The sequence below is a fragment of the Haemorhous mexicanus genome, chromosome 1 (genome assembly GCF_027477595.1).
Source record: "Haemorhous mexicanus isolate bHaeMex1 chromosome 1, bHaeMex1.pri, whole genome shotgun sequence".
Classification (NCBI taxonomy): Eukaryota; Metazoa; Chordata; class Aves; order Passeriformes; family Fringillidae; genus Haemorhous; species Haemorhous mexicanus.
Genome location: NC_082341.1, coordinates 101,016,941 through 101,161,119, shown reverse-complemented (window position 1 = coordinate 101,161,119; position 144,179 = coordinate 101,016,941). Strand labels below are relative to the sequence as shown.

General features: G+C 36.0%; 1 protein-coding gene across 1 annotated transcript; it reads right to left on the bottom strand.

The window, feature by feature from the left end:
* Positions 1–27,767: 27,767 nt before the first annotated feature.
* On the bottom strand, positions 27,768–88,873 carry NETO1 (neuropilin and tolloid like 1). Its single transcript, XM_059853103.1, has 10 exons — positions 88,648–88,873; positions 84,975–85,028; positions 83,250–83,387; positions 75,070–75,318; positions 55,276–55,317; positions 55,034–55,161; positions 43,390–43,618; positions 31,842–31,955; positions 28,982–29,540; positions 27,768–27,828 (listed from the first exon to the last, which is right to left on the bottom strand). Exons 1-10 carry the CDS (start codon positions 88,673–88,675, stop codon positions 27,768–27,770), a joined length of 1,602 nt encoding a protein of 533 aa, XP_059709086.1. The 5' UTR covers positions 88,676–88,873.
* Positions 88,874–144,179: the final 55,306 nt, after the last annotated feature.

Sequence of the window (144,179 nt, the reverse complement as noted above, 5' to 3'; positions counted from 1 at the left end):
GCTTTTAATATCTGCAAAATGTTCTTTCTCATCCTGAATGGTTCAAGAAAACAGACAAAAGTATTTCTTGACAGAGAAGGAGTCTCTGAAATCTTTTAAATATTTTCTATTAGTATTTGGCCTTTTGGTGAGGAACTTTTGCTAGTTTTATTAATCATCTAGAACACCAAATATATTCTTTTTATCTTCACTAATCTGAAATAAAAAAACATAAAAAGAGCACTTAATTAATGCCATTTACTTTTTTAAGAGTTTTCAGATATCATTGAAAACATACAATTTATAAATCATCACAGGTTTTAATTCGGCATCCCTGTGTATTACTCACCCATGATAAATTATATTCTACTTAAATAGAGCTAAACTAACTTCTAGCCCAATTACTTTTCTGTACCTATGCTGAATATTGGTCAACAATATGTGCAAACCATCTAGTTGGGTTAATTTAGCAGAAAATTACTATCAAAATTATCAGAAACAAGTGGCAAGATAATCTCATAGAATCCAGAATCTGGGTAGTATGATCTGGCTCCTCTGATTCCCCTTATAATATTTTCTTTTTTTTGTTTTTTTAAACTTATTTGAAAGTATGGGGGTAAACTGATAAATTAGGACAATGGTGATGCCGGTAGATTGACATGTGGCACATGAATTTACTCCTCTGGGAGTAGGGTGTTAGGAAGTTTGTGAAAGTCTAGTGCATACAAATTTATCTAATTTCACCTAACTTACACATACCCTGCATTTTGACTGCTGAATCTAAACTGTAAACTTGCACATTTGAAGATGCTTATCTCAAAAGAACTCTTTTTGAAACTTCAGGGTATTTTTTCATGTGGCAAATGTGCTTTGTCCTGCTTTGCCTTACTTTCATAGAGCCTTCAACTTCCAGACTATTGGTCAAATTGACATTTCTTTGACAGAACTCCAGGGAGCCCTGTAATGTTCTTGGCAGTTCCACCACTAATAAAATTGTTTCTTTACAGATGGCAAGGACTAACTTTACATCCTCAGAAGGAGGCATAAAGAGACAAGTAATAAAATGGTTTTCTATAACGAAGTTCAGTATTGCATGTTATATCTTCACATCCATAACCAGGCCATCATAGAGACAATAGTTTTAAATAATTAGCAGGGTGACATATTGATGCTTAACTGTCCCATGGTAAGTCCTGCTATCAGTAATGACAGTGACCATACTCTATTAGCTCTTTTCAGGATTTTATTACTGGAGATGATCACACTGTATCTAAAGGAAAATGAATAACTAAAGGAAACCGACTTGCTCAGAATTCTATTAACATTACTCTGATTCCTTGTTTAAATTCAGGTATATAGATTCCTTCCAGGAGCTGTTGCTTTATGTGACATAACTTTTGCTCATAGTTTTTCAGATCCAAACCCATTTCTTTACCTGATAAATGTGGAAAATTTTAAATTTTACTGTTACACAGATACAATTTACTGAGTGCAGGGGACTGTTCATTTTTTCAATAAGCTTTTAAAATCATACTGAGAGAGCTTTCCATAAATTCACAGTTATCAGATATGCACAAGGTTTTCTTATCTTCTCTCCTGGCCACAGTGCTGTACCCAAACTTGTATCTCACTAAAGAAGTAGTTATGACAGAGGCAACAGAGAAATTCAGTAATAAACTAGCTTAGATATGTATGCACACATATTCATATTAAATTCAGCTGGGAAGAGATTCCTTACAGTAAATGAAATCATCCTTCAGATTTGAAAGAGGCTTGGATTTACTGAACAATGCTATAAAGCAAAAAGATTTATTATTTTAATTATATAAGACAGTAGCAATTGTTTCTGATGCAAAAAAAGTCCAGAAGTCAATGGTATTTTAATGAATAAATGGATTAGACTGTGGTTTGCTTGTTGGTTAATTTACACACCAGTCTAACCCTTTTACACTTTGTATAGAGACATAGTTCTTTCTTCATTAAAGAAAAAATGTGATATTGCTCCACTGGTCAACTGAAATTCCCAAAATTTAGAAAGAATTGACTTATAAGTTTAGGGAAAAAAAAAAAAAAACAATGATAAAAGTAGTTCAGGTAGGCTGACATAATAAAATTGAAATTGATAGATTCCACTGATAACATTGCTTAGTTTGATGTAAAATAGCAAAATACTTCTTGTATCCATTTTGTACACAGTGATTTTGATACTGCTCACATATTCAGAAGTACAGAGCATGTTGCATTTCGTTGATCTAACTGAATATCAATTCCAAGTAGTGCCAAGGATTGTCTTTTCACTGTTATTAAGCTTCAAGTCAAACAGCTCTCTACCCAGTTATTTTCCCAGAATTTGCAGATCATTACATATTCTGATGTGGATCACTGGCAGAAAATTACCACAAACTACATTAGGATTCTGTAAATCTATGCAGCCAGTCATGTTATTTCAGAAATATATGACACTTCAAAAATATTTGACATGCATTGGTCCATTTCATAAAAATATAGAAATACATTCTGTATATTTCTGTAATATTTTTCTGTATGAGAAAGAAATATATATAAAGGTAATAAAAGCAGATGTTTGTAGACTTTACAGTGAGGAAGACGTGAAGCTTAGCCCTCATTTTGTTTGTCATTAATAAAAGTTGTGCTTAAAGCTGAGTTATCAACCATTCTTTTCCATTATTTTTAATTTATTTTAAGTTTTAAATACAAATTACTTTTTTTATTTCTAGGCTTAAGATAATTTTATTAAGCTGAAAATTCTCTGAAGGTTCTGTTAGCATTCAATACGTTGCTGTTCTTGACAGGTTAAATGTCAAAACTGTGAAAATTTATAAAGTAATGGCTCAGAGACTGTGGAATGGACCAGCCATCTGGGAAAGTAGACAAATCAAATAAGCAGGAAATAACAAAAACACAGCGAAGCAACCAAACTCCTACAAAATGGGTAATTTCTGTTCTTGTCCATTCAACTCAGATTAAGTAATTCAGGATTTAGTTTTGGTAAAGACTCTTCAGAAGTTTGGGTTTTTTTCCCCAGATATGCTTTGCAGTTCTCAAAATCTGTAACATTCATGCCTAATTGGCACGTTGTCTTATGACTGATGAATTCTTGTAACTTCTACTTGAATTGGTCTGATGTGACCAGTAGTAATAGTCTAGAGGAAACAGATTTTATATGGTCAAAAAAGTACAGAGGCAAATGTCCCTCTAACAATTTACAGAATATCCCAATTAGAAGATTTAGTAGAGATTTAATTGTTTGACTTGTCTATATTAGTGATGTTTTTCATTGCCCTCCATGTGGATGGAAAGAAATAGTTTAAGTGCATCACCTTCTACACACTTCTTCTCACTTGACCTTGGAGAGAATGCAAATGAAAGAATGAAATTGCTCCTCAGCAGGACACAAGCTTAATGCTTGGAAAGGATTGTTTAATTTTGGCTCTCTTTCAGCAGAACAACCCCAGTGAATGCTCTTTGCTGTGAGTTCCAAAGAGAAGAGCTACTCAACTCCTCTGAATGCTTCTGAGCCCTGCACCAAGCCCTTCCAGTTGAAAGGTGTATATTTAATTTAAGTTGCTGGATAGAGATATTTTCCTCATGCAGGACCTGGATCTGGTGTCCACAGTAGCTTTTCTTTTGCTATTTACTCATCATTACATATTTACCTACAAGAAAGTCCTCTCCATTCCTGGGGCAGAGTCTTTCCAACAGCACAGGAAACTGGGTATAGCCTTTAGTCAGGATCAATTACAAATATTTTCTACTACAGCACTGCTATAGAAATGTATGTCCCTAAATGCAACCCTCACACTACTGACAAGAAAATTACTTTTTATTAGAACCAGACAAGTCACACCGACATGTTAGGTAAACCATGATTTTATGTATTTTCTGAGGCCTGTTGGCTTCACAGACAGCAGGAGGGATAATGCTTGCATTTATATCCCCCCAGCATTAAAGAGCATATGCTTGCCCAGCTTGTCTGGTAGACACCAGTGGAGTTTTGCCCTTGACAGCTCCTGTTTATACAGATGGTTTTAAAAATGTTACTGGAAGAGAAAACAGCCTGCACTGTAGGAAGCACCTTACATAGGAGCCAAGACTTAACAAGGAAAACTATTTTCATCATTCTCTCCTGTTCATCTAGAAAATTTGAGGAGAGTTTGAAGGTTGGCATTAAAACTAAATTTAAACTTATTTTTGTCTGTTATATTTAGGCATGTCAAGATTTTTTTAACATGATATTTTGAAGATCCTGTTTAAGCAATTTATTAGAGAACTGGTTATTTGACTTGTCTATATTAGTCAGGTTTTGCTTTCTTCTCCAAGTGGATGGAAGGAAATAGTTAGGTGAATCACCCTTCACATCTTCACCCTTGCCTTTGGATGGAATGAGTCACTCTAGAGAAGCCTGTACCTTCTTGAAAGCTGCAAGGGGAACTGAGCAAAACCAGATATAGATAAACTGTATATAGGACCAGTATTTCATTCCAGAATCACATTGAAGTGAGAGGAAAAATTCCCATCACTGTCAGCTGCTATAGGGCCTCCATCCTTTGTCATGTGAACTGACAGCTGTAGGACTACTGCCTCCAACCCTTCAACAAAAATGTGCCTCTGCAAAGTACACATTCCTTTCAAAGGTGCAGGTGGTGGAAGTTCTGGTAGCTGGTTTTCCTGATCCAGAATATGATTCATTCTCATACACTCAAAAAAGCATTCCTGTCCCAGCTGTCTGCATTCATATTTGGCTAATTTCAAACCCTTACCCTCAAAACAAGCAGAGCAATACAGAACTAACTTTTCACTAACTTTTACCTTTCCACCTGCAAGGAATGAAGGTACCTGGGATGAAATCTTAGCTTTGTGAGACTTTTAACATTGACTTCAGTAAGACTGAGAGTGTGTCCCAGAAAAGCTCTCCATTCTGTGGGCTAAAGGCCTAAATTAAAAAAAAAGTATATAGTATAACAATAAAATATATGCAAATAATTAATTACCCATGTTACAATTCCTTTAACATCAGGACATGTTCACCTCCTCTGCAGTTCATGTAAACTGTTCATAGTATGTCTTGCCATTGCATTTGAGGTGGTGATAATATGACACTGCTGTTTGCTGACAATAGTTATTTAATAGCAACCATATGTAAGCCAACTATAACAGGATAGACAGATAATGGCCAGTGACTGAAACAGAAACTGAAAGAAAGAGCTTTCTGAAATTGGTAGGACATGCCATTATCTGGGATAATGGAACTGAAAAAACTTAATATTTTTCTCATTTTTATGAATTCTAATGATAAAATCAAATGCTTTAAAAACCCTTAAGATGAATCTGTAAATAAATGAAACTACTATATTTGGAAAAGCTTTAAGAATTGTTTTATATGAATATCATAGAGATAAAGTCATGTAAACACACTATCACATTCATTAAATCATAGAAATCAAAAAAAACCAAAACCTTAGAATAGTCAAATTCAAAGCATAAACCTTGAAACAATATTCAAATAAAGTTTTTCTAAGTCAGTGGTCAGCAGTGTACAAGTTTGAGGAGAACACAATTATCTAATTCTTAATATATCTTTTTCTTCTACATTATACATGTCCTCCAAACAAATTTTTGCCTGTACAGGTTTAAAGCAACACAACACAGCAACACAAACACCTTTAAAGTAAAGTGCAGTTTTTTGCACTATTCTGTGAAGTCAAACTGCACTGATTAGAATTTATTTTTAACCACAGTTCAGTCAACTTTAGATGAAATGCAATCATGACTCTGCTTTGGCAGTACTGTGATGAAAGCTTTACTGAAACAAATAGATTTTTTTCTGTTTTACGTAGATTTTTAGGCACAGCACCGGTAGTACTTGGAAGCAATTCACTTCATTAGGGAAGGCTGCATTAGCCCAGGGAAAATTATAATGAAAGAGATGTAAGAGGTTTTCATGTTAAAGATAGAGGTTTGTTTATCAGGGGAGGGGGCAAAGTCCTGTTCTGATGAAAGAAGTAAAAGTTAAACAGACATCACTAGAGACACAGTACATTCAATTTATGCACAGACGTAGGGCCAGTAGCTGCTTTGGTGAAGGGGGTGTATAGAATTGGAGTTGTGTCCTACTGACAGTGTATTGAGAATTTATTGGGCACATCTGAGAGCCATTTAAATGCAAATATAATGTGAGTTTGTCATTGACTAAAAACAATCTTCCAGGCAATGGCATTAATAATTAGAAACCATCTGGTACCATGAAAGCTTACAATACTTTCAGTATTTCCACAGGCCAAAAGGATGCAATTTATCTCCTACTAAAACAGAATCACCTATGCTATATGTTAGTGCTCTGACAATTAATATGCAAAATCAGATCTGTCTTGATGTTTTCCTCTGGGCCGGTCCTGGAAAATAAATATATGAGAAGTCTGGAAAAGAGAGTGCCATAAACTTCACAAAGGAAATTTAAAGAGAACACACAGACAGAGATGAATACCTGAAAAGATGAAGGAAGTGTGTTGAAAACTTTGCCTTCTTTTTACCTGATAAGATTATGAAGGACACAAAGTGAGTTGATAACTCAGCTATCAGATCTCCTTAAAAAATTAAAATCTGTATTTTCAGTGTTTGGTATGTAGAAGTGGATTCAAAATAAATAATGTAAACAGTTTCCCTTAGAAGTTTGGGGGTTGGAATTTTCATGCTGTAGAGACCAAAATGAAAATGTTCTAGTCTGTCCATCTAAACTGCCCTTCATCATCTCTGTTTTCAAGCTAATATACCCTAAAGAATGTATGGGCATGTTATTCTCTATTAAAAATAATTCAATAACATCACACTTTCAGTCTTCATCTGAAAGATTAAGTGAATACTGAAAAAAGATAATTTTAAATTTAAATTGGTAATTGCAGTAATTGTCTTCTTCAACACCATGTTCACATGACATTTACAATTGTCAGTTTGCATGAGTTGAAAACAATACAGAAATTTAGCTTCAAAGTTTATTAGTGATAACCAGCTATTAGGGATATGGAAGAAAGCAAAAATTAAGATATTTCATTTTGAGAATTTCAATAGCTAGAGACATAACAGGAGAGGCCCACTGTAAGCACAAAAAAATTGCAGTTTGATTACACAATGAAATTATTGAAACATGCCAGTGTGTAGCTATCAAATAAAGAGGTGGTGGTTTATCCTCTGTAGTTCTGATCTGAATAATGCAGGTTTCGAGGCTGAACAGTCAATATCTGCAGACCATCACAGAGCCTGTGCTTCTCAGGCACAGCTGTGCTTCTCAGACCACAGTGTATAGAAATTGAAGCTGTTCCTAAACCTTATTCCGACATATGCCAATGTCATATCTCTATTTGCTCCTCTTATAATTCATGGTATATTTTCTTTCAAAAACTTTTATCAGAAATAAGATATGACAGAAGTGCTGAAACTCAGCCATCAAAATAGTGAATAGCAAATGTATTGACTGTGTGTGAAGAGGGTGTTTGTGTCTGTATGTCTTTGTGTGTGGGGCAGATTTTCACATCTCAGTTCAGGAGCAGTATTTTTCCTTTGTGTAGGTGAGTATGGCAATTGAGACTTTCTTTCAAGTTCTCAAGACACAGGATTTCCCATGTTGCTGATTTCCTACTTGTACTTTGAAATGTATAAGCTCTGAGCAATGAAGCTGATTTCCTAGGACAAATCAATTTAAGACTCTCAGCTGTGAATCAAAATAATTTTTCTGTTTCTGGATATAAATTGTTAGATTAAGAGGTCTCGATATGCTTTTTCTTCTAACATGCACTGCTCCTGTACAAAATCAGAATTTTCTCTCTCTGGAATTTATAAAAAATCACAACACATTAATGGATTGCTTTATACCCTTACTTCACCATTACACAATGTATAAAAAATCAAAACCACTTGCCAACAACAATGCTTCATTCTATATGCCTGTATTTAATAGCTGCTTAAGTAACTGATTTTCATATCAGAATCCATTTACTCTCTTTTTGTACATGAGAAGAATTATTTTCCTATGCACTTGTGACTTTCAGTAGTAAATAAACCTTAACCAATGAGACAAACCTACATAAATATTCACTTCCCTATAATTTTCTGTTCATTTTCTCTGCCACCTTGTCCATCAGCATGGTTTTCTAATATTTAGCCATTTCACCTCTCCTCTTAGCTAATGCATACACATTATTTTGAAAAGAGAAACTAGCAATAAGGTATTCCAGATATATTTGAAGTGATAATTTCATAGATAACTGCAGAGCTAACATCACTTCAAAGATTCTTAAGAATGCAGGTCTTAGGTGGTCTGTAGATAATACAAATTTCTAGATATAACACATAAATTTTCTGCAGAACACTGTCTAAACCAGGATAATATGCAATTTGCCACACCACAGTGACATAGTTGAATGAATTCTTGCATTTCATGTTCTGCATGCTTTAAAAAACCCTCAGAACTAAGCCAGAGGTAAATGAAAAAAGGGGATTTATCTTAGCTAGACAACTGAAAAGGGAGTTTAGTGACAGCCCTGCAATTTGGTCACTTTGAATTTATGTTCTGTAAAACACATGCAGATTCTTTTTCAAGCTGTAGATGCAACTCATCATCCATAAAGTCCTTATTTTATAACATCACTCACTCAGAGAACAGATCCTCCAAATCCCCATTCATATTTTTCTCCTTACATTTCTTGCTTGCCAAAGCTGTTGAGAGGTTTATAGTTTGTGCTCTTCACAGTTTGTTAGCTGATTTTAACTGAATTAAAATATATTAACATAGATGACAGAAATAATTTATAGAGCTTAAAGGAAAACAATTCCAAAATATTTTGGCAGCATTATCATAGACTTTTTCAAGAATATAAAGATGCATATAAATATTCTTGTGCAAGTTAGGAAACAGATTAATTACAGAGGGAAGTCTATTAATAAATTTAATCAGTGTTACTGCTGAAATCTAAGAACTAGCAATAAGAAAACAATACAATGAAGGGAAAAGATTATATAAAAGAACAAGCTTAATATTTATTTAAAAATTATCCAATATAAGAGCAAATTTCAAAAATCAGTGGCCCAAAGTCATCCTCAAAATTGTATCTATAATTCACATATAGAGATTTACAGTTTAATTGCATTATAATTTACAGTCAAATCAATTGGATTTATAGAATATAACTTTGGAAAATGTAATGGTCAATCTTTCCAGTGCTCAATTAGAATTTTTGACCTATACAGCATTTTACAGTGCAAAAATGGGGTCAAATAAGATCACATCAATCAAGGGAGATACAAACCATGACAAGATTCACCTAGTAAGGCATTGAACTTTTAAAAAACTAAACTATAGGGTGAAATAATGATCCCAATTACAATACATGCTTTGATCATAATGTTTCCCCAAAATTTGTGTAAACCAACAAGATTAATGCATTTAATTTCTAATGGGAAAAGAAATTTGGATTAAGTATAACAGCAAGAATTCTTGAGGAGTTTCACTGTATCATTATATCTCCCAAACAGATTTTTCAAGCAGGTCCATTTCCACTTAAGTTCTCTTTCAGCCAACCAAGAAACTCTGCCCTTATGGAATTGCTGTAAAAGATTTTAAGTGCTGTAATTACCTCAGAAGCACCAACAATCTGTCCCATATTATTTATTTATTAGTTTTGACCAAAAAAAAAAGTAAAAAAAAAAGTTAACTAGACATTACAAATAACTCTTTCAAAGGTGCCACATAAACCAAAAAAATTTCTTCTTCTCTATGCATGTCATTATGCCATGGATATGAGGAACAAAATGGTCTGTTAAAAAAATGTCAGTTTTTGACAGAACTTTCTACAAGTACAAGGCAGCAATCACTTCAGAGTTTTGGCAAGAAATGGAAAATATGAGCACCTTCACACAGGAGGAAAAGCAGAAGAATGTATCAAGGGTGTCTGAATTTAAGATGTCCCTGAACATCTGGCAAAAATTTCAAGCTCTTTCTTCTTCCCTTTGCAAATCACTTGCTTCAAAGTTGTGAAAATTACAATTGGCAGTGTCTAAGTCCTCTCTACTGCTACAAGAAGGATTTCTGGAAGTCCAAAGGCTGTATCAACCACTTCACGGTTCAACCTCTGGATTTTTGGTGGTCCTGATTGCAATGTTTCAAGGTTCTCAGTTTGTGTCATGAGGATGGAGGAGAAAGCAAATTATGTGCTCAAATGTATACATGTGTTTTTTAGTTGCCTTTTTTTTTTTTTCATAACAGAAATATAGATAGAGGTAATTTTGATACATAATTAATCAGATCAATATTGAACAACTGCAGAAGCATGACAAGATTTCTGCTACAAAAGTGTTATCTTTAGAGGCATCTCAGACACATAGGCAGTCCTGCAGATGCCCAAGTCAGATGTCCTGTAACTAATCAAGACTATGAAGCCAAAACTCCTGAAGCCATTGCCTTGCCTGTGTTATCAGGAATTCAGGATTTCAGACATTTGCATGACTTAATTAGCATTTTTTATTTGGAAAGTACACAGGTTCAAGAGTTAGGGGAGATTTTTTTTTTTCCTAAGAAACCCACAACAATCACTTCTAAACAAGAACTTTGCAAATCTCTTCTATTTTTTTATTTTTAAATAAATCCTTTAGTTGCCTCCAATTTTGTACCATATTAACATTCTTTAGAGAAACTTGAAAATCATCACTCTCCATAGACTAATTGATGATTTTGTGTTAGTACTATCATTACAGGTTTGGTGACAGAAAGTAAAGTCTCTGTTGACATTATTGTTTTTACTTCTGAACATCAAGAATTCACACACTAGCGTTCTGGGAGTTTTAAACTTAAATAATCCCCTTTCCCTTGGAAACTAAGAAATATTCAGAAATGTATCAGCTTTGTTTCTCGTAATTTAACAATTTATTTTATGAACATAAATCCCTACTTCCTAGACCAAATATTCTGAATGTGACCAGGAATGCTTAGACTTTAAAGGGTTTTCTTTGTTTTTAAGCTACACTGGATGCTCCCCATGAGCAGTGAGCCACACACAGAGCCATCGTCCTGGGTGAGGTTATGGGTATTATTGTCTTCAGTATCTTCCAAGATCTCAGGAAAGGATGCCACTTATAGCAGATTTTGCTGGGAGTTTATTCATTTTAGGTAGTAAAGGCCTGATCCAAACCCCGATGAAGTCAATGGAAAAAGTCTCCCATTGACTACAATGGGCTCTGGATCATGCCCTAAGTCCAGTCTCTTCATTAATCCAGGATTAATAGCAAGATGTCTTTCCAGTAGCCTGGAGTGCCCAAGATCCCAGAAATTTCAGCTGGAGGAGTTCACTTTAGATTGCCATTCCATTTGAAATTTGAAATATGAAGTCATGATCTTTTTCAATGAGAAGAAAACTTTAAATGGAGGAATTTTCAGTAGCTGGTTATAATCAGTCCGACCAGTTCAGTGAAAATCCTTGGGCATCCTAATGAGAAAACAGGAAGAGCAAACGGAGCCAAAGAAATTTATGTTTTTCAGGGCACACTTCAGAAATACAGTGTAGACTCTGGTTTGACCAATGAATAGATGCATGTTAATGCTTTTGGAGAGATCAGTGTGGAGCCTGACTACAAAGAACAAATTAAAAAATTATAGCATACTTAAATATATAAAGTTTTTGCTATACTTTTAAAAACCTCAGATAAGGAGAGACATGACATTTTTCAAGGTGTTTTCTCAGTTTGTGCAACAAAGCACCATCAGTTAATAAATAATAAAAAGTAACAGAAAGATATTACAAATGGCAATAATACCACTAAATTTTCTGAACATGCAGATGTGAATTGTGAATGTTATACTAGTACAAACTTTGACAGACAGTGAGTAGATAGAATAAGAAAAGTTATATTAAATCAGTTATAAAATATATCTGTATTAGGATCCATTTTATATAAAGATAAAAATCTGAAACAAATTTTTATATTACTGTTTAAAAATTGCATTTTGATAATATAATGGATAAATCAGCCTTTCCAAAAGATCTTGAGTGTTATTCACTATTCACATTCATTAAATTGCCATTAGCATTATTTATTATTTTACCTAGATTATTCATACTGACAAGAATGGCTCAAAAGTTGATGTTTTTTAACCCAATTACTAATTGTTCTGCTAAACAATAGCATCCAAGTTGCCATGTACCTTATGAAAAGGATATTTAAAAAGTTATATTCTAGGACTTAAGAAATCAATGGAAATTTGCCATAATTTCAAAAGTATTTGCTATTAAAATATCAGCACATTCACTGACCTATAAATACTTGCAAACCTGTTGCCATCCTCCCACTAAGCCAGTGAAACGTTAAAGTTTTTTGCTTTCAGTTTTACTTCTTTTTTTCAGAGACGTTTTTGCAATACTCTTCGACCTCTCACATTTCATTTTAAGCAATTTAAAAGCCTGCTGACAACTCTTATTAATTTTAGAGATAAAGGAAGATCTTAAATCTCCACATCAAAATACATCAGTTTTCCAGAGGAATAGGTTTATTTTGCACATACATAGATAAAAACTTGCTCAGCCAAGGAATCTCCCAAAATACAGAAATACCTCACGTTTAGATCCATGGCAAGAATCATCATGGACTGGTATATTTCTCTCCAAAATATCTGAATATTATAATAAAATTATGTCATTTTTATCTCTTTCTTTGCCTCGATGAATTGAAAATAAATATAATATAATAACATATTATTATAATTTATAATATATATAAATAATTAAATATATTATTATATTAATAATAAATATAATAATATTTTACTTTGCTGTAAAAAAAATATGTAATTTTTCAAATCTCCTAGTTTCTTGCTTCTGCCAAAGGAAAAATTTGCCTGTTATACAAGGTAACCTTAATGACATTGAAACTCACATAGTCATGACCAATATCAAGGAGCACCTGAGACGAGTCTAACATGTCCTCTTAACAAGCCCTTTTTCTCCTCCATCTGAAAATTCTGGCCAGATACCCTACTTTAGCTTAGAATATAGTATTTAGTAGCACAGAAACTACCCCAATTGCAACTCTGTAGAACAAATCCAAGGGCTGTTTTCAGTTTAACTCAGTGTCTTTTTTCCATCCCTTCATTCTTGTTGAAATTATTTTATTCAACATTGCTTCATCCAAGTCATAGCCTGAAAGAGAAAATGAAAGGATCCCACCACCTGGATCAGGTGAGAAAAGGAGAAAATTAGCACAGTTTAAATGCTGTTGTCTGGAGCTAATATAGACAAAATATTTTCTCATCTATTTGTTTAAATAAAAGGCATTAATTTGTTTTCATGTGGTTTTCAATTTATCCATTTATCACTTTCAGATGAAAGGTGTGGCTACAATCAGCAAGATCAATAGACATCAAAGCTCTCTAAGCAAGGTTTAGCAACTGCTTCCTTAACACATATTTAGCTCAGCTACAAAAGTTAGCCTGTGCCACTGGATTATAAATAATATCTTGATCTGTGGTTCCCATTTGATTTAACTAAACAAATATTGCATTCCTGTCTTACAGTGACATTGGCAAGATTTCAAACCCTGGAAGCTGTCCAGGATGTACAGTGCATAGAAAAGACTGTACATTGATTTTCAGACAAAAGAAAAAATATCAGTCAAGAGGAAATATTTTACTGGAGAGGTCTTCACAGCAAAAGGCTGAATTGAGAAATTCTTTCTTGCCCTTACTACAATTAGAGCAAGGAACTTAGAGTGTGGAGGAAAACACTCAAGAACCCTAATCAGAGGGGAAAATTATTGACATGATAGCATCCAATATATTCTTTAAGCTAGTGATAAAGTCAACAATTAGACAAAGATATTCAGACACCAAATAGGTTGTTTTCAGCAGTTTTAAGTCTTTTCAATATACATGAGACAGGCATTTCAGATCAGTCTGTAATGTTCCTTAGAGACCTAGATAAATCAATAAACAAGGCCATAATGAATTTGCAAGATAGTTTTGTCATTAGAAAACCTTGTAAGTAGCTAATAGTTTAATTCTTACAAGGAATGGGAATTGCCCTCATGCATCTAACACCCTACACCCTGTAATTTAGGTTTTAAAATAAAACAGTAGACTTAATCACACAATTTAAAATAATGTTTTACCAATTTGGCACATCGACAGACTGGGGGGGAATTTTAATTTCTCTCCTTATAGTATTAGACCCAAGTGAAAATTTAAATTTTCCTTAATTTCAGTTGCTCTAGAAAGGCCTTCAGTTACCATCTTGCATATACCAATATGCTGTGTGAATGTGCACAGAAAAGTGAAAACTAGCATATTTTGGGCCATGCACTTAAGGCCCAAATCAATAACTGTAATGCAAAACCTTTGCTTAGAGCAAAATTAGGATTTTCAAATATTTTCCTGAATGGAGGGTAATGTATCTTTGTTCTAGTATTAGCCAGTCAGTGCTACTGATACATTCCCTGCCACCCAACCAAGTACATGGTCGTCAGAACAAATCTGAAGGAAAATCAAGCCAAAGTCACATAGAATTATAAATATTATCAGAGACTTTCAAGGTCATCTAGTCCACTCATCAGCTTTGCACCACCATAATCACCCCTAAACCATATGCCTGAGTGAGAATTCTGGACTCCTCTTGAGCACTTCCAGAGAGGGTGACTCCACAACCTCCCTGGACAACTTATTTCAATGATTACCCATGGTTCTCAGTGATAAACATTTTTCTAACATCTAATTTGAACCTTCCCTTGCACAGCTTACGGCCACTTCTTCGCATTCTTTTAGCTAAAAAATTACAGAAGTGACTGACTCCCACATCAGCACAACCTCCTTTCAGGTAGTTTTAGAGAGCAATGGGGTCCCTCCTCAGCCTCCTCATTCTCTTTCTCTTTCCCTTCTTCTCTCCACCACTGAAATAGTTTCCTCCTTTGTGTAAGAATGGACCAACATTCAAGAATGTTTTAGAGGTGTTGCTTTGCCCACACCTCCCTCTTCAAGCTCTTATCTGAATCTTCAGTCCCTGATATCACTTTCCTTTTACCTGTATTGTCAGGGATAGCAACCAATGACAAAAATTGGATCAAAGGGCTTATTTTCAGTAGTTGTCCCTGATGTAAGCACTGATCTGATAGATGTAAAAAGAATGAATGGATAAATGTAATAATTCTTCAGAAACTAATCCAACTATCAGTAATAATAATCTAGTTTTCACAATGGACATTTTGTTAAATATAAAGGAGGATTATTTTTTCTGGAGAGTCTGTTGAACAAGGATTCTTAATAATCAAATACGTTTTTTCACTTTTTATCTTTTTTAAATTGAAAGAGGAGAGAGAGAATGTGTATGTTTGCTCTCATACCCCTTATTCATCATCTCATTTCCCAATTCATCCTCAAGCAAGCACATTTGGTAGATTAAACCTCCACCAGGAAAAAAAAAAAAAATGTTCCTGCTTTTTCTCTCTTTAGAAACCATCAAAACTAAAGCATATCCTGAAAAGTTTTAAAATAAAGCAGCCTCTCTTTACCTACACACAAAGGAACTCTTAATTAAAAGTTACAGAAGGACAGATGAAAAAGCAATAACACAATATCAAAGAACATGTGGACCAGAAGGAAATGTTCACCCTGAGATATTTAATATTTTAATTGGTTATCTGGAAGAAATAAGAAAATGCATGTTATGAGTCTGATTCTAATCTTATTAAATTCAGTGGCAAAAAGCCCAGTGAGTTCAATGGGGCCAAGATGAAGCTCTAATTGAATTAGAAACTGACTTCAGATAAAATATGTTGCCTTCTTCCCCTCATCTTCCCATTTTAGCAAAAAGAAATAAGAAAGATTTATTGAAATTCATCACAGAGGCAGTCAGTTGAGTTTGTTTTGACCTGGATCAAAAGAAATAAGTATTCATGAAGAGAGTAGTTTTGACTATAAATTCATTCAAATAACAATACTGGACACTGAGCTTTCCAGTAGAGGCTGACTACTCTACTGAAGTGTTTAAAACCTTTCCTGCACAAAAACCTAAGTTGCCTAAAAACCTTGGAGACAGGATAGGTCTATTTAAACACAAAAAATATAGAACTGTCCTCTAAAAACTAGGTGAAAATGCAAGATTAGTTGATAGGAAAAGACCACTACTGTGTGTATAATCCCCTCTGCTGGTCAGCATTTTCTGTGAGCTCAGATAAGGTGTAAGTTCACATAAGGAGGGGCTGACAAATGGAAACTTCCCTCCCTTTTACTGTTTGCAAAAAAGACTTATCAGTTGTTACTGGTAAAGCAGCAGCAATAATACACTAGGAATAGACCTCAATTTCCCTTTTCCAACACCCCCTCAGGGTCTTTTTCCTCCAGCTGCTGCTGGTTACTACCACCCCTGTGACCTTGGTCATCTGTGAGAGTGACTGCACGGAGAGGAGGGGTGGCTGCTGTGTAAGGCATGTGTTGTGAAACTTCTCTCCTTCTCTAGGGATTTTCTTCCAGCCCTCAGGAGTTCCCAAGTTCTACTGGAATAGCAGAATTGAAGCATGGAAAGACAGAAGCAATATCTGATACTGCCTTCAGCTGGAAGGTTTCAGATACTGTTTCCTGAAGCTGTGACTTCAGCTTAATGGAAAAAAATTCTAAAACTAATTGCCTGAAGCACAACACTGTAGTTGTTCTTGCATAGCTGTCTGTTAAATAACTCATGTGAGAATGATTCTTTTTCTTTTTGAAGAAAAACATTCATTTTATTAATAGGGAAAGTGAAAGGAGTAAATAGGAGTCCCATTCCTTGGCCCACTGGTTAGAGGACATCTTCTTTCATGTGGCAGGCTAAGCTTGAAACCTCCCAGATCAGCTTCAGAGTTTCATGAAAATGAGCAATCACCTACTAATAAATTAGAAGAATGTCAGACAGCCTTAATCTGCATCTCATGTGTTTGGTTTTTTTTTCTTTGATGACACGAAAGAAGCAATTTTACAGCAGCAGGACTTTGCAATACTTTGATTTTTGATGGGCTGAAGAGTCTAAAAGTTTCAAAGTTTTTCAGATGAGGCTGTTTCCTTCTTGGCTCTCCTTGCAGTGGCACAGGCTTGGGGAAATGAAAAATACCCATCTTTCCTTTGGCTTCTGTTGTGCTTCAGCCAGAAAAGGGTAAACCCTCAAAAATTTCAACCAAGATTCATTCAGCTGAGACATTAAATACATTTGACTAATATCCATGAAGGAAGATTTAAAGACACAGAAACCAATAACAAAATACAAATAAAGTTAGGGTGAAGTTTCCTTAGTCATGAGCTGATTGAACAGATATTTCCTAAGCATCATGATATTTTTAGCTGCATCTTTTTTCCCCCAGAATAAAACACTACCAGCATCTTCAGAAAGTGAACTGAAAAGTCTTTTTAATGTATGTTCATCATCATATAAATTGAAATACGTTTTGAAACGCCAAGCATAAAATATTCTGGAAACAGATGAAAGGCTTCCTTTGTATTTCTCTGTCCAACTTCTTTGTGTAATACCAGTCCAAATACTTGCAGCATTAGCTTGGGCACATTTGCAGTTTTCAACAAGCTGATGACTGCTTATTGCTGTCTGGGGACATACAAACTCCTGTGTTTGTAATAGAATACCCGTGTATCTGGGAGATATGCCTACTAAGTGATGGAAAGCATGCCACATTAGAAAATTGATTGCATATGTCAGCATAAGCACCACATTTTAACAAATTAGTCAGTATTAAACTCTACAATATGCATGACTTGGAGTGGGGAGAGATTCATGACTTTTGTTCAGACTTGAGCTTTCTGCAGATTTTTAAATCTAGAATGAATTTCCTGCTGAAACCAACAAAGTCAAAATGCTGTAATATTCTCATTTCATGTTTATCGCATATATGAATTTTATGAAACTTCAATAATGATCTTGGGGAAGGCTTGCATGAGCATCATCCTTGCATGTTATGATTGAAAGCCTCTATCAGCACAGAATTCTCCCCAAACAATACATTACCCAAGCAGTAGATGCAGAGATAAGCTTTACTATTATCATAAAAGAAAAAAAATCTCTTTTATGCTTTTGTTCTCCATTTCTCCTTTACAATGTTTGCTATTATTACAGAAATCAGCATATGAAAAAGGACAAAGGAAAACTCTTTAGAGGTGACTCCATACTGCCTTTTCTCTAAAAGGTCCTTTTCTACTGTTTTGTGGGTTGCATCCTTGAATGTGACATTATAAAATGTCATTGTATTTTGTCCCATTTTTGAAATAATGCTCTATGATTGCAATACTGACTAGATGCCATTGTTATGCAATGTTTTTCTAGGCTCAACAGGAGTTCCATATTGTAGTTCCTGTGATCTATATATGATCTATATATGATTTATAAAATAAGTGAAGTAGTGGAAATTGTTGGAACTGCCTTTCTAAAACCTTTAAACAGCATTTAGGAATGTAGAGAGTCCATAAATCTCAGAAGTAGATGAAGACAACGTAACTAAAGTGTTAGCAGACAATGCCTGATCCAGGTCTAAAAAAATTTTCTATAAACTCATTAGGAGATTTGCAAATTATCCAAAAGGAACAGAAGTGGCTCCACCCTGTATTGTGTTGTACATTAATTTTAGGCACAAGTGTACAATTATTTATTTACTTACCTCTGCTGAGGTTCTGCTCTTTTTTTTCCTTATCATCCTCCTTTGACTTCCACTTGCTCCTCAATATGCTTTGAAATTGAAGACAAGGACTGCTTTCACATAGCAAAAATACAAGCTGGTGAATTGAAATGTCAAGATTTTTTCCACCTAGCAGTGGAAGGCACCACGCGGCTCTAGTACTCAGATTGCTCTTCTCATTGAGAAAATGGATTAGTAATCTTCTGATGAAAAGTTTTTCTCCTTTCTTCTGACACGGCTGGTATTCAGCACTGACAAAAGTCAGCTTCAAACTGGATAGCAGATCCTGAGAGGCTGGAGAGCTTTGAAATGTTAATAAATGTCAAGGGGTGAGGTAAGATAACACAATTTAAATCTTCAGAACTTCATTCTCAAGCAAAATGTCATTTGAGCCATGACATAAAATAAGAAACATTTGATAGGTGTTTATCAGTGAACAGGTTTGAAGAATGCTAAAGAAAATCCAGACAGAGTGATAGAATGTATTTTGAATTAAATTAGCTACCATCTAATCTCTACTTTAATGTGATAAAATGTAAAGACAAATAAAATGCAATACAGCTATGTTAAAGGTTAACTGAACCAAATTTTTCATCACCCACTAGCTTCTGTTATTACCATCATAGCTGGAGGTGGGTTTTGTAGTCCTAACAAAAATGACAAGAGCCTGTCAGAAAGACCCTTCTGAGCTATCAGCTCATTTAGTGCCACCAGCAGGAGAGGGTGCTGAGACTCAGGGCCTGAATGACAAGATTCTGATTCAGGAACTCTAAGAGAGAAACTTCCTATTCTCTTAGTTGGCTATTATGCCCTTGGTATGTCATAGCTTTAAATCATATACCTTATAGTAAGGAAACCAAAGGGACTAAAATTTTGCAGTATTTCAAGGTGTATTTACTAGGTTCAGAATCACACACCATACTTCTAAGCATTTTCACTACTGTGATCTACTTCTGTTCCTTCTTAAATATTGCATTTTATACCTCCCATTTAAATGGATTGTTCATCACCATGTAAAAATTGTATAGAAAGGAGCTTGTGGAAAATATGTTTGATTAATTCTGAGATGAGATGCACTCATTCTCTCAAAGCATTAAAAAAGTTTCTAAATGTTCCCTTACTTTTTACTCCATATATTCCAAACAGATGTGTGTTTAAAACTTCATGCTATATAAAGTTTATGTCCCTGTTGAGATTTCCATAAAAGTTTATGCCTGTTGAGATTTCTCTTTTGATCAAATGCAGTTGAATAAGAAAATCTTACAAAACTAAAATTGTGCAGATCTTCTAGAGTAATTTCTTATTTTTATTTTTATGCATCCCTAATTTAATAATTTTCTAGCAGCGCATTGTGATCCAGAAAAACTTTAAAGACATTTGATAGACTTTTTTATAAATCTGTATACTATATGCCAGCACAGGAAATTTTTTATTTTTGAGTCCCTATAAGGTACAGAATTGCAAAAGAGATGCTAATCTGATAGACACATAAAGGCTACAAAGTTTGCACCACAAAAGGGAGGAGTAAAACTAAGAATCCTAGCTGAATTAAAGGAAAAAAATCCCAGATCTGAAAACTGTTGCATATTTAATAAAAATGTCACAAAATCCTTGCTGCTTTCTGCTATTGACTCTAAGTTTTCCATCTTAACATCACTCTCTTTTTCAGTCATCAGAGATGGTGATGTTACAAATGGAGATGTCAAGCTGGCATTTTAAAAATGTAAGATTTAAAAATATTTCTAGTGAAATAATATTTGCCTAGATTAGTGTAGACTTTCTACCAAGATACTAAAAGCTAACAAGATACTTTATGTCACTGAAGTTATTCTCAAATGACAGCACAAGTCTCTGGGCCTGGATCTTGGCCATGCGACTTAGATAACAGTTGAAGAAATTCTTCCTGCAGGCAGAGCTGTTTCATTACTAAAGTGGTGCCAGATATGCTCAGAATACCAAACAAAATCACCCCATGGGTGTTTTCTGCACCAAAGCTAGTCAGTAGAATGTGGGAGTGAAAATGTTGGAAAGAAATTAAAAATGTCTTCCATTTGGCAAGGAAAACTCAAAATGCAGAGACTTGTCTCTGAAAAAAAGAAAGACAGTAATTCTTTTTGACCAGCAAAATCAGTTGTGCTTAAAATAAAGGACATCAGCACCTTAGAGATTTTAAATGTTAAATTTGTATTTTTTAAATTTGTATACAGATATAAAATCACTCATATTCCTGAACTGAATTTTATCTTATGATAATATGAAATTTATTTTAAAAATGAAGGCTAGGATTGGGTTTGTATAGTAACCAAGGGATAAACTGTAACTTCTGAAAATACTACTGCTGCTTTGATCATTGGGAAAATATGCTTACTTTGGATTTCTAGTGTTCACTTTCATTGTTTGCTACTCTTTTCAAACTTACAGGATCACCTAGGTATAGAGCATTAAATTTCCTTTAAATCACTAATATTTAAAACAAAGGGAAAGAGAAGATGACTTGTGTTGAAAATTCCTCTGGCACTAAGAAATGAGAATGAAGCTCTCCTTACCCTGTATAAATCAAATTTTTGGCTTCACTAAAGATGGTGGAAGTCATTCACTTTCAACAAACTGATTTTTCCTAACTAAAACTTTCACTGAACTCAGAAAAAAAAAACCCCAGGATCTATATGGAGAGTATGACTAAAGCATGAATCAGGCACTGCAGTTTTACAAGTAAAAACTCAGATGAAAAGTGTTTTCATTTAGTGATGCAGTTTATCCAACTTAATGGTTCATTTAACCAGATACATTAATCTAGCATCTATGAAAAAAAAGCACCTTTTTTTTCAGAACAACTCCAGCAACTACCACAGGTATTTTCACATCCAACAAAACAAAACATCAACTAATTTCTTTCCTGTAAAGCCACCATTTTTTAAAGTCACTAAGTCTGTTTATGATGTACCTTTCTGGAGGACTGACTGAAGAATGGAAAACTTAAAAGATCTTAATAATTAGATGTTGCAGATGCTGCATGTAGCAGCACGAGACTACCCTCATAGGCCCAGTAAGTCCTTGTCTGCCTACATTTACGCAAGAAGCTTTTAAGTCCTGCCAGAGGTCTGAATAGAATTGGTACTCACAGTTGTAGCATCCTTCTCCTTGGGATAAAGAAGGCTTGAACCACAGTTTTCCTTCATCTGAGAATAAAGGGATGAAATGATGCTGCATGGAGCTGGTCAGGCCTGTTACTCTGGTAAAGAAATCTAAGCAGTCTTGTTCTTTCAAATTTTCCTTATGGTCTTCTTAATTCGTCTCTCTTCTCCCAGCTAGGATTCATTGCTTGAAGGGGATAGCAGCTTCCCTTTTTTCCCCTAGTGACCTTGTCGGCAAATTGTGGATCAGCACAGTTCCTTTTCCTGGGAAAAAAATGGATGGAAGCAGCAACTCCTGCCTCTTCTGGTAGCTGATGTTCTTACCTTGGTATACTTACCTTACCTCTGCCACACCATTGGCAGGTGGTTGCCAGGCTGTGAAGTGTTTTAATAGGTATGTGAAGGAGGCAAGGACATGGATTTATGTTGTGTGGAGATACATACTAATATAAATGCAGCACAGAAGAAAACTTAGAAGTGCTGGACATGGTTTGACAATGGTGTTAACTGGGAGAAGAAACATGGTGGATGAAAACTGAGGTATGGCTATAACAGGAGTATTCATGCCAACACGTGGAGGTAGACAGCCCAGACAGCACTGATGCAGAGTCATTAAAATGCAGACCCAGTATACCCTAATGAGCCCATCCTCCTGTCCATTCCAGTGCTTCATGGCTTTTCTTGTCTTACATAAATTGAGGGTGATTAGGATATGCTGAGATCTCGTGGTTTTGTTTTGCTCTTTATAGACAAGGTATGATTAAGATGGCTCTAAAGTGACAGATTGGAAAAGAGGTGGTGGATTCAAGGGTAGCACAAAGGCAGAGAGCTGGTAGGACTTCAGCATTTTCAGTGAATTTTGAGGTGAGATGGGAACAGAACTAAACTTGAACTAAACTCACTGTGGACAGAAATGAAAGGCAGTAAGTGATAAAGATGTAAAGTGGTCATCAAAGAGTAAAGAGAGATGATCCTAAGGTAATGATGAAGAGCAGTGGAGTTGTGAATGTAAGACTTCACATCAAGTGCTGAGTCACAAATGAGGAGAGATTTTCAGATCAGATATAGACTTCTGTGTTCAAAAGAGTTTTGAATGGTGCAGCTTTTACGCTTTGTATAAGCCTGTATACTTCAGCTGGGCTCTCTCAGCTGAAATATCTTTCTGGTATCAGGGAGATTCACACATAAAGTAGAACATACACCAAAAACCCCAAATTTTGTTTGTAGGACAGTGTTATGTGAAGTATTAATTCTTTTTTTTGGGGCTGGACATGAACAGAATGATTTTATTTGGTGGTTAAAGAATTTATCTGTCCTAAAAATGATTGCAAATTTGGGAATAGGTATGAGCAAAAGTCCTTTATATTCTTCTTCTAATTATACTACCTTTCTGTGTTTCTTTTCTTTGTCTGATTTTTTGAGAGGTGTGGGAGGGTGTGGGGGCTAACAATTTCTCTTTAACAAGAAACCTTCCTACTTTCTCTTATTCCCTCTCACTGGCTACATTGTTGATAGATTCCAGAGAATATCTACAGCATAAAAATTGAGAAAAATTGAAGGATTAGGTGCAAACATTTATCAGACTTTTTTTTTCCAAGCTGTTTTTAGAATTGTGAAGAAAGAAAAAGTTTAAATGAGGATGATTTACAATATGAACTTCCTGAGTTTTAAAATTATGCTGCAGAGAGTCCTTGACAAATTGCAAAGACCATATTTCCTGCAGCAGAGAAAGAAGGTTGGGTGTGCCTTTTCCACTACTGTGCAAAAAAGAAAAGTATATCCATAATACTGCATCCATGGAGAGGAAAAAAAACAGACCACAAAATTATAAACAATATTTCAATGCACTATGATAACAAAACCTCATTTTTTAAAAGTATGTAAGAAATAACCATCCGATCAACATAGCTGTAGATCACACTCATTGCACCAGTCAAACCAAAATTATCTAGAAAATATAATTCTTAGTTTTAGTTTAAGGCAAACATGAGGTAAAATGCATAAAGCTAGGACTAGCAGCTCAACTAATCCTCAGTAATTTACTGTGTTATACAATATTAACCCAAACAGCTGCGTAAATTTAACCCAAATTTCTTTTTCATAAAATTAAAAGCTTGCTTGAACTTCCTTCTGGTTTTAAACAAGTGGATTTATAATAATGAAAAATACTGATATGGAAGGAAAACTGTTTACTCCCAGCAACAACCCCTTTTATTTTAATATTTTGAGTTTCATAGGTCACATTGTGTGATAAGAAGCAAATGTTATCTTTATTGTTTGTGGTATAGTGGACTAGGCGATTATTCACACTGACTATACAACGTTACTGTAAATTAAATATTTTAATTATAGTATTTTATCTGTGTTTGAATTATTTTTTGTTTATATTTGTAATAGCTATAATTTGACTCTGTTACTCCAGTATACATGTATTTTGTACTTACAATGGTTTTTGTTCTTGGGTATACCTAGTTATTAGGCACTATGTTTCTAAAGGAGTTTCCAGGATCGAGCATTACCATTCTCACTTTGCTTGACTTGTTCAGCTTACACAGCATTTTTTGTTTCTCCATCCTTTTTCTGTGGCACAATTAGATATTTTTAAAAGAAAGCAACTGTTCCCATGCAATATAATTATTAATATCCATGTCCTCTCTAGTTCAGTTCTTTCAGTTAACACTTCACTGGAAAAATCTTAAAATTAATTTTATTGTGTACTTATCTAGGAGGGACTAGACAAACTCTGCGTTACAGTGGGATTTAGGCACTTAGATATAATTATACAGCAACTTTAAAAAACAAGTTCAGAATTTTTCTGTGCCAACAATAAAATTAATTCAAAGCTAAATTAATATTTAGATCCTTCCTTATTTTATCCACTATCTCCAATACTAAATATCTATAAATATTCATACAAGTGTCTGCATGTATATACATTTCTTTTAGCAAGCCTTTAACTCTACCTTTATTTTATAAGGGATGCATGGGTGCATCCATTTTAAGCTTGGATGTGGCAAATATCTTAACATTTACTTAAAAAAAAGGGATGGTGAGCTAGGACTTGAAAAGGTTAATGAAAAAAACAGTGATAAATTGTATGAGCTTGTGAAGAGATACTGATCTGGAAACGAACTATTAGTGCATGCTACAAACCCATGGAACTGAGGGATGACTCGATGACTCTCAATGACTGCAGAAGACAGAGGACTGGTTTTCAGCTAATATGTGAAAACAAACAATTTAGTCAAGGTAAAAAAAAAAGATATAAAATACATTGTAAATATAAAAGTAGTCAAATACCTGAAATCCTTCTTCTCTTGTCACTATTACGTCATGGTTTTAGAAATCAGTTTCTGAAATGGTTTCTGTGGTTTTAATTATGCAAATTATATATTATATATTTAAATAGCTCATCCAGATCACCTTATTTTTATGTTAGTCTTTTAAGTTTTCTTTTTTCCCCATGTGCTTATAGTTTAGGAACATAGATGGAAGTCTTTACAATTTTTCTAGTAAATCTAGCAACATTTTCATGCAGAAAAACCTAACCATGATTGCGACAAGATATTTCAGAAGGACCTGCAATTTGTTTTGGAAGAGAATTTGAAAGATACACTTTAAATAGATAATGAAACTATGATTTTATGCATGGTTTTTGAGTTCTTAGATGAGGAGGCTTTCAACTTCATATAATAGTGGCTCTTCAACCTATAGTAATTCCAAACCAGCATAACCTCTCAAATTTGATTTCGGTGTTGGTTATTAATACTTACAGCTTGAATTCCAAATAAAATTTTATCTTGCATAGGAAATGGTTTGTGTCTGTATTTCTAAAGTTGGAACCCAACCATAAGATTTGTGTAACTGATAAAAATCTGCTACTCTACTGGACAGAAGTAAACTTCCTAATAATTGTCATGGAAATAAATTAGTTACAAGTACAGAATGGAATGCATAGATTATCACAAACCTTTTAGCTGAAATTAGGTGATCAACCTATTGTGAATTCATTTAAATCTTTAAAAATTAATGTATTCTGTTCAGTAATTGAGAGATGAGAGACAGTTGATTCTCTGCTCTATCTGTGTTTCAAGTTCCTAGAAACTACATTTTGAGCTTAATCTCCTGAATGACACAGGATTGGTAAATTAGGTAAAAGAAAACATTGCATTAAACTCAAGGTACGAAATTATTATACATTATTTTATGTATTTTTATATAAAAGTTACAAGTAGCAAGCATATGACACAGAAATGGAACAGTAACAGCAATAACTGTGAATGCATGCTTTTTACAATGTATCTAATAAAGGGATTTTTGCCAACTCAAATATTCAGTAACATACATGCAGATTAATTTCTCAATGTCAAATTCAGTCATATTGCTAGATGCTTATCCAACAAACGTTTCTATTGAAGTGATTATGAATGGCTAAATACCTGATTTCAATAAATTGTTCCTGAAATTGGGAATTTTACTTGCAACAAAAAGAAGAGAGAAAAAACAAAAAGATAAATGACTGATAAGCATAATAACCAAAGTCTTATTGCCTTCTAGTAATTTTACTCAACACTGCTGAATTTTTTCATGATAAGAGGATAGCTGGTCAGAGTCCATAAAACCTCTAGCTGGTGTTTCCAAGGACGATAGTTTCACATTTCATTGTAGCAAGTTCAAAATCACCCAGGAGCGCACTATTCTCAAGCAGTCTATATAATGAAAACAACGTACATATAACAAAAGTTCAATGTAAATCTTCTTCCACATATCACACAACATAGAAGTAAATAACTGACATAGATCAGCTTAAAGAAAACTATGACTTTAAATAAATAAGTAAATAAATAGAAGGACAATCTCAGGAACTAATTTCTTCCTCAAGTTTCCAGCAAATCTGTAAATATTTTAATAACTAAGGAGCACTTTGTGGCCAGAAACCAAATTAAAAAAGAAATATATTTTTGTGCAATGGGAGTATCTTGATAAGGAGCTAAGATATGTCTATACTTCTTAGGTTTGCATAAAGGCAATTAAATTAAATCGGAAAATTGTCCACTCTCTCTTTCAGAGAGCTGAGATAGTTCATCACAGATTTTTCCATTCAGAGTTTGCATGACTGCATGAATAATTTTCTGAAATCAAAACTAAGTTAAAATAGGCTCTCTCTGAGGAGAAAAAATGCAGAAAAAATATTTACTTAAACTATCTACAGGCAATAAAACCATTAATGGATTTTTTCACTGTAAAATTGCTTTATACATATATACACATAAAAATGTATATACAGATATCTATGTTTATATATACACATATATAAACTGACAGACTAGCAGCTATCCATAGCTCCATTATAAACATCTGAAATTATGTTTATTAAGTGCTGATAAAAATTATGCTAAATGAAAAGTCTAAGAAAATACTCCAAAAAGTAAGTTCAATTTGAAAACATTAACTTTAGTGCTACAGAACCTCTAAATTTATCAATACTAACACACACTCTTCCTCCAACACTTCACAAGATTGGATGAAAAAAATTAACTGAAAACACATAGTTCCACATCTTGCTGACTTGAATTAAATGGCCAAGTTTTACATTCTATTTCACATGCTGGGGCTCTAACTTCTATTTCCATAAATAATAATTAAGAAATAAATAAATGAAATGCAAAAGCCATGCAAAGCACATGACTCTATCACGCAGCTGGAATTAAGACAGTTCTTGCTAAGGGCTGACTTAAATTCTGTCAAGAATAAGGAATTAACAGATTTTGCTTAGCTTGCAAAGCTAAAGTGGTCATCTGGCTTTCAGTTTTTTTAACATTCAAACCTGTTTCCATACAAGATGACATACAATTTGAGACCTAATGTGCATTTTAGCAATGTAACAAATAAAATGGAAAGCAACAGATGGTTCAATTGCTGTACAGATATGTTTACTTACCTCAGGTTTTTCTCTTAGACCCTAGTTGTGTTGTACTCAGACTCATGTTTGCTTAGAGACCCAATGAGGCAGAACCTGGAATGTTATGGCTATTTCATTCAAAATAATAGTGTTTGCGTAGAAGAAAAGAAATATATACATATAGATACTTTATAAACAGTACATTTTGATAATATGATAGATATTCATGAAGTAATTTACAGAAACTTAATGCAATGGGATTAAAATAACCAAATAACTTTCTTTTCTTTTTAAGAGAAAGAAATGCCTTAATGTGCAAAGAAAATATGGAGGACATGTAAACAATAACAAGAAATGCATAACTAATGCATGCAAGAGAAAACACAAATATATTTAAAAAGGGTTATGTATTCTTTTTCAAAAAAATTGTTCATAAATTTTTTGGGTTTCTTTTTCTTTTACTTGTAAACTTTTAATCATTCATATTTACAGTGATTCAAAGTGCAATATACAGAAGAAATAGCTCTTTTAATAAAAATATTCTGCTTGATTTTTCTTTTTTTTATTGTTTAGAAATACTCCCTTAAATTCATTTTTTATATGTAAATTTATATGTGTTCATTATGTTGTCTCCTGTCCTAATCTGTCTATCCATGTTTATTTGACTAACCAAAATACTGTGATCGATGGAACAGATACAGTAAAGTTTTGGAAATACTGTCATTCATTACAGAAAAGGTAATGTGCCATGAGGAAAGGGGCTTCCTTAACCCAAGACTCTGTTCCTCATTCTTGTGTCATGCACCAAAATGGACACATGTATCTTTAATTTATTGATGAATTTATTTAGAGATGGTTAGACCAACAGTGGATGATATTCAAGGCCACCTCAGTTACAAGGAAATGTAATGTGGCTGTTCCAAAAATCTAAATTCACACAATCTTCTTTGGTTTTTAAAAATTGTACCTGTTCTCTGTTGACCTATGTGTGTATGCATGAAGGTGTGGATAAAACAGTAAAAGAAAAAGAAAGAAAGAAAGTAGAAAGGTAAAACAGAGATACAGGATCCTTCAGGAAGGAGGAGCAGAGATGAGAAAGAGAGACAGAAGGAGATCGTATAATGGCATGTGCTATCAGGAAACAGAAATTTAAACAACAAATAAAGAAGAAAGAAAATATGTCTTTACTGATCAAAGACTGAATATGTTTGGGCAATCAAGTCCTCACACAATAGTTAGTCTTCATCAAAAATCTATTGATACTGACCGCTGAACAGCTTTATCATGTCTGGACAGCCTGTGACTTGTGGTTGGCACCTCTTCAATTTCGTCTATCTCGCACGCATCAGCAGCATCTTGTGAGTAGCTATGCTTCATGACAAGGATATTTCTCCTGTTCATGGGCTGAACAAGTGGTTTTACAGGCTGGGGTTGTATTTCTGTCAAGACAGAAGCATCTCTTGTGCTGAGGTTACTACGGCTGCCCTTAATACTAGACACTTGTGATCCACAGTGATGGTCATGAATGCATTTTGAAGAGGATCTCCGCAGTTTATGATAATTTTCAAAGTCATCTGCAACGTCAGCAAGGTCAGCTGTAGTCCCTGTCCCTCTAAGGGTGCATAACTCATAATGAGGAGGCTCAAACACCTCCTGGAACACTGTTTGATCAAAGTCTGCTTTCCTTTGGACAAATTTTTTACGAGGCTGCTTGATCTGTACTATAATAGAGATAACAATGAGGATGATCACAATGCAAGAAGTCACCCCAATTATAGTCCCACTGGTATTGGTAAGTTGGTCCAATAGGTTTGCTTTTCTCTTTTCTGTGTGACAGGGAATAAAAAAAAAAAACAAAACACAGCATTAATTGCAGTTCAAGAATAAAAACAACTATGATGGGTTCACAGATTACTGCAAGGCTGAGCCTAGTCTATTTCTGAGTTCACTTAATCAATCTCACCAACAAAAAAAAGAAAAGGGTAAGAAATCAGATATTTGTGAAATCCAAATAAGCAACACACAAATCCTTTGTGGGCCTATTCACTTGGAAACTTAGTTATTCAGGGTATATTGCAAGTTTAATTAAACAAAAAATTATTTCCATTTTTTTTAAAACACAAACACCATAACAAGCAGATGGCTTCAGTGTCACCTCTGAACTCCATTTGGCTGTTAAAGCCCCCAAGATTTTACAGATGTTCTCTTCATTATTTTCTCTCTCTCCCAGTAAATATATGCAGCTAGGACATTAGGTCTTATGAAAGAACAAGATTTTACAGGATTTAAGTCTAATATTTTTGAGCTGAGTGGGAATTTTGGCAGCATTCAATGAAAAAGCTAAATCAGGAGAAAATAGAATAGTTATTCAAATTTAGATTTCAGAAAGGAAAAAAAAAAGCCACCAAATTTGTGCAAGTTATTTCTGCTTTTCTTTCCCCTCTATTAATTACCAAAACCTTTCTAAACTGCCATAAAAAATCCAAAAGCTGATCATACCTACTACCCTTTACTCAGGAGCCTCTAATAAGTTAGTCAGCAAATTCTGTGTTGTGAATAAAGCAGAAAAATGAAATAAAATAATAAAATAAAACCAGTTTCCCCCTCCTCTTGTGCATCTTTCTCTGTGATTGGCTTTCACAAGGCTGCAGACACAAGGTGGTGACTGAGCCTTGTAGAAATTCAAGTTGAAAGTGCTTGCATCAGTCTCTCTCAGGCATAGAAAGACAACTGTGGTTAAGTTTCAACCCCCAGTTTAGCGTAATTTTTCCTGGCAACCTAGGACATATAAAAGGAATTAAGAAAAAACCTTTGAAATGGAAGTTATTGGCACCAAAACAGCAACATTCCTCTCTTCAAAATCTCATAGTTACCAAAACTCTACAGTAGATCTTTGTCTAAGCTTGCAGATACACTCACTATTTCTCTAATTGACTGACATAGACTCTGGAGAAAAAGCAGAGTTAGAAAAAGCAACACTGCAGCAAACAACATTTTTGCTGGAATCAGCAAACCTCCTTTTTGTAGTCAGAAAAATAAGGGAGGATAAATGCACAAGACCAGATAAAAGATACTTGATGAAGGAAAGATGAAAATCATTCTGGAAATTGAAGAGCAATGAAGGTTTTCTGTTTTCCACTATTGTGAAGAACTAGAGAATGAATAATCATTTCCCAATTGTCTGTTTAGTTTCTTTGAAGAATATTATGCTATGCCACAGTTTAGCTGTGTTCTTTTGAAGTATATGTTTTCATTTGTGTTTTACCCTCTTGCACTGCTTGTCAGGGTTTTACAGGCTTCAGTAGATTTATGGGCTGACTGCTAATCCACTTCATTCTGAATTTTTTTTCTTGATTGGTTCCTAAATTTGGCATATCCCATGCTTTCAGGAACAAATCTGCAGTAGGGGGGAGACAGGGGGATACAAGACAGAAGTTAACTCTCTCCATAGCCTGCAATGCAAGTTTGGTAAGCTCTTTTCCCTGAAGACAACACAGATGCTGTTTTGAGGCTTGTTTGTTTGGTTTCTGTAACAGAACATCAGAAATATTTAGAAACCATTGTCAGTAAATGGGTAGGAGCATCACTCCCTGCCTATGAAATAAATATTACATCTGATTTCCAGATGTAATATTTACGAGCTTGTTTCTTTGCACTTCAATTTCACTAGATTATAGATAGATTTCATTGCTTTCTTACGGTGTTAATTCCACCTTCCTTTATAAGACTACTATTATGGGCATAGCAAGCAGCTGAAAGACACCTGCTACTCATATATTACTCCACTACAAAGGCAACTATGACAAAGGAACCTAAATATTACATTTAATTATACTTTAGATTGTATGGAAAGCAGAGACCAAGTGATCAGAATGCCTCCCAGAAGTGCACAAACAGACAGCAGGACACAACCAATGCAACACCAGAGAAAAAAAATGAAAACACTGAAAGTAAAATCCACTGGCATTTTTTTACCTTCCTTCATTTTCTCTATTGCTTAATGTATGCTCTCTCTGAATTAGTCTTCTGAGCTTTCACCCATTTGGCACATACTTAGCAAGAAACTGAAGATTATATGCTGTATCTCATGCAGTGCAAATGACAACTTTTTCAATTCTACATGTTACCTTTGCAGTGGTTTTCATCCCAGGGATACACACAGTTCTGGAGTCCATTGCAGACCAGTGTATTATTTATACACATATTACTGTGGCAAAAGAATGTGTTGGCTTCACAAGGGGCTAAATATGAGAGAAATGATAAATGACATTAAATTAGCAAATCATTCAGCTCTCCTCTACAAACACATCTAGGAGTGGACATGTATTCTGTAATAGAACAAAGCTATACAACATGTGTTCCTTGTGCATATTAAATATTTGACATGCAGCATGGAGAGCCCTCAAGTCACAGATTGTTTATTATTCCGTGGCAAGAGGTTCTCAGTTTCGTCTGAAATGACTGAACCTTCCCCTGGTATGACTGTCCTGGATATAGTGGGTTGGATTCCAAACATTTTTGGGAAGTCTCTGATTTATTATTAACAGTTTAACCACAGATCCAAAACATATCACCCTATGGCTGCTACAAAAAGAGTTAACTTCATCCCAGATTGATCCAGTGAGTGACAGATAACATCTTTTAAAGTTTTTGCTGAAACCTCAATTTTATAAGAAAACTTGTGCCACTCAAAGAAGATGAGTACTTGATGGTGCATATCAATTGTGTCTGACCATTTATACACAGAGGAAGTAAAATTATTCCCAAAACCTTTTAGTCATAAAAAAGGCTACAGTTAAGAAGCACCCTTTTGTTTACAAGTGTGAAGAGCCTAGAAGAACCACACAGATTAAAGCTGCAGGAAGATGGTGTTACTGATGGCCATGTATTATGTTAAGAAACTGCCTGAAAGCCTTTGGAAGGTATTGAAGATGCTGCTAAACTGTGGTGTTTATGGAAGTATTGGGAGATCATTAGGTGTTGGGTTGTGAAGCTATTGCTCTAAAAGTGCATAATATAGTAGAGACAAATTGCTCCTCATATCTCTTCTTTAAATGAGAAAAAACTTCTGTAACTTAGAAGAGCTACAAACTTTGTCAGTGTTAAATTGCCAAAAATGAACACCTTATGTATTTTTTTAGTTCAAAGAACCCAAAAGTGTTAATATAATTATTTTTAAGGGAAAGAGGAATAATAAACTAAGACTCCTAGCTAATCAGAAAGCACTTATGATGCTCATATTACTAATACTTCGAGTTTGACACTTCATAGAAATTGTTCTCCTCTGCAACTTTAGAAGCAGTTCCTATGACAACATAAATGCATAGCAGAGAGAATGGTTTAGTGGTTTGCAAATGAAGGACAATACAAAGGATTTGTATTGCAGAACTTAATGAATCAATAGATCATGTCAATAATTCTACTAACCAATATTGTTTCAGTTAAAATGTCCATAACTGGCATATTTGGAACAGTTATGGTGTGTTAAGCAAAGAGTAAACACCATCAAAATCAAAAAGCACACCCCAAACATGCAACCACTCACCCAGATATAACACTATATATATACTGTACCTCTTAGCCAGAAGAAATCAACCAGCCTGTCCACTGTTCAAATTTTGTTTTTAAATCTGGTATACCATCTCCTGAGGTGCAGGGAGCCTGGTCACATTTTAAGTTTGTTACAGAAAGGATTCTACTTTATGCTGGGCAGATCAGAAGAGCACATGTGAATATTAGAGAGGGAAGATATTTAGGGACAGCCCTTATCTATCTGTTGCTGTCATTTGGGGACAATGAAGGCTGAGCCTGGAGGATGCTGTGCCACATCATGATGTGACACATCACTCAGATAACACATCAAAGGCATAATCGTCCTTTCACACTCTAGCTGCAATCCCTGTTTCCAGGCAAGGTGAGGATCTTTTAGGATGTTTCCCACATGCAGAAACAGCCTCACTGCCTACTCTGAGTAAAAAGAAGTGAGAAACCTAGGAAGATCTAAAGAGGCATCAATTCAAAATACAGTGTACCAAAAAAAAGACCCAAATATCAAACAGAGAAACTTCAAGGAGTGACACAGGAAAAATGGGGACATATTAAAAACAAAAGCAAACAAACAAACTTTGCAGGATTAAGATAGGTTATGCGATGAAACCCACAAAAGAAACAAACCAACCAACCAAACAAACAAAAAAACCCTGACCAAAATGCCAAAAAACTTTCAGAGTGGAATGAAGGATCATAGAAGTGAAGTCAGAAGGACAGAGTGCTGTCTGAATTCAGAAGTATAGTGGTGATAAGTAGAAAAGGAGAACTAAAGGAAGGTAGCAAGGAAGTGAAAATAAGACAAAGAAAGAGAGGAGTCTATGGGAAAAAACAATGTCAATTGGTTATTTTATTCTTCACTAAAAGAAATAGAGAGATCTTCCATCAAATGAAAAAAATATTGGGAAATGTTTCATAGATTAGAGAAAAATAAAGAGCAATAAAAAAGACCTTTTTTCAGATGTAAGAATGAATAATTATGCAAAAAGGTGACAGGGACATCTGGAAAAGAAAAGGAAGAGAAAGAGGGAAAAAAGAATGAAAATTTAAGTTTTCTTAAATTGTGCTGTTGAATGGTGGAGGAAGAAAAATCGTATGTGAATAAATATGTCAAAACAAGATGAATAGTGAAGCAAAACTATTTCAGAACCAGTATAGAAAACTTAGCATGAGAGAAAACCAAATGTAAGATTCAGAAAACTAATGACAAACAACCCCCCCCTTGTTCATGTTTGTAAAATTAAAATAGCCAGGTTCTCTCTGTGGTTCCATGAACGTGGAGTGATTAAACTGGACAAGAAGTCAATATGTTTCCCCTACTCTAATTAAGGTATCTTTTTTGAATGAATGAAAGCACAAAGAGAAGCTGAAAACTTGTCAGTCCTGTTGTACATTGGGAAAATTTGCTTTCTTGCCCAAAAAAAGGCACAGCAAAGGATTCTCGGGATGCTACATCAAGGACATTCTAGTAATAAAATAAAGAAAAATGAACCGATGGTAAACCAGATTCTTTAACAGCAAGATGGATCTGGTCCTGATGCAGTCTTAAAGCTGTTACAGAACCCAGAATGACAGTGGAACCAAGCAGTATGTGACAGCAAGCTTGTGGATGTTTCCACAAAAGGAAACTACTGCTATCATTACCTTCAACTAGATAAAGCAGCACAAGCCTCTCTACACACCAGAAGCCATCCTCTATCACTCCGTGGTCTCCCCCATCACTTTATAAATGCCCTTTATATCCGAGGAGAGCAGGAATGCAGAGAGCTCACCCAGGTGAGGAGCCGAGTGACTTTTTGGTCATGATTAGTGGAAAGCCCAGTGGAAAGCTACCAATATTGTACTTTGTGTCTGGACTACTTGATGAGGAGCAAGCAGTCAATGAAATCTTCTTCAGGCAGCTGGAAGTAGCCTCACAATCACAGGCCCTGGTCCTTACAGGGATTTGAACCACATGATATCTCTGGAGGGCAACACAGCTGTCAGGGTCTCTAGCTGGTCAAAATGACCCTGAGAAAAGTCGGAAAGTCCCTTTTCCCAGCCCGGTGCTTGAAGAAGGAGTCAGGGCTCTTCATTTCTTGGTCTCAAGGTTGTTTATTGTGTCTTATCTATAAAATTATTTCTCCTGTCTTTCCAAGGTCCACTCAGCAAGAAAGTCAGAGGCACTCTGCCTGCCCTTGCCGTGGTGTTATGTCTTTATACTAAAAACTACGTGTAACATGTTTACAATTACTTTTCAATACCCATCACCTATGTTAGACAGTGAGCTTCTACTCTAAACCAATCTAAAAGTGCCAACATCACAGTGGAAGATGGAGGCCAAGAACCAGAAGGAGTAAGGCAGGACATGCTCTGATTGCTCCATCTTGCCCCCTGAACCCCCATTCTAAAACTTCAAAATCTACTTTTTTACCCTTTGATAAATTCACTATCATTCTACTTATTTTGTCGTGGCTTGCAGATCTTCATCTAAGGTTGGTAACTTGCTCCACGGGTCATAATCAAAACCACAGGCATTTTGGGCTCTGTGCCAGGGTCTCTGAGACCCCTGGCAGGGGTCTTGGCTGCTCAGGACAGCCAGAGGGATGTCCTGAGTCCTCCACAGCAGGGTGCAAGCAAGCCAGGAAGTTTCCAGAGTGCATTGATAACTTCTTGTTACAGCTAATCCCAGAGCTGATGAGGGTAGTTCTGCTGTTCCTCATACTTTTATGAACAAGAATCAGTTGGGAAGGTGAATGTCAGGAGTGTGAGATGATGGAGTTTGGGATGCTTCAAAGAAGGAACAAACCAAAAAGCACAATCATAATTCTGGGCCTCAGAAGAGCAAAAGTTCGCTGTTGAGGGGTATGGGTGGACAAATGCCATGAGAGGTGGTCCTAGAAGTTCAAGGAGAGTTGGTTGATTCTGTAAGATCACCTCCTCCAAGCTCAGCTGTTGAATACCTAGAGTGCCCGAAAATCAAGTGAAGGTAGCAGTTACGGATGGACAATGAGCTCCTGACTAAGCTCAAAGTTAGACAGGATACATATAAGTGGTGGCAGTAGGGCAGCATCATCCCAGCAGAAATATGACTGCTCTGAGTGGAAGGAGCTGAGGTTAGGGAAGGTTCCACCAACTGGACAGACATGAACTCCTGGGTCCTATTGCGATGCCCCCAGTAGGTGACTCACATCATTGTGAAGCCACTCTTGATTATCTCTGAAAAGTCCTGCTGACTGGGGCCTCAATGGGCAGGACAAACAGGATCTTCAAGCAGATCAACAAAAGGAAATGTAAAGTCCTGTGCCTTGGGAGGAATAATTTCATGCTCCAGCATGTGCTGGGGACTGACTGACTAGAAAGCAAGCTTGCAGAAAAGATTCTAGTATGCAATAAGGTCACCTTGAAAATCACCCTGAGCCAGCAATGTGCACTTGTGGCCAAGAAGACCTCCACTGTCCTGAGCTGCATTAAAAACAGAATTGTCAGCAGGCTGAGAGGTTTGATGCTTCCCCTTTATTTAGCACTGGAGAGATCACATCTGCAGTGCTGTGTCAGGTTCTGGGCTCCTCTGCACACAAGGGACTCAGATGTCTGCAGTGAGCCCAGCAAGAGGCCATGAAGGCCCTTAAAGGCTTGAGATATTGGAGGTGAGAGGAGAGACTGAGAAAGCTGGGACTGTTTTGAGCAGGCTCTTGTCAGTGCATCCAAACACCCACTGGGAGGGAGTGAAGAACGCAGAGCCAGACTCTTCTCAGCAATGCCCAGTGACAAGACAGGAAGCAATGAGCACTAATGGAAATACAGAAAATTCCCTTTAAATGCAAGAACTAACTTTTACTTAGGGGCTGGTCAAACAGCCTCTGTGCAAGATCTGCTTTACCAAGTGATATTGTGGTGTTTCCATCACTGATGATATTCAAACCCAGCTGGGTACAGCCCTGAGCCACCTGCTGTAGCTGACCCTGCTTAGAGCAAAAGGTTGTGACTAGACCATATCCTGGAGTCCCTTCCATCCCTTTCCATGGCTCTCTAAAAAAAAAGGTGACTTCATATTTAAATTAAAAGTAACAGCTGGGAACACACAATTGTATTATTTCTCCTGTCTCAAAGCTGCCTTAAGTCAAGCTCTACCAAGGTACTGGCCTAGAAGTGGAATAGCATATTCAGAAAGATGAACAATTCATAATAATTATAGCACAACTGAGAAAATTTGAACTACACATATAATTCAACCTGACATATTTTGACAAAGTCTCTAATAAATTCTTTGATTTTTATGATTTTTATAGCAAAAAAATGCTATATTCTACACTTAATCACTAACTAAAGAAAATTTTTATGAAAGGTTCTTTTTCTAGTTTGTAATTGAACCAATAATTATTTTTATATAAAATAATATTTTTTATAAAATCCTATATATGCTATTAAAAATACCAAACATTTTCATTCTGCATTATTTTTAATGAAAATATTTTCTTTTGATGGCTGTGAGTGCTATGTGTAAGAATACCTTGTATCATAATATTCAAACAAATTTTATATTTCTTGAATTCATTATAATGCAACATTTCCTGCTTTACAACAGCTATTTACACTGAACACAAGATGGTGCTCTCATCCTAGAAGATATATAAGCATGTTAACAGGAATAGACATGCTATCCCAGCCTCTTTCAGATATAGGAAACCAAGGCTTAAAGACCCCAGCTGTAACCGTAACAAGCCTCTTTATGTTACCAAGAATGTAAATATGTTCCGTTTCTAGTACAAATTAGGAGATTGTTATATTATTTGTATTTCCAGAAGGTTTCCAGCACAGTATTCAAAAAAGCTTCTGTTTGGTGTTTGAAGGTTACTGCTTTCAAAATTCTTAAAAATTGAACCAACCTAGTAGCTTATAGTTCCTTACTATAGGAAGGTTTTAGAAATGCATACGCCCATAATCTACACTTTTTAGTTTATTAAAAAACCCCTAATATTGTAATCCTGAAGAGCCCTAAGGCAGAGAAACATAAAGTGTAATAGTTCTTCCATATTCCATCCTTACAAAGCTACATGAAATAAGAGCAGTCATAATTTACATTTTTAAAAAAGTTATCCTAGTTTCACTCAGAGAACAAAATAAATCATCACAGGTAAAGCATTCCAGTTTATGCTATAAAATTACAGAATTTGTAAATCAGTATAGAAATTAAATATTCCATTAATAATTATTAAATCATTGTGATATTATTACATAAATAACAAAACACACTATCTCTGTGCATTAAGAATCATTTTGCTGGGCATTGCAGGATATTCTGGATATCAACTGCAGTCATGGGCAGGCCAAAATATTTTTACAAGATGGAGCTAAGAGCAGATCAGCTATGGAACTGGTGTGTAGCCTGGCTGCTCCTCTTCAGTGCAGTGCTTTCTGCAGTGTAATTCTCACTATTTCTCAGCACCATCCACAGTTAGTGCAACTCCTTTTCTTCCAGGGTGTGAACTAGCTCAGCCAGCCAGCTTGGGTGTCTATGCTGCACTTCACTGAACTGTGTGGATTTACCCTTTGAGCCTGTTACAAGGCAGGGATTTCAGGCCAGGATGGGATAATCTTAGACAAATTTCCTACCCTACTTGTTATTTTTAAGCCTATCTCTCTCCCTCCTCTCTCCCCGTCCTTTCTTGTCATAACATTTTTGAAAGGTCTTGCTTCCTCCTAGGGGTGAATGGGAAAACACTGAAATCTTAACAATGGTTAGATGTGAGAAACATTTTACACTGAAGTTGTTGGAAATTTCACACCTACTCCTCCGCTCCTCAAGATAGCTCATTGCATCATGCTCTGCACACACAAATTCTTTAGGCACAGATCATTTGGATTTTCCCATTGTTCTTTAATGAAAAATAAGACTTTCCTCCATAAGAGAAGGAAAATTTAAATTTTTCAGATGTTCCTTGAATCATCTTTGAAACTGAAGAAGTTTTCTATCAGTCTCTTTAAGGAAAAATATTTATTGAGAGACAATTTCACTTGCTTTATTAAAATTATAAAATTAAGATTGTTATAGCACTGTGCACTACAAGAATATTATTTGCCACTAATAAAAAAAGGCTTGTAAAATACAGCTGTTAGAAATTTGAAAATGAGATGGGCTTAATAGTGATGCTTTCTCAGTCACCTTCAGGCAGCTCTGTTAAAGATAAATGTAACTTTTTTGGGTAGTTAATATCATATACAGATCAATAATCTAGTCTTTCAAAAACACCTATATGTGGTTTCATGTTGTTTTGTTCAGGGTTTTTTTGATATACAAACTCACCAGAGAATGGCAGGTCAGGAGCCTGTGCTCAGAGCTCCAGCCTGTGTTCTGTTAATACACTCTGGGCACCACAAAGAATTATTTTGTTCAGGGTCAGAGAGTCACTGGGATGCTTAGCCAGTGAGGGTTTTTCACTGGAGATAGCTGCAAATAGCACAGAAGGGAAGAAAATCACAGATGAGTGCTCACCAGTAACGAGGCAATCCCAGTGGTTTCTTTTGAAAATATTAGTGTGGAAGCAGAGACCAAAACCAGCAAAGCTGCAATCTGTTTACATGCCTAAGTCCTTGCAAAGAGAAACTGCTTCTTCACAGGTTGCACTAAACAGCTTGCTGTTCCCTTTTTCAGTGCTTCCCTTAGCTTTGCCACAAAAACACAGTCCCTAGTGCTGCATACCTGCAGTCCCTCTTCCCCATTAAAGAACTGCCCATTCTGGGTGATCCTCTTCAAGTCTGTAAATAAGGATTTGAGTGCTGTTACTTGATCAAGCTGGGCACTACTCTTCTAAGCATGGCCTTAGACTTCCGTCCAAATATAGGTTTTGTTCATAAAAATAAAATAAGAATGACAGAACTTGTGCTTCATTAGGAAAGTTGCACGTGACAGGGCTCTAAAAACAGACTTTGAGCTCAAAGGGACAACAAGAGAAAGAATGAAGTCTGTTTGGTCTGGGGTTTCTGGTGCAGGGTTATGGGCACAGAAGGAAGCTGTGCTACCAAAGAGCAGTCAGAGGTGAGGAAGTGAACTTCTTGTCTCCTGTGCATGCAGAGGGTTTTTCTCTTATGCCATATGCCCTGGTTCTACAAATCTGCTTTTAGGCTAAAGCGTTGGTGTGTCTGCTGAGGAGCAGCTCTTTGAAGAAGCTGTAGGTGTAGCATGTCTGTCATTAATCAGGCTGGAGATCACTCTTCAATCATGGAAAATGAAATGAACATTTAGTCAGTGGGTGAGAAAACAAAGACTCATTTTTCAAGTCTTCTTACCAGATGAACAGACACCTTCTGATTATACCAGATTTGTGTTTACCTTTTACTGATTGTTATATTAATTTGTTGGATATTTAAAATCTAGTGTAAAAGTGAATCCCATGCACAAAATTATGATCATGGTTAGAAGATATCTTAAAAAATAAAAAGGTAAGGACACAAAGAGTCAAACCCCAAAATGACAGTTGGAATATTTAATTATGCTGACAATGAAATATCAGAGCATCACTATAAATTATCATCTATTAAGAATTAATCAGTTATTAAGAGTTACTTAGAGCTCAACTACTATTTTGACAATGATGAGAATCATTCCTGATTTTCTGGTGCAGGAAATTTAACAACCTCATGCATTGTATGCCTTTCCTGAAGACATATTTATAGCACTGTTGCTCTGAAAGAATCACTGTGAGAGTTTTGGGAACTTATAAAACCACTCTTTAGATGCCAACAAAAAAATGCATACATATTTTAAATGGATTTGGAAGACACTGATTGAAACATATAGAAACAATCATAGAAGAAATCTCTTTAAGATTTCTCTGTTCTGCACAAATGTCAAGTCCCCAAGAAATGGGTCTGCAACTGGAATAAACACCTAATAGACTTACACTGAAAGAAAACAAGGCTCAGGCTTAGTAGCCTGTCTCTACAAGTACCATTTCCAGTACACAGAGCCATGTGTAAGGGAAAACTCTCAGTCTCAACAGCCTAACTCCTCACTGAGGAGAGGAACTATAGGAGCAACAGATTACAACACCTCCTGGTCATTCCCACAGGAACAGAAAATACTTTGTCACTCTTTACCACAGGCATTACTGCAACATAATTGTAATCTTCTGTTTTGTTCCTTTCTCAGCTCTATATAAACAAAAGAGAACTTTTTCCTCTTTTTTTGTCCCAGAATAGACACACAGGTGTCTGTTCCCTGATGCACATCTCCCTGAATGAGGTCTGACATTCCTTCTCTTCCATGCAGATGATCTAATTATCCCCACACGCTGCTGAAAGACGTTGCAGTTTACATGCCATGAGCTGTGTCTCAGAGTGTGTCTCTCTGACATCTGTTCTAGCCAGCTCCTGACAGCCAGCACCAGTGTGTGGCATAGGGCAGCACTTAGGGACAACTGACAAGACACAGAAAATGCCATTTGCCTCACTTTTAAATCTTTAAAGTTAATTCCCAGCATTAAAATCACAGATGCATTTTCTATTTTTTATGAGCAGGCAATGTAGACATATTTCAAAGTATTATTTAGCCTTTAATAAATTTTCAGCTTTTAGTGAGCAATGACTCCTCAGAGCAAATTTACAGAAAGAACATTATGCTAGTATTTTAAATTTCTCAGAATATTTTTTAGTATAAACTATCATCTGCTTACAAGAAAGGAGTAGCTTATAAGATGTAGCATGTCAGGTAAATATATTAGGAATATTGTAAGAGAAAAAAACTGCCACATTTTTCCTTATTATCCTTTAAAATTTGAGAGCTTTGCAAACATACACTTATTCAAACCTTCGTTTCAAGTTAGTCATCATAATGCTTCACTCTCCAGCTCTTTATACGCTGTGAACCTCCGGTGCCTATGCAGTTGTTTCTAAGGTAACAGATCAAGATGCCTTGTGAAAAAAATGAATCAGATCTTGAATATTCAAGACATCTCCAGTTGCAGAAATGAGAAAAGGGCAGTAGCAACTCAACCAAGGGTGCTCAGTGTCTTTTAACCCCAGCCTGATTTGCAGACAAGAGTAATATAATCCACCCTAAAGCTGCTAATGTGAGAGTACAGCAGTGCATGCAGTTTCAGGCATGTAAAGTGTCAGAAATTTTTTAATCAGAGACATAATTAAGGAATTACGGAGGCTGTTCTCAACAGAGACTCGTTGCCTCATTGCAGGGTACACACACACAGAATACAGATGAAGAAAGTGTTTGGTGGGTTGAACCTTCATTCCAACCACTGACAGTCACAAAGAAATCTTTCTTTCTGTCAGACACATGATGCACAAACCAAAAACACATTAAAAATAAACATGAACCAGTACATGAAAATAAATGCACCTTTCTCAAGAGGACAAATATGTATTATTCCTATCAAAGGACACAAATAGATGTCTTTCACAGGTCTTTCGAAGGATTATCTGGGTCAATAGTTTTCAGTGAATGGAGCTATTGGGTTTTGTTGAGGGATTTTTGTGGTTTGTTTGATTGTTTCTTTTCTTAAACTGGCTAGAACTACATTTTGTTTCTTTTACAGGCTATATTGCTTCTTATCTGAGCCCAGATTTCATATAAAAATATAAACATAAGTAAGGCACATAAAGAGAATATTAAACAAAATATGAAAGGTTTTTAGAAAGCTTTTGTTGCTACAAAAAAACCCTAAACTCTTTGCTTAACAATATCTGACACATATGTTCATTGCCATACGCACACACCCACTACCTGTGCTAAAATAATCATAAGGTATTCTTCAAATGCATATCATAATGAGATCTGAAAAATCAAATTCAGAGAAAATTATCTGACTTGATAAAAACTTTCAGAGTTTTATTATTTTCCATGTTGTGTAAGGAAAAACTTTCATGTAGTTTGGAGATCAGACAAAAGTCACAGTTTTATGACTGGATGTGACCACTTGTACCTTTTTTGTTGGTTTTGATTCTTGTGGTCCGTCTACTGCATTAAAAAATATTGCTCACTACGAATGCTTGGAATCAAAACTGGTTGAATATTTATATAGCTTGTTTGGCAATATATTTCAGTGACTGCTCTGCATGAAGAAAATATTAACAGATTTTGGGACTTGTATCATTGAACAAACTGAAAGGAAGATGCATTGATTAGGGTCTTACGTTCTTGGAAAGATGTGAAGAGCATCTGGAATCGGCTGTTCCGGCTGCCTTCGTCTGCCCACATGCGGATCACACCCAGGCCTGTCCTCAGCATCACATCATTTGCAACTGTGCTGCAAAACTTTGCCTTCAAATCCTCCACCGAGCTGCTTCCGTCATACACTGCTACAAAATTCCTTTTGCATTCATTGGAATTCTGCATCTCGTAGTCCAAAAATCGTAAATAGATCTATAAATCAATCAAACAATAAAGGCAATATGTACAGACATTTGAGAATGACTGAAAAAACATGAAGCAACTTTGCTCTACATTGCAGGAGAAAGAGTACACAACAATTCCATCAAAATAATTTTTCTGGAGCTGGTGATCCATAGGGCACTTCCTCGGAAAGTCATTAATATGCAAACTGAGCACTGTTTCTACTTCCTGGTATTTTGTCTTGCTTCCAAGTAGAATGTCTCAGAAGATCTAGATATTTCTTTGTTCTTACCCACAGTAAAGTCCTAATTTGCAAATATATACTTTTTTTTTCAGAAGTATGAGCAATGGTTCTTCAAGCTGAAGGACAGATAAGCTAGAAATTTCTTCTTTTACTTCTTGGCACAATATTGCTCTATTACATGACTGACATGTGAAATAATAAGGCAAATCATTGTTGCTCCCTCCCCAGAGTCAATGTGTCATCTCATACATTTCTGCAACACTGATTCAGGAAGTGAGAATCTGAGAGACAGACAGAACTCCATCATTAATCTTTTTATGTTTCCACAAGGACCTGGCCACCATCTCAGCTCTTTTAAACAAAGCATTATGGTATAGATTTTCATAATTTAACTGGCTTGAAATCAAGCATATTTTGTGTAAGCTCCTAGAAACCTATGTCTCTTGCATGCAAGTTAATAGTCTCACAATGTAAAAGATATATTGCCCTTTGCAAAGAACTCTTTAAATCTACCTAAAAAGAAGCAGGGGTGAGGATAAAAGACTATAATTTGATATTCAAGTGTATATGGATTTCAGGGAAAACCACCAATTTTAAAAGCAATTGATTATAAAAGCAACATCAAATATTCAATTCACAGAGAAGGCAAGTACTATTTTCAATAGATGAATGATACATAATCAAACTGCCAAGGGTACTCCTGAGATTTCAGGAGAATGATACAGAAAGGTGAATTAGGGCAGAAATTGTATAAAAAGGCAGTAAGCATACACAGCATAGAGCTGTATGCACCTTCACTTGAAAAAATTACTAAAAAAAGAAACCCCACGGTATTAGACATCAAATATACTTATTTCCAAACAATTTTATTGACTTCAGGTATTTTTTATATGCATAGAACAAATGTTTTATAACCTCCTCTGCTTTTGCAAAAAGTTCACAAGCAGTGCATATCCTAGTAGCAACAAGCCTCATAATTTCACCTCATTAATATAATCAAACTCTTACAGTTTTAGAATTATGTGCTCTCAAGCAGTCTGCTGCAGTTTAATAATAGCTCAGATTTTTAATGGGCCTTTTCAGGCATTGTATTATTGTATATTTTCATTTCTTGTTATGCTTTGTATGAGTGTCCCCCTGAAAAGATTATTAGTGAAAAATTTTTAGTAGCAAATGAAATTAGGCATACCAAAGGCACTTTTTTTTTTTAATCTGTCATTGTTACAGTAACTCTTAGTCATATTCCATCATTTCCATCAGAAATTCAGAAGAATTCAGAAGAGTTCAGAGGAATATATTTCAATTAAAGTGCTGATAAGTGTACTTTGCTTTCACCATGTATCCTGGAGTTTACATACCATAAATTAAGGAATGTGCTTGCATTGGTCTCTACAAAATGGAACAACTAACAGAAATGCACAAAGACATATTGAGATGGAATATATCTTATATCAAGGTATGGTTTTTATAGTGTTTCTCACTTCATTTACCGGTTGTTCAGTAAAACAGTGAAATGATACCCACTATTGTACTGACTGAGAAAGATCCCACATGGGGGAGTGGGATATGGGAAGAGGCAGAGCCATGATACAAACACCCAGCAACTGACCACATTTGGGACACACCAGAGAGCTGCTTCTGTGTCCAGACACCAGATCCTCCCTCTCAAGGAAGGGTGCAATGCAACAGTCACTGTGCAACCCTGGCACCCAGCCTCTCCTGGGAAGCTGCTGAGACAATCCATAGTACATCTCTGCTTTACTTAGGGAATCAAGTGTGCCCCTTGCTTTTCTTTTCTCAGTTAACTGAAGCACTCTGCTTCAGACAAGCACCATTGCCTGCCAGCCTTGTCATAGGTAATGCAATGAAATTTTCCTGCAGCTGATTATAGGCAGTATTGCATAAATGTGACTGTTTCCCAGGAAGAGAAATGTGTCAGATGGATGGTTCACAAAGAACAGAGGGCTTGCAATGTGAAGAGGGCTTTGTCATGAATCATTACTTTTACTGTCTGCATATGCCTGTCATGTACACAATTTATATTTAAATGCTGTACATATACATATACATATACATATACATATACATATACATATACACATACACATACACATACATATACATTTATATATATGATAGACCACAAAGTTATAGTGCAATGTGCCACACCACATTTTTGTCTATTCCCCTCTTCAGGAAAGCCCATATTTACTCCAGGAAAAAGATTATATTAATCTGATGGCAGAACAATAATAAAATTATACCTACTGGGTGAAAGGCCTTGCGTACTTCTTTACCTGTTGTCTATTTCTATCCTGCTGCCTTTATATATGCATTTATATGAACATGTGCTTGTGCATGTGCATATACACAAGCATATGTATTTCTTTTAAAGGGTATCTCATTTCAGTATGGAGATGTAATTTTTAAGAGTTTTCATTCTTACAAGAAACCTGTGCTAATCCTCACTGCGGTTACAAAATATCAGCTCTCCCAGCAATTTCCAGCACTCATCAATTATTCCTGATCTGTTCAAAACCACTGTTCATATAGCAGTACAGACAAAATCTTATTTCTATGGGCTTATCATTTGACATTCTTTAGTTTCTGGAGGCACACCAGCCTTATAAATTAGTAAAATATTTCTTAGAGTAGCAGTCATAAATACTGAAAAGGAATCAAGAGAATAATAACTCAGCATTTTGTTTTGAGTCTTCCAGTGAAGAAGCCAAAACCTTCAGTTTTTCCCAAGCCTGAATTCTGCTGTCAGTCATACCTGTTCATTCCTCTGTGTGGGAAATTCAGCCCACACCATAATGTATATAGACCTGACAGGTAGAGGAACCACCAGAAAGAAATATTTGACTTAGAAATCTATGTCTAGCCTGTAGAAGAAAGATGCCACTCTCTCCAAAGCCATGAAGTTTCATAAACTAGAGAAAATAATCTACTGATATTCTGAGGTGAGTTGGAGCTTCATTTTTGTAATTGTCTTTGGAGATGAGTACTCCCAGAACTTTATATAAAATATTGAGGACTTTGTACAAGACACCCTGAAGTAAGGGGGTATATTTCAACCTATTTATTTGTATCAGATTTTTGGCTTAAGACTGCAGTGTATTTTTAAAATCTGGAAACTGATTACACAAACTGACAACCTGATGTTGGATCAGATTTTATTTTAAAGAGCTGGAATAATTTAATTGCATCTGCACGCCTCTGCCAACTTGTATGGTTTCATTGCTATATATTTGCCATTGTTCCTGTCACTGGCTGTGAGACCCACACTGGCAAAAGAAAATGACTAATAATAAATTGAGTTCCCCAGGGAAAGGATAAAACTGATTATATGACAAATTCATATTTAACGCAAAATGTTCCCTATACATAGATTTTTGAAATCAGTGGAAATATTCTCATTGCTTTTGCTGATATGTGGATGTCACTGAAACAAATGCATCAGAAAGTGAGAAAAAAATTATCAATATTGCTGGTTATTTCATTTACAGAGATCTTAGCCTTACTTCTACTGATGGTTACTTCTACCATCAGTGGATAAGGAACTTTGTTCCCCTGAAAGAAAACGAACTAAAGCAGAGGTCACAGACTCAAACACCACCTCTGCCTTCATTAAGCATTTTTTCATTGATGCCAATAGGAGCTTAGGAATGAACATTTCCATAGATACTGACACATTATATTAGTATAATCGAGGCATTCTTGCTGAAGAGAACATCTTATTTGAAAGCAGAAGCATAACTGCCATATCTTCTTCTTTTACATTTTTGTTGCAAAGTTTAAATAAGACACTTCTGTCAAGTCATCAGCTCCACATTACTTAGGAGAGGGGGCTGCTCAAGTATTAGATTAACTGAGTTTTGAGATGTCACTGCAAATGCCAATGTCATTAGCAACAAAACTGATAAAGTCTCACTGCAACTATGGCATATTACATTCAGTCACATAATATTTCAAATAACTCTTTTGTCACCTGTAAGTTTTGTATGGCCACCATAAATAATCACCAGAAAATGAAATGCTGGGAAATTTTTGCTATTTCTTTTCATTTAAATTTGAAAACAGCAAAAATCTCTGACTGAACGTACTAGGAAAAATCCCACAAAATTATTGTTAACTACGAATAATATATAACCTCAGTAAAATAGTCAGATTATAATCTCCTCATAGTGAATCTCTTCTGATGAGTTCTGCTTTTTAATCAATCACTGAAGGTTAGGGATGACAACATGATTGATCAGACCAGTCAGGAAAAGCTTCAAACCATATCCCAGCATATCAGACTTAATACATCTGCAGAGACACTCAGTCGCCTTAAACCAAACCAAACAAAAAGCCATTGTTCAGCTGCCAAAAGTAATTTAAACATAAGAGAAAAACTTCCTCTTCATCCAAGCATAATGTCCAGGTTTTACATACTCTCCTTCTGGGTTTGGTCTGTTCACTTGTAAGCACAAGATTGGGTTAAATTGTCCCATTGCCCAGTGATCAGTTACAGCACCTGCTTTATTCTGCATCTTTTTCAGCTCTGTGTGATTAACAAAGTACTTTCAAGATGATACCTCCAGTATTTAGGCCTGAGAAACCCAGTTTCTTTAAAGCAGATTGTGCAACACTGATTGAACTCCTTCAAGACAACCAGACACCAAGTACTCCAGCCTAAAAGCATGTTACCAATGAGGCTTGAATTTTTCATCTGAAATGGTCTGTCCTCTTCCTTGGATGCTATTTTTTTTTTTTCCAATCAGTATTACTTCAATGCAAAAGTGTTAATAATACATGATCTGTTGCATTTTTGTTTGCTATTTTGGGGGATTATTCTACATTTTTGGTCCTTCTGTTACTAGTCTGAGACCATGTTGTGCAAACAGAGGGCTCCATACCTCATATTTTCTTCTGTTCTGATGCTAGGAGAATACTGACTGTCAAAGATGACAATTATATATGGTACTTCTAAGATACTGTGATTCACAGCCAAGGCTCACATATCAGAACACCATTTTCTACACAGGAAAAGCTCTTTGGATTTCTTTGCTTTGTCCCATTTGTTTCTTCAAACTTCTGTGACTATCCAATAGTTGACACTTACTCTGTCAAGTCATCCTCATTTTTTTTTTATTTTGCATTCCAAAAATGCTCACCAGTGAGCAATATTTACAACTCCTTGGTACTATTCTGCTTTTTAACACTGAAAACTGGAAATCAAATCCTGATTCTTCTGTTCTCTTTGACAGACATTTTATTACTTTCTTTAATAGTTTTTAAAATTACATTTCTTAATAGCTATTTGGTTTCAGGATGCTGAGGTTCATTATATGCCTATACCTGAATTGAATAGATTCATGGTAACTTAAAAGTGGGGTTTTTGACAGTGTTACTCTGACATGTGCATTGACATGCCTTCATAGAAAAGATTCTAAATACATGATTCCAAAAATGTACTTGTCTTGCACCCTCATCTCAGAAAACTATTTCACATAAGGAATTTTATTAGTTTAATGTAGATAATATTTTCTACTTGTTTAAACATAATTTGTTCACCTTGTACTCACCGTATGATGTGGTATTTTTTTAATTAATAATATTTTTTGCATTATCTGTATGTTAGTAAGCTTCAGAGCTTCTTCAAAGAAGGAGATCATCTGAAGCTTGCAAAAGTTTTTCTGGCTGTTAAGTTATTCAGCCTTTAAATTTTATTTTTCTCTAACATTTCAAGAATCACCACTCAAATGGCTCCTATTAAGTTTTACTGCACTACTTAAAGCTTCTCTTCTACAACTGATTAAGAAGCCTCCAAAAATTAGTGTATCTTAGTCTCCCAGTGCCAACTGCTTAAACTGCTTTTCTTACAAGCCTCATCCAAGAGCACAAATTTCCACTTCACATGAGAGAGCAGAAAATGTTTTGGTTCAGTCAGATCAGTTCAAAGAGACTCACTTGCAGCTCTGCAATTTTCTTCACCTCATGTTTCCTCCTGACTGTCTAGGAAATGCACGTACAACAGCCCAGTCTCTCTCCAGACTACAGTCCCTATGAAGGCAGGCACCTGGAACCAAAGAGCCATCCCTCCATTTGGTCAGGAGCATGCCTAGCAGCAGTGCAAACCCTCAGTAAGGGTCTCAGTCACACTGGGTCCCACTGCCCCACTCCCAGCCTCATTCCTCATCACCCCAGCCCTGACAAGCTGCTGGCCAGCTTGTGCCTGGGCCAGCCCCACTGCCTGGGCAAGCCCAGCCACCATGGCCAGGCCTGTCCCAGTCTCATTAGTCATGTCCTGGCACTGCAGCCTCCCTCATCCTGACCCCTCCCATGTGCTGTGTATCCCCTTCCCACTGCTCCCCAGTGGCTCTGCTTGAAACAAATGGCACCACTCCCCAGCAGCTCAGGGTTAAGGATGCTGCCATGATGTGTCAAATCTAGACAATCATTAATTGACACTTTGGGTTTCCTTAATCTCTTGTGTCAAGTCGTGCATGCTATAACCTTTGTCAAATATCCTGTTCAGGCTGGGCGAGAGAATTAGACATCACTTTGCCTAACTACCTTATAACATTATTTTATTTCTCATGGTGCAAATAAAGAGGCTACTCCCACTACTTGTTCAGCCTAAATGTAGTTATTGCTTATTCCTCCAGAATAGATTATTTCCACTGGATTACATTCAAATTAAGTCCTGTTTTGATGCTGTTTACTGAGGTGCCCAGAGTGTCTGATAATAAATGGTGTTTCTAATAGTACTGCTTACTGTTTTTTTCCCAACAAAAGAATATCATATTTGTAAATATTTTATTACTCTTACTAGCAAGTTCAGCTGTGTTATTTTTTGCTACCGGGCCACTCAAAAAACAAACATGACACAAAGGTACCTTGCTGGGGAAGTTGCCCATCAAAGAGAGGACAAACATGGTTCTGTCTTCCTAGGGGTTTCGTCAAACTATGCTGACCCATCCAACATAGAAAAACACTTGGTGATATTATCCTTCAATACTTCACCCCTAACAGAAAGTAAGAAAACTATAATTCTATTATTTTCTTATTTTCTACTCCTAAATATAAAATCTTTGCATATCCACCGTTTGCAGTGAATGACGTCCCAGAAATTTTCCAAATCACTGTGCAATGAGCTTCCTTCTTTGGGCTTTGTTCTACACTGAAGAATTTTCAGATCAGGAAATCCCTCCAGAACTTTATTGTTCTGGATGGGTTAGCACTTTCAGTCAGCAGCTCTCTTCTTAATTTTCCATTCTTGTTCTGAATACTAATTGTGGTCACATTCTACACAAAGTGCAGAACCTTAGCGTTATTCCACTCAAAACTCACAGCTATCTTACTCAGCAGGAGCTGACTTTGAATGATTACAAAAAACACAGACTTTACAACTTGTCACTTTCACTATCTAAGACTCTAGCTCTGCATATAAGTTGTGTTCAGACTGCCTTCTGCACTTGGAGAATGTTTGGTTTCTGCATGCATTTCTGATTTATTTTTCTCTGTGTGTGTGTCTGTGTCAGGGTGTGTGTGTGCATGTGTGATATAAGGTAATCAATGATGTCTCTATTTTAAGTGTGTGCAACAAATTTTCTGCTCTCTGTCCCGTTCCTGAGCACTGAGGATAGAAGCATTTGACCCAGACTGCCAGTTTGGCGCTTAGGCTTAGAGACCTCAAGTACACACTTCCTGGCTGATCTCATTGCTCATATATTGAGCTCAGACTTGGCTGGAATCTGGAATTGGAAACCAAGGGAAGGACTTGCATCTTGCTTCTGCAGACAGTTTAGACTGGATGAGCTTACGCCAAATGAAATTGCAAGCAACTCACATTCTGGCACAGTTTAATTAAGAAACTAAAAATGAAAAAATCCAACACAAATTCTCTCTGAGAAACTCTTGCCTTTTAGGCATAATTCCCAGTAACAAATTGTGCAGCCCAGGGTACAGGAACATGTGGATTTAAAGATGTCTGCGTAGTTCTCACTGTTCTTAGCAAGAGAGCTTGTTTTCATAGGCGCAAACTGACATAAATTAAAATGATGTCATTAAGTAACTGTACTGAATACGTCATTAATTCAAGGTTAGATAGGGACAAAGGAAGCTGACTGTAAAAAATCGACAGTAGGTTCCAATTCAATTGAATCAGACCCATAAACAATCTTATCATAAACCTTACTTCATACAAAGTTCTTAAAAATATATCCACTTGTTCCTCCTTCCCTAATAGCTGTATATTTTTCAGCTTGTCCCAGTGTGATGAATAGTGTGTGCATCTATGCATGTACATGCTTGTCTGTGTGTACATAAATATATCTGTTTGAAAAACCACGCTAAGTTCAAATTCTAAATTGGACCTACCCCCCAAAAATCTTGAAAAATCTTTTTTTTTCCTAGCTTACTGTGAAGCCTTTCAACTCCACGTTAGGCAATACTGATTTATATACCTTTATATTGCTCAATCTCTCCAAGAAGGTAATTCTGTAAGATGGGAACAGCAGGATCTATCAAGAGATGACCCAGTCCAGCCCTCTGCCTAAAGGTAGGATTATTAATGTTTCTCTCATTTTTCACAGGTTGTTATCTAACCTGCACTTTCAGACCACTAACAATGCCAGCTGAACCAATCAGCCCTCCTTGATGTTCAACTTTTCTTCCTTCGTATTTAACATGAAACTTTCTTCCAGAGTGTGGGACCCTGAGTTATCATACAGATATTGGCATCACAGCATCTCTTTTTCCTTGTGTTATTGCATTGTATTACTCTCCTTCACACAATTTTCTAGATGACATTAAATAACATTCAGTATTACTTCATTTTGCTAAAACTTTCTTGTTGCCCTCCATTCCAGGTGCCCTTCAGCTAGGATACCTTTCTTGGAATGCAACACAACTAAATGCAGATATGGAAGTTTATGAAGAAATTATGAACTTTAATTTTTAGCCCTCTACTAAGAGTAGTAGTTTAGTATTCTTCTGATAGACAATGTATTTTCAGTTACATAAATACCTAGTTTGGAGTTTTACATCAGAAATGAAGTATGGATAAATACTACAGGTAGGTAAAGTTGTGATTTTTAGCAGGGCTTTGAATCATATAGAACTTCAGAGTCAGACCAAGTAAGAATATCACAATTACATTATATCATCAACCATAAACTTGAATTTAGACTATAGGGAAATGCTATTGGCTTAATTAACTGTGCCAATTCTAACAATTCTGTGTTTGTCTGCTTTCCTTCTACTAATACCTAAATACATCATAGAATAGTTTAAATTTGAAAGGATGTATAAAGGTCAACTGGTCCAACTTCCCTGTCATAAGCAAGGATGTCTTCAACTAAATCCAGTTGCTCAGATCCCCATCCAACCTGGCCTGGAATGTTTCCAGGGATGGTCATTGACCAGCTCTCTCAGCAACCTGATCCAGCATTTCATAACCCTTATTGTAAAAATATCTTCCTCATATCTAGTCCAAATCTCCCCTCTTCTAGGTTAAAGCACTCTGTCTTACCAGAACTGATTAAATACTTGTCCCCTTTTTCCTTACAGGCTCCCCCTTAGTACTGGAAGGCTGCTATAAGGTCTTCCCTGAGTCTTCTCTTCTCTGGACAGAACAAACTTTCATCTCTTAGCCTTTCCTCACTGGACAGGTTCTCCATTCCTCTCACTATTTTTGTGGCTGTCCTCCAGAGGCATTGGCCAAGAGATCAATGCCTTTTCTGTGCTGAGGACCCCAGAGCTGGATGCAGCACTGCAGGTGGGGTCTCACCAAAGCAGAGCAGAGCAGAGTGACAGAATCTCCTCCCTCACCCTGCTGGCCACGCTGCTTCTGATGCAGCCCAGGACACAATTGGCTTTCTGGGCTGAATGTGCACATTTCTGGGGTATATTCAGCCTCTTATCCACCAGAATCCCCAAAACCTTATTGGCAGGGCTGCCCTCCATCTGTTCTTCTTGAAGTTTGCATCGATACTGGGATTTGAGCTGAATGAATATAAACTGCCTATAACACATGGAATAATCATTCATCAGTCCAATCATTTCATATCACTACTTGATGCAGCAAAATGGGAAGCTCATCTACTAAATTGAAAACCTCTATCAACATTAATTTTATCCAAAAGTAAAAAAAAAATATAATTTTATAAGATGAAAGTATATTCTGGAAATCATTTATCTGTAGTCTTTATGAGCCAACCCTTTTCCTATACTTTCCCAATAGAAAAATGCTGATACTAATGATTTTTTTCTTCTGAAAACCTTTCCTGAAGAGAACCCTTTAACATTCATCCATGTGTCATTCTGATGATGAAACAATTACATATTCAGTACAGTCTCCTCACTGAGGTTATACAAAAAAAGCCCTTATCAGTTTAAAGGCAGCAGAGAGTAGTGCATATATAAATGCTACTTTCTAAAACCTTTCCTGTCCAATAAAAGACAGCTAGAAAAAGTATACTGTGGGGTGTCTTTTACACAGTGAATGCAAGTAGGTGGGAGGCATAAAGCTGTTCCTGTTGCAAAGAGGGGAGAAGTAGTAGTGTAACCAGCAACAATCAATGCATATCATAACTGATAAGTTATGGATAAGAGAGAAAATCAAGGGGAATCCAAGAAAAGTATTTTTGAATTCATTGCAGCCCTCTCATGTTTCTTACAAAGCCCTGGCTTGCTGACTGTGGAGGAAAAGAAATGAGAACACTCTTTTTGTCTATGTCTCTAAACCAAAGGAATTAAAGGCTTAATATGGAGGAACATTAATTTACTTTAGGTCCATTTTCATAGTTCCCAGATGAGAAACAATGATGACATCAGGGAGCCAGCAGTGCCCCTTTAGTTGTCTCAATGTAAGGTATTTGAAATATGTTGAATATTAAATTATAAGATTACTTCCCACTTTAAAACACACATTGATTCTTTAAAAATACTAGCAAAATTAAAGATGAATTTAAGAAAATTACTTATGGCACAAAAAACACATTAGTATTGCCCAAATCATCATTTATGAAGAAAGGTGGTTATTGTGGCTAAGATGACAAATTACCCTTCCACATCAGAAGGAAAAAAATAGTTTACAGTTCAAGCTGTAAAGTTATTAAACAAGATATGACTGTACTAAGAAATGCGCAATATATTAGAAAAGGCAATTTCTTAAATTAAATGGCAAATCAGCAAGTGGATGAAGGACTGACCTTGGATCGGGGTGGTGCTCGGATGTACCATTTACAGTCTACTGCTTCAGTTTCAGAAGCTTTTCCTTCTTTAACAATTTGTACAGATTCCACAATTCCTTCAGGTCCTCCCATCTCAAACTCACAAACTGAATAACAAAACACCAGAAAAAATGAAACCTGAACAGCAAACAAAAATGTTTTCTACAGCAGAGTATAAAGGCCTCCAAGTTAGAAAAAAACCCCCAAAACAACATACCAACCTGGCAATGGCTTCAAAACGCCTAGGTCCTTAAAATCTGGATCTTAAAAATATAGAGAAAGACAAAATTAGTTTTGTTCAATATCTAGGATATTATGCTAATGTGTTCAAATTTTATAATGCACTTTAGTTATATAATTATACATATACTTATTGGAAATGGGAACTGTTTCAAAACTATGGCAACACAATAATTATTAATGCAGAAATTATTGATACCATCATACCAAGTTATTTTTTTCTGTTATGAAATCCTGCTTTTCTCTGTCTCTCTCTTTCAGAAGGGTACAAAAATATTTCTGCATTCATTAGCAAGTGAGAACATCACATAGCTAAACACATGACATTTTAATACATCAGCGTAGTGAAAGAAGATATATTTACAGATCCATTCAGAATCTTTTTGCCTTTTTTGCATTTTGAAGAATAATACTCAACTTAACTAGAGAAATCCAATCTTAATTCTGTGTTTATGAATACTCTGCTATCCCTACCAACCAAAAGGAGACACTTTCTTTGTCAGAAGCACCCTTTTGGTCTTACTGGAAAAAAATACCATCAGAATTACCATTAGCAGTCATTGTACAAACAAGGTAATCAGTCTAATATGTGTGCCATTTTCCATCAGATAAACATGATAGTGTTTACTATCTGAGAGGGCTTGTATCATGCCTTCATAGTCAGGCGTAATACAGAGATAAAATGAGTTGGTCTTAGACCTGTGCTTCAATAGACAACCATCCATATACAAATCATCATTTCACAAAATTTGGCTCATATTGAAGATACTGCCCAAAACCAGAAATATGGGAGGCTAAGGCAATAAAAAAGGGATTTTTTTAGATTAGACTGGTCTTGTCTGGGCAATTTTTATCACTTGCACTGCTTTTCAACCTAAAATGAATGTTGTGCACTGTTTTTCTCATTTACACATGAAACTGATCTTGTTTCAGAATTGGGTCAGTGGAGAAAGACCTATCAATAAAAAAATTGAAGAAGAGAAGCTTTGGAAGAAGATGTATCAAATGAAAAAAATTAAACTCACAACCAAGCTACAAAATCTGCTCTTTCCCTCCAGCCTTAGTCAATTAGCAACATTAAGAATCATAACCAGATAATATGACAAAGTAGTCTAGTGCTGCATAAGCAAGATCAGCCATTTTAATCTAAACAGTCAGAATGTGTTGACTTCAAAAACTGGAGTTGTAAGATCACTTCTTATATTACCCATCTATAACCAGGCTGCTGTTCTTCCCAAACTTCTTTTACAGTTGCACAACACAAATCATGAGTAAATACTCATGAACTTACAGGACTGCCAATATAGCTGAGTAGGCAATTACTATGAATTGTTGCACATTTTTGTAGATCAGTGGATAGATATGATTACCAAAAACACTAAAGGTAATCAAATATTTCAGCTAATGTACTTGGGATGCTGATATCTAGGTCTGAAGGTGAGAAAGGAAAGGAAATCTGCTTTTACTTATGGTTTGAATTACCATGCCGGTATCTCATGTAACTATTGCATTTCTTCCTTTTACTGAGTTTGCTAGGATTACTCTGATTAGCTACAAACACTCCACCACATTAGTAAAGTACATAGGAGGAAAGAAAGCAAAAACTGTCTTGCCAGAATTTTCCCCATATGAGAGTTTTCATATAAAGCAATGTCAGTAGCAAGAATCCAGGCTGAAGTACAACCTAGACCACAGAATTTGACCCACGAAACAGCTCTGAAAGTATCTTCTCATTTAACAATACAGTAGCATTGGAAGAATGCATACAGAAATGCACAATCTGTTAACATTCTAGAAATATGGTAGACCTGCTCAGTTTTAAAAAATAAATTTTTGCAAGTTCTCAACGTTTCAAGACTGAAAGAGAAATAAAATCTATGGCATCTGAGGTGATAACCCTTCATTAAATATTGCTATTATACCAATACTACTATAATAAAAACAAAATCTGTAAATAAGGTATTATCATGCATGCTTAAAATTCACCCATGTTTTAGCATATTTAACTAGCCAATATTTGCTTTTTAAATAGGGTCCCATTAAATGGATTAAATTTTAGCAGCTCTTCTGCATGTAATTCGATCAAATTGTTGTTCTAAGTCTGGTTGGGTCAAAACATTGATGTTATATAAGCACTGACTGGCTAGATTTTCCAATAGATCAAAATCATTTTCCTGTGAGAAAAACACCCAAGACTGGAAAACTTTTCTGTGAAAAATAAGATAGATCACCCATAAGTAGAGAAAAAAAAACAGAGGCAAAATAGGAAGCAATATGGAGCTGCTAGAGACAATCCAACAGACAGTCATGAATTTTTTTAAGGGACATATAAGGAAAGGCTGATAGAGCTGGGACAGGTCAGTCTGGAGAAGGGAAGGGTCAGAGGGGATCCCACCAATGTGTACAAAAACCTAATGGAGGGGCGCAAAGAAAATGAAATCAAGCTCTTTTCATTGGTATCCAGTGACAGAACAAGATGCAATGAACACACATTGAATCACAAGAGGTTCTATCTGAATATTAGGAAACACTTCTACAGTACGAGGTGACTCAGGGCTAGCAAGGTAGCCAGAAGGTTGTGGAGTCTCTATCCTTGGAGATATTCAATGGCTGCCTAGACACAATCCTTGGCAAATGGCTTTAGGTGACCCTGCTTGAAAAGAGGGTTGGACAAGTCAAGCTCCAGAGATACCTTCTGAGACCAGCCATTTTCTGATCCTCTGATTTTGTAAAAACTAAACAATAGAATTGGATAATAGTGAAATAGCCAATCAAAAGTCTAGATTTGTTATCTGAGGTAGTAGCAGAAGTTAGACAAATCTCTATCACAATGCAGGTTTTGTGGAATTTTTTCTGAGTTGCAGGAACATATACAGGCCTGGTTTCAAAAAACTCCACTAGGTCTTCATCAGAGACTCTAAAGATTTTAGATGCTAGCTTTGGAATCTATATTTTCCTTGAAAACCATTCTACATATCTTTTTTTTCATTTGACTGTTTCTATGCAAGAAGTCTGGCTCTTCTAAGCAGCTGGCAAACATGGAATTTAAATAGAAAAACAGGAGGCCAATTGTAAGGAGTTAGGGTACCTGATTGCAAAAAAGATCTTATGAAATGAAGAAAACTGTAAAGTTAAAAGGCATTGTACACCAACTGGATTAAGTCTTCAAAACATGTGTAAATGACCTTGTTTACAAGTACACTGCAGCATCTTATGGGATTTCCCAGAGGAGGTATATCCACACAGAAATACGTTTACCCACCCATGCATGTACGCATGTAACACCTCACTCCATGTCACTTACACAGAAAGTGAAACTGTTTAAAATTATAGTAGTTTAATAATTTCTGTAGGACATAAGAAAAATGCATAAAGTTCAAGGTACTAACTAGCAACATGATGTTATGCTGGTAAGTATTATTGCAAATCAATTTTAAAAGATCATATGTTGAATTAAAAATTACATACTTATATAAAGATCATTCAACATGTCTTCAAAGAGAGATGGCACAATGCTTTTAAAAGTAACATTGCAATACAAAAAAATTATAGGAAATTAGAGTATTTTTACTCTTAAAAAGCCAAAATTTCCAAGTATACCTCTCATATTTTATCCATCTTTCCCTAGCTTTTCATATAAAATTCATCTGGGCACTTTCTTACCCAGAAAACTTCAAACCTGCTGCTTTCACTGAGAAGAAATAATAGATATCTCACTCTGGAAGTCAAAAGATATAAGTCAAAATTTTAATATCTCTTTTAAAAAATGGAAGATTGTCTTTATGTGTTCCTGATCATATCTGCACTACAGTATACTTAATTACACAATTTTTTTTTTAATATCTGAAGAGCAATACATACAGTAAAGAACACAAGCTATTACTGTACTGTTAAAAGTCGAGAGGAAGGAAATGTGTAATACAAAATTCTGGTGCTGAATAACTTTTGAAGTATTTTTCTCTTTTCTTCCATAAATGAGAGGCAGAGGAATTATTTGAACTACTTGAATAAACTATATATTACAAAGGGTTGATGTTTAAAACCTAAGGGGGTTTTTGTCATTTGTGAATACAAAAACCTCCTTTGTAATGGATATAATAGAGAAAGTAGTCACAATAGGTTGAAGTCATATTTCCTAATCAGAAGTAGGGAAACTGTCCACTTTTATTCACCGATCAGACAGCTGTAGATATATCTTTTCACTTCTCTGTCTTTGACTATAAATAGGTATTCGACTCCTATCCATCAATATTTAAGTAATTTTAATACATGCACGTGCTTTTTTGTCAGACAACTTATTAGAGAACTGATTTGGCATGTAAGTACTCATAGAAAAGTAAAGAGAATTGCACTATACAGCAAACCACTAGTTATTTATCAACAAGTCAATTTTACTAAGTCAAGTTCTTTTACAATGATTTCTGGGGGCCTAAACCAGCCTTGTCCTCTTGGGGGGTGAGGTATAGTTCTCTATAGAAGCAGTGCTTGCACAGCTCAGTACAGAAAAGTATGATTATTCTATTTTCTGTCATTGCCTCATAATATTTGATGATAGAGTAAAAGTAATGGAAGAAGATGGCCAAAAGCATAAAAATCTTCTGAAGAATTCCTAATATAATTCTAAAATAGAAAATCATTTCTGTATGCAAACACTTTTTTTGTGGTGTTCAAAGGAAACTTAGCTATTCTGCTGGAGAGAGTAAAGAAAAAGTGGTAAGAAAAAAATATGAAGTTAAATTGCTATGCAAAACCCCATACATTATTTCTTATTAGTCTAAAATGAAATTTGTTCTGATGGCTCCTGTCATATTTGTAGTATTCTTGAAACTTCCATATATATTTCTAAATTTGTACTAATGATACCAAAAGGTGTTCAAAGAAAACCTCTAGTTTGCTAAACACTGTGGAAAGTTCTGAAATAATTATCATTGGCAATATTATGTGCTGTATTTGCTCTCTATTTTCTATGTTCTCTTTTTGAGGAAAATATTGTGACCAATTGCAGCTCTTTTGAAGACTACATATTTGTGACCTAAAATAATGCTTCTCAAATTTTTTCCCTTCTTAACATAGTCATGAAAGAACTCAAAGCTGGTAAGTGCAAATGTAGCAGTGAACATGACTCCTGCTATTTCACCTTGAACATCTACCAGCCATTAAATCAGCAAAAAGTCATATGAAGGCAAATATTGTTGAAATAACACAAGCTATTGTCCAAAAGTTTGATTTCTACAATACCTCCTTTCTTTATTTTTTTTTTGGTTTGTCACTTTACTACTCTCAGCTCATACTTTAAAACTATTTGTTTAGTGTAATTAATATATATAGCTATTTGTAAACTAATTGTATTGCTATGGTGACCCCAGTAAAATGAGATATATTGTAAGTTTTCACAGTAGTTGGACATTTGTATGCCAAAATTAGGTGTTTCTTTGTTTCATTGCCATGTATTTAGAAATAAAAAAGACAGCATCAGAAATAAAAAAGAAAAATAAAAAAATAAACCCAAAATCCATGTCTTTGAGTAACTTTTTGCTCAGATTGGTCAAACTGAGCAGACAAGAAGCACCTAAAAAAATTCTACTGGAACAGAGCACATGATAGCAGAAGTTGCTGTTAAATTTCTGTTTACATGCACACAGTGACAGGCTTTGAGATTTAACCTGCTTGTCTCTGTTGTGTATTCTGCAAATCCTTTAAAAAGTAGGGCCTTTCTCCTGTGTAAATTTTGTTATGGATGGGAGCCATGTCGGAAAACAAAAGGTTACATGAGATTCCAGGTCTCAGCCTCAAAGGGTGTTTCAACCCTTTGATATGTGCTCCAGAATCCCAGAAGTGAGAAGTGCCTTTTGGAACTGTCCTAGTGACAAAGGAGAGCAAGAATGGGCAGCAATGTCATACTCAGGCTGATGAGTGGAAAGAGGAAGTCCTGGCGCCGTGCTATGTGTGGGATAATTTTTATTATGTTCAATATTTACACTAGCAGCTAAGTGCTCCAGTTAGGCATTATATTCCCTTTATTCAGCATATTCTGTGTGAAAATGCAGGGAAAAAATGATGTCATGATGAATATCTCAAGGGCTGCATATACCTTCACCTGCTGGTTGCCCGAAAATATTGAAACAAGACTGAAGGAGCTCAAGAGTCCACTTTATCTGAGTAATGCAGCCTTGCTGTGACAGTGCAGCTGACTTGACCGCCAGGACTGACTATTAGTCAAGGGCAGCACCTTGTCTGTGTCTCCCCAAGATAATATCCTGGAGGCTTCCTGTAATTGAGTGATGGCCCCTTAACTGGACTAGGAAGAGAGATGTGCAACGCTATAGTGGGTTTTCCTAAATAATGTTAAATTCTAAGTATTCCTAGTCGTGTAATTTCAGCTGGATACTACTAAAGGCTCAGGATTTGTCTCATCATTTTTTTTAATAGATGACTCCTAGCCCAGTCCGAGGAAATAACACTTTAAGTTCATGTCAGAAGACTAGGGGAAAAAAATGAGCCCAAATGTTTAGCCACAACTGAGTACCAGGCATTACTTCTGCAGACTGAACCTATGTACACATGGTTATTTCTTGCTACCACTGAGTGCAGAATCTGCTCATCCTTTTCAGGATATTTGTGCTGTACCAGTCCACTGGGTGGATTTCTCAGGACAGAAGGATCTTATGAAAATAACTTTGTGATTTAGAATAGCCTTTGATGTTTTCATAGGAGAAATGTTTTCTCCTAGTTTTACCTCAGAACATTCAACAGAAAGAATGCATTCACTGCAGTGTTCTTTTGAATAGCTACATCTTTTAGACCTCTTCTAGTTAACAGAATATACTACTTGTGCTGCTTCAAGTAGCACTGTATAACTCGTTGTTCACTGCACATTGTGGCACATTTCCAATTTAAAAAGAAATACAACATAGTTTTTACACCTACTAATATTCTCCTGCTGTAGCTGGACATGCCAGCGATGGCTTCTTTTTGAAGATAACTGCCTCTCACATGAGAAACTCAAATATCTCCCCTAGTTTCCACCTGTGAATAATTCACTTTCCCCTTTAACAAGCAAGTTCTTCTGCTGTTTCAATTTTTTTTTCCTATTACAGACTAACAAAGGACCAGGTGATCTTTTGCTAAAGTGAAGAGAGAGCACCAAAGGGAACTGAATTGTGTTTGTAAAAACAACTGCTTGCTTAATTGCCTTAATTGCTATATACCAGAAGGAGATGAAACAGACAAAATGCTACAAAAAATAGGATTCTTAGAGTAGAAAAAAGTGAAATAGCCATAGACTGAAAAAACCCCATTCATCAGTTTACTGTGCAACTGCTAGATTTTTGAAAGTTGTTGAATGAATTATATTCTAGTACTCTACTGTAACAAAATCATTGTATGATTCAAAAAGTCAATGTCACAGGATGTTTTTAAAATGTATTCTGTATCCAGGGAAGGAATCTTTAGGATCAAAGGGAAAAAATCTAGGTTTTCATCCCCACTGGAACCTGAATGTTCTCTTTCTAAAGGAAAAAATTAGAAAATAAAAAAGTAGCATATATCAAAGGAAAAGTGAAATTCATTTCTTAAACCCAATTGTCACCTCCAATTGTAATTATATATGCCCACCACAGACACTTTCAGTGAACAAGAAGGGGAATTATAAAAGCCACACAGCTCAGTGAGTTGCTGAGAATTTCATATTAACACCAAGTCCCAAAAACAACTGTGGAAAGAGTAAGTTTTCTGTCCTGTCATTTTAGAATTCATAGCAGTATAAATTTCAGTGACACCAGATCTTTCCTTTCTCTTCTGCTACTCTTAGGAGGTTTTCTGGCTAGAAACTTTCCTTTCAGGGAGCACTAAGCTGTTGACCTCAGCAGTTTCCCCAATGTACAGGATGAGAAGATTTGTTTTTAAGAACTTTAGCTGCAGAGTATATTGGGGAGGGTCTTTGGAGAAATTCTAACACTTTTGCTTCTTCATCTTTTTAACTGCATAGAGCAGCAGCTCTCTCTGAGGAAATATTTCAGAAAGAACATAGCTCTATGTTAACTGTGAATTCCCTACATAATTACCCACTTACATTACCCACAAACATGAATTTTACATTTTATTATACAAGGTAACAGTCAGATATTAAAAGGATATAAATAATACATTGGATGTAAGCAATAATCATTCCCCCTTTTCCAGTATTATGCAATTCAGCTTCTCCTGAGATTGTGGGAGGAAAAAGTTTAGACAATTTTTTGGTTATCTAGACTTTACAGCCAGTTTTTTTTGGCTTTCAGTTAATTTGTTTCCTGCTGGTTATAACTTCATTAGAGTGACATTCAATTTTGTTCAAATTGATTATTTTTCCTCCAATTTTATGCAATTAAAAGTGCCAGAGAAAGTTCAAACCACACTTAATTTCTTTTACTGACCTAGAGTTGACGTAACTGTTAAGAGGTCAGCTGTGACTTGTATTATTTTGATGAGAAAAGTCCTTTTCTCAAAAAACATACACTTGGTTTACTATGTAAACCAAACACAATTCATACCAACTCTAGCACCAAACTTTTCCACTTAAATTAACAACTAAAGATTAGTTTTCATGAACACTAACATATGTTTTACTGCATGCCTGTAGGAAAAAATCAACATGAAAATAAATTCTAAACCAGGGGATATTTTCTTCGATCTTTTTTACTTTTTCTTTTAACAACATTCTTCTGGTGGATCCTCAGCCCTCTCTAACTAGCATTTATGCAACATGCCCTGTGTTCACAAAATGACCTCAAAGTGGTTTGTCAAGAACATCACAAACAAGTGAGTCTGTGGTTAAGTGGAGATTTGGAACCTAGAATTTGACAGAGTTACATTCACATCTATGAAACTCTTTTGCCTCTGACCTTTCCATACCCCAGAAACACCAGATTCTGCTATCCCTATATAGTGATTATATTAGGAATAGATGAGTAAATTTTTAATTCTATTATCATAACATTAGATTTAAGGTTTAAAAATTATTGTTTACATGGAATTTAACAGATTTACATTTTTTTCCTCCTCTGATCAATATCTAGTGGTCTGAAGAAGTAATTTTCTTTTCGCTGGATTTGTTCATAATTTTAATACTGATTCTAAAAGAAGCCACAATCTGTGGTGAATTTAGCAATTGATTGTCCTGCACTAACTGACTGGTTCAGCCCAATACAGAGAATAAATACTGATCTTCTGCATCACAGTAATGAAAAAGACTCTGTGATTCATTGAATCAGAATTTAGAAAGGCAGTGTTCATAAGTCCTTATGTCTGCTTTACACAATACCCGATATTGCTATGTAAGTGGCTGAAGAGACAGGGAAAAGAACAGCAAAGTGGGTGCTGATTAGAGATTGTCTAGTTCTACCATTGATGTGATAATATTTAGAAGGAATGAGGTCTCAGGAGAGTTTTGACTTGCAGCAGAAGCAGGTCAAAACATGATGGCCAGTCACAGCTCTCAGGATTGTTAAATCCTTAGGGGTCAGCCGCTTACCCAACAAGTAGACAATAATTAAATTTCATTTGACCAGATCAAGTTTTTGACTGCCAAACAGCAGGATTTTTCCTAGCTTGATTTAAAAGAGTCATTTAAAGTTCTAGAGATAAAAAGAAAAAAAAAAATAAATTAAACCTTTCATTTAAAAGTACTTAGTAAATAGTTGATCTATATTTGTATTGAAATATCAATGATATGCAGTATTCTAGAATACAAATAACTGTTTTATTGCTAAAAATTATATGTGTGGAGGATGCACATAAAATTACAGAGCTCCAAACTACCAAATCTGATTTTTAAAATCCTAGGCCAGTATGTAATTTGTTTTTAAAAAATTCTAAAATAATTTTGTAGAATTTCAGTATGGAATTCATTAATAACCAATTGTCTAAACCTGATAATGAAATCAACATTTAGGAATAAAATATTTTTAGGAAGCATTTTTTGCATTCTCTTTTAATACTTATTTTCACATAGACTTGAAAAATGAGCTACAGGAAAATAAAAGAAAGGGGAAAAAAGCCAAAAGAAAACAAGAGGAGTATAATACAATCTTTTGTTAACCCACATACTGCAACCAGCAGATTTGATAACATTGTCTCTTGAGCTTCAACTATCAGATAACATCTGGCAAATGATGTATGTAAGTCCTGTTACACAACATCTTCTGGCTTCTCAGTGTCATCTAGGGGACTGATATGTGACTGGAATTACACATTTCACACTGCCTGCTTCTGTCATGCTAGTAAAAAATTTTAACAATGGATGTGTCACAAAAACGACTTTATTTATTTATGAATTCTCAAAAAATATTTTTCAATTCCTTTTTTATCATCTTATTCATGACTCAAGAAAACTTTCTGAACAGAAATTGCTGGATATTACATAGACTTTTGACATCCAAGTATTCAAATAGACTTGTTGCATCTCTAATTTGTAGTGACCTCCGGAGCAATATTTTTGAATTGTTGGTCAAAAGTATTTGCTTACTTATTTTCACAATTTTACAATGCATTTATTCCCTTCAACGGCATCCTCAATTGTTTGGTAAATCTCCTAACCCTATATATTAAAAGACAAAAATTAATTGGAAGTACATTTTTTCCATGTGTATTCCAAAACATTTTTTTTCTCATTGAAGTTAAAACCTCCTCTACAACCCTATTTGAGGAAACCACAATGTCAGGCATTCCTCTCCCTAGTGAATTACAGACTGCACTGTGATCATGTAAAGAATGTGCATTTGAAATAATCAAGATTTTTCAGAGGAATATAATAATAATAATAATAATAATAATAATAATAATAATAATAATAATATTCTCTTTCAAAAACCTATCCATAAGTACTGCTCCATTTTTTATTTTAAAAAAGACCCTTTGACAGTGAATGCACAAAAAAAAAAGTTGTAGTGGGAATGTGGTAAAAAATGCACTGGAAATTTATTTTATTTTCAAATTTTAAATCCAAGGAGTGGAGCTAGTACTCACTGCAAATGATTGCAGAACTTGTACCACTTCATTTTACAACTTGTAAATCTGACTGACCAATGGACTTGGACCAAAAAACTTATCTGAATTAATTATGTTGTTCTAAGCAGAAGATGATTGAAGAAAATAATTTCATTTCAGAGAATTCCAGGGTAGCTTTTTTAGGGACAAGGGTATCTAGAGGAAGAATAGTACAGGAAGACAGAAAAATCGTTAATCATGGTTTTCTAATTCCAACAAAAGCTCAGCTTACTGTAACAGAATATTAAAAAAAAAAAAAAAAAAAAAAGGAAAAGCTGAGTGAGTAAGTTGAACCTATTTAAGGCTATATTAGTTTGATACTGATCAAATGGAGAAATGCTGAATTGATATAGATCTACCACATAATTTGTGTGAAGGTAGAAAACGAGCTTTAATTCATTGAAAGAACTGAAGAAATAGTAGTTTTGCTCTCCAAAACTTACAGATATTTAATTTTTTCTTAGTTCCCTAGATAGAAAGGTAGAGGACAGTCTTTAAACATACTTACTTTTAAGTAAGAACCCAAGCCTAGAGATTGCCTGGATTTAGGCACATGCTTACATGTAGGCTTCCTGAAATTCTTTGCTAAATTGAGACTAGATTTAGTGGCTTGTCAGTGCAGCATTTGAGTATAGTAAGCTTAAGCAACTGTTCTTTGGAATTATCCTTGGGCATATCAGAAAGTAATTTCAGAGATTTTTGATGGATTACAGTGTTAAATTATGGTAGTTGTTATTTTTATTTGGCCTGAGGATCTTTATGAAATGAACAGGTTTTGCAGAGGAAAAATCAGGACACCTATCATTTGGATTTGTCACAAAAAATAAAGAGTGCAAATTGAAAATATGTACATATTGAATATAGATTGAACAAAAAAACCCCATTTGTTGATTTTCCCAAACAAAAGATTAAGTATATCTCTATCCAATGTGAATTAATAGTACAGGAAAAAAAAAAAACTTGCTTAATCTATTCAGTATTCACAAATATTAAACAACACCCACAATGAGCAGGTGACTTGCATGAACCCAACTATATTGAAAATTGAATCCTTTTAAAATAAGACTTAAAAAAAATTAGCTTCTTTCTACCTCTATTTGTCATGATCATTTTTAGGACAGTGCACCTTGTTATACAGATGTCATTAGTCAATGTTTTGATAGGAGGTTTGTTTGCATCTCCTCAGTGTATATATAAGATAAAAGTACATAGGGTGAAAGGAAGTTGTCAGAAGGTTGAGATAGGCTATAATTGTACAGAGAGAGAGAGACGGTGTAAAAAAAGAGGAAAAAACAAATCAGACTAAGTCAGGATGTTCATAAGCTTGATTCACAGTCTTGATTTTCCAGGAGTTTTGTGTCTAGCAATAGATATGTTGGCCAGATTTAACCACAGAGATGACACTTACTTCTCACAGAAATCATTGTATGATCTGTTTATCACATGAAAAAGACTTTACATGATAGTATTTCCCTACCCCATGACAGCAGTGTGATACTAAAGATTACAGGCTCTTCAATACCTTAGCACATAATAGGGGAAAAAGAGAAATGGATCAGAGGCGTAGATGCTCTAATGGGCAAGGTAACTTTATTTGCAAAGTATTCAAAACAAAATTTGTGTCCAAGTTGAATGAAGCATGATCTTATTTTTAGACCTGACCACCAAGGAAGCTCAAGTGTGACATCTGAAATAAAAGTATTACATAGCCTGCATTACTCAACAAGACAGTAAATAAATCAAGATAGGTCTCAGCCACCAATTTGAAAAAAGATATATTAAGATGACAACAAACACCTACTAGAACTACAAATATGCAAATAATATTCAGTGGCATTCACCTTAGTACTGGTAGGCAAAAGAGACTCTCTGGATTGTCCTCTTTACAAAAATATGAGTGCTGTCCTTGGAAAATGAATCAAAGCTAAACAATAGATGTGTGCACATAACAAATGAGAGAGGATTTGCTTCTTATCTGACTCATTTTGTTGTTCACTAAACATTGCATACTGCCAAAATATTCAGTTCTAGAAACAGAAACATGACTCAGTTTTGCAAAGACTTAAGTTTGCAAAGCTACTAATTATGGGGCAAGTAGCCTGGTTATTAGTTACAAGGAACTGAGTGACTTCTAACAAGAGTTAGTGTATATTTCTTTAAGGAGAATTAGCTAGAAGCACTATACAAACCGTAAAATATCTGTTAAGGAAAGGTATCTCAATAAAGATCACTATTTATTGCTGCTAGAACTGAGAAATGCTCCATCAATTAAATTAGACAATTACTAGAACAGTCTACAATCACAGTTACTCGAACCTATGCAAAAAGATGTCTGAAAAGAAATTATATAAACATGGGTGTTACCTAATATATGCTGACAGCTGAAGGATCAAACCTGTCACAACTGAATGGCCATACTAAGAAATAGTTTTTCTGCCCAGACAGAAGGGGTGCATTCAGACTGATGAGACAAAAGCACTGGGGCGATTGCTAAGATTTATTGCCTATACCAGTAATAAACCTGTAGATACAATGCATAAAGATGAAATTTGAACAGATTAAGAAAAATATTAGTGAAAAAAAAAAAAAATTCCTTCAGTGTCAGCAGAATTTCTCCAGATATCCACATTTACAAGGTCCCTAAGAGAAACTATTACAGACAACAGAGTTGTCAGGAGGAGACCACAATACAACCACCCTGGAGTGCATCCCAATATGAGCTATTAGAAAATCTGCCAGATGAGAAAATCAGATGACCTGGAAAACCTTTGAAGAGTAATCAAAACTTCCTTATTCATTACATATGAGACAAGAAGTTTCCAATTTTTCCCCTGAAGAAGTAAGTGCTATATTATTTGAATGAGAGCTACCAAGTAACACATCAACAGGCTCTGGAGGTGCTGATCTGACCGTGGCTAGTGAAAATTTTCGTTGTAAATAAGCTGGTTTTAAACACTTGTGGAAGATGACTACCCAGGCTTTCTGTTCAGCCCAAATTCCATATTATCCTCCCTGATCTGCCATTTCCAAGTGCTTCACAAACATTACAGAGAAATCAAGAATTAATAGGGAAAACAAATTTCCAGGGCCCACTGGTTATTTCCTCATTTTTTAAGTGTTTAAAGCAAAGGGTAGTCACTTTACATCAGACCTAAGGTTAAGCTAACTCAGCATAGTATTTACATAAAGTCAAAAGTTTATGCTTAGGGAAAAGAGGATAAGAAAAAGACCATATTTAAGTAAAATCCTCTGCTGTTTCTAAGATTTAGATTTAATTGTTTTGTAACAAGTAATATATAAACTATTTATAGAATGACAACGGTGTTATAAAAATGCAGCTTGCTCTAAAAACATTGGTTTTCTAGGACTAATTTTCAGTGCACATCTAAGCTTCCTAAAGATCCCTCACAGGTGCTCCAAAAACACTGATGTTTTGTCAGAGAAAAAAGGCTCCTCTGAAAAGAATATCTATCATTGCCACATCATAATCACCATTATTGGTGAGGTCACCTACAAATGAAGAAAGGTGTTTCCTGTGGAGGTGGAATAGAACCATTTGTACCTGTACTGCTGTAGAATATCCTAGTAAACCTTCTCTAGAAGTCCATGTCCAGCCTGTTATGGAATGAATACAGGGAAGGGATTTTTGTAGAGAACACTGATGAGTGCACTGACGGCAGGGGAAGCAGTAAGTGCCCCTAATGAAGCTGTCATTTTTTTTTTACTCCGGTGCTAGAAATACTTAAAACTGTATCTTATATTTCTCTTGTTCTTGTTTTTACATCAAAGTTCAATGGTGCAGGGATTTAAGTGTTCAACTTCCTTCTGTTGGTAATATGAAACTCCCAGTACGCAGGGATTTCTAAACTAGGAAGTTCTGCATTTTCCTTTTGGGTATTGTTGAAAGAAACATAAAACTATGAGATGGCAAGACATAATATGGGATCTGAGAACCCCATGAGACCTTTTAGATACTCATTTGCTCCACATAAGGAATTATTTTACACTTGAAATTTAACAGAAACCTGTGATTATGATTTTCAATGCAATCATCCTACTTGAGAGAAATTCCTTCCCTTTCCCAAGACCAGATGCCCTAATGCCTTGTAAACAGCAATGAAGTGCCTGACTCTTAAGAAGTGCACTTGTAGAAACACAATAAAAGTTCATAACACCAGGAAGCTGCTTATAGCAATTTGAAGTGCTGGGAATTTATATCTCAATAAATAAAACAGACTCTCACTTTCCAAGTTTTTTTTGACATCATGTGGTTCTGTCTCAAAAGTTTAAATGAAGTTATAATGAGTAATTTCTCATCTTCCAAACCAACTCTGATCCCGAAAGAAAAACATTGTCTGGTTTAAAGTTAAATGGCTCTGGCATTGTTTGTTGGTTCTCAAAAAGCTTAACTGGATTTCAAGTTGATAAAAAGTGATTGTCATTGCTGATACTAAATTAGAAGTAATCAGACCAGGTTCAGAAGAGTAAACAAAAAAGTACAAGTGACCTAGCTCACATGGGTATTCAGTTATTCCAGATGCCTGGGAAATATCCCTTGCTTAAACACACTCAAGGCAGGAGATGGACTTTAGATGGCAAAATCATTTGATAATATTTTAGCTAAGCTTTTTTTTAGAATTGTGATTGAATTTAATAAATTTTCATTAAATTTTTCATGAGTTCTAAAATATACAAATTCCCCAATGGGGAGGAATTTGGGTTGTCTTTTATTTTTTTCCCTCAAGATAGATGATATAATTATTCTATTACTCTGACATTCACTGTAATGGGAATGTAAAATACTGTTACACTAGTTAGAAAGTGTTTCATATTCCACTTTTTGGGACACAAAAGAGTACAAATCTTTTTTTCGTCTTCCATTATCAGGCAGTTGAATAGAAAACATTGCTGACTGACGTTTATATTAATGAGGCTAAATAAAAACACAGATGGCTTCTACTAAGTGAAGGAACTGAAAGTAATGATGTGCTATCTTAAGCCACTGTCCTGCAAAATCAGGGACCAGGATAAACAGAAATCTGATTATTCTAGCTGAGCAAGAAAGCCCAGATAAACACAGCCTCTCTCTGCCTGAATTCTTGTCTGTACTAAAAAAAGAAAAAAAAGATTCTTTTTAAAGGAGAGTTGTCAATAGTTTGAAGTAGTACTTGAATTTTTCTACAAAACAGTGATTCAACACCACTTTGGAAGACAATCTTGAGATGAAACTTTTTAGAAAAAAGGAGTGTAATAGATTGAGTCAAAGAACCCAGAGCTGTGAAATGAAATTTCAGGTATAGGCATTTCAGTGGCCCAAAGAATGACAAAACAAGAGCAAGGATTAAATATCCTTGTGTCATGGGTTTTCCCTAGTCAATCAATATTGTATTCAAAGTGAACCAGCAGGACCTGAAAATATTGTAGTCTGAAATGTGTTTCTCTCATACATCAGATTTCCTTAAAAAGAAGCAACCCAACAAAAAAGTTTGCATACATTTATGAAGGTTCAATAGGTTCAGATAGTTCTGTTTTGAAATGAACACAATTAATCAGAATTTTACCATAAAAAATAAAATTATAATAGTATATAAAAATTAGAGAAGTTTTTATTTGTTTATACAGTCTCATGTATGCAAAAAGGTTGAAAATTTACATCAAAATGCATCTGATTATTAATGATATTAGCTGTAATTATGCAAAAGATGAATACTTTTTCCCTTAGCCCAGAGTTTTGACTTTGAAAATAGTCTATTGTACCATACGTACAACTTCATTCATCTCCCTGTCTCTTAACACTATAATTTAGGAATGACAAAAACAAAAGCCTAAATTATTATTTTAATAAGGAACTTCTTGCAAAACCTTCAGTAGTTTTACCAGTTTCTGGGTGTGTTCATATTGGCTATGTGCGTAGCTCTGATTTTGTTGCTAAAGTGTTTTCTTCTGCAGGATCTCTCTTTTTAGAGTACTGAAAAGACCTCTGAAAAAAGGTTTACTTAAATGGAAAAGAATGTATGACAAAAGGGTTACATTTGTTTCTGAAACCACAGTCCCTACTGGGCTTTTGCCTTGGTGGATGGATTCCCAACCATTTCGGTACCAAGGAGTCAAAGAAATTATTGAACAGGAAAGTTGTCGGAATTGCAAATTATTAGTCTGTCCCTTAGGATTTTTAAATATAATTGCTTTTTATAGCACTTAGTCCAAACTAGATTTTAAATGCCTTAGGTGCAGGACTCTTTCCATTTGCACAAACTAATAGATATTCATTTCAGCATTTTTCATTATATCCTAACTGATCTTTTTTTCAACTTCATCTAGTTATCTGTTTTTATACACCCTGGAGACATAGTAAATAATTTCTTTCCCTGTTTCTCCAGGTACCATTCAAAAAACAATAAACAGCTTCAATTTAGTCAAATTTACTTTTTATTTTTTAAATCTTGGCACACCACCCACATGTTTAACATCATATCTCTTTATTCTCCATTAAGATCTCAAATTCAAAAGAGGCAGATGAGAGACATGTCAGGGGCAGATGGGGACCCTTAAAGATTGCTGATACGCAAGAAATAACTGCGTTGTCTCTGGAGGAATAAACCTCCTCTGCAGGTTGCAGTTAGGAAGAGTGTCCTGCTTTTGGCAAGTGAAATGAGTGGCAACAAAAACCACATCTCCCCTGAGCATTCAGCTGCCTGAGACAGCAACAGTTTCCAAATGAGTCTTTGCTTTGGATCACTTTCTTCAAGTTCTTTAAAGAGAAGTCAGCTGAAAATTTTCTTCTGATCTCTCCATTGTTCATAATTTAATTTTTTAAATTGTCACTTAAGGTGGTTGTAGGTGGTTTAGGTGATAATTTCTGTATTGGACTCCTCTCTATGCCACTCTGTTATACTTTGGAGTGGAATCCTCTCTCTGTTACTCTCTTATACAATCTCGAAAGGCATCATTCTGCTTTGTGAGTTGGCAGGGACCCCTCCCAGTGCACACCTATGGACAATAGATCTCAAAATGTCATGCCTTATCCATGTCTGCATAATAAAAGACTGCCCAAGTAATAATGTGCAATGTGAAGCTCTTCCTCTTATTGGTGATCAAGGAGGCAGCAGTGCTGTTTTGCACTTGTCAGATTAATCATATTCTCATTTTGGCCACTATTCTGAGAAACTCTCTACTACTTGCAGAGATTCTATTGAAATCTATGGAGGGGGAAAAAGGAAAGAATCAAGGAAGAAAAAAGATGTAGCTATTCCATCTGAAGTCTAGAATAATTTATGGTGCTGTACTAATTTACCAGCATTGATCTTCGTGTAGAAATTCTCCTGACATCAGTAGAAAAGGAATGAAGATAAAACATGGTCCATGAAATTGTCTTTTACTTGAGAGTTTTTAGACAGACTAAGTTGCAGATTTTGGTATTAATATCTTTTCAACCAGAATGCACAACCCTTTGGAAAAAAAAAAGGTAAAGAAATATAAAGCAAAGGACTTATGGCACAGGACGAGGAAATGGCAAAAGCCCACAGACCCATGCTAAATGAGACATAAAAAATTAACTCTCTTTTCAGAGTGGATATGTCTGGTTATAACAAAAATTTGTCTATTGTCTTTGAATTTACAACAGAAACATATAGCTGGCTATCAGATAATTTGCTACAGAAATTCTCTCTTTTGCTCCTGTTTGAACCTTCTATATATGTTTAGCCACTGAAAAACAGTATCATAGACTTGGAAGAAAATTTTACTAGGCTGGTTAGTTTTATAAGTATTTTCCTTGAATTAATGAAAGAAAACCAGAAGGAAGAACAACACAGAGCCTGTAGACCTGCCATCTTCTATGATGCTACTGGAATAATTAAGGAAGACTTTTAGGTCTGCTAATTTTAGGCAGTATTCTAGAGAACATTGTTCAACGTAATACAACAATTTAGCTGAAAAAATAGTGACATAATTGACAAAATTACATAATAATTACAGTGTTCTAGAGTCAGCTTTACTGAAGCATGACTCATCACTCAGTACATAAGAAGTCACAGAACTACGTCACATCCAGCAGTGCAGTTGCAGTGCAGTATAGTGGAGCTGCAGCCAAAGAAGAAATTTAAAATCAGCAATCTTTTGTTAACAAGTGGGGGAGCAGGGGAATTAATGGAAAGTATGGCTATGAATTTTGTTTTACTTTAATGAATTAAACAGCGACAAGGAATACTTGTACAATTGCAATTAAGATTTACAGCCTTTTAAAAAAAATATTTAATACATGTTACTATTTGAACCTCACACATCCTCTGGTAATACTTGCAATAGTTTGCTTTATTGAGGAAGGAGAACTATTCCACTCCTCAGCTGGGGACATGATTGGTGAAGTGGAAAAGCAATGATGGAATTTTCTGAGATAATTACATTTTTTTATTAGAATACTTTATCAATGATCTTTTTGAAAGAAAAGTAACAGCCAAGCATAAAACACTAAACTTCCCATGAAACATTTTGAACGACCTTCTGTAATAGCATTCACTTGAAAATAATACTTTTAAAAACTGCAGAATCCGAAAATCTTTCCCTTGAATAATCCTTACTTGTTATGCAAAAGATATATATGACTTTTATCAATTTTTTACCTATTAATAACTTCATTGACAACAAACTAAGCCCCAGCTAAAGATATTCTTCAACAGCAAGCTTATATATCATTAGAAAAGTTACAATGATAAGCTTTTTCTATTAAAAATGTGATGGTTTGTACTTACCAGGTGTAAAATTATACCGAGCAGAAAACCCAATAGATTCCAGTTCAGCATCAGCAAAAAATTTAATCCACAGGAATCTGCCACTGGATTTTATCATAGGTGGATTTTGCTGTCCACAGAAACGTCCAAGGATTGGGGAAAAGCCAAAAGGTCCATCTCGTACTTCTATGTGGTCAAATTTACACTCCCAAGAAGGCTCTATGGAATATTTTTCATCAAAGTGTAGTTCAATGCATTGTCTAGGAGCAGCTAGAAACAAAACAGAAAATTATCTTATTATCTTTTCTAACCCTTCAAAACTAAATCAAAATCAAATATATCAATTTTGTATGGATCCTAAAATTTTGCTTAAAAACTTGTTTGAAAATTAGTACATCCAAATTTTTTATGGATTTTACACTGTCAGTTTATTTGTCTGTTCTTCCCTTTAAAAAAAAAGTTTTCTTGACAACAGTATTTAGTAAAGTTAAGAGAGAGATATCTATGGTGAACAAAAAAATATAGCCAGGAACAATTTCTTCAAATATAAAATATAAAATGTTTCTAAGGAACTTACATATTTAGAAGTTATTTTTTTCTCTTATATTTTGGGTAGGGGTGTTAATCAGAATACTTTTTTTATACCTAGTACAGAGAAAGATGATGGAGAAAAGGCTGATCAGAGCTGTGCTACAGTAAGGACAGATTATCTTCCTATATGTATTGCAGTCAATGACAAATTGAAGTGTAATTGCTTATACTCAGAACTACTTCTCATTGGAAACATAAGAACAAATGCAGTGAATTCTCACTTAAGAAAGTAGGATAAGGATCCTGGATAAGGATGAAAATAGAAGAGCAAATGATATACTGAAAATCTTGAAGGAAGTTCATAGTGGCAATTTAATTAGACATTTTAAAAAATCCATCTTTAATGATAGGTCTTAAGTCTAGAGATGTTCGGAATGATCTCTAAAAAAAAATATGGGATCTTCTGTATAAAACAAAAAAAAAGTAACTGGTAGAAATATAGTGTATTCTTACAAGGAGGGAAAAAAAAATGGTTTGATCACTGCATTTTATCAGAGGCAGCCTCCTAGAGGTGCACTGTTTTCTGTCCTTAATCCTGGCCATAGCAAAAACTGTGTGCCTCCTGTGTCTAGAGCATGGTGCATTGGAGCCTTTTGCTGACAAAGCCTTCTGCTAAGACAAGGATTTGTTGTGTCATTGCCTGCTGTGCCTCTCATGGGATCATGTCCTACACTTTACACATATCAAAAGAGGTTTGTATTACCATGAGCTTGGCCAGAGTTACCATTCTTTTCACATGAAAATATGCAACATCAAACTCCATGCCGAGTTATTCGCATGGAAACTGCTTAGCATGGAAACTGCTGCCATTCCTGGAGTCAGTATCTCTACATTTATTTCCTCAAGAGTAATAAGAAAACTGTCAGTGTTGCAAGAACAAAGATCTTGTTTGGATTCTGAAATGTTTTAAAACGAAGCTTTTGGTATGAACTCATTACTCACATAAGAAGAGAGGTTATTTAAAATTAACTGATTAAGAAGATATCAGGTAAACTTTGAAATCTTTACATAAGAGCACATAGACAGATCCCTCTTACAACTGTTTCATGTAGATAAATACAGCCTCATTTTATAAGAAGCATTTAAGAAGTAAGTTAATAAAACATCTTATTTGGAGAGAAAGATTATTTTAACAGCTTTACTTACAATGTTAATATAACTGGATGATTGATATTTACTGAAACATTTCATTTAACATAAGAAAGAAACCTTTTCTACTATTCTCAGTTTGAAGACATTCACATTCAGGGAAATAGTAGTGACTTGTCATTATTTATAACAATTTAGGGGGAAATTTGTGAACTTTATTCCCATAAAAATTCAATAGAAAAAGCATAGGTCTGTGTTTTACATATAATTGCACCAAATTCACAGTCTATGGAAAAGAAGCTACTTTGAAATTACAAAAAATTTACAAAAGTAAGGTCAGATAATAAAGCTTGCAGAGGAGATCATTAGTATGTTATCCCTGGTGAGGTTTGAAAACCAAAGTAAATCTTTTTAGATTATAGTAAAAGATTAAATACCTGAAACACATCATTGATTAATTTTATTCAGAGCTTTCTATCCTTGACTTTACACTTTTATAAAACTTATTGATTTAAACTCAATAAAGCAATACAAGGACAGAAGAGACCAATCAGTGACTTTCAATTTGGGATCATATTCTGCATGCTCTTATTCCATTTAAGGGGATTTGTTGAGAGCTGTTCATCATCCACCTAAGGACCACAGAGTCAGAAATTCTATCCTTGAAAACACTTTAGTTAATCTTAAGAATGCCCATCATGGCTTGAAAATCTTACACATTCATAACTCCAATGTTACGCTATTTACTGGTCTAGAGCTTTATTATTATGTTTTAATGTCACAAACTAGATATGAAGATTGATTCTCCCACCACTGACTGTCAGCTATGCTGACACGCAGCAGCACAGCTCCTGTGCTTCCTGCAGCCACAAAGTGATTGCTTCAAAAATGGCTCAGGACATTATCATAACACATTTATCCTTTAAAAACTTTCTTTTCTGCTGCATTTCATACCAAGAAGAGGGTTACAAGCACTGGCTCATAGTTAAATCCTTAACAAGTCTTCTCTGTACCCAAGACTCACATAATGTTAAAAATGGCCACGAGATCCCCTCAGAGTTCAGTCATTTGACACGATTTTTGGTGTTGAAAAGGAGACCTAGACCCAACTATAGCCTCAGTGTAGGAGGCACTGAAGAAAAAGGAAAGATTGTGGATCAATAAAAATCAGGTCTACAGTTACCCATGAGAGCTATTGGCCATGTGAATGAATGACCTGAGAAAAAAGAAGATTTCCACAACCCTAATCTCCATGTAGCCTTTTGAATCTCACACTGCTAACCACTTTTATAGTTTACACTATTCTGCTTTTATTTTTTTTTCCACAGAGTCAAGATGAGGCCTTTCCTAGTGAAGCTCAGATCTTGCCAGAGGATCAGAGAGAATCACATCAGCTCAAGGAGAACTCAAGCTTCCACTTTTTCCTGAAGGCCCAGTGAGTAGAGGCTACTTCACTTTAAGAATAGAGCATTGAATATTCATTTGCAACACTTCTCCACTGGGGATAAAAGAAGGCTGGGGATTGAGTTTGAGGGTGGACCACTGCCTGTTCACACCCCTTAAATGTAAAGTCATGTTCTAGCAGCATTTTGGCCATGCCACCATGAACACTTCATATTTCTGCAACTGTGTGTAACTCCAGGGTGCAACACACACACCTTTTCATCAGGTGCTTTTAAATGCACTTCTGCTTTTCTTCTTGTGTTTCATATTTAGTTATTGGTTAAATGTTTTGTTTGCAATAATCTACATAAGACACAAAATTAATCAAAACTTCCTTGATGTGACCATGAGTGATGAAAACACATAATCCAAATTCTCAACTTTAAGATCCTTTTAGCAAAAATGGCATAATTTCACTCTTATGCTCTGGCTTTAATAAAGGGTTTCTTTGCTAAACACGAGGTAGGAAAAGCAGCTATTGTTTAAACACACATCTTGTGCCACACCTTTTGAGAAAGTGTGTGTAAATGAGGTCACAGTAAAATTTACAGAAATAAACTGAGAACATGTCCAGAATAGTCATTAACAATAGGTTGTGTGCACCTACAGAAAAATAAAACAAAAAATCCAGAATATGCAAAACTTCCAGACTGTATTGGCATCTGGTCATCTAACCAGAAAAGGAGGGATGGAGTGGTTATTTCTGGTGTCCTAATTAACAGGTAAAACCCATTCACATCTTCAGAACTTATTCTGTGGCTATGATGTCAGGAAAAGTGGTTGTCCACTCCAAATGAAATATATTGAATATATTGTCTCATAAAATGACTTGATTTCAAATGCCACAACTTCCATATTCAACTTCCAATTGTCTTTCTTCAGAAATGTTTAGAACCATGGAAAGGCCTACTTAATGCTTGCATGTCTTGTCATATTTTTCATCTAATTATCTTACACAAGTGCTGTCTTAAGATTTTACATCCAATGGAGGAAAAAAAAAAAGTCATTGGGTTCTAGCTCGCAGTAGACCAGTTGCAGCAAAACTACACAATTAAGGTTTTAATTCTGATCAGCCTCTAAGTCTGTGTAGAGACAGCTGAAGTGAAAAAATCTGTTTCAATTTGCCACACTACATGGAAATGAGAAACAACTCAACACCTACTGCCATCTCTATGAGCTTTCACTGTCCTAATAGTTTCAATAATCCTCATTCTTTCTAGTTATCCTGGCATTATTGATAGAGAAATCACATTTACCTTCATTTGAAAATAGAGTTCTTTCATTGTTTTGGTGAAATTTTTTTCAACACAAAAATCACTGTGAAATACAAAAGGACTTTGAGCAGAGGTTTCTCATTTGGTGATAATATGACAATTTTCTAACACTTGTGAAATATCATGAAAGAGTTTAATGGTCTTTAGTGAGAACATGAGATTTTCAAGATTGATAGCTCTATATGTTCACAAACTTGTAAAGTGGAAGATATATTTTATATCTCCATAAAGCTTTTCTAGTTCAAACCTGTATTTATAAATAAGCACTTAATTATTAAAAGCAGAAGAGTGGTTACAATTTTACAGGTTTTTCACTTACAGGATTGTTAAACCAATTCTCAAGTTATAGTGTGTATAGTATGACTATCTCGCACCCCAAATATTTTAATACAAATAAAAGCCTTTGCTCCTACAAAATCTCTTGTGCAAATTTCCTTTTATAGCACACATGCCAAATGTTCTGCAGTCTGGCAAAGGCTATTGCTGTCACTGCTGTGATTGTTCTGGGCAGCTGTGAATTTTGTCAGGTTAGAATCATGAATATGCAAAATAAGGGTGAAATTTGGCCAATTTTTCTCAACTCATTTTCTATGTTTTCTATATGCCAACTAAGATTGAAAGAAAAAAAAAAAGGAAAAAAAAAACCAAGCAAAACGAAAAAAAATTTCATTGCATTTTGAAAGGCAGATGGGATTCATCAGAGGCTCCTTGGGGAGTTATATCAGCCCTCCTCCAAGCCTCACTTATGACACTTCTCTGTAGCATATCAATTTTTGTACAGAGGTTATGATGTCTAGACTTAAAGGATTTCCTTTAGAAAGGCATTCAACCTAGACTTTAAAATTCCTAGTTCTCCTAAGAGTTCATTATCACTACTACTAAATCAAAATTAAAAAAAAAAAGCAGAAAAATCTAAGAAACTTCCAACTGTTTGATTTGCTTATGTCTTTGATTGCTAGGATAGAAGCCTCGAGTCAGGAATCTCCTTATCTTTCAGAAATTCACAGTCTATCATCATGGCAACTTTTGCCAGCTCCTTTATGTCACCAAAATAATTTTGACATGACAAAAGGATTGCATACATATGAATTGAGCTAAAATGGGGAGGAAACAAAAATTGAGAGGAAACTCAACTGTTTACAACACACTACAAGCTGGAGAACTCACTAAAGACCACTAAAGTCACTAAGAACTATGTTTGAATTTGCCCTAAGACCATGTTTGATAGCAAATAAATGAAAGAATGCAGGCATCCAGGAAAGAACCTAGTGATTCATGTTTGCATTTATGCTCACATCATAGAGCTTTCACTATGCTATGTACAGTCCTGGTAGGCTGAACTCCCTGAGACATACAACAGGGAGAGAGTGGTGGGGGGATGATGCTATACACCATATCAACAGTCCCTCTAGTTTGGTACTTGGCATTCAACAAGATTCAGAAGCTGCTCAAGCATATGGAAATTTCAGTACTAAATATAGAAATAAAATGCATAAAGAGATGTTTCTGTCTTACTCAGAAATATTTATTTCCTCCATTACTCAGGTTTATCCACGATTTCTGTAGATTGTAATCTGATTTCAAATACATTGCTATATAAGTGTTTTATAAATCCTTTCATATCAGTGTCTTATGACAATGAGTTTCACAGAATATAAAAGATGTGGGGAAAACTTGATACTTGCTGGACTTATCATTTTCTGTTATTTTATATGTTGCAAAAAGACGAAATATGGACAAATAATTTATTCTAATTACAAAAAAGTTTTTTGTTGACCTTCAGTAGTTCTTTTGCCTTTTTTTTTTTAAATCTGACACATTTTAAAGTATTATTGCTCAGATATCTTCCTATATCTCTGCTTAATTTTGTGACATTTTCCAGACAGACATGACTATTTGTGATTTTTTTTAGAAGACAGAAATAGACATGGGGAGATCAGAGCTTAAAATGTTGAGCAATGCCTATGGTTCATTGTGGGTTTTGAAATGACCAGCTGCAATCCAAGCTGTTATTAGGCTGGATGGGAAGAAGAAAATACCCATGCCATAGAAAAATGGTGTTCTACTGGATTTTAAAAGATTGAACTTTCTGATAAATTATAACAAGACGTCTGTTGAGTTTACTCTTTTCCCTTATACATTGCTCTAAACTTGTCAATGTGGAATTTTGTCTTTGTCATAGAAGTTGGTTGATTACATCTTTCTTTCTTAAATTGTTCTTTGGCATTTCCATTTTTAGATATTTTAGATCACATTATTTCAACAGTGTATTTTTGCAACCTTTCCGCATATTATATTTTTGTTAGTACTTAATTACTATTATAGAGATAAAAGTCTTTACTATATTGGACTTTCATGCACCTTCTTACTGTGAGGAAGAACATCTCATGACCTGAGGTGTGGGACTAAATTTTACAAAAATGGTGGGTTATTTTCTACACCATTTCCCTGTAATGACAAAACATCCTGTGTTTCAGATCTTTGAAGATAAAACAGGCTTGGTTCTTCCCAGGCTCACAGGAGTGTTAGATAATTTGATCAATAGGTGCAAAAAGACACGGATCTAGCAACATAAGTGTAATTGGGAAAAAAAAAATAATGCTAAGTTGTACATTTCAAACCTATGCATTTATCTCCTTCAAAAAAATTATTATTTTAAACCAATTACTAAACTATGCTGGAATTTAAATATTTACCATGTCTCTGTTTAAATTTCAGACATATACAGACTAGCCTAAATTTTATTTTAAGAGTTTGTTTGGCTACATTATTTAGAATCACCTCTTCTGACTTCAGTCAAGTTATCTAGCACTAAAGGGAAAGTCATTTTGCTGTGGCTTTTGACTTTCTAAAAGTACATAGTGTGTGTGGGTCTAGAACAGTTCATTCAATTTAAATCAGCTAAATATCTTTGGAAATATATCTTGGTGCTACCTGCATCTTTTGTAAAATAATGATTTCTGTAGTTCCTCACTCCATCATTAATTCATTATTAATTCTCTAAATGAAGCATGGATAGAAGACCATCACTGTTTTATTCCACATGTGTTCACAACACATGAAAGAAGTTTTTTGATTCCAGGGATTTACTATACCTGATTCATTTTTTCTGAGTTCTGAGAGGATCTAACCTCTATTACTTTCCACAGATTCATTATCACAACAATCTCTCCAACATGCATTGTACTAAGACTAATAAAAAGAAACCACTGTTTGTTTGTGGCCTTTAGGAAAGGCCTTTAGCCTTTCCTATATCACTTCCATGCCTGCAATTTTATACTTGTTAAAAACTAAGTTTTAGAGATGCTTTGTCTCCTCTAGTTTTATTTTGTAGGTAGGGTTTATTTCATTTTCATTTCTTATGAACAACTGGATGGAAAATAACTTTAACACTCACTACATGGATATTTTCTGTATGACTTCTTTTACTGTACTGAGCTTGACATCTCTGGTTCAGTTACAGTAGGATTTAAATTCATGAAAGTCAAAAGCACTTTTGTGTCCCATGTTCACTTTTACTACTCATTTTAAAATATCCTTTCTTCTGTCGCATTGCATTTTAAGTTCTATTCATTTTCTAAATATCCTGAAATAAATTCCTGAAGCACTGTTGATTACTGAGTCTTACATACTTACCACCTTAACTAATTTATGAATTGTATCAAAACAGAAATCAAGAGGTTCTCTAAATCTTTTTCTGTCTGGAAAATATTTGTTATCATGACTTTAACTACTCTTCCCATATAATAAAACATGTTCTTTTTAATACAGTTGGTAAAATATAAAGATTCCTCTTTTGTTCACCTTCTATAATGTAGACACACTCTCTGTCCGGAGGATACTTGTTGGGGTAATTTGGAGAAGTGAAGATGCCTCCTTCTGCATATTTTGTCCAAGTTCCACACTGCACTGGTCTCTGTCCTTCGGAAACCGTTTGCTTTTCTGTGAAATGATGACATTAAGCATTATATAATTAGCTCAAAAATTATTATGTCCACGTGACACTAAGAACTCTCTAACAGGATAAATACAGTAGACCCTTTTCTGTCAGTGGTCTCAAACTTTTATCTGTTGAGACTGAGTATGATAATTGATCCAGGGGAAAAGAAGGCTGTTTTTTAAGGGTATAAACATATAATTCTTACTCAAAATATGTTTTTCAAAGCAGAGGAGAGGTTTGAATGTCTAGGGGAAATAAACTTGCATTGCTTTTAAAATAATAACCGTCTACGGAAAGCACGTGCTTGAGAATTGGAAGGCATGAATTTCCCACTCATATATCTCAGAAAGCTCAAGCATGTGCTCTATCAGCAAGCTTCATGCCATAATACAGGAATATATCAGCCACAAAATCAAGGAAATAACCCAGAGAATTATGATCTTATAGAGAAGTTGTTTTAAATCTGCAGCATATTTAGTCTATATTCACTGGACAGAGGTAGACAGGGGAATTCCTGGAATCTGGTTCATAGATTATTTTTATCTCACTGTTTGCTGTAAAATTAATAAATAGCTCTGAGGCCAGGAATCACAGCCCAGAACTTTCCTTCTCCTAGGTGAATCCTGAGAGAGCAAGAGTCAGACTTTTTTGTCTGCTTTCTTCCTAGCCCTGAATCTCTTGCATTTCTTTCTTCTCTCTGGCAGAGAGACTGGAGTCAAAGGTTTGGGCCAGCTCAAGCTAAAGATCGGGGATTCCTTCCTAAGCATCTTGCTTTGAACAAGTAGGCTAAAATGAGATGGCTTCTTCAAAAGGAAATATATCTAAGCTGTTATTAAAAGCAAGGATAGTAGGTTCTAGACTGGTGTTGCTCTGAATGAGGTATTTAATAATCAAAGAGCTGTCCCATATAGCTTAAGCCCCCAGTGTGTAGAGTAAAGGTGCTTGAGGCTCCCTCTTAGGATCAATGGATGAAAACAAGCACTTTCCAAGGATGATAACAACCATCTGAGATCTGACTTACACTATGTTTTTCCTTATATACTATGTATTCTCTTCACATTTCTTTTTCACCCTAGTCCAAATCCAGGCAGAGTATGACATGGAGCCTAATTTCCTGCAATGAATTTCAGCCTACAGGGACTGTGCATTCAGACACAGGTTCAGACACACACTGTGCTTAGCAGCATTCCCTGCAAGGCTCTCCTCACACTGAGCATCCAAGCCTTTCAAGAATCTCTTTCTCTACTGCCCCTGCACACAAGTGCACTCATGATACCAAACTTCAGGTTTTTAACTATACTTCAACAAGAAAAAAGGTTTTAAGTGTAGGTGGCTGAGTGCCCAAAACGGGACTTCCCAATTTGAAAGTGAGAGTATTTATAGTCTTTAGTTAGAGTCAGGATGAGCCTGAGGAGCCCCCCTGGATTTTTTGTGTGTATACAGGCATGTGAGTACCCCAAACAAATGAACAAAGGGCAGACATTGGAAGTAAATGAGCTACTAAAAATTTCGAAAACTAAACTAAAAACTCAAATCCATATTTTGGTCTCCAATAAATTGCCTGACAAAAATGTTTGACGTTTACATACCTGTTCCTTTTTTCGTTGCCCCAGACAAATGTAGGATGATTAGACTTGCTACAACTGAAAGAGAAATATACATTAAATATCACAGAGTGATAGTTTCTGCAATCAAATGACTTGTACTCATATATCTCACAAGAATACAAATGAAATAGCGTTGCTGTAAAGAAAAATTTTCCTTTTTACTTGCATCTTTTAATTGCATATATTGTATTTACAAGTTTCTTCATGGCCTGTTCTTGTAAGTACTTATCTTTGCTAATGTTTGCCAATAAAGAGGAAATCTTTTGGATTTAAAACAAACCAAATGTTCTCTGATGGCACTGATGTTCGCATCCTTGTTTTTCCTTTTTCTTTAATATTTGAGGAAAGCATTTTAACCAATACCTATTTATGTAATAATGGTTTGTGTCAGTAGTAGAAAAGAGGCTGCTTTTAACAGAGGAAGACTAAATTTCAGTGCCACTGTATGTACTAATGTCTCTCACTATGGCATAAGAAAATTTGAAAATGAGTACTGGGAGCAGGAAAGAAGTGAGAGGTTGGGTTCTTCACATCCATCAAAGCATTTGCAAATCTCTAGTGAAGAAAATTATTGTGTGTGCTTAACAATCTCATTAATCTATTTTGACTTGTCGAGAGGGTGTTGCTTTTTTGCTGCAGTGAATCTGCAGCCCACTTTACAAACAGGTATCTGCTGTCTCCAGGACAGGAGGATAGGACAACTCTGCCTCTTGGAAACAGATGCAACATTTCTGAAATGGATTTTGACCTGGAGATAATGACTGGGTTTCTGGGAATTTCCAAGCATAACAGTTTGACTAAAAAAGGCTAAGAGGCAAACCCTTAGTAGAGTCATAATGAGACTAATTTGGAAGATCAAAGTGACTAGCTAGCTACCTGATGAAGAAATCACACACTGATTTTCTTGTCATCATTCAAGTCTTCTTTGGCTATCAGAGAAAGTGGAATAGCAAGTACAGAAGAGAACAGATCCATCAGTTCTTGGAGTGCTTAGGGCTTTGCCCCGGCTAGTTTGGCATTAGGCCCAAACACAGTGCCCAGGCTGCACTGACCTTAAGGTGGAAATGAAGTTGCATGCTTATTCAGAGCATTTTGGATCAGTCAGCTGCCATTTTGTTGATGACTATGACAAGGAACTGATGAATTAATAAAAGTAATTGAATGGCATACTTTCTTCTTATTTTCCCTAAGAGAAACTTAAAGCCACCATGGGCTAGTAACTATGATCCAAGATGGTGCTTTCGACATTTTCACCTTTTTTATCACAATCTATGTGAAATTTTCACTCCAAAGGAAGCCATTCTCCCTATTTCCAGTATTCTGATATCATTGAGATCCTTATTTCTATGTCTTTGACCTTTCCTGTGTGACAGAGGGCTTGAGGCATGGATGATGGCTTCCCTATTAAGCAGGGTAAGATTGAAATTCTGGGAAAATGAAGGCTTGGCAGCAAATTCACTACTTCTTGGTCAGGCTCACAGCCCCTATAGATGGATGTTGGCAGCACTGATGGTTAAAACTCTTGTGTGTCATGGGCATTCAGTGAGAGCACTACACCTTCTGCTCAGATCTGAATGCTACCTAGCCATTCATGCCCTCAGTCTCCTCAGGGATGAATTCTGGATATACATGCTGGCTGGGACTCTGCCTGCCAACTCTGTCAAAATCCGAAGGCAAGGCAGGAGTCACCCCTTTACTGAGTTGCTCATTTCCTTTAGCTGTGTTTCATGCAGTGATCATAATGCATCTATGCTTGGAATCTTCACCAGCCTGCACCTAATTTCTCAATAGTGTAAAGTGGATTGGTGTTCAAATATGGAATCAGCTGCCAGTGTTCTGCCTGCCCATAAATTTGGGGAAGCTAGAATAGGACACATGATAACAGAACAAACTCCATGTGAGAAGTGTTTCTTTCAGGCAATTAATAACCATGCATATCCGATTCTTACATGTTCATTTCAAGCATCATTATCTATTGGGTCTCCCCTCATTTTCTATACAGCAAAAAGTGAAGTTCAGAGAAGTAAAGAGAGTTGGTCCAAGTCACAGATGTATTATTACCAAGATGACAAAAGCCCCACAGGTCTTTTTAGTTCCAGCTGTAACTGCTAGAAAAGAGGTTTCCAAACCACAGAGTTGTTTTCCTAAAGCATAGACCTTTACTTAAATGTCATTATATCAATATTTGCAAGTAATAAGCAGTCAAAATAATCTTGATAATGAAGTCTAATAGACAAGCAGAGACTTAGAAACTCAGTGTTTGAGGGTTTTGGCTTTATTCTAGACATATAATATCTAACATTCTGATAGAAAAAGTGAAACACTTCTCCCATGTTAAAAAGAAAAAAGAAAAAAGAAAAAGGCACTCGTTTTAGTGTTATTAACAGCAACACCAAAACATGCAAGTTGCCAGAAAGTAATTAAAATTGTAATCTTCTTGGGAAAAGCCAACACAAATACATATTATTCAAGTAGACAAGGCAGACCATTTTATTCTATGATCCCTCAGCACAAACACACCCATGATACCCAATTTCGGGTTTGAATTTCTCATGCCTTTTTCTTTCTCAAGCCACAGAAAAATAGCAGTGCTTTTCTGAGAGGGGAAGAAAAAAAACAAGACCCCAAAGAGACCAACCATGGAATCTTCACTCATTAAAAATTGTCACTTGGGAAGTGTTGGCAGTATAGCAACAATATTGTCATTATCTCGGTTTGGGAATTATTTTAAAGAAGTTTCCACAAAATTTCTTGTTGCATTCTCACTGTCTTCCTCCTCCCCCTTTGCCTCCTAATCACGGGTGCAATTATAATCGTGCTTTCTAGTGCCTCTCTGATTACGCATCTTTCCATCTTTTTTGTATCTGTGCATTTTTTTCATTACAAGCTGTACATTAAGTGATTTATCTCTTGGCTAGGCTTTTAGGAGGCTGTGATTTGGCACAGACGTGGCTTAGCCAGGCGAAGAGTTGTTGGACAAGCAATACCTGGTCATAGCGCTATTGTACAGGTGTGGGCGCGCAGAGAAGTGCTGGGAGGACCTGGGGCCAGTCAAGCCCTTCAGAGCAGTGGATCCTCCGCAAAACAGAGGCGGGAGAGGGAGTCCCACCTCGCACCTTGAGGTCCCTAAGGTCTCGGAAGAGTAGGTGATATATTTCGGTGTGATATATTTCGGTGCCTCCTTGCTAATCCTGGTGGATTTCAGCCGAAAGCGCCGCCCCCGCCCCGCAGCTCTCCGGGATCCGTGCCCGGTGCGGCCGCCCCCGCCCCCGCCGCGGCTCCCAGCGCTGCCCCGCGCCCCCTCACCCTCGGCGGCCTGTTCGAGCCACGGCCGGGGCCCCACGGCGGGGGCAGCTCTCTCCGCTCTCTCCCGGAGCGGCAAAAGCCACCAGACGCGTGTCGCGCAGGTGAAAGCCTTCAGCCCCCGGGAGCGTGCCCCGCCGCCCGCCCCACGGCGCGGGCAGACACCGGCTCCCCTCTGATGCACCGCAGCGTGGCGGGGGAGAGGATGCGGTGTGTGCGTGGGGGGAGTTCGCCCCCTCTGCCAGGGAGCCTGGGCGTCCCGGTACGCCAGGTGTGGAGGCAGCGAAGGGCAGGAGCCCGTGCGCGGCGGCCGAGCTCGGTCGGGGGTGGGAAGGGGGAGATTGATACTCACTGTGAAAGAAGCTGCGCCCATGGGTCATGTCTGTTCCTTGCACAAGGGGCTTCGGTCTCCACTAATTCCATTTAGATACGGGAGGACTTCCAGTGGCGGGGAGAGGATGGAAGTAGGAAAAGAAGAAGAAGAAGAAAAAAAAAGGAAAAAAAAAAGCCCGAAGCCCACACACAGAGCAGAGCCGAGCAGCCTTTCTTCTCCCTCGCTCTCCCTCACCGCCTTCAAATGATCACCGCCGGCTCAATCCCATCACACCCGAGCGATCACCAGCACCGCCACGAGCGGTGCATCGCGGCGGCGGCGGGCAAGGCGGCGGCGGCGGCGGCGGCCCGCGCATCCAGGTGCCGGCGGGCGGCGGCGGAGCGAGCCGAGCCCCTAGTCACCAGTTTCATACAGAACCAAAAGCAGATCGAAGCATTTCCTGCAGGACTCCGAGCCCAGCGACTTCCAGCCCTTCGGCTTCTTTTGATGCATTGAAGAAGGGATTAATGGGTCCGTCATCAGCTCCCTGTGCTTGCTCCTCTGAAGGGGTGGGGGCGGGCGGGAGGGAACCCAAAGAGGAGGGGTGGGGTAGAGAAAGATTTACCAAATAGGGGATTTAGTCATATTTGTGTGCAATGAGAACCTTATTAGAGAAGAAATCCTTTAAAATCGAATAAATCCATTTTTGCAAAACCCTCTCCCTGCGCATAACACAGTATCAAGTGGTAGCAGCGGCAAGAGGCTGAAAACACATTGCACGGTCTGAAATCCCCTTGAGAATGGATGGAGCGAGAAAGAGATGGATGAGGATAGAGAGATGCCCCCTCACTTCTCCAGTCCAGGGCGAGAAGCAGAAGAAAACCGTGGAGACTCTTCCATTCATTCAGTGAAGGGGAAGGGGAAGGGAAAGAGGAGGGGAAGGACGGGAGGGTGGCAGTGGTGGGGAAGGAATAATTTCAAAACTGGGAAAGGAAGGGTAAGAGGAGAGGGATCGCTTCCTCTCCTAATCAGTTCATGGATCTGACAAAATGCTCATGAGTTCCTCCTTGACCTGCACCTGCCAAAGGGAAATTGAAAAGATTTTCCCCCTTGAGAGACGACTTCTTCCTCTACACACCCACACCCACGCACGCACAAAGACACGCACACACACGCACAAAAGGGAGCAATAAAAGTTTATCTGCTAATCCTCCGGCCGCAGATACAATGATTACCTCTTCCAATCAGCCCAGAGACGACTGCAAAATCTCTTCCTTTCTCTCCCGCCCTCCCCCCGCGTCTAGGACTTATCTTCCTCCCCAGTTACAACCCACCCCAAACACCCGTCCCTTTGACGAGGTTGCGGAGGGCTCGTGGTCAGGGCGGGAGGGACGGGGGCAGAATATAGTAGAGAAAACATATTAATAATAAGAGTATTGAGAGGGCCTGAAACGGTCTCAGTGGAAAACAAGAGGGGAGGACGAGTGGATGAACAGAAAGGGCTGTGTCCCCTCTCGGCCTCGGGAGCCGGCCCTGCAGAGCCGCGGCAGCCGGCACCTCTGACTCCCGCAGCGCCGCGGCCCCGGCGCTCCCGGCCCGGGAGAGGGGAGGGCGGCAAGAAAGGACAGGGAGCGAAGAGCTCGGCTGGGGCGGAGGGGAGGGACAAGGAGAAGGGAAGATTTGTGTCACAGAAGTGCAAGGGGAACAGGATGGGATCCCCCGGCTCCTCTGCACCGCTGTTTGGCGGCCAGGCTGGGGAACAGCCGGCGCGGGAAAGCCGCCCACCCCCGCGGGGATGGGGGCAGAGCCAGGGGACCCGGGATACCCGCAGCCCCTGCCCCGGGCTCCCCACGCCGCAGCAGCATCTCGGAGGCGGGGTCGGCGCCGCTCCTCCTTGTCCGCACCTGATGCTCACGCCGTTTGCAACAAGAAAAGTGTGTCTGGAAGCTCAGCCGGGGCAGGGAGAGGAGTGGGGTGCTGAGAAGGAGGCTGTAAGTCAATTAAAAATGAAATGCAGCCCGGCATCCTGCTTGGCGCGGGTGCGGAGAAGCACAGAGGGGGGTGGGGTGGGGATGAGCGCAGATCGGACGGCAGCGGAGGCTGTGTGCCCGCGGCTCCGCGGAGCCGGACTGCCCGCTGGGGCCAGACGGGTCTGTCCCGCATCCCGGGGTCTGCCGGCGGGCTGGGGGCTGTGTTAGCGTGGGCCGGGAGGCCTGTTGTCCTCAGGGCACCTCTTCATGAAGGCACCTTTTAACCTTTTACCCTTGCTGCCTTTGGGACAGCACTGAGGAGCACAGCAACTATTCGGGAAGGTGAATGATGAGGAAGCCTGGATATTTATTTATGTGTTTATTTGTTTGTTTGTTTATTTATTTATCCCAGTAAAAAGTCGTGTTTTAATAAAAAAGCCTCAGGGTTTTTTTTCAGCCTGTGGGTGGTCTGCCCCATACTCTGGAATGAAGACTGTATCTGCCATCAATGCTTACGATTGCAGGCAGTCAGCAATAAAAACATGCCCATTAGGGTAAGGCAGAGGTGATCTTGGCTAGCAGGATTCACCCATTTAACCAGCCAGCCAGCCAGCAGCCCAGCCAGCCTGACTGAGCTCTTAAAAATCCTGCGGGGTGAGCAGGGTGCAGGGTTTTGCTGCAGAGCTGTGAGTAAGCTCCTTATAATAAGGAATATAGAAGATGTAAGACTTTGTGAAAGCATTCACATGTTTTGTGTAATCCGTCTTGCCATTAGCAACATCAAGTTTGCAGCTGTTAATCTCAATAAACTGTCCTACTCTGCTTTCTAACCCTCTCAGCACTTTCTCTGACCTTCCTTATTCTCATCTACAATGAGTTACAGAACTTTATTTGTAGAGTAATTGAAAGACACCTGATTTATCCATAGGATAAACTTCTATACAGATGTGCAGTCTATCTTAGTCAGGGAAGAGTAGAGTAACAAAAAAAGGGTTGTGTTGAAAATAGTCATACAAATGTTTATAGACAGTCAGATGTTTCTTCTGCAGGATGATGCAGACATCCATATGGCTAAGTTTCAAGTTATAGTTACTTAAAAAAAGGTAATAGAACAAGTAGGCACAAAACAGCTGATTTTGCTGTTCTGGGAAATGTGCTGTGTCACATCATGTAACAGTGAGCTTCACATTTTTCCTCTTCTGAAATAGGATGTTTCCAGTTTTAAAATTCCTAGATCTTTTATTGTCACTCATAATTTTAAGGACACCATTGCAATAGTATGGAGAAACAGAAAGTAGTACATACCAAGTGTGTTTATGCCAAAATGTAATCAGTAACCATCATTATGGAGGGAGACATCCACAAAATAAATGAGGCATGACCACAATGGCCACTGAGTGTTCTCATTAGCAATGAGACCTTAAGGAAATATCTCAGGATCTACATCATTGAATGCTGAAAGCTTATGCAAGTGTTTATAAGCAAGTAAAGTACCCATACCCAGGGTATGCAATTTAGAGACTGTTCAAAATTGCTTTCTGCCTCAGTAGATATCACTTCTGGAGAGAGTTTGAAATTTTGAACTTCATACAACTACTGAAATGTTCACCACCATCTTTTTTTTGGCTTTATGTCTCATTTTGTCACAAAATCTATGTGAGTTTTGGTAAATGCTCCTTCTGGTAAACCAGTGGCTCATGCTCTTAGGAGGGCACATCTTCCATTACCCTGGAATTCTATAGCTAAATTTTTATAAACTTAGTGTGCATTTTTACATCCCTAATTAGCCAATTGCCAGAACCTTACATTTCTACTAGGCAGTAAATTTAAAAAGGAAGAAAAGGACTGACATTAATAAAGCATGAAATGTTTTCAAAAAATGGGAAAGCCTAACAGCCATAAACAATTGTGTCAAATGGCATCTTAGTAGTGTTAGGAAATCTTTGGATTTACTTGGTAAAAGTCCTATTGATTTTTTAAATGAGTTTAAGGGTTTTTTACGTTTTGCATTTTTCTTAGAGTAACAACATTGGCTTATTTTATTATATGGAATGACAACTACATTTTTAGATTAGAAATGTATTTTTATTAGTTCTTTATTAGTTGTCAGCTGAATCTTGTTTTTAAAAATAAGCAAGAAAACCCAACACAATTATGTTCCTTGATTCAGTACATACAATCCTATACCTTGTAGTTTTAAACTATCCATTACACTGCAATCTCTTTATATGGCACATTTTGTCGGCCTCTCTCTTTCACATTCACAGCTGAATTTTTCTATTGATTTTTTAGAGCAATATGTTTGAACCCAGAATATTTTATTCAGCAAGACATGAAGCACTTCCTTCCTGTTGTCTAACATCTTTAGGCCAGCCTAAGACACTGATCAGCCTGAGGATGGTTGGTTAGGCAGAAAGGAGATCACTCATTTATAGACCAGTTAAAGCACTGTAAACATTTCCAAACTGAGATTACAAGATGAAAAAAGACAAATAAGCATGATAATATCTAACAGTTTTGTCCAAAACAGTAGTGTACCATCTCCTATTGAGATCTATGTGAAGCACTGGACAGTTTTCTTCAACAGATAGTAAAAAAAGCTTTTGCCTCTGAATTGTGTTATGCTGGTGTTTCAAAGACAAGTAAAGAAAATAAAAATTTGGCTTTGCTGTCCCCCACTTCTGTGGTTAGCCTATATGTTTGTATGTCAAAAGCAGAAGTCCTGGGCAACTGGCTATAGGTGGCCCTGTCCAGGCAGGGGTTTGGACAAGACAATCTCCAGAAGTCCCTTTCCACCTCCAACACTCCTTGATGCTTCGAGTCTGTAAAGAGTGGGTGACAATGGATCATAAAGTGGGGGAACAATTTCAGTGAGAAAACAAAACTCCTTAATATTCAGCACAGACTTGGCTTGCTTTCAGCTGTAGTGTGTAAGAAGATAAGACAATATATCTTGATTATTTTCTCCTTGAACCAGAGGAGATTATTCAGTCTCTGTTAAAATGGTAAGTTATTCATAGTTAAAAATTCCCCAGCGTGGAGGAACCTTAGGTAAATTACTCCATACCTTTCTCAATTAAATTCTTTCTTGTGAAAACAAAACCTGTCCATCATTTGTCCATCCTTTCTTGGCTGCTTTGGATAGTCTTGTCTTATCCCAACTCTGCCATTGACAACTGTTCTAACTATAGCCCATGAAAACTAAGTGAATTAATTCCTCTTTGTGTAGATAAAAGACTGAAAGGATTCAAAATAGCCGCCAGTTTCTCCCACATTTTCAACAAAATATTCCTTGAACTGGAAGAAACAGCCCAGTTATGAAATTGAGAAGGCATTGGTTTCCTTATTTATGGAAAGCAATCTATGCTTCTGAGGGTGGGAGGGAAGAAATGCGAGAGTAGTATTTCTCTTCTTTATGCCTTCTTTAAAAACATTTTGGATTCTGTGCTGTCATGTGTAATCACAGATGCACTGTTTGCCACAATTTCTTTGTGAATGATTTTTTTTTTTTTTTTTTTTTTTTTTTTTTTTTTTTGCTAGAATGTAGCAAATCAAACTACAGGCTCAGTATAACACTTATACACAGTGTGACATTTGGAAACATTGAAATGAATCATCAAGCTGATCAGCACATCTACATTCATGGTTTAGTTCAGATAAAAATGTGGTTCTAAAATGAATCTCCCAATTGCCCTCACTTACCACATTTTGGATTGCAAATTGGAGCAGACTTTGAGTGTGTGAACTGTTTTTCTTATAGATGAAACTAAGCTGAGAGATGTGTTCCTAGAGCAGTCTGTTTTCTAACTTCTAAAGGGCATGCAGCCCCACAGGAGCAAGGTAAAACTAGTGCTAAACAAATACAGGTGCAGAGCAGGCATGGAGAGCTCAGTACCAAGCATTTCACCTTCCAGACAGGCTCCTTTTGCCCTGAATTCCATATTAATAGAGACTTATTCAGTATTGCTTTCAACAGTGCTAGTAGCTGAAACACAAAAAACTGAAATATATTCCATTCTTTTGTGATGAAACACTTACAGAGAGGCGTAACATATACCTTCCTGTGTGATGTCAGGATAATGGAACCTTTTAGTTCCCTAAAATAACATCTTTCCTCTTATCCATTTTCTGGTCATTCGCAGACTGTCTCTTGTAAGTGCAGAAGGACTTTGGGTCTGCACTCTGCCAGCAAATGTGTTCCTGAATACGACATATTTAGAACATGTCTTCTGACACAGTTTTCTTGAAAATTGAAGTGTATTTCTGTTCTGCAAGCCAGACTGCGGGATAACCCTTAAATATGAGAAGAAAGCAATTTAAACAAGGAATGAAGAAAAATCTGACACTTTTCAACTGCAGTTTTTCTTAATTAGTCTTGTATTTGGTAAGTGCAACTTAGATTTACATGACACTACACAATTTCAATGGATAAAAGACTTCTCTTCTGCAGAACACTTTTATTTCTTCTTCTCTTTTTTACTCTTGTTGTGTTTGATTAGTGTCACTCTGAAATTGAATGAATAAAAAAGCAATTTTTGGGGTCATACGGGAATTGGCAAGGTTGCCTACTGTACTCAGTTTTCTTTCTTTATTTAGAACAGTGGTCTCCAAAATGGGGGGAAATTGTGGACTAGTAGAGTGTATAATACAACCCATTAGGGTGCAGAAAGAACATGATTTTTTACACCATTAATAAGCAAAACAAAACAAAACAATTTTTTTTAAAAAATTTGTTAGCTCATCCTTATCTCTCCCTTCTTAATTTCTCTTTTTGTATGTGGTTTATAAATACAATGAATTAGTACAGTAGTCAGTGTATGTATTTTATAAATAAATAAATAAACATGTCTTGGGCCTCATGCTTAAAAATCTCTTACTAATAGAGATTTGCTACCAGAAAAACTTTGAAGAAAACTAAAGTTCTGCCAGGCATCCCCTCTGAAACAAATGGAATTTGCAAAAGTGCTAGCTCAGATTCCACATTTAAGACAGACATAAAATTGTCACTTAAATTAAGGCTTTCAAGAACTTTTAATTCTACCATTTCAGGAACAAGGGCAATTCAGAAGGTGGGGGGGGTGTTTGGGTTTGTTTGGTGAGTTGTTTTGGTTTTTTCATTCACATGTTGATGATTTGGTTTATGAATTAAACACAGACATGTTGCTCTCTGAAAGACCTCAAGGAATTCCATATCTGTTATTGGCAAACTCTGGAAAAAAGCTATTGAACAGGAAGATTAAAAAAATTTTCACTTTTCTAAGTCATCTAGTAAAAATTTTGTGATTACTACTCTAAAATAACTAACATCAAACAAACCCCCCCCAAAATTAAGCAAAATTACAAGAAAAAATTATAAATAGTCAGTTTTCAAAGAAACAACTGTAAGAGCACATGAAACTCATGGCAAATCTTCCCAAAATTGTATTCTGAATCATCTATCACAGGTTAAGAATTTGAAGACAACAGTGGAAGATAAACCATGAGAATCTGCATAACTTAAAATTAAAACATGAAAGGGCAGAAGTTAAAATTAGTTTTAAAATAGATAACTGGTTCCTTACAAAACTGCTATGATTACTACATAATAAAAAACTATCAAAAATTACTAGTTTATTATGAACTGATTCATCTGCACTTACCTCTGAGCCATTCCATTGCAGCTTTTACTGCACTCTTTTTCCTATTTCTCTATTTAGGGTAAATAAACCCAAATACTCGATGTGGGTCCCATCTGAAAACTGTATTTATAAGTATCGTGATATATATAGGGACTGTATGAATCTGTTCTTCATTGTAAGAATGAAGGAGAGTACTTAAGAGAAAGTATAATTCAATTACATAGATATCTGGATGTTTTTCTGAAATATTCTCTTTAGAATAGTCTCTTTAGAATGACAAAAGAAATTACGTCCTTAATAAGACAAAGCAGCACCATTTCTCCTACATAGTAGTGAGGAATCTTAGAAGGGTTAATTGGAAAGTTCAACTAATTCTTATTTCATTAATGTTCCAGTGAAATGCTGTAATTAAATGCATTTTTCCAGGGAATTGTCAATTGGGCTCAATTTGCCATTTGAGACAAATAGTCCTTTTTACACTAGGGAGGCAGGGTGAGTCATATTTATTATTTAAGTGGAATACTTATAATATTGTGCCATGGAAAGGAGTGGATGAATCTTGCTGTCTTGCCAAACATTTCATCCTTGCAAGAGAGTAGCAGAGGTGGTGGCAAATCATTTATTTTGGACTTAAATTAGTTATTGCAAGATACTAAGAAATAACTAATTACTGCAGACCTGGTTAAAAAAAACCATTTATTTATAATCTCCTGTGGGAAAGGAATTTGAAAGCTGCATGCAAGTTTCTAACTTCTAAGTCAGCATCTTTGCTATATCTGGAACATGAGTTATACACAGTGCAAGCAGCACAGCTACAAGTAAATAAATGATGGACTCCAAACTAGACTGAGATGAAGGCAGAGTGGGAAGAATTATTTGGGAGCACTGAATTAGAAGGAAAAGCCTGGCTTGATCGACAGTGGTAAATCAACAAAATTTCACTGAAGACGCTGGATACACATTTGTCAGTCCAAGTGAAGTCTTATTTTAAAAGACTAGCTTCTAGACTAACACATAATTTAGACATTGATTGTGTTGTCCTTTTCTTAATCTTGAGGTGGAGGACAAAGGGGAAGGTTGGCAGAAGATGGAAAGAGTACATATAGAAGGCAAGTAGGCACAGTCCTAATGGAGATACTTGGATATTAATGGATAACACTGAAGATTTTTCTCATGTAAAATTGATTCATTAGAAATACTAACAAACCTAGGAATCTGTATACATGGGGTTTTGCTTTCAGGGAACTGGCACCAAAATAGTCTAAATAAGGCAAAATGATTGCATTGTGCTTTGAGCCAATATGTTAGTATGCATTAAAGTTTCAATTTTTCCAAGAAGGTAACTGAAAATATGGAGTCCTTCTTTGACTATTATTTACATGAACACGTTGTTACAGGTGAAAACTTTGCTGTTTTCTAGTTTAAAATGCAAGTCCTGTCATTTAAGTCCTGTAACACTTTTTCATAATTAACAAAAATATGTTGAACCCAGCATTTTTAACACCATAGCTCTTTTTAAAGTCATAGCTAGGACAAAATTTAGTATCATTAAGTCAATAACGTCAAAATTACTTTCAGTTTCCATCTTCTGAATGGCCTTTCAGTCACAGTGTGCATATGCAAATTTGACAAAGGTCTTCATCATTAAATGAATAGTATGGTCTTGCACATGACAGTTTTTTAAATTAAAGTTCATCTTTCTTAGTGTATTCTGCATCAGCCTACTAAACTGAATAGCCTCAAGTTTAGCTACTCTATTTTAAAACTGTCAAACATTATTAGCAGAGCAGAGAAGCAGTTCAAAAAGTAATTAATTCCAGGGCTTAGAGTAAACTGCTATTTTAATTAAAAGAACACTAAATACTAATGTCCTGATTCCTTGTGCTTAGAACATGAAATAAAAAAGTCTAAATCACTTGCATTTAATACATTTTAAATGCAAGTTGAAATACATGAAAAGCACATCTCCTGTTCCTGCTCCTTATAAGCTGACTCAAAAAAAGGAAAAGATTATATGCCATATTTATTGGTTATGTTGTGCCATTTTTCTTACTGATTCTCTTCCAGCAGGTGCTGAGTAGGAATATCAACAGTTGCTCCATAATTACACAATGTAGGATGCCAGACCTCAGCTGTGCAGCTGTGACTATTGCCACCTATAAGCCCACAGAAGATGTGAGGTCCAAAACACAGAAGATGTGAGGATGTGAGGTTCTCTTTTGAAGCCATGAAGTGCTTTCCATGCTTTGCAGATTTACAACTTCCATCTTGTGCAGACCTTAAATTATACACAAGGAAGGCACTTTACATGTGACGCACTGTTCAGAGCACTAGAACAGGCTGCACAGAGAGGTGATGAGGTCTCCTCCTCTGGAAATATTCAAATCTCTCCTGGACATGATCCTGTGCAATGGGCTGCAGGTGAACCTGCTTTAGCAGTGGGGTTAGATGACATTCAGAGCTCCCTTCCAACCCTCATAAATCTGTGATTCTGTGAAACAAGACTTTTAGGTGGCTTGGTTTTTACTACAACTTTACAGTCTCACATCTTTGGTGTGCCTCTCTCCTCATGGAGCAGTTGAAGTCTGCAGGCATGTCTACATTGTGCACAGAGCACAGCGTGGCTGGTCCTAGACTAGCACTGATTCCCTCACTGCCTGACACAAATCTCCACCAGGATCATCATCACCATGGCCTGAAAAGCTTGTGCTACCAGGCACCCATGAGATCAGGGGTGATTCTCTGGAACAGGAGGCTGTGTGTACCACATGATGGTGTCAGCATTGCCTGGGGCTAGCTCAGGCATCCATGCACAGATGTTTGCACAGCACAATCCTGCCTCACTGCCTGTGGCTGTGATGCTTATCTCACCTCAGAGCTGAACTGCAGTAATGCAATACTTGTCACCACCAGGACATGTGGAGAAAATTCCAGCTTGTGCAAGATGATTGACAAAGACACAGACTATATGTGTCCTTCCTTCTCCACAATACTTGACTTTCTCTATCATATCTTATTCAGTTGCTACTTCATGGTCAGGACTCAAGGAAACTGAAAGATCAATTCAAATTTTGGTAAGGAAGATGCAGACAACCAGCTTAATCATCCAGATGATTAATACAACAAAATAAAAATGATGATTAATACAAAATAAAAACAAACAAATCAACCCCCCCCCCCCCAAAACAAAACAGAAGAAACTCACCAAAAACAAAACCTAAAATTTTATCACAGATTATATGTCTAGCCTGCAAGAGCATCTGATAAAATTTAAGTAACTTATGCAAAATTTTGTCAGCCCTGTGAAGGAAATGACAGAAAAATAATCCCCTTGCTTCCCAGCTACAAGGTTCAGCACATTGACCTTACTTTCTCTAAAACTTTTAAAGATTTGGATGGAAAACCTGCATCTGAAATCTGTGAAATTCTGATTCAAGGGTTTTTGGTTTTTCTTTTTCTGATTTAGACTACAGATTTAAATTAGAGGTGCTGCATTCTAAAGAATTATCAAGAGGTTGACCATGGGATTTTGTTATATATATTTAAATTTCCTGGAAAATCCAGTGCTGGGCATAAGAATACTTTTGGTGTTCTGGACACTTGTGCTACTGTTATTTGCCTCCAGACAAAATTTTATGTCAGCATTATTTTGGGGGGGGTTTTTGGGGTTTTTTTTGTGTTTTTGGTTTTTTTTTTGGTGGCAGAAAATTTAATCTGAATTATTATGGTATTATATGAGACAATTTTTTTCATCTGCACTATGGCCATGTGGCACGTTAATATTGGTCCAGTATTACCAATATGAGAAAAAATCCTGGAAGGATCATCAAGTATTAAGGCTCATCCCAAATGTATTAGCATTTTTGATTTTAGGGTTCATTCTCAGTTTCTTATACTTTTTTAAGCTTTATCCACCTGTGTAAGCTTTTTTTCTGGCAAGTATCTGATTCTGTCTTTATACTTTGTAAAAATGTCAAGAATGGTTGAATCTTTTCTCAGCCTAATATAAAGAAATAAAATCCTGCTAATAATTTCTTTATCTGAAATGGTTTTAGAGACCTTTCTTTACATAGAAGAATATTAATTTAATTTAAATTCTTCACATTTCATACATTTCATTCAATTACAGTAATTAAACTCTATACAAATTTGACCAAATTTGAAACACAGAAGGGCTATCTTCTAGCTAGTGAAAGAGGAACAATGAAAAAAGTTAGATATGAAAGGACTAACATATAACTGAAAGTAGGCTTCTTCTAGATGGTGCTATTGCTTTGCTCTTGTGTGAAAAAAACCTTTTTAGAAGAAAATAGATTGTGATAAATTAATTAAGATCTATATTACTTTTACACAAATGAGAGACATTATCAGGCTATAAAATAATCTCACACATACCATACCTAACATCTAAGCGTATGTTATATTTATGTTTTCAAGTGCTTTTCAAGGTAAATTTCAATTTCATATATATTGTCCTATCTAAATTACATTGCATCAATTAACACTATCACTTGATTTTATCTTTAACATTTATACCAAAATGAGGCTTTGTCCATAGAAATCTACCGTTTTTCTGCTGGCAGTATTAAAAGGCTTGAAAGACTCATAAAACCCTCTGGGATTTGCATGTAGATACTACTAATCAGATGACCTGCCCACCAGTCCAAATTGAGAGTGGTCAAATGAGAAAGGATCTATATTACACAAATTTTCTTTAAGAGGTATTTATATTTATTATTTGTAGCATACTGCTCAATTCCTAAAGATCAGAAAGCGTTTCCCCTCTGTTCAGATGCCTAATTCCTTTATATGGATTTAAGAATGAAGACTTCAATGAAAATAAATTGAGGGATTCAGTAGTAAAAGTGTTCAGAAAAGCTGTTGTTCAAAATCACTTACCTGGCAAAAGTCCCAGGAAGACAGCATTGGTGTCATCTATTCAAAACATTATATTGCTCCTTTACTGCATCTCAAAGCTTTTATTGTATTTATTTTCAAATCTTCATAGAATCATAGGGAAATAAAAATGAAAGAGCTCTTAAGAGGTCACTAAATTCTCTGGCACAAGGCTAGATGAGCTATATATTTGTCATTCCTGATGCATGTTTTCGTAGCCTGTCCTTAAATTCTCTATTGAAGGAGATAACAAAGTCTCAATGGGCAGTTTCTTTCCATGCTTCAGTAACCCTGTTATTGCTAATATTTGACCTTAATTTCTCTGGATGCAAATCCACCATATACTGACAAAATTACAAAGGTCAGCTGGGTGTGTTTAAGCAACAAGAGACTCCAGGTTCATGTTACTCAGGGTATAGTGATGCTGATCAGTTGAAGCTTACCTCCCCATTAAGGGAAATAGATTTTGCACTTTAACATTATGATCAGTCTAGTATTTGGCTCTGAGATCACAAAAGAAAAGTACAAAACCAGAGATATCCCAAAACATTTACTGCAGGTTTAACACTCAGAGTTCTTCCCTCTAAATCACCTGCAGAGGAACAGTTTGTCAAACCACTGCCTCTGCAAGCCTCTGTGTGGGATACTCTAAGTCATTTTTCAGTGGTCTATGAAAGGTATTTTAGTTTTAGCTAAGTTATGCTGGTTTTGGATGGGATATTACAGGTGATACAATTTCTGAAATTATTTAAAAGGTAATTTAAGAATAATCTAAGTCATAGAGTGCTGCTGGGTTTTTTGGTTTTGTTGTTGTTGTTGTTGTCGTTTTTCCACATTATATCTGTATGCTGCCTTTAAATGCTCTTGGAAATGCATTTTAAAAAGTGAACCTAAATTCATCACTATGTTGTCTTTACCCTTGCAAAATAAATGATTTCAATTTTAAAAGTCCTACTGAAAAGGTTTAATTTCCCCAGTAGGTCTGAATGAAATCATAATCTCACTCATTTCATTTAATGAAATGCTGCATTTCCCAAAATAAGCCACCACGAGTCACATTCACATTCTGAGTTACAAGATGAAAATTTTAATAGGATTAATATTGGATTTCATACTGCTTTCAAAATCTGAAATACATGATGTAGAGGAAAAGGGAATATGTTCATTCAGTTTTCATTGCTTCATAATTTAATGAAAACCTGACAAATCAGATATATAAGGCAGATACAGACAATAAATAGAATATGTGAGAACACTAAAGTTTTATCAGAAAAAGAAGACAATGAATCCCATTTATTGGTTTTGCTTACAAAGGAGGTGAAGATTTTCTCTCTCTGGAACTATTCTTTATGGGTGAGTTCAAAGTGCTGCTTAAACTGGAGTTGTTGTTAGGAGAATAAATTGTGACTGTAGCAATTCCTGTTTGTGAAAGAAAGCTGGATAATGATCTGGATAACTATGGATCAGCACCATTATCCACAGTGGACAAATGGTAGAAACAAGAGGATAAATACTGGTACTACAAAAAATCAACACAGCTTTTTTAGAGAAAAACCATGTCTGACACATTCACAAGAGTTCTTCAAGACAGCAATAAATGAGAAAATAAAAAGCAATTTGGTTAATAAAGTATTCTTGGCTTTGCAGTACATTCTGGACAAAAGTTTCGAAATAAACTGTCAGAAATACAAGGGAAGATTCAGCCATGGTAATACAAAAAACATGGGAGTTAATGGTCAGTTTTCACAACTACAGGGACTTGTCAGAGAGAGTTTTTTGGTTTTTCTCTGTTGTCAAATATGTTTACAAATAAATCTGAAAAGTATTGGAGCAATGATGTGATATAGCTCTCTATGAATACAAAATCAGGCAGAAGGGTCAAAGCTGAATGTGAAGTATAACAAAAGGACCTTATAATATTTGAATAGAGCATCAAAATAAAGGAAGATAAAGTGGCAAATTAACTCAAATGAAGTAATACAAGGTAATTAATTTTTAAAAAGTCAACCAGTGACATATTCATAATAAAAGATTCTGCTTCATTATGATGTGAAAGAGCTTCTGATATTTCTGCAGGTAGCTCTTTAAATTATCACACAGAATTTTCAGCAGTCAAAAAGGCAAAATAAATGTTAGCCATTTAGGAATATAAAAAAAGAACAAATAAAAACTTGGTTAGAATGCATATTCTTCAATGCTGCTGCATTCCCATTCATCCCATTAAAAAAACTCCAAAACTTTAAAATTAAAAAAAAATATGGATCAAAATACAGTAAGTGTGTGGAGAGAAATGGAATACCTCCTCTAGGTTTGGAGAGAGGCTACTGACAGAAGATGGAAGGCCCACAGAATTATTAGTGAAATGAAGTGGGTGAATTGGGAAATCTAGAGTAGGTTTCCTATTTCTTTTTTTTTTTTTTTTTTAATAATGTGCTCTTGATGATTGTGAGGGGCAAGGCATTGAATGAGATCTTGGTTTGATGCAATGCACAATAGCTTAAAAATTTCTTATTAGCATGCTTTTCATGTGCTGTTTCAAAAAAAAAAAGAAAAAAAAGAACACCAAAATATTACTTGCAATCTCTACAAAAAGCCTAAACAGAGGGAAATTTTTGCCTGAACCTGGTCATAGCATGCATCACTGGCTAAGTACTGGACTTCCATTGGGTGATCCTGGCTCTTTCAAAGCTGTTTGTCTGTCTGTTAAGTTAAACAAACTCCTACAAAAGACCTGAAAGATTATTTTTTCTTCTGTGTTCCCTCAAGGAGCTCAAAAGGGCTTGAAGATACTCAGATTCTTAAGCTCCAAGGGAGTCTTGACAGGCAATCTCTTACCTTGGTGACCAAAGAGCTCTTGCAATATTCAAGGCTCCCTGAGAGTCTGGGAGTCTCAAGGGCTCTTCTCCTTCTAAAGTCCCAAGGGCTCCTTGTCTTCCTGGAGTGAGCTTAAGAGTCTGGAGTTTTCAGGTTCTTCCTACTCCAGGGTTAGCAGGAAGGTTTTTTTTTCTTGGCCAAACACCCTTCCTGGGATTTCTGGAGTCCCTGTTTTGACCCTAAGCATCTACAGAGTCTGAAAATCCTGGCTTCCAGACTAACTGTCAGTACACCAGCAACATCCCACAGCCTGTGCTTATTCTACAATTTGAGTAAAAGCCTGTAGTGAGATACACAGCCTTAGTCCTTAAAATATACACTCTCTTAATTGTTCTGATTCCAGAGACAAAAATCTCAGTTTAAATTTGATCAATATAGAGATCAAACTGTTCATTCAACAACTCAGGTGTGCCACACACTGCTGTGAAGAGCACAGAAATCTTAGCCAACCAAATAAAATCCACAAAACCCAACAGATCAACATTCACTTAACAGAACTTTACAGAAAAGTTAGCAGCTGGGATATAATGAAAGTTGTGCCTTGAGTCAAATCTTTTCTGTGCTTCATAATTCTAAGCAAAATAGAGCTTGCTTATTTTTTGTCTTTTTTTCATAATGCCACATTTAACAGCACATTTAAAGGAGAAAGAATGAAACTCGCTTGGTATGACTCAATGTGTGAAAGGAAAGAAATGTAAATCATTCATAAGTTTTGCTGTTCCTTAGTCCTGAATGTACTCTGCATTTACATGTATTTTGAATGCACTGAATGAATGCTATTCCCAAACTCTTGCTATAGCTGCAACATACAATCCAATACTCTAAGCTATATGGTAGGAAAAAAACCCCAAACCCTGTTTAAATTCTTCATTTCAAAGTCAGTCTCTCATCCTTAAGCACACTCAGAATTTCCTTTATTTTCTTGATTTCACATGGACCCATAACTGATGCTCACATTTTCCCCTGTGTTCAATTACAGACTAACTGGATTCATCTTTTAAGCAGCTTTAGGTTTGGAAACTACAGTTCAGATGGGAGCAAGTGTTCTGATTTTTTGTGACTGACTAAATGAAGAGAGATAATAATGAAAATCAAAATAAAAGCATGATGAGGACTTCAACTCATAAGTTCATTTTATTATGTGCCCTATACATGTCATAGATGAAAGAGAGTGTTTGCTCCATGATGAACCCAACATTTTTAAGAACTGCATTAATAAGGTTTGGCCATATTTCAGAATAAGCAGAAATCTTTCTGAAGCATCTGTCACAACTTTGCTTTCACTCTCCTACAACACAAAAGAAAACTCCTCTCTTGAAAATCTATCATACCCATCCCATATGCCCTTCTCAAAGTATAATATGGATGTAAACGATCTGATTTGAATGGCTGGGCTTGAAGAATTGTGTTACTTTCACAAGTAAAATAAACTTATTTAGAAAGGAATTTATGCCTCTGCATTGTAGTTGTGTGTTACCAGTTACAAGAGTATAGTGAGATTTTTCAAAATTTATTACATAGGGAAATTTTACTTGAGTAATAGCAATGGCTAGATAAATAATGAATGATTAAAAAATATGATAGAATACTTTATAGAAAATAATTTTGTAAAACTGGCTTACACTCAGTGAAATTCCAAACAGCTATTAATAAGCAACTATCTCACTGTGTAAGAAACTATGAAGAATTTATCTTCTGCATTCATGTAGTGTTAAGCTATTTGAAAGACATCATAAGATGAAAGTTTGAACGAGAATGGACAACCATTTACAACACATGGATAAAGTACAAGATGGTTTTAAGCTTTAAAATTTCAGAATCCTGACATGCATTAAAAGATGCAAAATATATGTCTATACATGTGAGAATAAACAGACTTAAATAGCAGGCTACACACTTACCAAAATACAGCCAAGATCAATTGACCCCATGAAGAAAATAATGTATTACACAAAGATTTGATGATGACCAAAGCACTTTGCAAAAATAAGTTCTCAGTATCACAGTCTTTTCCCCAAGGGTTCCCTACCCATTAACCTTTTTAAGGGAACCCGTGGGTTCCCTTAAAAAGGTTAATGGGTAGGGAAAACAGGGAGGGACAGTCTGTCATAAGAAAGTGTAGATGATCACTTTATGCAAGCTACAAAAATCTGTTCTGGCCCCGAAGTGCTGAAAGGTGACTAATTAGTCTTCTCTGCTTCGGCACCTACCATTCACTGTCCTTGGAGCAATCTGTGACAATTCATCTCTGCAATCTTTAGTAACTAGAAAAAATTAGGTGATCAGATATATTTAGGGTTTTGACTAGGGTTCATGTGGTCACAAGAGCGTCTTACATTGTCAGATAAATTAGCATAACATTAGTGTTTCAAAATCAGCAGGGTATTCCATAATGTAAAAGAACTCTGTGCAAAAAATGCCTTTCTCTCTGCAAAATACCCTTGAACAGATACTCCACTATTTCCAGAGGACAGTCATAGCAAAAAGAGAATATAGCTCCCTCAGAAGGTAATGAAAAGTCAAACAAGATTTCATTTAGCATTTACACCGGCATACACTCATTTTTAGAGTTTTTCAAATGGTGTCAAATGCTGATGGTAGAGAATAATAAGACAATTCTGAATATATCGAAAATATCATGAAGGAAAACAGATATTACTAATGGTATGGTCACGTGTCTGGGGATATGAAAGCTTTGATAGTGATTTATTTTTGAGAGATTCACTATACAAGCTGCTCAAGTGCCAGTTCATGGGTAAATGGCACTTAGAATGTTGATAAAGGCAGCCTAGTAACAGTGACATGAATGATAAAGTGATATTAATAGCAGGTCCTTGGCCCTTTTCTTGTTGCAAGTTGAAAATAAGCTACCCCTTGAGTTTCTGGTGTCTTATGAACTACCAAGTGACTGCTGTAATCCTTTGTAAAGCTGATATAGATCCCTGCCTTAAGCCACAAGATCTGTAAATAGAACAGCAGAAGATAATTATCAGATACTTATTACAATTTATTTTCATTTTTTGATGCAAAATAAAATAGAAACCTTTGTCCACTTTTCGTGTGTGCTTTTAAGTGTAAAGTTTAGGATATTCACTTGGATGATAAGATTCAAAACTGTTTTTTGTCTGCACTGAAAAGATTTCACTCAAAATACCTTATAACTTCAGGTCATGACCTTGAGCAATCAGCCTGTGATAATGTTTTCACCAACACAGGGAAACAATGCAATACAACAAAAATGTTCTGACATAAGATGAGGTCACAGTTACTTCTTAGCACATTTTTGTCTCAGTCTCCACTCTGATCTATTTTTATCAAAACACTTTCAGAAGACCTCTAAAAGTTACAGCTAGACCTTTTTTCTTTCAAATGCATTAAAGCAAGAGTTCTTTGTCATACGGTTTAATAGTCCATAGAGAAACAAGTCTGATCATATTTACTGTCAGCAGGGTGCTATATTTCCATTCATTTCAGTTTCAGACAATCAGTACACTGAATTGTATAAGCACATAAATTAAATTTGTTAGGATCCAAGAAACAGCTACATAATATACTTTACTCATATTCTCAGAACATTTTCTGAAACATTTATGATCATATGTGCTTATGACTAGGAAAGTGTCTTACATGTGCAAACTACAGCACAGCAAATCTTAACTCAGAAATTTCTTCCAAGAGCTCAAGCTACCAGGCAATATCAGCACACCCACCTTGCTTTTCTCTGAGCACCATTTTCACTCCTATAAGAATTATTACCCATGCATGAGGTTCTATTTTGAAACACTTTGAGAGATAACAGGTGGATACATTAGGAGTTATCTTGTCTTGTCTCTGATCTTCCAAAACTGCTCCTCTGTTTTCTCAGACCTATGAAGAATCACAGACCATTTGGATGAATCTCTAGACATTTAAGCTGAGGAATAACTAAGGATACCTTTCTGTGTTTACCAGCTGGATAACTGAATTCTCAAGGTAAAATTCAAGGCAGATGTAGATGATCACCCTGCTAAAGAAATACATCCATAGAAGTTGTTTAACATTTTATGGCAGTTTTTCTAGTTTCAGAAAGAAAAAAGGTTGTGCAAATATTCATGTTAAGGCCCTAAAAGAAATTATTGAGCTATCTTACTATCTCTGTTCAATAACAGACTGGAAGAATGAATAGGGATTATGTCCAAGACAATGTCCAGTAATTTGTCAGTGCCAAAGTGGATTTCTGAACTTAGCAACAGGTCTCGACAACACAGGTTCAGAGATGTGAATGTATGAAGTTCTTACCTGAACAAAAATATACAAAAAGGCACTAAAATAAAGCCTTTCTTCACCTCATTATCCTAATTTTTACCTCCTGCATGTTTTAGGCACAGTGATCCTTTTTTTCAAAGTTCCAAGTACATTTGTGACCTTACTGTCCCCCAGTTAGGGATGTCCAAATTATGGTTTTAGAAAAGCAGAACTAGTATCTTCCCAAAAATTGCATGCAGACTGGGCACCTGAAAAATGACTCAGAGGCCATTAAATATATAGAAAGAATAAACCTTCTGTTAAGATTTTCCAGAGAGCATACTTAAATAGGCAAGACAGACAAGTCAATTCCTTAAACTGTAGGCAGGCAGGAATTTCTTGATTGCAAAAGGGAATGAGAAAAATTGTTTCAGTGCTATGTGGCACAGGTTTCTAATATCCAGACAAATCATCTGCCATGAACATTCAAAGTTCAATTACCCAAATATATATTGGATTTATTGCTTAGTTTCACTGTAAGTTCAATGCATTTTGTTTTAGCAGATTTTCAGTCCGTAAGAATTCAGTATCCTATTTCCAGCTGCAGTAATTGCAAAAAATTATTTCATCATATTGTGCAAAGTGAGCTGAAACACAAAAGAAGTCCTTTAACATCTGCTGTTCATGAGCTACTGTATGGTAGTTTTTCCATCTAAAAATATTCCTCTTTCCATGACTGATGTTGTGGTTCAGTTCTTAGCGACAATGAATGAGGAGATTGTCTCAAAGAATTTGCATCTTCTCTGGTTTAGATTATTAGGTTTATTTCAGTATGAAGTAATAGCCTTTGGCTGCAAAGATCTCACCACATCTTTTCACAATCTGATTTCAGGAAAGGGGTTTATCAAACCAATAAAACCTAAATCTAAAAAAGAGATATTGTGGAAAACAGTGTTTCAGTTGTTGTTGTTTTTAATTCTCTTCAGGCCCTTGACAAGGAGTATAAAATTACAGTGGCCTTTACCTTGATTATTACAGGCAAATCGAACTGAAATTTAAATATATCTGGTTTGTATTTGCAAAAAGAATATTTTTTTTTGTTTCTCACAACAATACTTTGATAATTGTTTTATCAGATAGTCACACATGACAACAAAACATTTTTTTATAGAATAATCACATGATATACGGTGTAAATTCTACACAATATCAGGCAGCAAAGTGCTCTTCCTTTTAATACATAATTTTTCTTCTTTCATATTTTTCTGTTACTAGATGAGCTGCAATGAAACTTTGTTAAAGCTACAGCGGATGTCTGAGATATGAGAGATTTGCCTTTCTTTTTCAATCACATGCAAAAGAAAGCTGGAAAGTTTAGATAAAAGTGAGTAGAAGACGATGCTTCAAAATATGGCCATTATATGTTTCAGTATTACTAATATTAACAACTAATGAGACCTTCCTGATTTATTCCCTCAGGTTGCTGTTACCACTTTTCTAGAATACTAAAATTATTCAGTCTTAGTAATATTTCTTGGTAATTTTAACACAAGATTTCTTAAACCCAGACAATCACCATTATGTTAGACAGCAGAACACTGGTAACTGTCCACTGTCCACTGAGAGGACTGCAGTAGACATGTATTATGACAAAAGAAATTATAAAAATGCATATCTTGATTAAAACCTTGATTACCCCGGAATAATAAGAAAAACTTTTTTTTTACTTACCTTTCTTTCTAATCAACTATTATACATTATATTTAAAAAAAAAATTCCCTCACTTGCCATATAAATAATAGTCTTTCATAGTTGATGATAAATTTGTAATCATTCCTTCAGTGTAAGATTTGTCTTTGCTATCTATTTATATCAATAAAAATATGAGTTCATAAATACACACAAAAAATAAATTTCGGCATTCACATCAGAAATTCTGATTTTCTTTTGCACAGGGAAACTGCTTTTAGACACAGGTAGACACAGACCACTGCCAAGAGGAAAAATTGCTTAACTGACTTAAATGCAAGTGATATTCTTTGTCTAACATTGCCTCTCCAAATGCAAACACTTGGACAACCTCCTCTAAATTGCTGTACTTGCAACTGTAGAGTAGTAAGGAAAAAACCACATGGAATAGAAAAAGATGTTCTGAACTGAAATGGGAACTCTTGGTTTAGTGAGAGCTGAAAAGAATATGACAAGATGGCTTTAAGGATGCTCTTTTTTCCTGTTAACTACATGTTTCAGATAAAACTGAAATCATGAAGATAAAAAGAGATGTTAGTCATTTACACTTCAAAAGATTTTCACAATGACTAAATTGTCTGTTCCAAGTGTTAGTGTCACACATAAGGATTGTGCATGATTCAAAATGCTTTTTGCAAAATACGTATAAAAGCCAGTCCTTGCTTTGTTCTCAGGAGCACTCTGGTAGTTCCAGGGTATAAATAAGTGGAGATAGGGAAGCAGAATGGACTCCTTATTTGTTTGACAAAATGTTTAGTGGCTTTGAGGCTTTAAATAATGTATTTGCACCATAAATGCCATCCTTTCTGATTCAAGTATCTTGGTATACTAGTAAAAACAAAAAGTTATAATTCAACAAGGGCATGTAGCAAGATAGTTATCTGCAACAATTGTCCTTGCTTTGCTCTTCAAGAGTCACAATAGATCTCAGTGAAAATTAAAAGATCCAAATTTTTTCATTATATACTCAGTTAAATATGGGCAATGATTCCTTTCCTTTAAATACTTAATAGCTATTCAAACTCAATGAAAACAGGAAGATCTGTCATTCATGCTGTATAAATTAATATCCTAAATGCAATGTCTCATTACATATAGAGTAGATTTCATCAAATCTATAAGGTTTTCAGCTCTCTCTGTGATCATTATTTTGAACCTGCAAAGCCCTTAATGAGATAAAATGTACTAGCACTAAGACATGGTCAAATTATGTCAGACAGAAATATGATGCTTTTCAGAAATACTGACTTGTAAAGATCCTTTTGGCATAAAAGTTGGTACTTTAGTAATTGTGGAACATCTGTAGCCATGAGAAGATTTTAAAGATCTAAATTTTGGTTTTTGACATCTGAAATGGCATTTATCACTGACAAATCTTTGTGTCAGTAATCTTATCTCTGTCTTATTTTAAGATCAAAAACTGTTCAAGATAAATAAATTCTAGCACTCTTATTTAGGGTACTGTGATCTTTGAAAATATGTTTACATACTCATTTGAATAGACTACACCATCTGTTCAGATATGAGTGGCTCCTAAATGATGATCTGCATAATGGTACTCAAGTTTCCTTCACATGTGGGAAGTAGTTTTCATTGGCAACCCATCTTTGACTGCTGCCCTACAAAGCAGTAGTCACTCACTGAGAAGGGCAAGAAGGGTTTTTATTTTAAAACTGCTTTTGCAAATGGCTTTGGTGCAGTTATTCTAGCTCTTAATAGATTGAATTCATGCACATGTAGCGAAATAAAAATAAAAGCTTAAATTAAGTATATATATTCCATAATTTGAAATAAAATATTCATGTTTGTGGAGCTATATGAACTATAAAAAAATTTAAAAATATGTTTACATAGACTATATAAGCATAGAAAAGATATTAAGAGGTTCTGGAATTGTTTCTCTTGATAAAGATGGTGATCTAGGACATCCTGCATGGTTTTTATCAACCAATAGCCACATAAATTAATGATGTGTCATATTTTAGGTTTCTCTTGTAGTGACATGCAAAGACTGAGGCAACGTGTCACTCAGATAATCTGTGACTAGTGGGTCAAAATTTCATTTCTCCCAAATTTAATTTTAATTATCCTACACTTTTTAATATGAAAATGCCAACTTTAGGTGATTTAATTTAAGGATGAGATTTCAGCCAATTCTGGATGTGATTTCCACTTCTGACATTTTGAACTATGCGGAAACCCACTGAACTTCATTCTTCCCAGTGCATCTTTTCTCTCCCACTTTACTTATTACTTGCTCTCATTTCTTGATCAGATATTGTTAGCAGTGCTATGGTTTCCAATGTTTTAACCCATGAGAAAATATTCTGATCTTTGTTAATGATTAGACAGGGCAGGCATACATTTGACACCAAAAATGCTTGGATAAATAGTGCCTAAAGTAGTAAGTGGATGGTTTTGAAAAATCTGCAGTTTGAAGTGGTTTTTGGGAGTCCAACAAAAAAGTCAGAGAGGAAAAATTTGCCAGAGGGAAGCAACAAGAATGAATGCAAATCTTAGTTAAAACATCTGATGGAATGAGACGTCACTGTCTATAAGAAGTCTTGTCTTTTCTTCAGCCTAGCAACTCACCTCTGCCTTTGTGTGACACTGAATCAGATGTAGGAACTGATCTGACTTTATTTGTTTTAATTTTTATTCTTGATTCATTTCACCAGTTAACTACCAACTTATGGTGAAAATTGGTTTCATTTAGAGAGGGACTGCCAAAGTCTAAGTGAAACTCAAACCCAAAAAAAAAAAATCAAGGTGATTTAAAATGGATTTGACTGAAACTTTAATTGATTTCTGAATTGAAATAAATGAATATCTCACTCTTAATAGGTCAGATTTACTGAGAAGTTTCCACTTTTTCAAGTAAATATCTCAAATATGTAGACGCCTTTCTTTTCCGAGATATTTTTGTGTTGCTTTGGAAACATGTTAGCATGCTAGCAGCCAGAGAAGGTTTTCCTGGATGAAGGCTATAATGAAATGGTCAATGGCTCAATTAAATTGGTTGATGAGGGAAGTAGAATAGCCTCAGGCATACAAGGGTGCAGAAGAATAACTAGAATCTCTTATTTACAGAGTACGTATTTTGGCTCTCCAAAGATATTTAGGAGTAAAGATCTTCATAAGTTAATTGTCTGAGTCTAACCAAAAAGGAATTTTAGGAGCCCGTTTCTGTATTGGACATACCCATCAGGATTTTTTAGGGACATTTTAAAATAACAAATAAATCTAATTGTGAGGCTTTTTGCCTTCCTGAAATTTATGACAAAACCATTTCCATTTCTGCCATCCCTTTGAGTGCATCTGTTTTTCTGATGTAACTAATGAGATTTCTTTCTTCATTATATTTGATCAAATCCCTTGAAAATCACTGGCTTAAACAATTTGACAAGTAGCTAAGCCACCCTCTTGTGTGTGTGCACAGTTGTGTATTGCAGTTCCAGAAATCTTACTGAATCAGTGGAAATGATACAGAGGTAGTGGTTATTTAGATCAATCACTATAAATTGACAGAGAGCAGTGATAGATACTTCTTTGTTTTGTTCTCCTCTAATTGCAGTTTAATTTGCTCAAAAGCTCCTGAGTTGAACTATGGAACTCAAGGTCATATGTCTGCAGTTATATTTGTGATACAGAACAAAACTGCCAGCACTGAGCTTCCTGCATGAACAAACATCAACTGTCTAATTTCTGCTTGTGTTCAAAGCACAAGTTAAATACTTTGTAATTCTCTGATCTTGTCTCAGAGATAATTTCTCTTAATGATCAAATGCAATCATTTATGATTGCAGCTGTGACAATACAGCATGACACATTGGGTTTTCTCTTGCTCCCTTAGCAACAAGCACTGTGTATTGTACCTTTATTAAGGTATAGCTTTGCTAATCCTGAATCTTGTGAGAGGTAGGACATCTTTATTCCTAAGGAACTCACTGAAGGTTGGTAGTGAGTATCACACCACAAAGCAGATTACATGCTCATAATATTATGAATAATTTTATCATATTTCTTCATGTTTGTAATGTAGTATTTCATTATATTACATATCATTGTATTCCCATTTGATGTAGGTTTCTGGTTTGGATCCTGATGATTCCTTATTTTAAAGTTTAAACTGTGCAAAACTATCAAAAACAGGTACAAGGTTTTAGTTTTCTACACTTTTCTTTTTTATTTCCCCTGTCAAAGATAGAGGGAAAAGAGGAGAAATGGGAAGAAAATTGAAGCAAGTTAAATGTTTCTACTAGTTCACAAATTCCAATACTGAAATCAGTGCAAGTAGTTATATCCACACCCAGAGCTGTAAGGGTGCAAAAGACTGAAATTCAGAAAGATCTGATTATAGACATACACTTTGGTGCACTGAAAATATAAAGTTGCTGTCTCTGCCTTCAGATAGATTTTAGACATTAAAAAAATAAAAAACAAAAATCAAACCCAGAAAAACTATCCCAAACCCACAGCCGAACCAAACACAACCTAAAAACCACAAAATGTCCACCAAAACCAAAACCAACGTTCCCCCAAAATCCCAACTACAGTAAATTAGAGACATGATGTTATCACCATGATTTCATATACATTTAGTTGTAAAATTTAATACAAATAGACAGGGAGCACACAGAAGACAAAGTTTACACTGAGCTGTCAGTCAGCATGAATCTTTGAATTAACTTTTGCATATTCAAGAACCAGAACACCCTTTAAAATCTGCATCAACCAAGGTTTTCATTTTTAGTTCTGCACAACTTCGTCAGTGATTTCTGTTGTTAACATAAGCCTGGAGGCAGATGTGTGGTTTCAAAAATTAGCAGTGTATCCCACATAAATATTTTCACAAAACCAGTTTATTGTATCATTAAGAACAGGTGCAAGCTGCAACAAGACTAATATTTGGGATGTTAGTATTTAGAGGACATCAAAGAAAATGACAAGAATAAGGGTTTATTCCTTCGGACTGGAAGAGAAAACAAATCTACTGACAGTCATAACAAGGCTGGGAATGAACTAAGAATTTGGAGTAAAAGGACTTTTGAAATTCTTGAAAAATCTAAAGTGTTTTGTCCTATTCACTTCCTTCAGGTTTTCTTGAAATTACCAGACCTGAAGGAAAATTAGGATGACGTTTAAAAAAAAATCTCATACATAACAGGAGTGCAAGAAAGCACACCATACAAGGCATTAAATGAAAAGAACACTCACTCTGATTCCATAAGACTTTTTCATTCATTATTAGGAATTCTTTCACTTTTTGGTGATGTCAATCTGCTTACCTTGCTGCCTCCAGCAGTCTTTCTAGCAGAGAAAGTTCTTTTCATGTTTACAAAGATTTTGAGGATTTTAGCTGTGTCTAGTAGTATGAACAGGATGGAAAGAATGAGGCATATCAAGCTTTTCCCAACAGGTCCTTCAGGTAAACCAGCCAGGAAACTGTTTTGTAAAATCTCTCCAAATATAACAGCACATTACTATATCTAGGAACAGAGAATTTCCTTTCAGTAATCCCTTAAAGCCTTTATAAAAATTCAGAAACATTGATCTACAGTTAAGGACTCTACAGAGACCATTTGAGAGAAAGAGCATCCTGGGTACCTGCTCAGGCACAAAGTGATTCCAATTTTAGCAGCAAATGAATCTCATGACAGAGCACTGTGTTTAAAGGTTTAAGGAAGGACAGCTTTCTTCTTTGGTTATTTTGTTGGGCTTTTTAATTTTTTTTTTCTTTTTTCATTTTATGTTAAATAAAGGAATTTGGGCTTTGTACCAAACAAAGTTTTCAGAGAAAAGTCTTGGGATGTTTTCACAGCGAGACATCAAATCTCCAATGTCCCTTTAGGGTATACTCCTGTCTAAAGGATTCACTCTACATTACTACCTTGCCCTGCAACAGGTAACTGAGCTTTTTGGCCACTGAAAATTGAAATGTTATTAAATTTTATACAATATTTGCTAGGAAAGGTATGAGAAATTGGTGCCCAAAACCCTGAGTTCTAGTTGGCATTTTTAAATTGAAAGAAAAGCAAAAGTGAGAATCTACAATTAGTTCTGCCTATCCCATATGGACAATGCTATATATATATTTTGCATTTGCTTTGAACAGGATTATGTTCCTTTTGAGTTGAATATGGGAGGGACTTATACACTACACATAAATACTTTGTTAATTTTTAATTTTATTTCTGACTGAGAAGATGGGAAAGTGAAGGAATCAGAAAAAATGTTAGGAATACTCATGCTACAGTGAAGCAAAAGAATATATATACTGTCACAAAATCTCAAAGAATAAGAGGTTTTCTACCATCACTGATCCTGCTTTATACTTTGAAAGGACTTGGGCACATGACCAAATTTCTCCAGGAATAACAATGTACGTCAGCTGATCTCTGCTTAAATTAACATCCTCCACCCTGTCACACTCAACAAAGCTAGCAAAGCTGAACAAAACTTATCTGAATGTTTCCACAATTCGTGTGATTTTGATAAAGATATTATTTTGGAAATAAATTAAATATATGCACATATTATAGAAAATCTGGTTTTGGAAGGAATACCCATTCTAACTGGCAGAGGGGTTTTTTCTTTGGGTTTTTTTGTTTTTGAATGGGAAAGAAAAATGCTCAGAAATAGGAGCTCTTTCCACTTTGACAGCTGCTGTCTTTTATCTTGGAAAAAACATACTTCTCCACAGAGATTATTGCAGTATTACCACAGTTATGAGTAGGATGACTATGAGAAGGTAAATACTAAGAAGAAAACAAGTCAGAGAGACTGACAAAAGAAATTAATAATTTCAAGAAATACAGTTGCTACCCATTGCAAATACACAGTGATACACTCTCACACTTCTGCTCATTCCTCTAACTCTAGCACGCACAAGTTACTCATCCGGGTGGGAAGGAAATCAGTCAATTATTTGTATAACTTGCTGAAAACATTCACTCCTACAAACTTATGTCTTTGGTTTCACAGTTAAGCAGACTAGATCAGTGCCAGCCTGTCAATAAATGGAGTTATAACTTGGAGGTGCCTCACCCCAAAGACAAGGAAGAATATCCATGTTCTTTGTCCACTTGCAAAATGTTTCCCCAATAAAGACATTTTTAAAGGAGGGACAAACTATGATGACGGATCACACAGCCCAAATGTCAGCTCCCTTTTTTTATCTGTAGTTAACACTTGACAAGAAATGTGATAAATATAACAGAGAAAGGATTTGAGTTTTGGTTTTGTGTCTGACCCAAAACCTTCCTACAGCCAGGACACTGAGCTGAGAGTCAAATGTGTAAAAAACATGTGAGAAGATGACTGGTTCCTCATCAGTTCCTCAGACTCACAGGACCCAGTAACAGAAATTGCTGAAGTATGGTTGCTCTGGACTTGTGCTTTCAAATATCTTCTCAAGCGAGCTGGCAAGCAGGGGCTGACAAAGCACTGTTTATTGTGCCTGAAAGCAGCTGCAATGTCTGGACTAGGAGTCTGGATTCCTAAGGTCAGTGATGTCTCAGAGCCTTAGAAAAGATCTCCCCATTTTATAGGAAATGCAATCCAGGCATATAGTGAAAGTTTGATGAGAGAAGATTTTTATGCCATCATCGCTACATCTTAAATATAACAAGGCATTTCATTTGCTGCTTATAAAAATACACAAAATTGAAAGACTCCTACACAATCTATAGACAAGACTAATTTAACTTAAGTGATGCAGATCCCTGCAGTAGCTGCTGGTTCAGTCTCCTTACCTTCTGCTGTGGTCCTTGTGGTGCGGCTGTGTTATTCACTCAGTAATGATTGCGATGACACATTAATTCAGCTTGTTAAAAAGCCTGGAAATGAAATATATTTAAAGAAAGCAAGGCAGAAGCTAAAACTCAACAGGAGTTGACAAGTCTGACAGGAAATTATACAAGTCCAGTTTCACACTGGAAATACTTAAATAATAAGATGCAAAGGCCATTTTTCTGAAAGAACTGTTTAATTTAATATTTTGGCTGTGTTTCTCTAATCAAAGCCAGCCTGACAGGCCCAGAAAAAACAATTGCTTTTCTTATGCAGTATTAATACTCATAAGTGGCTTCTGCATCCCAGATTGCATCATATCTGTCATTACTTGAAGGTTGTGGTTTAGCACAGAAGCACCTGCAGCATACTAAATGCATCCCAGACACTGACTCTTATACAGTATAGTCAAATAGTGTATAAGTAAATTGTGTCAAATAGCTGGAATTATATAGCCTTCTCTCTGTGGCTTGTCTTACATAACCTGCATTAGGCTTGTGAGTTCAGAAAGTCACATTGGCAGCTTGCCAATCCTCAAGAATTCATTGGGATTTTAAAGCTCCTAATGATCTTACTTGATATCACTGCCAAATATTTGTACAAGTGACTTTGGTTTGTTGCTCTTCAAATGAAAAGATAATCAGATGAGAGATTCTCCTAGACTTTTTAGAGTGTGGTGGGGCTTTTTTTTCTTAAAATTAACCAGCAAGTACAAGGATCATACTCGTTTAAGCCATTATTCCTCGAGGAGAACATATTGAAGTCATAAAAAAATATAATTCTGATTCAGACTTTGTGGAAATTGAGGCAATTCTTATTTTTGTGCAACCTACATATCTTCAGCACTACATTGGAGAACAGGGATTTTCCAGACATTTACAAGTAGTGCTAGAGGCAACAAGTCTAAGCTACTGCTTCATATCAGCATATATGACATTTCCTCCTAAACAATCTGTTCTACCCCCAGCACTGCTGTGGCATGTACTGACAAAAAATCAAGGGGCAAATGAAAGACTTCAGTCTGCCACTACCTAATCTCAAGATTAGATTCCAAGATAATTACACATTTCAAACAGAAATTAGGTTAAAACTAGACTGATATTCTAATCAAGTGAGAGTTCAGTTTGGTAACTCTTATTGCAACATATTAAAAGAGTCTGGTGTACATAAACAATGGGTGTAATAGTATAGCTGAAATAATTCAGACTCCTGCATACTTGTAGCCACTGGTTTATTTCAGTCCAAGGAGATGGCTCATCCTTAGAGAGGTAAAACTACTCAGGAAGTCTCTAAGAACTTGCGAAGATTTTCTCTAAACTGGCTCATCTACCTCTGTGAGAGCATGTTTTACATATGCAAATACTCCAATTTAAATATTTCTGTTCTTTTTCAGCCCAGTTTGAGCAGCTTCTTCTCAAATGATATATTTAAACCTTTCTGTACTCCACTCACATAAATAATTGTTCTTCGTCTGATGGTCACTGCACAGGATGGAGTTAAGAACAGAGAATGTTTGTCTGGGCTGGAATTGCAGCATTGGGTTTTCAAAGAAACAGAGTGAGATGAGGGGGCTAAGGAAAGCATGATCTTACTTGGTTAATTAGCTAATTTGTACTCACAGCAAAGCTTGGCAAATTAGCTCAACCGCAGGGTACACAGTATTCTGACAGCAACCTCACAACTTGGTATCTTAATGTTCATTAAGAAGACTTGACTTCTCCTGCTATTATTAAAGTCTGGTTGTGGATTCCTGGAGTGAATTTGATTGAGCATTCACACCCTGGAATTACACCTCTCCTTCCAGGGTCTTTTTCTGCAAGTAACCTAAAGGGAGTAGCTTGATTCCTAATCAGTTCTTCTCACACTCATGGTACCCAGATGTGTTTTACCAAGTGTGGGTTAAATACTGAAGGGGCAACAACCGCATGGAAAAATAAGGCAGTCACTATGCTTTCAGCAAAGCCTGGACAACATCCAAAGATAGGCTCATTTTAGCAAGAGGGGATCTTGGATGGAATCCTGGTGGCCTGATAAGGAAGAGGAACAAATGCAGAAATCAAATCAGATTCTCTCAGGCAGACAGTAAAGAGTATTACTCACAGCACTTTATTAGCATTGACTTTCTAAACTTTTGCCATTTATGATATTTCGGGTCCTCAGTTCACTGGAATATTGGGAATTTTCTATCAATCCTTCAGCCCTTTCACTGATACAAGTGAATGAATTTACCAATATAAGAAGTTTCTCTACTTGTTTTTTGCTTCAAAGCATAGAATCAGAAGCATAGACTAACTCAGGCTGGAAGGGATTTTTAAAGGTCAACTAGTCCAATCTTTCCTGCCATGACCAGCAGCATCTTCAACTGGATCAAGCTGCCTCAAGCCTGACCTTCAATATTTCCAGAGATGAGGCATATACTACTTCTGGGCAAGTTGTTCCAGTGTTTCACCACCCTCATCGTAAAAAATTTCTTCTTAAAATCAAATCTAATCCTATATAAACTAATCTACCCTCCTTTAGTTTGAAAACATTATCACTTCTCATGTTGCAACAAGTGTTGCTAAACAGTTTGTCCCCATGTTTCTTATAAGACCCCTTTTCGTATTTCAACACCTCAGTAAGGTCTCCCTGGAGCTTTTTGTTCTCCAGGCTGAGCACACTCAACTCTCTCAGCTTTTCCTCACAGGAGGTGTGTCCTATTACTCTAATTATTTTTATGGCCCTTCTCTGGAATGTCTCCAACACACTGACAGCCCCAGACCTGTATGCAATACTCCAAGTGGAGCCCCAGGGGAGCAGAGCAGAGGAGCAGAATGGTCTCCCTGCTGCCATACTTGTTTGGATGCAGCCCTTCTGGGCTGTAAGTGCACACTGCCAGCTTATGGCCAGCCTCTCATCTACCAGCACCCCAAATCTTTTTCAGCAGGGTTGCCCTCAGTCCCTTCATTTTCCAGCCTATGTTGATACGTGGGCTTGCACAGACCCAGGTTCAGCACTTGCACTTGGCTTTGTGGAACCTCATGAGGTTCACTTCTTCAAGTTATTGTCTGGGTGGCATTGTATTTCTCAGGTGTGCCAGCACCACCACTCACACAGTGTCATCTGCAAACTTGCTGAGGGTGCACTTGATCCCTCTGTTTAGGACATCAATGAGAACATTGACCAGTATTGGTCTCCATAAAAACCCATGTGGGATATCCCTCAGCTTTGATCTTCATCTGAACATTGACATATTGACCTCTCCCTCGTGATTCGACCATTCAAAAAACTCCTCATCCATATGGTTGCTACCTCTACAGAGCATCCCTTTCATTTTCAAAATTTGTTACCTTTCACTCTGAATGGTCAGTCCTTCATTTACAAACTCATATTTTCAGTTTTCTTTAATTGTTTTCAACCTTATACACGTTTCAAGGATTGTGGTAATTTGAGATAAGGGATGGTTTATGTGTTTGAGTAGAATTAGCTAAATTTAACAGTCTATATGCTTTTCCATTAATAAATAATTATTCCTTGTAGTTCAATAAACTAGAAAGTTATACTGAAAGAGTATAACATGCTATCAGTTAGGAACCATGCTATGATTGTGAAGGAAGATTTATTTCAAATATTAATTAGTTTTTAATTTTTAATTTTAACTACAATAGAGTTCATATTTCATTGCAGTCACTCAAACATAATAATGTCAAACAGTACAGAAGGATGCACAAGGTTTCTGGCATGACCAAGACACACTGTGAATGCTACTGTATATTCCAGTTTAATGGTCCTCAATTGCTGCAGTTAATATATCATATTGTGCAAAAAAATAAAAGAATAATTAAATGCTATTCCTATGTTACTACACCATCCATTTTTCATTACTAAAATTAAGGCAATTTTAAAAGCCTTCTATCACAATAAATTGTTAGAGAAAAATAATAATCACTCGAGATGAAACCTTGTTTTTATGCTTTGTTATATTACATGTCTGAGTGTCTGCGGCATGTGCTGAAAAAGGAACACATTAAATTCCTGAGAGAAGAAAGCCAAAAGAGCACAGCAAACCATCATTATCCAACATTATCATTTACATGGGGGAAAGGATACTCCAGAGATATCAAAAACCCCCACATGAGAAAATCAGAAGATATCATGCACACAATTTTTGTATTCAGTACCCATACAGGAAGAGGGTTGTACATACAGCAAGAGGTGCTGAAAGATAATTGTACACTTGATATTCTATAAGACAAAGATAATGAAAATCAAAAGTTTTTCCAACATCAGTCTGGGAACCTGAAGCATAGAAATCTAAGTTTTTCAAAGTTCTTATATCAATATATGGAACATAAGTCGTGAGTAACTAAGTGTCCTATGAAACCCAGTAGCATACAAGACCAGCCACCCAAGCGTTATAAAATTGTCTTCAACAACAAAAAATAATTTTAAAAAACCTTTTCATTTCCCCCTCTATGCCCAACACTGAAAATATCAGAACACTGTTGAAGTGTCACAAAAATTCTAGGAAATTCACAGGAAAATTCTACTTGGCTGTTATAACACTGCTCAAATGCTGCTGCTGAAAATGCAGTAGTGAGGATCCCAAAACTAAATTCTGAAGCTTATTATTACATAAGGTCAACAGTACCCACAAAATAAATAGGCTGAAAAACACCTCTCTAAGAGCAAGTTTATCAACAAATCATTTATGTTTCTAAGAAGAAAATATTATTGCTGAGAGGAGCGTGCCTAGGTTCGTCCAGCCTTAGTGCACCGAGCTATAGGTAACTGCTGGGGATGTTTAACCTCAGAGACACCTTTGGCTCGCTGGCAGTTGCAGTCAGGCACTCAGAATGAGCCCAAGCAAAGTAGAAACTCAGTTTACCTCTAGTGGAAAAGGTTCAGGCGATGGTGAAGAGAAAGAGAGCGGGTTCTGTCGGAGAGTTAAATCCAGAGTTTATTCCAAGGTGACACAGTTCTGAATCTCAGTAACAGCTCCAACAGACCCTGACCGCATGTTTCCAGCGCCTTTTAAACTCACAGGGAGGTGGGAGGGAGAGGATAGGTGAGCCACCAACCAGGTGGGAGGGGGAGGGTCTCAGGGGACAATGACACCTGGACAGGCCAATGACCCCAGGTCTGAGAAGCATCTTTTTAACTTCTGCCAGTCACACGATGCCCTTGCTGGAATTTGGAACTTGACAGACAGCAATTAGGAAGAGGGCAGGGGGAAGGGAAGGAGGAAGTAGTCACAGCTAAGGGACAGGATATAACTTCACACCACAACAAGAAAACTTTATGAACACTGAGATCTAGAGAGATAAACATAAAATATTAATTGCGAAAACTTTCACAGAGGTTTGGTGCCTTCTCAGCAGTTAGATATATACATTAAGGACAAATGAAGACCAGAAAATCAGTGGTAGTAAAATCCAAGTTCCTTTCATATTTTGTGTTTCCTATCAAAAGAAGTACAGCCAGCAAATTGGGGGAAGTGGTTCTGCCTCTCCGCTCTGCTCTAGTGCACTCCACCTGCAGTGCTGCTTCCAGCTCTGGGCTACCTAGCACAGGAAAGACATCAGCCTCTTGTAACGAGCCCAGAGAAGGGGGTCACCAAGATATTTAGAGGAATGGATCACTTTTCCTAGAAGGAAAGGCTGAAATAGTTAGGATTGTTCAGCCTGGAGAATAGAAAGCTTCAGAGTGACCATCCTGAGGGTTTCCAGCGCTAAAAGGGAGCAGACATGAAAGACAGAGAGGGGCTATTTACAAGAGCATGTAGTGACAGGACAAGGGGGAATGGCTTCAAACAGTGAAAAAGTAGATTTGGATTAAATATTTGGAAGAAAATTTTTACTATGCAGGTGGAGAGGCCCTCAAACAGGTTGCTTAGAGAACTTCTGGATGCCCCATCCCTGAAACCATTCAACGTCAGACTAGATAGATCTCTAAGCAACCCAGTCTTGTAAAAAGGATCCTTAATCCTGGCAGGGGATTTGGACCTAGATTATTTTTAAGGTATTTTCCAGCCCAAACCATTTTATGATTCTATATTCAGATGGTGAAGACAGGAGTAATGATGCGGACAGAAGGATATCCTCGGCCAATCTGGACGTTGGCTGGCAGAGAAGGGAAAAGTGAATCACGATGTTAAAGATATTCTTGGGGTAGGGGGGTAAAGTACTGTCCCATTTATTGATCTACTTTTGAAGTGCAGCTCTCTATGAAAATCTCAGCCTTTGAAAGAGGGACTCCAGAACAGGAAACAAGAAGAACCTTTCAAGACAGAGAAGACAGCACACAGGCAGTGGAAAGATGGTGACACATTTTTTTGCCAAAGTAGTACTAAGGTTGTTTTGATTCTTAGAAGAAGCTGAATATAAAAGATTATAGAGTCAGTATAACAAAACATTTTTCAGCAAATGCCAGCAGAGAAAATGAACCCAATTACACACTGATAACAGAAGAAATGGACATTTATAATAGCAAATAATGTCAAACAGATAGAATTAGAGAAAGGTGTGAACTTAGTTACAAATGGGGAGATGGATTACATCTAAAGAGAAATGAATTGCACTGTGGTCATAAATTGGACACCATATCATGACATGTACAAATTCAGTGGTCAGACCCATTTTTCATGGTAGATATTAGATCTGCAAGAAGATAGAAAAATTCCCACCAAAGAAAGCTAGAATGAAATCTTTTCAATTATAAAGATGTTGTCCAGGCTGGTAAACAAAAAATTCCAAATCTTGGGAAGTAATTACAAGACTAATAATTCCCACAAAGGAAAAAATAGCAATTAACCATGTAAATTTTAGAAAATATAAAAATAAGACACATTCAAAAGAAATGAGTGGCAATGAAGGGAGAATAATATTATTTTTTACATAGTTCAAATGGATTTAAAACTTGGTTTTATTATTATTCTGAGGCTAATGACACAGAGGCTTGAGTAAGACAGAAACAGGCCCACTGTAGCAATACATGGAATCATAGCTTGCATCTAATGTGACAGATTCATATCAGGAGCTCAGATTCTAGTTAAAATATTTTTAGTTTCTAGGTATAAAAAGATATTTTGAAACCTTAACTATATAAAGAAATAAATCTATTCAAATACAAGATTTCTGCACCTTGCAAAACACTTTTGGCAACTGACAATTTAAATAACCATAAAAGTACAAAACATATTTCAATCTGTTGTTTGATGTATCTTCTACTGTAATTTGTTACATCGATCTCTTTTACTGCATCCAGACTGCCAACAAATTGCAATATGTAAACTAAAAAAAAATAAATTTCCACAGCCTGTATTGCTCTCTCAAAATATTGTGTTTTACTGGCTGATATAAAGAAATGCTATCATAGGAAAAAGAAAGGGCACAGAAAGTTACACAGAGTGGCACCTTTGGAATGTATTGGTTCAATAAAATTTTCATTAACGGTTCAGAAAATTATGCAGAAAATACAGTAAAAAATAAAATGTAAATTTAACTCAACCTCTACAGTATAGTTAACAAGATAAAATCAAAGCTGCAGTCAGGTGGTACTCAGTGTTTTTTGACTAGAATCAAAACAAGGCTTGGGATGTTAGAATGAGGAAAAGAGATTTTGTCCTCTCACCTTACCTACTGTCGCCTATCATTATCTAGGAACATAATAATGTCACCATCTGGCCTTCAATGAGACTTTTACTACAAAATTAGCTTAATTGCCAGTGCAAGTCAAGATGTAATATCAGCCCTGTGTGGCAAATGCCCCTTATGCACTGGTCAAAATGTCATCTTTCCAACCAAACACCAAGCAAGCTTTCTCATTATCTTCTTTAGAGTTCCTGCAAAATAAGCCTCTTGCTTATTTCCTAAATACTTCCAAAGCATGATGCTCACAAGTGCTCTGAGTAAACTCTTGCAAAGCTGCAAATCACTTCAAGGACTGACAGAAAGCAAAAAGCAACCAAATTGTAGCTACAGAGTTTTTAAAGCTCCATTGGTCTAGAAAAAAGTTGCTGCTGCTGCTGCATGACTGCAGACCTGAAGCGATTGATAATCACAGTGATGAGTCATTCTCTGGGTAATCTCAATTAAGTGGTTTCTAGAGTTCAGCAAATTCTTCTTAAATGCATTTTGCTTCACAGAAGTGGACAAACAGAGATATAACATTGTCCTAACCTTGTAGGAGAATGTCAGGCTTCATTAGTACTTTTATGAAGATTTACATCTTCAGGTAAATGACACCATCTGCCTAAATATATTTTTTTCCAAACCATAATTAGAAAAACACTTAGGTTAAAAGTTTAGGTAGTTAAGGATGGCTTAAGTTATCTTTATTCAAATCAAATCATGTCTCATTTTTTGTCTAAATGTTTTCTAGTAATGTCCATTTGACTCAAATGTCCAGCTTCTAGTGGAGCGTTAGAAAACTTGTTAAATATATTTATAGAGTAAAAGCAAACTGCCTTATCAATATATTTTGCCGTGAGCTAGAAGTATTGTATCCGATTTTAAAACTTCCATTTTAAAGCAATATAAGTCCAAACAAAATTATGCAAGTCTGATGTAAGATGCAAGAAACCAAAAACATTACTGAACCCTCAAGAGTTTTAGTGTCTTGCTTAATTTCATGCTCCAACTGGCTGCTTCTCAGATTTAAAAAGAAAAAAAAAAGACTGATGAAGAGAAGGGGATAGAAAATATTTCTTGCCACTATTTCTGGTCCACAAGCAAAAGGGCATCAAATACACTAGCAAGTACATGATAAACTAATGAAAATATGCCCATACAGCATGCAGAGAGGACTGGAGGAATCTCTGGCCACAAAACTTTTGTAGTACTAAAGGGGTTTGACAGTTTCACAGAAGAGGACCAGTGGCTTTTGATGTATACCATGGAATACCCTGCTTTTGCCACCAAAGAGAACCTGGAATTCGGCTCAAGAGTTATTGTAAATTTATCTAGACAGTATTACTGCATACTTCCACCAGTTTGTATTTGTCTTCCTGTATGACGGAGGGGATGCTTAGCTGGGGCTTTGAACCTAATCTTACATTGTTAGAAAATGCATCACTGTGCTTTTGCAAGTAGCAGGTCATAGAATTATTTCTACACTGAAGGGCAAAGACCTGATCTAAATTTGTACAAGTCACTAAGTCAAGGTGAACTCATCACCTAGGTGATTGGAACTTGAACTCATCACCTAGGTGATTAGATTGTAGTTTCATCTATGAACTAATTACTTAGAGAAAGCATTCCTGTAATAGCCAGTTAAAAGCCATTATAAGTTCTAGGAAGTATTTTGTATTTTTCCAGAAAAGTCACAGTTTTCTGAAAAATACCTGGGTTACATGGCCGGGGACTAAATGTTAAATTTCAGAGTGGAAATAATCTTCAGCAAAATTTACCTTTGAGTGGTCTGCCATAAACTGGTGAATTTTGAAGATGTTTATACTGACTGACAATGTATTGTGCAGCTTTTTTGTTACTGCAGTTATAAACCATGAATTTAGGTGTTGCTGTAATTATATGTGTTTCCATCAAATTAAAATCAAATGTCATGTTAATCTGACTTCCGCTGGCCACTGCAACACTCAGAATTTGTTTCCAGAGTTAGCTTTGCAGCATGGAATCTAGGTAACAGGACATCTCCTCTAGGCTGAGATCCAATAGTGCCAGAGACCTGTAAGCCAAAAAACCAGTTCTTCTCTACCATAGGTTTTTTATAATTGCTATGAGATCACAGACAAGTTATTCAGGGTGCCTGTGTTCCCCCTTACCAAGGGCCTAATATTTATGACATTTTTGGTTAAAATGCCATTTTGGCCTGTTTGCTTAACCATTGAGAAGGCACAACCCCAAAATAATTTATTATCAGTCCTGACTCTCTGGAGTCCAAGTACAGAATCATAATATAGAGAAAAAAATTTCCTCCCCATAGTCAAAACTTCTCAGAGGGAAGATCATCTCAGAGCACATAAATAATTGCAGACTGACATATTTTTTTTACTTTCTTTCTTTCTTTTTTTTTTTTTCTTTTCCTGCCAAAAGGAATCACAGGCAAATCATGGAAGAATAAAATTAAGCATTAAGGAGCTGTTGAAAAAAAAAAAACACTTTGGTTTGAATATTTACTCTAGCAGAATTATTCAAGTCTATATTAGGAAAAATCTGTCTTACACCAGTCCACTTCAGGGAGGAGGAAGCCAGTGATGAAGTGATGGCTGTGATTTTCAGACAAAGCCTAAACTAATCATCTTACTACCTCTTTCAAAATTACTGTGAATCATGCATACTGGTGGGTGGTGGTAATGGGAAAGAGAGAAAGAAGTATATGTGTGAAAATCAGCACAGGCCTGCCTCTTTTTGCAGTGACCTAGTGAGTTTCTCTTTGCCTTGGCTGCAGCTCCAATACAGTTCTGAAAAGTGAGCACAGCAGACACACAGAGCACTGCTGTACATGAAGAGTGAATCCAACACATACCAAAAACAGTGAATTATTTCATGACATGATGCAAAGCCAATGTCTGATTGAGCTAGCATAACTGGAATTTGCTGTGCCATATGGGACAAGGGATACATTGGTGATGCTGACCAAGCTGGACAATGGAATCTGCACTCAAACCCTACTCTTCTTACAGCAAATCTGTAAGAAAATTCAGACTGAAGGCTATACCCAGAGTACTGGAAAGTTTGGAAAGTATTTAGTTCAATGCAGCCTAATATTACAAAATCCATGTTTTGTTCAATGTTACTTAGAAACAATAGAACAAGATGAACTGAAAGACTTGCTTCTGTTGATATATACCCCTTTTTTAGTGATATGAAACAGCTAGTTCCCTAAAAGACAAAATTTATTAAAAGAATTTATTTGGCAACTTGAAAGGATACTACTAATGAAAAAGGGAAAGTGGCAAGAGGGACCCAAAGCAAGAGTGAGAGAAGCAAGGAAACAAATATTAGGAGAAAAGAACATGCAAATAATAGGAAAAGAGCGAAGGTTCAGAGATAGTGAAAGTCTATACATGAAGATTACTCTTGAACTGAACACATCAACAATGGATTTGCTTTATTATTTCCACAGTAAATAATACCAAAAGTGTGTTATTTATACTAGTAGTTACCAATTTAAATCTCAAATTCTTAAAAGGGGTAATATCTCCCTTCTTATAAACTTGATGTTCAAGATTGTGAACACGCAAACCAAGGAGCACAAGATATTATTCACCCAAAAGCTGTAACCTACTGTGGGAGTAATTCCTTTAGACTGCAAAAAGCTCTCTACAAATACAGTATAGGAATCTTCATTTTCCCTGGAAAAAGTAAAACCAACCTTTAAAATAAGTTTATAGTATAGAGGAAAATCAACAGCCAAACCATTAATATTAAAAAACAGGAATTGAATAGGGAAAAAAAAAGCGCAACTACCATAGAAAATATATTAAATTTCTTAATAATTTTAGAAATTATGCTAACTTTGCAAAAGCAAATAGAAAATTTTTTGAAATATAATTAATTATATATTAAAGGAATTGTAGTTCATATATTTATTTCTTTTCTTAAAACACATGAACACTTCATTTTTTCAAAATTATTCTGAGAAAAGTGTTCATTTGTTCAGTGGAAGCAGAAGGAGCTAAGTTGAGCAACATTATTCTTAATTCATGACTTGTGATTTCTTTGTAAATTCCAGCCTGGATGTTAATCAGAAGAACTGAAAACAGACTGAGTCACCAGTTTCTTGGGAAAAAACGTAAGTTCTTGGAAGATGGCCAGAAAACAGCCAATAAAAAAAATTGAATTTTCCTTTGTGAAATAAAGAATTTCCATTCCAGAATTTTAATGAATAAATAATTTTTGCCCACTATAATACCCCATAGTATTATATTATTATTTAATATTTTTTATAGTAGAATGTTGGTAGTATTATTTATAGTAGTATTTTAGTATTATTATTTATTTGTATTTTAGAAATACAGAAAAATGCGTCCAAAAAAAGTTGGTCTGGGCACCACTTAAGTTTCCTTATTTTTAATATTTTTTCACATGCTATGGTGGGGTTTGTAAATCCATACTTTACAGATAGAACCAATATATTTGAAATATAGGAAGAAGTATGACCATTTGAATGCAATAAAGTTGTCAACTTATTAGCATATGGCATTATGAACACCTCTGCTCAATACTTCCTTCCCCTGCTCCATCCTCTTTCCATGTGATATTCTTTTTTCTTTCCCTTTTTCCTTCCTTTTTTAGCATAGCTAAAAAGACAAAGCATAGCTAAAAGACAGCATAGCTGTCTTCATATTCCATCTTTAAAATATGTTTTAGGAAGAGATGTAAGTCCATAACTCAGAACAGTCCATTATGGGTTCTGGAATCTGGTTCTGCTGTCTCCTATTTTCCTGGAGAAAGATTTGATCACATGGCAATAAGAAATCTCTGTTTGTTTCTATTTTTGAAGATGTACACTTTGCAAGGAACTGCAAGTCCACTGGACAAAAAAAAAAAAAAATAGAGAAAAAGAAAATGACCCTGCTTCGCTATGTGTGTTTCACTGTGCATTCATCTGAGAAGAAAGAAACCTGTTTTCCCATCCCCGCTCCAATTGCTCAGTATTTTTATTCCATCTAAGTATTAAAGCATCAATGATCATTAATTTAGCTGTAATATCTGCCTTCTCCCCAGAAAATGAATTTGATACATTAATACTGTTTTGCCTTCACCAGTGTTAGACTGTAGAAGAAGGAAGAGTTTTGGATTTGAGCTTGCAAATTCCATTTAACTATTGCACCAGACAGTGAAAGTTTTTTTATGGATTAAGGCTTTAAACTTTTATACCTCAAGTCATAAAACAGAGATACACAGCTTTCAGTGTCTCACAGCATTGCTGAAAGGTTTAATTCACTGACACTGCCTGAAAATTGCTTGAAAAAAATCTCGAATTAAAGACAAAGAGCAAATGTAGCTGTCTTTGCAGAGGAAGTGTAGAAAGGATTTTTCTTAAGCAGGCTTGTCAAGCTTGGGCATACAATACACATTGCTTGCTAGGGATGTCTGCTTAACAGCTGAATGAAAACAAGATCTACTTTCCCTCCCATTTTTCCTCTGTTTTAATGAACAACTTGAGTGGACACTCATTTCACAAAGACAGTAGATAGCTTCTATTTTCTTTGCCAAACTGAACCACTTTTAAATTGTTCACTTTTCTTTTCCCTCATGAAGAAAATAATCTTTTTCTGGATGAAAGAATAGTGAAGTTTATTCATCCCTTTGCACTTCTATTTAGGAAAAAACACCTCAACAAGAAGCTATGTTCTTCTGAGATCTAACACCCAAGTGAAAAGGGAACAGTTCCCTATCATGCTTGATAGCATATCTCATGAGTACATGGGATGAAATCTCATGCAATCCTTGTGGAAAAAAATTCTATTTAAATAAGAAATGAAATAAGCACAGTGAACTGACAAGATTTACAGTTAACTCCTTTAAATCCATACTTCAAATAAAACCACTTTTATCTTCTTTTTCTTGTGTCCTTTCCTATTTACTTTCCATGGAGAATGAAATGCTAAAATAATACAAATATTTTAAAATTCCAACCAGATACTGTCTGTAATACACTGAGGCATATTCAATGTACTTGTACCTTTAGCTTCCTTGATATGTTTTCTGTAGAGTGTATTGCTGGCTTTGAAAGAAAAAAACAGCTTAAGAGGCTTTCAAGCTTTAATAGTCCTAAATCTGTTAATTTATGTCTTTTACAATAAGTAAAGTTTATATTTTAAAAATTTTTACATGTTGTTGTAAAATACTGAGAATGGCAAAAACTCTAGATACATGGTTTATGATCAGGAATTAAAAATCTTTCTTTAGATTAAAAAGCTTAAAAAATGTAGGATACAGCTACAGTATCAAGAAGAAATGTCAGGGGATTTCAGGGGATGATAATTATATTGACATTAAGTGATCACAAATTCTAAGACAATAAATAGACAGATGGCTGAAATTAGTTGGAATTGTTGAATACAAAACCAATATTTTCTCTCTCATTTCTGACAAAAGAAAATAATTTTTTTCTGAAGTAATCCACTTCATCTTACAATTTTTAGGAGTTGCAGATTGTGTTTTAACAAAAGTAGCAGGAGTTGTTTATTCTCAAAATTCAAAACACATAAGTCTTTTTCATGACACTTCCTTAAACACCAATATTTTATTTTAAAATTGAATTTATTGGATGAGTAACTCATGCAATGCACAGAGTAATAACAGAAAATGAAAAATTACACCTTAATGTTTGCTTCGGGTTTGTGGAGGAGGGGTGTGATTTTCTGCAAAAGCAAATTAAAAATAAAGGATAAGCTTTGGAACTGATATTTAAAATGTCAGATTGCTCTTATTTAATTAAGATTTTTGTATGCTTTATAAAAATCAACCAAATCTTTCTAATAGTTTCATTATTGCTGTACAGCTGCTGTCATTCATGTCATTTCAGTGCAAGTCTCAGAGTGAATGTAGCAGTGCAAAATAGTCTGAGCTTAATTGCATTTTTTTTTAAGGTTCCACTTTATTTTTGTAATTTGCTTTTGACTCTTTCAACACATTTAATACATTTGTTTGAATTGCACTCTGCCTGTTTGAGGAGAAATTTACTGTTTCCATAGTTATGTGCAATAAGGTAGTCTCTGAGCACAGTGCTCTCCAAAAATGGACTGGTTCTTTGACAGTAGGAAGAAGCAGAGTTTAGGAATGATGCAGAATCATTATCACAGGAATCTGAGAGAAGTACCAAACACATTCTTTAAAATTGTTGTTTTTCAGTTATACAGAATCTGAAAAATAAATGATCCTAAGCTTAGTGACAGGAAAAGAATAAATTGTACTGTAAGCATTTTCAAAATGTTTTAATAAGGTGTAAAGACAAATATCAAAAGTATATATTTACTCTGGATTAAAGTCAGTTTTCTGCACCCTGACCTTAAAAAGGACAGTACAAGAATAAAAATTGCAGCAAAGAATAACCTTGACCATGAGCCAAATGTGACCTGCTGATACATGCATTAAAATCAACTGCAGTTGTCCAAATGTATTTAAGAGAAGCTTTGTTACTAAATGTATTCCAGACAGAAATCCCCCTTTACAAGAGTTTAACAAGCTACACAAATGATCTCAGAACGACATCTCCATAAGCCAAGGAAATTTTAAACTTCTTGAGTATTTAAATAACAAGGCAGGTTGAAAAGATGAGCAACTTTACTCTCTTTTGTGGGAAAACATAAAAGCAATAGATATGGAACAAGTTCTGAAGTTGCGTCAGCCTCATATGGCCTGGATTCCTTAATTCAGAAAAAAGAATTCAGTGGAAAGTCCATTTCCCCATATTTGGACTGTGATCCTTTTCTGGCAGTCATCTCTCAGTTTCAATGCTTTCCTGGGTTTTGTTTTCTAGAGCATGGTTCTAAGGCTAGAAGTTAGAGAAGAAGACCACATGAGTTTACCAAAGGGTTTAATTATAACCTTGCAAATTGGTCCTGGTTTTGTGTTTGAGATGTATGCATATTAACTAGCAGCAGTCAGAATGGGCTGACAAGCACCTGCCTACACTGAAAATATTGTTTAACGTTGTGTTCTAGCAATGTTTGACCCCTAACTGCTGATACTGACCATGATTTTCTGTGAGCTATGCTCTCTACCTTCTTCCAATCAACATCATGGCTTCTAACTTGTGATCTCACCAAAAGAAATGAACCAAAAAAGGATTGTTCTGTGGAAGAAACTTAACCTGATGTGCAGTGCCACAGCATCCCACTCTTTCTAACCTAATCATTGATCTGGAGAATGCAAAATGAAAAACACATTAGCTTCCTATGTGACAATAAAATGGTGTCGGGACACTGAATCTTGCAATGAAGAACAGCAAAACAGCTTTCTGCCACTCTGTTTCCTTTAACAGTGATGCTCATGAAATGGGTTTGAAAATTACCTTTGCGCATAGTTATGCGCCTAAAAAATATCAGAGCTAAAAATTTCGGAGAAAAAAAAAAAAAAACAAAAAAAAACCTAAGCCTCCTTCACCTCTCCCTTCTTCCATGGCTCAATTTCTCTCCTTCAATTCCAGCCTCTCTACTTCTCTACCTCTTCCCCAAGTGGTACAGGGGAATAGGAAATGAGAATTGTGGTTAGTCCATAAGAGCTCCTCTATGATGCTTCTTCCTCCTCAGACTTTTCCAAATGGATCTGTCCTTTAGGATAACCCAGCTCTTGCATGGTTTCTTTATGGGCTGCAATTTCTTTCAGGGAATATGTGCCTGCTCTGACATGGGCTTCTCCATGGGCTGCAGGTGCACAGCCTGCTTCACCATGGTCTTCTCCAGGGGCTGCATGAGAATCTCTGCTCCAGAGCCTGGAACACATCCTCTTGCTCCATGTTCTCCAGCTTGGTGTCTGCAGAGCTCTTTGTCTCACTGTTGTTGGTTTTTCTGTGGTGGTGGCTCTGTGAGGGCTTTATGTTTCTTGTCCTCCCCCTGCCCTGTCCCCCAAATTGTCTTTGTTAGGTCCATAAACACTTTAAAACTTGTCCTACTTAATGAAGCACCTTATTTTTCATCAGATACATCTAAGTCAATGAGTATATGATTCCAAGTAAAGCTGCACTTGCTTACACTTGCAACACTGATATTATTTATCCAGGATATCCTCTTACCTGGCTTAATATAAATGGTCAGCTGAAATCTTGAAGAACTTCCCATACTCCGAATCGCCATTCTGGACTTTTATCTATGAACTCCAATACAGAGGGCTTTTTTGGTGTAAAACTGGTGCTTTATCTGTCAGAAATGCTAAATTTAGCAGTTACTTGTGTTCTCTATGGGTAACAAGAGGACGCTTTTCAGAGAGTTGTTGCACAGTATTTCAAAGTCACATTATTTATAGTAGGAGTAAGGCATTTGCTTAAGAATAAGGGTGGTTTTTACCTTTTAAACTGTATTTCAACTTTACACTGTTTCAAGAGGCAGTTGTTTTTGTGAATTTTCAGTCATATGCAAGACTTCCTGTTTGAAAGAACTTATCCAAAATGACCATCAGCTGCCTTCCCTATACAACAGAGAGTGGTGATAGAGGGAGAGGAATTGAAAAAATCTTTACTACTAAAACTTATTTTGCAGGACTAACTTTTTTTGTGGGGGAGAATGCTTAAATAGTAATTAAAATAGTTGCCACTATTATTATTTAAACCATAAATATCAAGAATTAAGAATGGATATTTGACATGTGCCCAAGTCATTCATAGCTAGGTATTGTTCTTGTGGTTTATATTAAGGGTTGTTCAATAATCCTGGGTTTATAGTGATTGATCTTTCTTCATCAGATCAGATTTGTACCACAAAAGATACAAAAAAACAAGTTTTGTTTTCAAGAAAATATCTGTATTAAAAGAGAGTTGTCAATCCTTAGTGGAATCCAAAGAAATTAACTAGGGGAAAGAATTTAATCTGTCTTTAAAATCAGAAAACCAGTACACCATAACCTTATTGTGAATTAACATGTAAAAGTGTTACCAGGAAGGTGATGTTAATATGGTCCAGTTAATGGATTGCCTCTAAAAGATTCCAGCAGAGTGGAGACAATATGCAATAAAGGCATGGGGGCTTACAAGTTAGTGCTGCTCCGCCAGCACTGTGTTTGCCAGATCCTTGGACTGGAATACAAATTGTAAAATGGCTCCTTAACTAGGGGCTTCAGAACAGTAAGCCAAAAAAAACAATATTGAGCACTGCTCTATATAATGTTAGACGGGAGGCTGAATTCCTAGCTCTTTCTTTCACCATTTTACACAGAAAACAGAAAAACAAAGGAACTAAAAAACAAAAAAGCAAACAAAACCAAAAATCCAACCAACCAAAAAAAACCCCACAAAACCAACCAAACAAAATAAGAATCAAAAAACTCAAACAAACAAAACCAAAATTCCCAAAGAAATCAACAAACAAACAGCTGCCACCTTATTCCTTACTTAATTTTTTTAAATTAAGCAAATGCTAATGCCCTAGTGATGGAACTGACAATTTTGAGAAGCCCCACAAATGAATCCTGTGGCTCAGATTAGTAGTGAGAAGTGCTATTCCTCCCTCCTTAGGGAACTTGGAAGCTTCTTTCAAGGGATCATCAGGGTGGTTTTTTTGGATCACAGTTTCAGAGCTGGGCGCATCTTCTCTGTGTGTTCTTCATCTCATTCTTTGGAACCAATGCCACAATTTCAGGATCATAGCTCCATATTATGCTTTCCCTTACATCTCCAGATCTTCCAAGGGTGACCTCCCACTGAGGTACTGCAAGAAGAGGGAGGCCTGTGGACTTCTGTGCCAGCCAGTCTCTATGGGACGCTGTCACAGGAACACCAGGGCAGAGAATTGATCAGATATTGATCAGTGCAGCTGCAAACAGTTACTTCAAGTTTTCCACGAACTTTCAGGGAGATCAATCAGAAGGGAAGATGTGCTGTAGACCAGCCAAGAAAGATGCACTTTATTTCAGGAAATTTTGGAAAAAGTTGCAGCTTGCCAAATAGCCTTTAGCAAACATTATGCACTTGCGTCATTTGGAGACAAAGGATAGCAGCCTGCTCTTGATGCACCTGTGTTAATAATTTTTGGTGGGATTTTTCCTACTTGGAGACCAAGGAATATATCTTAACACATTGCCTGAAGACAATTGCCACTGAATATTATCACAGCTCTTCTGAAAGCTATGTTGGCTCTTACTCTGGACCTTTTTCATGCTAAGAATTTTAAATTGTCTGGCTTTGCTTAATATAATGAATACATTCAGAAAAGGAATTACCAGTGTATCCATACACATATATTGCAGAATTTTCCTGAAAATTTAGGTATTTTATCAAGTCCTTCAACATAGGCAATGATATTAAAAACTTAACTGAGATTAAACAGTAATTGCAGGCAATAAATGTGAAAAAGGTGCAATTGCCTTCATTATATGAGAATTATGTGAGAATATGTGTTGCTAATTGCAGTGTTGAGATGTTACAAGACACACAGGAGTCAGTATCAAGTGTTCTAATTTTCCAGTAATTCACCTGTGTGATTACAGTTTAGGCTTTATTGTTAATTTGCTTTCTTGCAGATACTAAAAATAATTTTTCAATGCATGCATTAGATCTTCTAAATTAAGAATATGCATATTATTGGTAATCATCATTTTTAATACCTTGGCATTCAGAAACAGATTTTCTTTCTGGTTCATGAAAAATTCCTTTGTCTTAATGCTACATATATTGAGCTTGGTAATGTCCTTCTGGTTTGGGGTAGTAGAAATTACTATCTACCAAATGAGTGTGCTTAGAGTTCCTTTGTCAATATCTAGAACTACCTGCAAAAATGTTCAAAAGAAATAAACCCTAGTATTCTATGAGCCTTTAATACAAAGAGGATTATTTTGTCCCAATTATTTTTCACTGAGTGATTCTCAGAATACAGAGACACCAATTTAAAAGATTAATCATTTGGCATTCTTGTTTTGTGTTTCAACTTGTGTTGTTAAAGGTTTAGGATATAAACAAAGCAATTTGACTAAAATGTAGTGACAAATAAGTTAGTGCATGAAAGAGGTAAAAAAGTAATAAAATATTCTAAGAGCTACAGAAGGAAGGAAGCTTACCCTGTAGGGTCTCTGAGCTCCATTTGTCATTAATTTATTGGCATAGCTTTGTGAATATTCCATTATAGAAACAACCTAACCAGCTATCTGTGAAATCCTATATGTCTGCCAATTGGTGATTTTCTTTTGGAACTGTCAGCACTTTTCACTGTACATGAGGCAAGTTACCACGAAGGATGAAAGAAAACACAAAATCAATAACTAAAGTTTTTTTATGTTGGATTTTTTTTTTTATGTCGAAATGCAGGTGTAGAAAATAATCAATTGAAAAGGAGCAGAAGTTAATTTAATCACATGAAAATAATGTCATATATTGCTTTGGAAACAGTACAATATAATACTATTATTTCTAAAACAATAGTCATGTTACTCTTCTTATGCATTCCCTTTTACTGTTCATGGAAAAAATCAAATTACTGACATAGCACAAAAACAATTCAATAAAATCCCATTGAAAATTTTTTTTCATCATGAACCTGTACTGCAGATCTTTCCTCAGGCACTTTGATGATATTTTTTCTAATATACAACATTCATGAACATAACCAGAACATATGGAACAGTTTGACTTTCAGATATAAAGTCCCTCTCTACCCTGCCTCCTCTAGTGATTGATTTCCAGACCTAGATCCTACCTCCACCAATTACACTATTATTGAACAATATGTATTAAAAATAATAATTATTTTTTAAAAATTCTTCATAACATGACAAGAAGGAATAAGTTTAGTGTCTTGAAACAAAGCCCAGGTCTTCAATAGCAGTCTTTTGATCCCTCAGTTTTTCAACCAGCATCCCATAACTTTGATCTTTTGTTTAAAATTACTGTCATTTCAATATGGTCATTTCAGACTTGGCTTTTATCCTTCTTAGCCCACTAGTGATTGCCTTCTTTGGCACACAGACTAACAATTGCATAGCTGAGGAAGTAAAGTGGAATGAGCAGCAGGGTAATAATATCTGGCAGTTGTTTCCTATACTGGGAAGAAAGATAAAACCATTGCATTATACTGTACTATAAATATCATTATTTTTGCAATTAGTATCTCACTGCACTTGAATCTGCCTTTTCTTTCTCCAGAACAGAACAGTAACTTTGGCTTTCCCCAGTCCATTATTTTACCATGGACATTTTAAAAAAAAATGATCCAAGTGGAGACAGTTCTGTGGGATGTCTGAGTTGTCATCTTTATCCATCATGAACACTCTCCACAGCTCTTATAATGATTGAATCAGATTTAATATGTACATATCATACAAACATATATGAGGCTGTATTTACACATGCAAATAAGTATAGCAAGAAATACATATTTCACCAAAAAAGCTATAAAACTCCTTTATTTCTCTCTGAAAGGAGTACTTGAAGTATACCATTTTAGTTAGTTTTCAGTTTTCAGCAACATAATGGCTAGCTGAATCTGTCAGTCCCATGAGTGTCAAACTGAAGAAGCTCTGGCTCTACCCGTAAATCTAGTTCTCACATAATTTTTTCTCTCTCACATCTCATACTCATCCTGTATCACATTCCATCTTTTCCCTTTGCTTCCTTTTATCATAGTGTCTACATCCTATAAAATTTTTTGATGATCTTTTTTTCCTAATATATGATGTTCATAAACCCAACCAGAGAACATGGTTCTTCACATACTCTTCCTTGCAAATCAAAATCCTCCAGTAAGGCATTCAGAAACTTTTTCAATAAAGCAGGTGTTGATTATAAAAGCAGCTTTGTCAAAACCAAAACAAGGAAAAACCCCCATGTTGTTAGAAACAGCAAAAAATTATCAACAGGGAAAGTAAAAATGTGTATTTCTGTTTGCCTGTTTCTTTCTTGAAGCATTTATTTACCTTTAATATTTTAAAATGTTATCAATAGTTTCAGGCCTATGTTTGTTTGGAGGTTTTGTGTTTGTTTGTTTGGTTGGTTTGAAATATTGGAATTTTTAGGTCAAACAAAAATCCCTTTTTGAAGAAACACTGGTTTTATTTCACTTAACTATCATGATATATTTTTCTCTCCACGGACACACAGATGTATGGCTTGAACAGATTTCTGTAGGAATTTTACACAAAGGGCAGAGTCTGTGTTGGGTCACTGTCAAATCCTGGCTTCCCATCACTCAGCATCTGACCCTCACTGCTCCCTGACAGGGATAGAGAAGAATGGCCAGGTATTTCAACAATTAATAAGTTTTTTGAATGTCAGGAAGCAGTTTTCTTGGTTGGCCTTTAGCAGTGATGGTTCCTAGTTCTTCTTCACAGAAGGGGCAGGAGTTCAGGGGAAAAAGGGCGATGGCAGGAACCAGCCCTTGCACTTCCAGCAGTGAGGAGCATGAGACAGAACTCAAGGGGAGCTTTGACCTCTGTCCCTTCTATCTCTTGCTTCTAAGGGAGCTGGACAGAGTTTTAACCTGTCAGCTTAGTTTTGTCTGGAATATTGTATAACATTTCCCACAACTGGCAGAACTTACTTTAGCTACAAAGAAAAGCCAGCTTCAGTAGGCAGAACCTATCCTACTCAAGACTCAAAAATATTTGAGATTTCCATACAGAGCTTGGAAATTATCTTATCTGTTACCTGGAGAAAAATCTGTAATACTGTGAAATCTACAGTAAGCTCTGCTAAAAGATAAATTTCTATTGAAGACAGACTCATAATAGAGATATTTATGTTGTCTGATGAGGAGAACATTTTGTTTCTCCCGATTTTTGTCGGATGTACATATTCCAGTCTTGAATTTTGCCTTTAGAGCAAGCTTATCATTTCTGCGATTATTTTACTTTCCATTAATATGAAAAATGTTTGAAGTCTGAGCAACTCCTTTCATAAGAAAAATCTTCATATCTCTGTGGAAACCCTCTTCAAAGCTTCATGTCACAGTGGGAAGAAAAGCCTTTTATAAAAGCTCACATTGTATGAAGCAATTATCTTAATCTCTTGGCACTAAGTGGATATATAATTTTTAAGATATCTATGTAAGTGAGCAGGGCTTTTCACTCTGCTCAGGCACTTTGTTTATTTAAGGTTTTTTCAGTATCATCAGTGTCAATATATAAAGCAAATATATCTCATTAAGCTAAGAAATGTGCATATTGCATGGTTAAAAGAATAATTAATTTTTTTAAATAGTCAGTTCAGACTTTACGGTGTAATTAAAAGTTATTATGGTTTGAAACACTTTTTTAAAGATAGAGGCAGTACTGGATAGCAATATAAAATCTAATAGCCAGGGAAAATGCTTTAAAAAAAAAGGTGAGGCAAGTTATTTTGTGTACATATGCAGCTATGTATTGGAGCTATCTGTGTAAGTGATATGTATGGTTACTGTGACTAAAGCAAATAAAAATAGTGTTAAAAATTGAGTTTTGCTTGCTGTCTTGAAGCAACGTGTTTTGAATTGGTTCAGGATTAGTTGTGAAAATGTTATGTTCAGATACATATCTGAAATATCACTTCAGCTAAATCGCTTCTGAATTATTTGAAACACAGATCTACAAAGATACAAGGTATTAATTAAATAAAATATCATCTGTGCCTAAAGTAATGGTGGTTTCATGGTTGCCTATGAGCTTAAAATTTCACGTTTCAGCTACCAATAAGGGACATTTTGAACTCAAACCAACTGAAAAGTGAAACAATCTGTTTTATCAAGTCACATAAAATAATAAAAATATTTAAGAACCAAAACACCTTAGCAAAGTTGTAAATTAGGGCAACATTCACTTTTCTCACAGCACTAAGTCTAATGCTTTCTATAAATTATTTGTTTATTGTCTCACTCTCAAAGAATATAGGATAGCTTCTTTCATGTTTAGACATTTTTACTTCATTTTCAATTTTCAAATGAATTTTCAAGAAATTCTTAAATTCTTGGGATTTTGCTCATAAATGCTTAGTTTAAAAAAAAAACCTCATAGGCATTTATCTGTACTTCAGTGTTATGCTTTAAATATTTTATTGGTGATATAGCTGAAGAAACAAATACAGCAAACTATGTGCAAATAATAATAGCAATAATAATAATAATAATAATAATGTTACTGCAGTCACTGTAATTTTCTTTGGGTTTCTCAAACTGTCACTCTTAAGATCCTCTGTCACTTGCTGACTCTCTATTCTTTATCCACTCATTGCTCATTGATTAGAAGTGCAGAGGTCATCAGAAATATTCATGACTCGTGCCAAGTGGCAGACAAATCACAGGAGAGAAGTGAAGCAGGTATTTCAAGAACTGAAGCACCATTCACAACTTTTACCTTCAATAAGATACAAAGAGCTATCTACAAAGCTCAAATTTTTTTTTAGTATTGCATGTGGGAGTATTTTCTTATGATAATGATTTAATTTAAAACTTCAGTTACTTTAAAAGACAACACTTTCTTAATTCTACCATTTGGGGTTTTTTTACCATCAGTCTAAGAGCAGGCATATTAAAACATGTTTCTTCTCTCTTCCAACCCCAAAACAAATGTCTCTAAACTAGCTTTGAATCGTGACCTCTGCCTAAGGAAAAGCGTTTTCTACTGTACTATAAGCCTCAGTACCACAAAAATATTGGATTTTATTGATTTCTTGAATAAACTTAATTCATGCCTGAGCAGTACTGTGATGAGTTGATAAAGGAGTATTTTTCCCCACTTGAAACCTATTCCACTGGGTAATAGGCATTTGCATTTTGGTTCCAAATATTGGTATAATAGTGGAATTTAATTAGAAATTAAAACTATCTTCAGAGCCAAAACCTGACCAGATCTTAGACTGACTGTAATGTCATGACATTTTCTGAGAGAGGTTTTTAGTAGTTTTAATGCAACATTTTGTTATATTTGTTCTTTTACTGTGTGCAACTTCAAGCTTTTTTACTTTTTAAATAAACACTTACTAAACATAAAAACACAGTAATGGTGTCCTGCCATCATAAGCATCAATATTAGACAGTTGTTTTCATAAAGTGAGCAAGCTCCACTAAAAAAGCTGACAAATGGTGGGAGGTTTTTGAGTATTTTGTTCCCTTATTCCTTTAGAAGGATGCTTCTCTCTTCTCTTCATAGGGCTTAGGTGCTTTTCATATTCATAAGGACTGTCCTAGTGGGCCTGCAGCTCTGCCACCCACCGTCTGCTCGCAGCTCTCTGCCCTCATCTCCCTGTAAAATATTCCAATCCTCTTCTGTGCTGATTTTGTCCCTCAACTCTGCGTCATCTGCGTTTCATTAGCATGATCCTGCTATTTGCACCCGTGTCACTAGCAGAAAGAGACTGCCCCTAAGTCTAAACCTCAAGGAATTCCCCAGACAAGTCTATCCAGCCAAATCATTGTCCTCTCTGCAAAGGTGTTTACACTCACTTTTTTTTTTTTTTTTTTGGTAGAAATTGGGCTACCTCTAATTTAATAGTGAATTCTTTACTACTAACTGATCAAAATATTTGTTAATGCTGAGTATTCAGATTATTTGAGTATTGAAAGATGTCCTTGAAAATTTTGTGTCACCAAAAATGAAAATTGACCAAATTAAAAGTTATTTATGAAAAATTCAGGACCCCTACTGTTGTACATCATTTTAACAAGTCAGACTATTTAGCCTTGATGGTTTGCTCATTGTGTATTCTTTGTAGAATGCACCAATATAATCTTTGGGAGAATTTAAGTAATGCATACAAGCACACTCTCACAGACAGAAGGACATGCTTGCTCACTAATTGCACACAAAATAAAGTGGTTGTAAATGCATATAAAGTTATACTAGCTGGAAGTTATTAATAGACACTGTCTTCACTAATGGGAATAATCCAATCCATGTTTATCTGACAATTTTCGTATTGACAAATTACTTATAATGGCTATAAAAGATCAAGAACAAGATTTCTTCAAAATGTCTATTAAATAGTCATGGGATGGATATCCATATTCTATTTGCACCACTGAGCACAAAAATACAGTTATTGCTTTTTCTCCTGAGGCAATTTCTAACCATAAGGCAGTCATTCAGAGAAATTGCATCCCTAGCTCCTTAAGGCTAAGCATCTTTCTACTGTAGGAAATGCAATCTAATTACACTGGCAAATAAACAGTCTTCTCAAATTGAATTCCATGTGACAGTAACATGTGATGACATTAAGCAGTGTTTATTTCTTTAGAGTTTCTTTGTATTGCAAGAACAGTCTAACCTGTACAGGAAGAATACCTTGTTCCAACTCCATCTGATTTTGTGTTGTCAGAACAGAAAGCCACTTAGGCCTTATGGAAAATATTTTGTTTCAGTAGAGGTGTTTATGGAATTTAAGTGACAATATCCGCACTGGAATATTAGAGCTAACATAACACTTATAAAAAAAAAAAGACATTAAAAAGCTTTTTGTCTCTTGATTTGCAAACCCTTGCAAGAAGGGGCCTAATACTGGAGATAATCTCCCAAATCTAAAAATCAAACATGTTTAATTAGAATAAGCTAGAACAGCAGGGAGAAAAACCTCTGGAAGTAACTATTTTTACATTGGTTGCCACTTAACCAGAGACACAAATACTTAATACTTGATGATAACACAGACAACTACTTTTATCCTGCCTTTTAAATAAACCAGTGGCTTTAGGGAACTATCTGCTAATGTTGATTTTACTGAACACTGCCTTGCTATAGGTTTGAAATTAAAGAAGAAATTTCAAAGGCAGAACAATTATTCCAGTTGGAGAGCTTTAGAGATTTCATGGTTATTGCTCTGAATTTAAGATATCCTTATTGCTCTAGAGGTAGGCTATATCCACACTTCAGATGGCACTGTAGCATCCTGGTAA

What these genes read in the sequence shown, in the direction of transcription:
- NETO1 (XM_059853103.1), bottom strand. Translation starts at nt 88,675, where the DNA reads ATGACCCATGGGCGCAGCTTCTTTCACA. An exon ending in GTGTGTCTACATTATAGAAG is followed by an intron (nt 75,319 to 83,249) that starts GTGAACAAAAGA and finishes TTTTGTTTCTAG; the next exon opens with CTGCTCCTAGACAATGCATT. An exon ending in CATGATAAAGCTGTTCAGCG is followed by an intron (nt 27,829 to 28,981) that starts GTCAGTATCAAT and finishes ATAACATTCCAG; the next exon opens with GTTCTGCCTCATTGGGTCTC.